The 144,179-nt window shown below is 41.6% G+C and overlaps 3 protein-coding genes across 10 annotated transcripts; 2 read left to right on the top strand and 1 right to left on the bottom strand.

Moving 5' to 3' along the window:
- Nucleotides 1–42,159: 42,159 nt before the first annotated feature.
- Nucleotides 42,160–101,283, top strand: MAP3K1 (mitogen-activated protein kinase kinase kinase 1). 6 transcript variants are annotated; one of them, XM_083403638.1, is made up of 21 exons: nucleotides 42,211–42,481; nucleotides 42,584–42,944; nucleotides 73,878–74,032; nucleotides 75,125–75,327; nucleotides 76,476–76,676; nucleotides 77,325–77,441; nucleotides 78,337–78,485; nucleotides 82,730–82,851; nucleotides 83,923–84,004; nucleotides 84,118–84,295; nucleotides 84,798–85,082; nucleotides 86,523–86,644; nucleotides 88,103–88,194; nucleotides 89,908–90,097; nucleotides 90,251–91,523; nucleotides 92,974–93,126; nucleotides 93,722–93,884; nucleotides 94,219–94,350; nucleotides 95,805–95,947; nucleotides 97,352–97,483; nucleotides 98,623–101,283. In XM_083403638.1, exons 1-21 carry the CDS (start codon nucleotides 42,373–42,375, stop codon nucleotides 98,770–98,772), a joined length of 4,512 nt encoding a protein of 1,503 aa, XP_083259764.1. In that variant the 5' UTR covers nucleotides 42,211–42,372; the 3' UTR covers nucleotides 98,773–101,283. The 6 variants fall into 6 exon arrangements, with proteins under 6 accessions (XP_083259761.1, XP_083259763.1, XP_083259764.1 ...); XM_083403639.1 differs by having other exon boundaries at nucleotides 42,213–42,476; XM_083403635.1 differs by having other exon boundaries at nucleotides 42,160–42,944.
- Nucleotides 101,284–103,909: 2,626 nt separating this feature from the next.
- SETD9 (SET domain containing 9) lies at nucleotides 103,910–116,229 on the top strand. Its single transcript, XM_083404341.1, has 7 exons — nucleotides 103,910–104,467; nucleotides 107,490–107,854; nucleotides 110,075–110,198; nucleotides 112,383–112,498; nucleotides 113,386–113,491; nucleotides 113,695–113,813; nucleotides 115,046–116,229. The coding sequence occupies exons 1-6, from the start codon at nucleotides 104,382–104,384 to the stop codon at nucleotides 113,780–113,782; spliced, it is 885 nt and encodes a 294-aa protein (XP_083260467.1). The 5' UTR covers nucleotides 103,910–104,381; the 3' UTR covers nucleotides 113,783–113,813; nucleotides 115,046–116,229.
- Nucleotides 115,611–134,374, bottom strand: MIER3 (MIER family member 3). Of its 3 annotated transcripts, none has more exons than XM_083404064.1 (13): nucleotides 134,046–134,374; nucleotides 133,074–133,151; nucleotides 131,186–131,331; nucleotides 130,040–130,174; nucleotides 129,018–129,138; nucleotides 126,992–127,077; nucleotides 126,496–126,571; nucleotides 123,806–123,957; nucleotides 122,713–122,794; nucleotides 121,646–121,737; nucleotides 119,769–119,896; nucleotides 119,458–119,603; nucleotides 115,611–119,355 (listed from the first exon to the last, which is right to left on the bottom strand). In XM_083404064.1, exons 3-13 carry the CDS (start codon nucleotides 131,282–131,284, stop codon nucleotides 118,898–118,900), a joined length of 1,575 nt encoding a protein of 524 aa, XP_083260190.1. In that variant the 5' UTR covers nucleotides 131,285–131,331; nucleotides 133,074–133,151; nucleotides 134,046–134,374; the 3' UTR covers nucleotides 115,611–118,897. The 3 variants fall into 3 exon arrangements, with proteins under 3 accessions (XP_083260190.1, XP_083260189.1, XP_083260191.1); XM_083404063.1 differs by having other exon boundaries at nucleotides 133,127–133,151; nucleotides 134,046–134,138; XM_083404065.1 differs by lacking the exon at nucleotides 134,046–134,374 and adding an exon at nucleotides 133,569–133,593.
- Nucleotides 134,375–144,179: the final 9,805 nt, after the last annotated feature.

Genomic DNA, 144,179 nt, shown 5'->3' with positions numbered 1-144,179 from the left:
TGGTGGGGGACACATTGTGTTCTTTCTGGGGTAGTTTGTCCACCTTTGGTCCCCACCCTGCACTCAGCTCTCACCTGTGGCTCCTAGAAGCTGTCAGCATGCGACAGCAGCTACACCCTGGGAAACGGCTTTGACTGGCCAGGTGAGCCAAACTTCTGCTGCCTTGTGGCTATACTCATTCATGAGACAGGATTTGGGAGTAAACCCCAAAGAAAAATCCATGCCTGCTGCGTTTTGGGATGTCTTTGGGAGAAGAAAAGTCTAAGGAGAAAACCCTACACAAATCCAAAATGGCGTCCCTAAGAAGGTTGGATAGCATCTTGTATACATCCTTCCAGCAACTCCCACAGCCAAGCTGGTGTCAAATGCATTGCTCTACTCTTCTTTGGACCACATCAGTGAGGCTGAGAAGAAGCGTTTGGATTTGATATCCCACCTTATCACTACCCGAAGGAGTCTCAAAGTGGCTAACATTCTCCTTTCCCTTCCTCCCCCACAACAAACACTCTGTGAGGTGAGTGGGGCTGAGAGACTTCAAAGAAGTGTGACTTGCCCAAGGTCACCCAGCAGCTGCATGTGGAGGAGCGGAGACGTGAACCCAGTTCACCAGATTACGAGTCTACTGCTCTTAACCACACGGGCTCTCAGAGGGGGGTCTTGTCATGTGGGCAGCCCAGGACCTCTATACACACTGCCCAAGCTTGTGTCCCAGGGAGGTTACTAATGGAGCAGTTTGACTTCACCCCTAGAGGGGCACTCTATTGTCTCTCGAGACAGATGGATGGATGGCAACAACAGCTGCTTGTCACCGACACTGGATCTTACCTGAAATCACTTTATCAGGACATACGAGATAGTGCTACACAAGTTAACAGAGGTCCTTTCAGATAAATAGTGATCAGATGGCTCTGTCGCTCTGTCGTAGCCTGCGACAGTCCGCATTTCCAATGAGAGCAGCCCCACCAAGGTCAGGAATCCTGAGCACTCTTGCCAGATGTCAAACGGATTGATTGCCTGCATAACAGTGGGGGGTGAGAGGGAGAATCTCCCTTGGGCACAGACATGAAACACACATCAGCAGAGTTGAAAGGTTACAGTGCCTTTGCCTGTGGCCACATTCTGCTCCCAGAGAAGAAGCAGCAGAGATCGCCATGGCTTTCAGAGCTCTAATATTCGTCAATAGAAATGACCAAAACTGAGTGATTCAGTTGTTGCAGTTGTAATAGTTGTGATGGGTTCTTGCTAGGTATTGGGGGAAAGACTGTCCTAAGTGATGAGAATGTAATTTTCAAATTGGCACTGTCCTCTAACAGGCTGCAAACTAACTGTCATTTGCAAGCCTCTCCCATCCCAGCTATTAGGGACAATCTTGCCAAAGAACATCTTAAATAATAAGCAGGAGAATCAGTAATAGAACATTCAGTACAACATTAATTATTGCTCATTATGCCTGAGGCAAAGAAAGGGGTGCACTTCATGAACCCCCCCCCCCCGCCCTGAAAACCCCCTCAACCTCCTAATTTCAGCTATTTTTGGGTGAAGCGCTGTACAACCAAATACAAACATTCACCCATACCCTGAGAGTAAAATAGTTAGAGAAGCTATGGGCAGAGTATGAATGCGTAAGTTATGTAGCCAAATCACACTTAGAAAAAAGAAAAGATGGACAATGGTCAGTGTTAGACATACAGTAGATACACTGAAACCCACTTTAAGTGTGACTTGACATTGAGATCACTGCATGCATCAGTATTTGGATCAGAATCTTGAAGGACTTTCATACAGGAGGTATATGAAAACCATAGTTCCATACTATCATTTTTTAAATGAAAGCCACCTGGCAGACCTGAAGGTACGAAACATTTAAGCTAAGTCCCTTCGTTTAAGTCTTCTAGGGTGATAGCAATGACTGCTTTGGCTGCCATTAGTCAATTGCATATCAAGCCTTTGTTTGGCAACATATCTACAATGCGGAGTGCCCATTGTGGGTCCATAACTACCACTGTCTCTTTTCAAAAATTGGAATCCGTTGCTTGTTGCACTTGCTGAGTAAGTCTGTAAATAACCATGGTCTCCCAAAATGTATCAATCCACTACTGCTTGCTTTTGTCCTCTAAAGTCAATTGGCTAACTTTTATCAATTCATAGCAGCAATACATTCTCTTAAACCCATTCTGTACTCAGCAGTCTGAATGCCCCACAGTGAACTGTGCTTTTCCAGGTGTGCTAGCTACACATTTGGACATTGATTACTCCCGTATAAGAACAAAACCTAAAGCAAAGGTCGGAATATTTCTTCCTAGTACATTTCATGTTTTCTGTTGCCAAATGCCTTGTGATGTATCCTGCAAAGGGCAGGATAAGACATGTCTACATAGCAGAGAGTCACAAAGATGCCAGTGTGACCTGAAAGTGACCTTCTCTGCATACAAGCTTTGCACAGTCGTTCTTGCACAGGAACTGAAACAGCAAAGCTTAGCAAAACAAAACAATGCAGACAAGGAGAGATTGGTGTGGGGAGCAAACAAGTCATTCAGTGTAGCAACAGGCCTCAGACAAAAAAACAAGGATCTATCTTCCAGCAGCCAGGAGGGAAAAAAGATTTGGATATTGATGCGAGCACCTAAAGGTTCTAATTATGAATTCCAGTGAGGCTGTCAACCAGTTAAAGAATTTTTAACTGATTCACAAGCATGTGTTTTAACAATTAAATTTGGATATATTTGCATATTACAAAACCTTAATGTCTTGCTGAAATGTTGGAGGAAGTGTAAGAAAAGTTAACAGTTATACATGCTTTTAGTAACCTAAACCACAGAGCCTAGGACTTGTCGATCAGAAGGTCAGTGGTTCGAATCCCCGTGACGGGGTGAGCTCCCGTTGCTCGGTCCCAGCTCCTGCCAACCTAGCAGTTCAAAAGCACGTCAAAGTGCAAGTAGATAAATAGGTACCACTCTGGTGGGAAGGTAAACAGCGTTTCTGTGCGCTGCTCTGGTTTGCCAGAAGTGACTTAGTCATGCTGGCCACATGGCCTTGAAGCTGTATGCTGGCTCCCTCAGCCAATAAAACGAGATGAGCGCCACAACCCCAGAGTCGGCCACAACTGGACCTAATGGTCAGGGGTCCCTTTACCTTTAGACTAGACTACTAAAGTGCTGCCTTTAAAAACAGCTCAGAAAGTGCCATTGGTCCAAAACATCAGCTGCCAATCCAAGTACATCACTCCAATTCTGCCAATTTTGCATTGGTTGCTAACCTGTTTTTAGACTAAAGTCAAAGTATTTGTTCTGGCCTTTACAAGTCCTAAGTGGTCTAGTAGTACATCAGTGAGGAATCTGTGGCCTGCCAGATGTTGAGCCAACCTCAGCCTGGTGCCCTCGTTTCCTTCAGCTCCATCTAGCTGGTTTAAACGATGCAGGGATTTCATACAGTTATGAAATATCTAAAGTTTCAAGCACTTGCATTTGCAATTATACAGTGACATTCAATTAAGTATTATTCAGAGTAGATTCACTGAAATTAATGGACCTAACTTAGTCATGTTCATTAATTTCAATGGGCCGCCTCTGAATAAATTTTATTTATATGCCATTAATTGTGTGTGTGTGTGTGTGTGAGAGAGAGAGAGAGAGAGAGAGAGAGAGAAAGAGAGAGCGAAAGGGGGGGGGGGGGACAGCAAAGAAAGCCTGGAGGATGTAGCACTGTAGTTCCACTGTACTTTAGCCTCTGGGAAGCTAACAAAAAGCCTTTATGGGAGGTTCAGAAAAGAGCACCCAAGTGAAAGATAGACCTGTATGCTCTTTGTGTATCCAAGCAATTTCCCAGAATGGTTTCAAGTTTTACGGCTCGCTTTTGTTGCACAAAGAAAAGGGCATAAGAGTAACCTTTACAGTAAGCAGGAGGCACACATAAGCAGAGGACTATGAACAATCTTATTGCATTACATATTTACTGTGTTGTCCCGCGGGGCGATTTATTGTACAAGATGAGCATCTGTTGACATAAAATACTTTTTTGCTTTCCCAAATAAAACCCCAAACCATTTCGCAATCAGAAAATTCACTTCCCCGTCTCTTGCTACAGGCAGGGGAAAAAAATTGGAAGCAGATTTTGTAGGAGAGGAGAGGATAGCCAGCAATGGTGAATTGTACCCATTTTTCATTCCCTGGAAACAATTCATTTTTTCCCATGTGTAAATGACCCTTCAAAGAAAAGCTTTATCCTTCCTATGTTCAAAAGTGTGTTTGCGTCCATGTACGTGTGTGAAATGGATTCAGATATAACATCCATGCTCTTGGCCATGCATAAAGCAGCCATTTGTTCCTGGGGAAAAGCCATTCCTTCAGCAGCTACTGGGGCCACTGAGATTTTGAAAGCAGCCTTGAATTTGGCTGCAGTCAGTGATGCTGAGCGATGCAACTCTTCCACAAGTGTCAATGCCATGTTGTTGTTGTTGTGACCCAGTGCTGGAAGTGCAAAGGGGGGACCATTTGAGTGACTCGTCTCCAAGGAAAGTAGGGCAAGCTCTTGTCAGTTACACTCACACACACTGGGGTGGGGGGTGGGGAAAGGCTTCTGGCTGCTTTGAAGCTTCAGGCAGAACACCACTCACTTCTCCACTCTAAATTGCCTCCTCTGCTCAACGGTGGGGGTGAGGGTGGCGCAGGGGAGCTCTCTGGGCTCATTTGCAAGGTAGTATTGAAAAGGTGGAACTGACCCTGGGCCTCTCTGCTGGAACACACATGCTCCACTCCTTTAAAAGAGCAAAGTGGTGTTTGGCAACTTACACTGATGGAATATGCGCAGCTTGCGGACCTAACATATGGAATAAGAGAACAAGAAGAACATCAGTTTAAAGAAGATTGGAAAATGTTTATTGAATATATGAAGGAAAATTGTGTTTACAGTGGTACCTCGGGTAACAGACACTTCAGGTTGTAGACGCTTCAGGTTACAGACTCCGCTAACCCAGAAATAGTACCTCAGGTTAAGAACTTTGCTTCAGGATGAGAACAGAAATCGTGTGGCAGCGGTGCAGCGGCAGCAGGAGGCCCCATTAGCTAAAGTGGTACCTCAGGTTAAGAACAGTTTCAGGTTAAGAACAGACCTCCAGAACAAATTAAGTTCTTAATCTGAGGTACCACTGTATTTGAAAATGTGGGCAGCATTGAGATAAATTCAACAGTGTAAATAAGTTTGGATGGATGTAATAATGGAATAATTAATGATTTAGTTTATATAAAATATTCAGGGATTTATGTTGCGCAAAACGAACCATGGAAAGAGAGGAAGGGGCCATTGATATTTTAAGGTTGTTTAAGTGTATTTTAAAATGTAAAACAGAAATTTTATAAAAATTATTTTTAAAAAGAGCAGAGTGGTGGCTATATTATAGTGATACCTTTGCAAGCTGCCCTATGTAGCTTTGTAAGAAAAGTGGAGTGTAAATCATCATCAACAAAAAATCATCACTCCAAAAATAAAATAAAATAAAAGGCAATTCTTCATCTTCTTCTTTCTCTCGTGAATATATGATGCCATAGAATTTTTATTTTTAAATGTGAGTTGCAAATTATCTTCAAAAGAGTAATAGCAGCATAAGAAACTGCCTTATATCAGTTCATGCTGTTTGTCTTTCTATCCCCATTTTGTCTACTCTGACTGGGTAATTATGTCTACTTTGCAGCATCTCAGGCAAAGGCTTTTTTCATCGCCTGCTAACTGCCCTTTTTACTGAGGTTGCCAGAGATTGACCCTGGTATCTTCTACATGCCAAGCAACAGTACTAGCCTTAAGCAATGGTCTCTCCCCACAACAGTATTCTCCTTGCAGCAAGGCTACCCCATTATCACACATATAATAGTTATTGCACTGTTCCTATAGAGGGAGGGGATCGTTTCCTGTTAAATACAAAAATATCAATAACCACTTCTCGTTTCTCACTTGCTGCATGCCAGCTGCATTTTGTTTCTTCATTTGCTTCATCTGTGAAACAAGAAACCCCTGAGGATTGCATCGGTCCTTTCACACCCCTCAAAAGCGACGAAATTTATATTACACAATATCCAAGTTAAAGGATAAGCTTGGTCAAGATGCCCTTGCAAATCTGTCATCGCTGTTGCAACCATTGGCACACATTCTTGCCATTTCTTTCCCAATGTGAATTCAGTTGCTTCAGAGCAATTTGGACCTTTCTCTGTGCAGTCACCATGCACTGTTTGGGTTATTGTGGCAAAACACCTTCAGTCGCATGGCAATTGAATGAACCTCCACAGCAAAGGTTCAGTGCAAAGCCTCCTCCCGTTATATTTTCTCATTCTTTCCAAGAACCCTTGAATCAGGTTAGGCTATTTCACACGCTAAAGAAGAAGAAGAAGAGGAGTTTGGATTTGATATCCCGCTTTATCACTACCCACAGGAGTCTCAAAGCGGGTAACATTCTCCTTTCCCTTCCTCCCCCACAACAAACACTCTGTGAGGTGAGTGGGGCTGAGAGACTTCAGAGAAGTGTGACTGGCCCAAGGTCATCCAGCAGCTGCATGTGGAGGAGCGGTGACGTGAACCCAGTTCACCAGATTATGAGCCTACCGCTCTTAACCACTACACCACACTGGCTCTCAGCTAAACACAAATAAAGCCAGGTTTCCCAATCCGTGAGTTCCACCCAGTTCTGGAACTCTGTTGGCTGTACCTGTATAATGGCACATGTTAGCACCTGTTTGCCACATTCACACTTTACATTGCAGGTGGATACTTAAATCCTGAGTGTACACTCCCAGATAAAATGTAATTGCTAAGAGGCCAACACCGTTGATTCCAATGATTGCAGGAGTTATACTCCAATGAAGGATTTTTCATTTGATAACACAGGCTGAGAATCTTAGCTATCCAGATACCCAATGCTTCATTTGGTACCAAACACCAACTATTTGCACGTTTTGCTTCCTGACTGTTATCTGACATGACGAGGATAGAAAGATGTCAGCAGCAAAAAACCAAGACCTCGCTTCCTTAAAAAAATACACCCCTTTAAACTGCTGATGCGTTGTGACGTTGTGTCACCCTGCATCAGAGCAATCTCCTAAAGCAAGCTCTCCATGCCTTTTAGGCCTTGTTCACAATCAGATTGGAACTAAAACAATTCTAATATTTTACAGATCATTTCCAACAACATTAATTTCAGTCCTTAATAATGAGCTGTTCTTTAATACAAGATGGCATACCTGATGCTCCTAACCAACAGTGCTTAAATATATTTTGAACTACATGTTGGTGCAATGACTGTTTACACAAATTTTGACGGCCCCAGAAAGCTGGTGCCAGAAGAACACACCTGAAGCTAGATTTTGTGTTTGTGGATTGTGTGTTATGGTGGGCCTCCCAAACTTATTTACGGTACTTTTTTCTGCAAGTGCTTGATCCTTTACTGCATAATGTTTCCACCAGTCAGAGAATTCACTTCATTTTAAATGAGGAACGCAAGTTACCGGTAGTAACCTATAAAATAGCAGTAAAAACCAGTGTTAATTTTGTTCAATCAAATCCCATGTGTCACGAGGGCCATTTACAGATTTAGGTCATTGACAGTATTTCATTCCTGGATTACATTTTTTTGCTGCGTTATGTTTTAGGTCCCCACCCCAAACCTCCAAAAAATTGAGTTGCATGGCCCTCTAGCTAAACAGTCAACTGAATTCACAAATTTGTCTTTGAGGAATATATGACATAGGGAAGATATTTGAAGACTCGCAGGAAGTTACCTAGCCCATGTATGTGCCTAATTAGAGTTTGTTTGTATGTGTGCATTTGACAATATTGAAAATACATGCATATGAAATCTGTACTTCAAATAAATTTAAGAAATATAAGAACTAAAGAAGAAACCAGCTAGATCATAATATCTAGTCCAGGGGTCCCCCAACTAAGGTCCACGGGCTGGATAAGGCCTGAGGGACTTGTTTATCCAGCCCATGGCTACCTCCACCGCCCACTGCCACCACCCGCTCTTACGGGTGCTGCACTGCGCAGCTGCCCACTTCCGGGTCGGAGGAGCACCGGAAATAGCTTGTGCACATGTGCAAGCATTATTTGCGCATGTGCATTATTTCCAGTGCACATCCGGGTCGGAGGAGGCCTGTGCACATGCACACAAGCTATTTCCGGTGCTCCTCCAACCCGGAAGTGCGCCGGACATAGCATGTGCACATGTGTATGGGCACGTGCTCCCCCGCCCTCCAGCCTGCCACGAGATCGGCGCTGGAGACACCAGCCCAAGGCACGGTAAGTCCAATATTCTGTTCCCTTATTGGCCAACCAGATGCCTATGGGAAGCCCAGAAGCACAGTAGGAACATAATCCTTCTTTCCTGAAACATACTTTCCTTCCTCAGGAGATGACATTAGGCCCAATCTGGACACAAGTGCTGCATCAGCCTGGAGCTGGCACAGGTATCAGGCCCAATCATCCTGTTCCCCCTTCTATTATGACCACCATGATTAGCTGAGCTGTGGCTGTTGTGGTAGCTCCACAAAGCCCCAAAGCAGCCTTAGTCAAGGACCATCTCTCCTCTAGTCAGCTCTGTGAATAACATTTCTCATGAATAGTCATTTATTATATCTAGAAATTCAGCCACTTTTCTACAGAAATTATCTTGCCAAGAAAGAAAGGGAGAGAGGGATTGTTTGCGAGGTTTAATTCAAATCATCTTTGCTCACAGAAGAGCTGGGGGAGAGGTCAGGGAATTGCAAAACTCTGTGGTTATCTCCGGAGACGGATGGCCAAATTGTGGCCATTTCTTGCCAAAGAAAATATGCTTGGCCGTGGTACTATCAATTGCATTTTTCCCACTTTCAGGTATTGATAAGAGTGATGAGAATGAAGAGGGAGGGAGAAATGTCATATTCATCCCTCTCTGAAAAGAATGTTTGCTGCTCTTTCCAAAAAAAGTGTAAGTAACACAAATTGTAGACTTTCAGGGCAGATTCACACGACCCTTTGGCACTTGGCTGGCTGTTTCTTTTCTATCTGGCCTGCCATTTTTATCTTTTTATTTTTGCTAATCCAGATTTTGATGTGACTATAGCCCTGTTCAAATGTTCTTTATCACACACGGAGAGGAAATAATGTGTGGGGTCAACACCCCAGTCAGGTTCCACCACTAACCCATGTGTGTTGAGGAGGAAGGTCTAAAGGGAGAATTCTTTGTGTGTTGAACTGAACAAGTGAAGATTGATTCCCTGCTATCAGGAGGACTCCCAAAGGAAGGGAGGGTTCCGGGCAGAGTTAGCCAAACATGGGAAGAATACCCCTACTGCTTGCTCAATGTACAATGGTTGAGGGTATTAGATGTGGGGCTCTCTCCACACTAATCCAAAGAATGTCTGAGCAAGGCTTGTGGTAGAACGGTGCATGGAGCACAGAGTGCACCAAACTAAATGGAAGTCCTGCTTCCCTTGTGGCTGCAGCTGTAGGGTGCTTCCAGACTGTTGCTATTTTGAGATGTTATTCAACCACATACTGGCAAATTCAGATTATGCAATTATTGTTGACTGACTGGAAGGGCTTGCACAACTAACCCACTTCCACAACAGATTAGACTTTCTGCAATAAGGAAAGTTGCAGGAGAATGCACTGGGAAGTGTGGAATAAATAATACTTGTTTTGATGCAACGTCATCTAACTTCCCTGCAAACAAAGCAGAACAAATGCTCATTAAACAGCCAACATAATCTAATCTCTCTGCAACAAATCAACACAAATCTTCTTTTTTTGTAATAATTTTTATTAATTTTCTAATTTACGTTTTAAAGTAGTCATTTAAATAATCTTAAATCAATGACTTCTCTTCTTCTCCTTCCGTGGTTGAGTTTGCGTACCATACATCCCCGCATATTTTACATAATCCAACCATTCAGTATTCCAATATTGCATCCCTCAATCTTATTTACACTGTTGAATTTATCTTAATGCTACCAGCATTTTCAAATGTACAGTTTTCACCCATATATTCAATAAACATTATCCAATCTTCTTGAATCTTCAATAAACTGATAATCTGGAAGCACCTGTAGTTTCTATTTGGGCACAAGGACTGGAGACCACACCCAATAACTCTTCCCCAACATTGCACCTTCCTCTCTTGACATCCACACATACAGTGCATATCCTCTGTCAGGTAGGGAAGGGTCTTCATGTCTACACTGCATGCACAAAGGTTTATCTGGCATCTGGAATCCTGATCCTTCAGGCTACTGCAGGATCACAGCTGGGGCTGGGGGGAGAAATTTGATTCAGTTCATATTCGAAGGCAGATGTGTGTAACTGCATCATATAGCTACACTGGTGACTGGGAGTGAAAGACCTACATTGGCTCCCAGTACATTTCCAAGCACAATTTCAAAGTGTTGGTGCTGACCTTTAAAGCCCTAAATGACCTCAGCACAGTTTACCTGAAGGAGCGTCTCCACCCCCGTCATTCTGCCCAGACACTGAGGTCCAGTGCCGAGGGCCTTCTGGCGATTCCCTCACTGTGAGAAGCCAAGTTACAGGGAACCAGGCAGAGGGCCTTCTTGGTAGTGGCACCCGCCCTGTGGAACACCCTCCTACCAGATGTCAAAGAGAAAAACAACTACCAGACTTTTAGAAGACATCTGAAGGCAGCCCTGTTTAAGGAAGCTTTTAATGTTTAATAGACTATTGTATTTTAATATTTTGTTGGAAGCCACTCAGAGTGGCTGAGGAAACCCAGCCAGATGGGCAGGGCATAAATAATAAGTTGTTGTTGTTGTTGTTGTTGTTGTTGTTGTTGTTGTTGTTACTATTATTATTATTATTATTATTATTATTATTATTATTATTATTATTATGTTTTCCAAAGCAATCTGTGAACTAAAACATAGCCATTGTCATGGACTGGCTGGATGCAGAGGAGTAGTGGGAGGAGGCACCAGTTGTGGAAACCCCAAGGGACACCCCAATTGAAGCCAGGGGATTGGTGGTGGGATGACAATGTGTGGTCAGAGTGATGAGAGGGAAGAGACTGGGAGGAGGAGTCAGAGGCTGAAGAGGCAGCAGGGCTTAGTGAGCAGGAAGGAAGAGGTAACAGGGCTTAGTGATCAGGAAGAAGCTGTGGCAGAGAGCAGTCCAGACTGGAGGGGGCTGGAGATGAATGGGAGCCAAGAGGAAGAGATGAATCAGGCTGCTTAAGAAGCCAAATGCTCTCCCCCTCCTGCTGGGACTGGCTCTCCTCCCCTTGGTCTCCCAGAAGCAGAAGAGGTTTGAAGAGGGCAAAGCAAAGACAGACAAGGTGTTAGAGTCTCAGATTGCTTGGGAAGGACCCAGGGGAGGAGGAGACATAGGGAGCAGTTGAAAGGCAGGGACCTTCAGTCCTCACAGCTGCCTCAATGGGGCAAGATCTGCTGGGAAGAGTTGCTGTAGGCCTGGCCTCCTGGGCTGTTTTGTTCCTTTGAATAAAGAGAGTTATCTTCACCGACACCATGTGAGTTATTGTTGACCTGCTCCTGACACCTGCCCTGACAGCCATCTTTTGCAAATTCACAATTCTCTGAATTTTGCAGTGCAGTTCTCCAGCCAAGCAATGTGTACAAAAATCCATATACTGAGTTAAAGTGTGGAAAAATGGGTTGTATTAGGAAACAGAGCTCTGCAAAAAAAAATGTGTATACTAGGCAAAATTGCATACAAACCTATTATGAGAAATTAACACTAAAATGTTGGTGAATTTGCAGAAGGACCTTTTAAAAAATAATAATAAACAAATCGCAAACTGATGTGGAAATGCAGAGAAATGAACATAAGACTGGAGAAACAAGAAACTGAAATTGACAGATCCACCCATCCTTAATCATAGCAATTCATCCTGTGACTAAGAAAATCTATGCCTTGCATTTCTCTCCAGTTCTTATCTTTGTGACATTTGAGGGCAGATCTGCATGCTCTGTGCTTTATTCTGACCTCTCGTTCATCTCTTTCTACATTACAGGCACAATAAGTGCCCTAAAATGGCATCCCAACTGAGCGTAGGAGGAGGGGAGTGAGGGGAAGAAAAGAGAGAGAGTGAATGGGAGGAAATAGTAAGTAAATCATCATTTACGTACTACTTCTTTGAGCTTTAATCAGCACTGCCTGTACTTTTATACTGTACTTTCATTTCCTTCTGACCTGACTATGGCCCTGTCTCCACAACCATGTATTATACAGTGGTACCTCGGGTTAAGTACTTAATTCGTTCCGGAGGTCCATACTTAACCTGAAACTGTTCTTAACCTGAAGCACCACTTTACCTAATGGGGCCTCCTGCTACAGCCACGCCGCCGGAGCATGATTTCTGTCTCATCCTGAAGCAAAGTTCTTAACCTGAAGCACTATTTCTGGGTTAGTGGAGTCTGTAACCTGAAGCGTATGTAACCTGAAGCGTATGTAACCCGAGGTACCACTGTACCTGCAACTTAGGACTGTTTGCATCTATTGAAGTGGCTGGGAGCCTTTGAAAGCTTATGGCAGCATGGATTTGTTAGTCTTTAAAGTGCCACAAGACACTCTGTCACTTTTGCTGAGGGACTCACACACAGCTAGCCCTCTGAAAATAGGCACTGTGTATCCTTTTCAGGGAGTCCTGAGTGTGCACACTGGTTCTTTCCTTCCTAACTTGAAGAATCCCCTGGGCATTATCAGCTCTCTGCTTGTAATGTTTCAGAAACGCATTAGCTGGAAGTGCTAAGGAAAAGGAGGAGCTTTGAGCCATTTCTCCAGATTCCTCATAATGGACACCATTGTGCAAGTCGCCTGGCCAGAGTTAAACGGGTTTTAATAGCATCCCTTGAAGGAAGAGCCGCTCTCCAGCATTCATAGACACTTCCTTGTGAATCCGCACAGAAATATCTCATTCTTTCTTGTGTGAACTGGGGCATTCGTTAAAATCTGTTTCAGCTGTGCAGTTTGAGGCATTAAATATTCAGTTCCAAGTCGGCAATAATGGACAGCGAACATCTATTTCCTGTGTGACAGCCTGAAAATTAATTCCTCTGGGTCAAACTTCATAAGGCCCAGAAAAAGGAGGGAAGGGGGGGATGTGATGCCTGTCAACACACACACAAAAAAGTCTGAAAAAGCCACAGTGCAGCTTGGTGATTAATGCCTTCTTTATAATGCTAAGTCAGTAAGAATTATTTTGTGACTAGAAGCCTAAGCTTGCTGTATAAGTGACAAACAGGCCATATCATCTCTGGACAATCTACTCAACCTGCTTCACAGTCCTTTGATGGCTCCAGTAGTGGCAGGTGCCAATTGAGACTGATAGGGCAGAAGGCAGGAAGGTCAATAATACGTGGAGCCAGTGAGAGAAAGACCCAAGTACTTGCCTTCATTCCCCCCCCCCCCCCGTTGAGTTCTAAGGGATTGAGGAAGAAGAAGCTGACAGTCAGTGCCACCCTCGGAGTTGATTGTAAGGTGGAGGCTGGCTGAAGGCAGACTGAGGTTGAGGGGGACGTGTCCCATTCACTCCATTGGATCAGCTTCCACTAGATAGGTCAGTGAAGCAACAAAGCTGTTCTGATCTGCTTCTCTCTGCAATAATGAGTAAAATGGACAAGCGATGCTCCTTAGTGGGAAGAGACCATTGCTCAAGGTAGCCATCTCACTACATCCCAGGTCCAAGGCCAGCTGGTGTAAACTAAAGGGGGAGACAAAACTACATATGCAGCTCTGAATTCATTGGATTACATTGTTAGTATATTTGAGAAGCGTTGTGTGTGCTGCTGTTATTTTAAGTTCCTCCTTGTTCTGTTTTCAGCTATTTTGGATTTTGGAATGTTAATGTATTGATATGTTGTAACCTGCTACGGGAGGGTGTGCAGCCTAAAAGGTGGTCCACAAATCCATTAATAATAATGACAACAATACATTGTTACTACTACTACTACTACTATTATTATTATTATTATCATCATCATCATTCATAATGGTGTGGGTAGCCCATGGGTCTCAAACCCTCGGTGAGCTAGGGACTTCTTCTGCATGCAAAGACAGGCTCTGGAGGAATGAGCAGACGAGATCAATAGTGGGTTCAATGGTCAAGAAGGCAGTTTCTGCACATGTTGTAGATCAGCCTTTCTCAACCTGTGGGTCCCCAGATATTGTTGAACTACAACTCCCATCACCCCTAGCTAGCAAGTCCAAAGCTCAGGGATGATGGGAGTTGTAGTCCAACAACATCTGGGGACCCACAGGTTGAGAACCACTGTTGTAGAGGGAAGTGAGGGGTGGGGTGGGATCTCATCACTCAGTGAAGGTAGCCCATCTAGGAGAAAGAAAACTCTGGTCTTAAACCTCCACTGCCTTGCAGGATATCTTCAGGAGAAGAAAAGGCTAAGGAGTGAACCCTACACAAAGTGGAGTGACTAAGACAGTTGAATGGTGCTTCGTTCACCTCCTTCCAGCATCTCCTGCAGCCGGAATGTATTGCTCTGCTTTCCTTTGGACCACATCAGTGAGACCAAGAGTGAAGTCTTGTCATCTGGGCTGCCAAGGGAGGTCACTTTGGTGCTGCTAACACAGTGGTTTGACTTCCTGAGGCACACTCCATTGTGTCTCAAGACAGATGGAGGCCAACTACTACAACAAACAACAACAAAAACCATTATTATTATTATCATTAACAATTGAATTGACACAAAGGGTTTCCTGCTCAGAACTGACCTTCCATGAAACGTGTGAAGGGGCCCTTACATTATTAGCTGTTCAGTTCATGATTGATTGGCACCTTTTTACTTGTTTAGAGCTATGCAAATGCAGAAGGCAGAAGTACTTCCACCCAGATAGAAAACAATGCCCTGTTCATAGATGACTCCCAGCTGCAATCAGTCCTGTGTATTAAAATCGGCTCTTGAGTACATGCACTGAGCGCCTGGGCAGGATCTGTGTGATGCTGCCCCTTCATTTGCCATTCTGCATTTGACCCACTCCAGTGTGAGGAAGACACACTCCTCCTCCTTTAATTATTTATATTCAGCCACCCTAATTTTGAGCTGCCTATTCATATACTCAGAAATGTCAGAATCACTTATAATCACTGTCAGACTTAGCCGGTTCTCTCCCAAGTGGGTTCCTGTGCGTGATTTTACAGGGGAAAAACTCTTGCCTTACATAATTTAAGCTTCCAGAAACAAAAGAGGATACACAGCAAGCTTGTGCATGTTTACTCAAGAGTAAGCTCCCACTGCTGTTCAATGCAACCAGCAGCTGGAATCCTGTACCCACATACCTGGGAGTAAGCCTCATTGAACTCGAAGAGGGTAGATATGCACAGGCTTTAGCAGTTAAAATACGTTAGGAAGGAGACTATTCTGAGCTCATAAGCAGCATGAGTTTTCTAGGAAAAGATGGTCAAATATTTGACTATCATAAAATAGTTTTATGCTGTAGTTAGCTGTGCTGGCTTTTAGATTGCATTTCTTTGCATTTATCAGTTGGTGTTGATGATCTTTTATTTCTGTCAACCGCCCTGTGAGGGCAACGCACCCTGAAAAGCGGATTAGAAATTGATTTAGTTAAACAGATAAATAATATATTGCGGGACTCTGGGAGGAAGAAAATGAAGGATGCAGCAGCTGCAAGAAACACTGAACTATTATTGTATGGATAGCAGGTTTCCTGAAAGATGGCTACAAAAAAAAAGTGGCACATGAGATGAAAGGAACAAAGCCTACCCCAAATGTCTTTTCCCTTCGACTCCTGTTCCTTTCGCTTAAAGCTCTTGCAGAAGAATCATCAGTCGGTGGGCTGTGCCTGAAGACAGAAAAATGACACTTCAGAGCAGTGCCCTGAAGGAAATTAAGAGAATGTCACAGTAGGAATGCAGTAGCATCAATAGCCTAGCATTGTTAAGCTTAGAAGAAAAATAATCTCATGAATAAGTAGCACAGAAATGGCTCAAAAAATTCCAAAAACTACAGTAGGATTCTTTGGCCCATAGTTCCACAGTTTGGAGGAGGGTAGCTATGGGGTGACAACACCACAAGGTTGCCCTGAGGGACCTGCCAGATTGGTCCCTGCAGGAGTGGGCCTGCAATCAGGCCAACTACCCACAGGTGGGCTGGGGACATGGGCACTGGACATCAGTTGGACTGTGCAGTGACCAGATCCTTGCCTGGTGCCATGATAAACTATGGCCAAAAAGTTGTGGCCTTGTTAAACCCATGAAAGCCTTTGTATCATTTACTGCTTTTGTGCCTGTGCCCTAATTATGCATGGATACTCAACAGCTATAAGTAGCTGTGTTGGTCCATATGGATGGGGTGGGTGTGTCCAAAAGATACAGTAGGTTGAGTAGGACCAGTAGCATCTTCTGAGTTCTCCAAAACGCTTCAACAGGCTAAGATATTAGGCAAAACAAGTGGTTCCAAAAGTGCTTGGTGCTTAAAGAATAACTTGCACCTAAATATTAGTAAGACAAAGGAGATGGTGTAGGACTTCTGGAGGAAGAGAGGGGAACCTGCCCCGTTGTATATGGGGGGGGGGCTGTGTGGAGAGAGTCTCCTCCTTTAAATTCCTGGAGTCTACCTTAGCGAGGACTTCACTTGGAAAATCAACATAACTCAGGTGGTCAGAAAGACCCAACAAAGACTCCATTTCCTCAGGGTCTTGAGAAAGAATAATGTTAAACAACAACGGATGAACTCCTTCTACCGGAGCACAATAGAAAGTGTCCTTTCATATTGTTTCACAGTGTGGTATGCTGGCCTGACAGCCACGGACAGAAAGTCTCTACAGGGGGCTGCCCCTTGAGTCCGCTAGATAACATTGCAAGGGATTGTTGCCTTAGGGGAGCGAGAAAAATAATAATTTTAAATTTAAATTATAATAATTATCAGGGATGACTCATACCCCGACCATCACCTCTTTAATGGGCAGAAGATATAGAAGTATAATCAGCTGTACCAACAGGCTAAAAAATAGCTTCTATATGTGGGCTGTTAGGCTGTTGAATGGAAAATAACATAGCGAAATTATCTTGTGAGGTGGTGTGTTGTTTGATAAGAGATTGAGTGTTGGGGGGGGGAGGGAGGCTCATTTAATTTTATTGTGCACAGGTTGTACAATGACAATAAAGGTATTATTATTGTTGTTGTTGTTGTTGTTGTTGTTACTATTATGTGGTGGTCATGGAGAAAAAGTTGGCATGATGTTAAAGCCACAATATCGGCAGATGGAAGTTGTCTTAATATGGTTTAACTCCTGGAATCCATTTTAAGGCCATTTCAGACCTTGTGGTTTTAACTATGTGCTAGTTTTTTCTCCCCACCCCATTTTTTTTAACGTTTATGTGCTCTGATTAAAGGACCTGAAGAACTTGAAAGTTTTCTTCCTGTTTTGCGGCATTTGCTTGATCCCAATAAATGCATTGCCCTATTTGGATTATGAACAAGTAGGAAATGTCTTGGATATATTTCTTTGAGTGATTTTAAGGCAAAGTAAGGTCTTTGGGGATGCAGGCTGAACTTCGTAATTGCCAGACTTCCAGCCATTTCTCCCTTTTAAGTTGTGAGAGTTCCAGAGATGCCAACTCTATAGGGCTGAGACATCTTCACACCCAAGTCTGTTTGGATGGGGATGAGCCCCCACAATCTTGAGGGGGCAGAGGAGGCTGAGCATGGCACTTCCACCACTCGCCCACAACCTTTCTCGCAATGGGGCAGGCAAGATTGCCCGGAGCATCCCAGGGATGTTTCAAAGTCTCCTGGAGATGGCTCCCCTTGCCTTCCCACCCCTGCCGCTGCACTGTCTCCCAATGGGTCACCACTTCCGCCATGCCTCCTGGCCCAGCCTTTGGGGCAGAGTGATCATCATGCCTCAGCCCTGTCCACCCACTCCGCCAAGCTCATTTCCTCTGCAGAGCCAGCCACAGCAATGCAAGTGAGTCTGGAGCCAAGTGAAACACCATGCCATGTGGCTGGGCTCCACACTTGGCCTCCTCCTCCTATTGGCCTCCTCCACATGTGTGACATTACAGACGTGTGACAGCCCTCCTCCGGTGTTGGGTGCAACTCAACACCTCTGGTGAGAATGGTCCAGCTGGGATTTTGGCCCAATCTAACAAGGCTTTTCTTATGTTCTTAGTCTCCGAGGCGTAGCCCTCCCACACACATGTACTGTGTTGAAATCTTGAGAGAACAGCTCTTCCTAACCGAGTAGCTGGAATTCATACATGCCTTCTGCAAGAAGCAATCGTTATAAATAGGCATGTGCGTGTCATTTGAGCCAATGTAAACAAAATGGCTAGGTTGCGCTCAGGCGCAAAACAAGCAGAAACAGGGCCGCCCACCAAAATGTCATCACACATGTGACACACCACCAATCTAAAAAAACGTGCTAACATAACGTGAAGGGTTATTTCTACTTGCAGTTTTTCCATGGGATGGGTAATCCAGGATGAAAGGAAGAAAAACTGCGAGCCAGCATGGTGAAGAGGATGCCGTTGTATGGACACTGCAAAACACTTGTGTGCATGGTCAGCACCTATTCTATAATAAAGTCCCATCTGCAAGAACCAGCAAGGCCTATGAAGCTGATAGCCCTGTTGAAAATATCCAGCCCTTAGTCTACCATGAATTGAGGTGGAATTCATTTATTCATAAGCCAACTGGCTCGCTTTCAGAACAGTAGCTATCAATAATTCCATGCTGAGGGCCATCTGATAGGAAATCAACCACCGGCGTCCGGAATGCTAGCATTCCCTACTGCTCTGTTTTCCCAGTTGTCAGCTCTGTTTATAAATTGTCCATTTATAGCAAATCCAACACCTGCCATCAACACCTCATCCTGCCAAGTGTATGAGCGCAACCCAGAAAGGGAGCCAATACGGCGGTCTCTCGTTACTGTTAGAGCTGTTCACCAATGCTTGAATGGAAACACTTCCTCAGGATTTCTGGGGATATGCTGGGGGCACTTCAAAAAGATAGTTGGCAGCATACTAGAAACGAGAGCATCCTTACAGCACACCGATGAAAAGCACTTTAATGTGACACGTCTTGCTCTTGTGATCAAGCTGCAATGCACTTTGCATATGCCCGCGTAGGAACCACTATGTGGGACCATTTAAATACATTACGTGGGAGTGAATAAGGGTTTGCTGCTTGGCGAACACGCGATAGGAAGCCAAAGCAAGCAGGTTGAGTGATACAGCCATACTGCTCTTGGGCTTGCCAATTCGAATCCCCGTGATGCAGTGAGCTCCCGTTGCTCTGCCCCAGTTCCTGCCAACCTAGCAGTTCAAAAGCACACCAGTGCAAGTAGATAAATAGGTACTGCTGTGGCAGGAAGGTAAACGGCATTTCCGTGCGCTCTGGTTTCCGTCACGGTGTTCCGTTGCACCAGAAGCAGTTTAGTCATGCTGGCCACATGACCTGGAAAGCTGTCTGTGGACAAACGCCAGCTCCCTCGGCCTGAAAGCGAGATGAGCGCTGCAACCCCATAGTCACCTTTGACTGGACTTAACCATCCAGGGGTCCTTACCTTTACCTTTTTGCAGCATTCAGAAGTAGGGAATATTGCATTATTTTCCCTGAGTGGTACGGGGGAACTGGAATAAGTGATACTAGGGTGGGCGGTGAGTTTGATAAGTGAGGAAGTGGAGCAAGGAGTTTATGAGCTAGGCAGGCACACCAGGTATTGTTGAGCAAAAGATTCTGCAAACGTGTCGGGGGGGGGGGAGATGAATATTGCTAGTTATAAGCCACTCCATTATCAAGGAAGTAGAAATAATTGTTATTTACTAAGTTGATTAATTGCTTTAGAGAAGCACCTCAATGAAGGGAAACAAAATAATAAAAAGCAAAGCACAGAACAAGGTAATTAGACTATTAAAACCATCCCTCCATTTCTTAACAAAGGTCTGACCACCACAGACATAACCCAGAGCAGTGGCGGGGGGAATATACCACCAGCCTCTGCAAAGCATGACTGGAGCTGATTGGCACTAGGTTGGTAAAGGCTAGAATAGTAGAACACAAAGCTGTTCACAGCCCTGTGTATCTTTTAAGATATTCCAGGCAGCATGGTCTCCGATATCCAACCCTTTCCTAGTTTCAGCTCCTTAGTCCAAGGAGTTCCAAACTGAATGGGGTCCCAAAGACTTTCCTGGCTATCTGTTTGTCTCAACGCTGCCCTGCACTGAGTGGAGGCATGCAAGGTTGCTTGTACCCAACACATTTGACTGCCTGTGAATGAGATGGGAGGGAGGGTCCTTTCGGCTCAGCCCTAATTAAGAGGCAGGCCTTCTGATTCACAGAGAAACCTGGCCAGGGGGTCTTCCTGTGATACTAACCCCATACTCTTATACTCACAAAAAGTAAACCTTCTGGAGAATAATATTTAGCTGTGTCTCCAAATTTAATTCAGGAGAAAAATGTTGCCTCATCTATCAGAAGTTTGGGGAACAATGGCTCTCAGATATTATTTTTACTGTCCTCAATGCTGATGTGTTTTGAGAAGCTCCCAAGTAGAGTAAATCGTGAAGGAAAAAAATATCCGCTGACTATATGTATGTGAATTGGCAAGCAAGCAAACAAGTCAATATATTCAGCTTAAGTATTTCTTTCTCTCCATGTGACTCAACTTTTTTAAAAACCGACAATTATTCTTAGCTGTACTTTGATTTCAAAGGTTTCCTTCTTTTCTATATTTGGTAGCAGAATATGAACTTGGATCAGCATTGGCTCTCTTCACCATTAATCTAGTCTCTGAAATAAGTTATGCTCTTTTTAAAGAGGCTAAACTTCCTTTTTATGCTTATGAATGTAGAGGGGGTTTTTTGGGTTTTTTTTTTAAAGATACACATGTGACAGCCTGAATTAACAATCAGCTTCTTATATTACTTACTGTAGCAGCACGGACAAGGAAGATTTGAAAAGCTGAAGCCGAGTGATTAATTTCATATGCCACAAGGATTAGCTTGAAATAAATTTCATAAAGGGCAAATTAGAGCTGCAAAAATGACATGCTGCCTTATTGGTTTCTGGATTTATTCATTTTCCAATTTGCGTTGTATAATAAATGCAGAGGACAGGCATTTATGTTAACTATATTTCAAAAGGCTTTGGGTGGATCATTGCAGCATTTCTGCCTCACTGATTAAAAAAAGCCCCTGTCAATTGTTTTTGGTACTCTTATATTTAAACATTGGCCTGGAGAATCAGTAGAGAAAATGCTCATGTGTGAGACCAAGTGAAAATGTATGTGAGCTTTCGAGTTGCACAGAACTCTACATCAAGCATAGCAACACACAGGGCATCACAGGTATCAAGGGCGGGGTGGGTGGGTTATTATTTGTGTCAGCAATATTATGCATAGTGTTCCCTACAGATGCATTAGATGAATGAAAATGAGTTCATTGGTACAAAGCGGGAACGGTTTTGTTCAAATGCATTGAATCTGTGGCTATGTACGAATCATGTGGATATTCCTCTACAATGTTATGGCTGGGCAACTTGTCTAGCTTCTACAGTGAACATTGTGGCAAGGTGACTCCAAATGGAATTCCACATGTTCTGATAGGTAAGATGCAGGCAAGCTTCAGATCATCCTGAAAATTTGAAATGAGTGGGAAACAATGAATATGTTTTTAAAAGAAATCTCAGTAATGTGATTACATCCAGCGCTGTGACTGTTTTTAAAATCTGTGTGGGAGGAATGCTAGTCATCCCTATTAATGTGCAAAGTAACTTTGATTGTCTCTTTGGAGTGACATGAAGGAAAGCAGTGAAATAGACATAGGCATGGGGGCGGGAAAAACATGTGATTGAAGCTCAGTGGCCGCGCATCTATTCTGCACACTAAAGGTCTCAGGTTCAATCATTGGCATCTTTATTAAAAGCGATTTTTGGAAGAGGGTGGCGGGGAGACTTCTCCTGAAGGCAGTAGAAAGCTGTTGTCAATGAGAGTAGACAATAATGGGCTTGATGGGCAAGAGCTTTGGCCTGAAATAAATCAGCACCCTATATTTAGTTTTTAGTTCTGGATCACATCCTAGATCTCAAGAAAGTCATTGCAACTGTGCAAATGGCGCGAAACTATGATATGGAGATCATATGACAGGCAACTGCCTTTCAATAGGCAGGTTGTGGGGTTAATTGGCATAGTAAATCTAGGTCACCCTTTGCTTGCCGTGCTGTGCTGATGTGGCACAAGAGCTCCTGTGACTACCATTCCACACACACAGACATGCAATCTTTTAAAGACACTGCTCTAAGTTTTCAGCTGAGCACTTGTGAATTTTGAGGCAGACCGATCGCCTCTGGCTTGGGCTGTGAGCCCAGTTTTTTGGGTCACAGAGGACATATTCCCCAGAAAGAAATATTTTTTAAAAAAAAAAAAGTTAAGAGGGCTTTTTCCACAGAAAGTAGTGAGCAATGAGATATCCATAACTCTGTTTATGACTCAGTGCCCTGGGTTCTGTTATGAGAATTATATCAACTTTATGAGCGTAGGCTCTAACACTGTCCTCAGTGGCAGAGATTTTACTGTGTGATGAAGGGGAAGGGCAAGAAGCACCACGGAGTTTAATAACATCCTCTTGGCTATACTCAGGAATAAATACCAAGAAGCAGTGTATTTTAGGAGCATATGTTGCTGTTCCTTTTAATATACTTCATAGTAGCTGTTATTTACACAGGTTGATGCTGCTCATCCCATTTGGCACTCCCATGGGCAACTTCCAAACCTTCATAGGCAGCTTCCAAGGGGCATATTCCAGCTAGACAAAAACACTCAAAGAGGATGTCAAGGAAGGCCAGTAATGAAAGTGACCTAGGGCTGAAACCCAGCTGTTCTTCAAAATGTTAACTTCTTTGAATTTTGCAATGCAGTTCTCCAACCAAACAATATGTACAAAAATACACACATTAGAGAAAAAGAAAATCCAGAAATGCATTATATTGTGGGGAAATGCTTGGGGAAATTAGTCGAAACTGCATACAAAACTTTATTGATAAGGAGAAACTTACATTCAACTGCTGACTGATTTCCATGAGGTTTCTTTTAGAAATTAAATACATTGCAAATTGCTGCAGAAACGTGGAGAAGCAAATTTAAGATTGGGAAAATGGGGAGGTTAGAGAATGAAAAGTGACCTACCCATTCCTAGGGAAAACAGCCCTGGAACGATGGTATGTGGGTGGAGAGGGAGCGCAAAATAAGGGAAAGTCCTAGCCAGTCAGTTCCCTCAGTGACCTGCCACTTAATCTTTGGTGCTTGTCTCAGGGGTCCTCAGGACTGGCAACCTTGTGCCACCAGGTCTGTCAGGAAGGTGACAGAAATTTTTGTGGGAATCTCTGGACTTTGATCTCTTCAAGCTTCCTTACACCTCTCTTCCTGGCTTGCCAACATCAACTCCACTGTGAATGATGGGATAACATAAATGTGGGGAAGCCCTGCTCTTTCCAGTTGGTGGCCCCACTCCTTCCTGCCACACCTTCTAGTAAGATCAAATTAGAGAAAGCCAATAGCTCAGTGGCAGGACAGAAGCTTTCCATGCAGCAGGTGCCAGGTTCTATCACTGGGTTGGAAAGTCCTCTGTCCAAACTACAGAAAGCACACTACCAGGTTAGTGCCTGTATTCCTGCTGCCCTGGTGTGGCAAATAGCAGCTTCTATTTAGACTTGGGAAATAATATGGTGGAAGGATCAAATGCCATATTCTCTATCAATGCTGCACTGATCAAGACTGGACTCCTAGCTGCTTTGAAGGGGATTTTGGGGGGGGGGGCTGGAAGATCTTGTCACGAGTCTACCACATCACATCTGTGCTAACCCTTAAACTGCAAACTTTATAAGCATGTCTGAGGAGTGCTAATGCTTTGGAAGGAGGAAATGGAAAACGACAGTTCTGCCAAGTCGAACAGGTGCCTGTATTATTCATGTATATACACCAAGGGATGCAATGTTGGTTTCTGGAGCGTACGGAGGGAATAGCATATGCTGACACACTTAAGAAACGCATTCCTTCTCGTTCTAGTCACGCAATGCTGTTATCATGAGTAGCATGGATAGAAGGCATGGTGCAAAGGCAGATTTCATGCAATAGAAGGGAATGGTTCTTCCACGATGCCGTCTTATTGTTGTGGTGACCACTAAATAAATGGCTTAAAGGTGGAGTCAGTGAATTAAAGAATGCAGTCCTAACCATGCTTGCCCAGGATTAAGCCCCATTTATTTTAGCAGGACTTACTTCTCAGTACTGTGGGAGAAAATTCCCTTTGGGGGTTCAGTTTGGAGGCTCACGTCAAATCCCCAATTAATCAGACTTTATTTAGTAATGCATTAACAGACAGAGTCCCAAAGGGGCTTTGAGATCATTTCTACTAGCACGCATCCTTAAAAAAGAAAAAGAAAAAAAGACATAACCCTGGCTGTTTCATCCTCCAGCTAACCACCTTCTGCAACCCCAGCACTTCATCCAACAATAGTCATTGAAAACACTTATTCAATCCAATATTTTTTTGCTGTAGGTGCACAGCCACCCTTGCACCTTAGCTGAAGTTGTTTCTCAGTCAGCCTTACGTTCCTCATAAACTGGATCTTACCAGTTTTGTGGTCAGGCCACACTCTTAAGTAGTGACACTGGCCTCATTGAAAATGGGTTTTACAGACTTTCTACCTCACTAGGCACAATTAGGATTGTGCTGTTAATTTGCTGATGACCAGAAATGCAAGCCTCCATGTTCACTTCCTACTATTGTTTCTGCTCTGACGTATACAACCTATTGGGAATTAATATTGCTCGCCTTGCCTCATTTCTGAACTTTAGTGAGGGTTTTCGCTATCAGTGTTGAAATACCATGCTAGATAACATGTTCGAATGAGCAGGGCAATTCTCAGGTTACCCCACTTTCTACTGCATTGTACAGAGGGCATTCACATCATGGCCTCTAGGCTGAACCCCTGCATGTCAACACAAGGGTGGAACATCCCTCCACCTGGAAGCAGGCCATTTGGCATCAGTGTGAAGAGACCACACACACATGGGGCTCCTCCACATGAGTTCTAGTACATGTGGGGAATCACTTATGCACAGGCATCTGCATGCACACGTCAGGGGAGGGACACTCAAGGTGTGTGGCTTGGGCAGGATTCATAGATGCATTCCTGCTGCCTAGTGCATGCATAAGTGGAACATATATAGAGGCATGAGTGAATTCTTTCTGAATGAATCTTGTGACCCGGCAAAAATAATGTAGCATTTTTGTGCCCAGAAGCAGGCAGAGGTAGCTATTTCCAAGATTGTTTACCTGATGATTATGACAACATGGAATAGTTTAAAGTGGCAAGTTTGCCACATTTACCTAATCTGTACTTGTACAATTCTGCTCAATGCCGTGAGATCTCAGTGGCAAATTCATTGGCTTTTTCACTAGCATGCTCCAAATCCCTTTGTTCGCTTTGCAGAAAACAAGTCTACCTGTTTTCCCTTGAAAGCTATGAAGGTGATTAAACAATGAGAGGTATTCTTGGACCCATTTTTCAACCTTTTCTCAGCTATGCTGTTAATTGTTTACTAGCAATTGATGTGAATCTGTGATATGCTTATACAAGTCACTACACGTACCGAAAATACGCTAAGCAGCAAGTGACGCAAACGCTCAGTATTCTTATCGAAGATCAGGATTGGGCCTGCTTACCTTCTTTGTGTTGCAAAACTCTTCTTTCGTGACATTTTACCTCCTCTGTTCTTTTATTTGTTATCTTCTTCATCCCCCTCTGTCTCCCAAAGCAGTGGGCTGTGTTTTTAACATCCTGGCCTGCTGGAGACCCTGAGGCAGGCTATTGTCTGGAGATCTGATTGGATCTGATAGAGTGCTGTCTCCAGCACAAATTGTGCGACCCTTCTGTTTAATGTAGGCTACAGCTCCACGGAGTTGCTGCTATCGCTTCCTTTGCAATCACTGAAGAATCCGCATCAAATGATGTGCTTGCAGAATGTGTAGCATAATAGGCCTTGTCGATGATTTGTGTGTGTTTACGTGTGTGATTTGGCTTGGGCACATCTGCTGTTAAATCCCACCGTTTCCTAAATAATATTCAGCAGCAGCTCATACTCCCTCCAGCGAAACAGAATGCAGAAGCCAGAAATTAATTACTTGACCTGAATCGACTTCTTGAAATTTGAGTTTAATCTTGGGTCCTAAGATACGGTTGGAAGACTAAGCAGGCCCGGGAACCATATGTATACTGGCTCCATGATGGAAGAAAACTGGGATATAACTGAAAGATAGCAGGGATTGTTTGATGAAGAAGGGAGTGGCTGGATGTCAGGGCTGAGCTGTAGGTCACTTGTAGATGGGAGCCAGGAACCAGGAGCTAAAGCACTTAGCTAGGAGCCACAGCTAAGGAGCACACAATAATGCATCACAGCAAAACTCTCTGCCCAGTTAGGAAGCTGGTTAGGGCTATTACAGTCTAGGGGCACACAATGGCAAAGCTAGGAAGGCAGGGGTGGTCTAGAGTTTAGGAGTACTTCACTGCTATGGGCGATGCTCCCATATGTTGCTCTCATACCCACCACATGAGGCAGGTGCAAACATTGTCCTAGGTTTCTGTTTTTAGTCTGGATAGCTCCAGACACTGGGACAAATTGAGGGTACATTGAGAGTGCAAATGGGAGGCAGCTCTTGCTCATGATGCAGGGCCTGTTTCAAAGGAGGATGAAGGAAACCCATCACCAGTACAAACCTATTCACAGACTCTCATGGTGTGACACAGTTACCTAAATCCACCAGGTATGTCCCCATCTGACTACTTCAGATGGAGTCCTACCTGGTCAATTTATGAGCCCATTGTGGACCTTTGAGGGTGCCTAGATCAGATCACTAAATATACTAAATTCAAACATTAAACTAATTAAAAATGTAATGCACACTAAACATAATCCCATAAAAAACCGCCACACCTCTAGCACTGCTTTTTGTAGGCATCATAGCCTTGGCAGTTTTCATGTATGCCTGCAGCCATCTTGGTTCCCAGCCAGGCCTGTGAGCCAAGGAACATAGAAATGGCTTTTTAAAAAAAGCAATAATAAACCCTTTGAGCTGCACCCACATCATGCAAATTCTCTTGACTGTTCACAGAAAGCAAGCTCCTAATAATCCCCACAGAAGGTTCTTATCACTGCCATACTCATCTTATGCATCCACTGCCAATTTCAGCTAGGGTTTTTTGTTGCTGTTGCTTAAAAAAATATGTTTTAAATATCATGAACTTTAAGAAGATAATCTGAAAACCCTGCACCCATCATTTATAATGGCTCTTACTTCTAGGACTGGAAGTAGTGTTTCAGTACATTCAATCTACTCTGTATATGGGTCACCAAGTTGCAAAATGGATGCCGATTTCTGAACAGCAAATGGGTATTTGTGAATAATTGCAGACTTGTGTTTAGAGTTGACAACATTTCCCCTCACTGGATTCTACTCCTTTGCCTTTAATTTCAGCTGACATAGGTGGCAATGCTCCTTTCTCTGTTGTGAAAAGCTTCCCATACTGACTTCTGCCTATCAAACATAAGAGCATACCAGGGCGGGCTTTTTTCCTCATCAGTTGGCAGCTCCACTTGTTATATGCCTGGGTATGCACTGATGGCAAAGAAATTGTGTTTCTGTATAGCTACATGCCTTTATTTACCTTTTGCATATAATTTAAAACAATGCAAGAAATGGGGGGGGGAGTTAGCTTTATTACAAGAAGTTGTCAGGCTGGTGCTTTGTATGAAGAAAATGAAATGATGATGATTATTTAGGCCACTCCTTTACATTTTTTTCAGAAATATAGATCACAGCCCAATGCTTGACCTTTGTTTTGAACATCCAGTAAAACACAAATGCTCAAGCATTAGTTGTGCAGACAAAAACTCAATTTCTTTAGAAGACTTTTCAATTAATGTCATTAACCAGAACGTATATAAGCCTGGCATTCACATTAGCTATGCCCTACATAGCCTATATAGTGACTGTGGGGAGTGTCACAATGACAGCTCTCTTTCATTCCATTTATATACAGAACTATTTTGCCAGCTCCAGCAAAGCGCTAATAAAACTTCAATCCTACTTCTCCCTACTTGCCCCCACACCCAGTGTCCACATCACCTTTTCACAAGATATTGGGGTTGTGGTCCTGGCAATTAAGCTTTTTTCCTCACCTTTGATATTTTTGAGATTATTACATAATACACTTGTACCTTGGAAGCTGAACGGAATCCATTCCGGAAGTCTGTTTGACTTCCAAAACGTTCAGAAACCAAGCGCGGCTTCTGATTGGCTGCAGGAAGCTCCTGCAGCCAATCAGAAGCTGTGGAAGCTGCGCTGGACATTCACTCTGGGTTTGCAGCGTTCAGGAGCCAAAACCTTTGAGTGGCAAGGCTTCCAAGGTATGACTGTATTGGTATTGTTTAATGTTCTTGAAAACTGATTGGATCAATTAACATATTCCATTTTGTCTTAATGAAAGAAGCAATCTTGACTGTGCTATAAACAATTGTGGACCTGAATACTTTTCCCATTCTACTATACATTCCTTAGGATGTAAGTACCATTTTTGCTGTCACTTTCTGATACTTAATCCTCCCTGGATTGACACATTTGTGTCCAAAATAGATTGTCTTTCCAAAGACCTTTGCCTTTAGTGATCATTACAAAATAGTTCCCACAAGACATCCACTGGCACTGACCTTGTTTGTGATGTCATTGAAATTTCCTCGGATTTTTCCTTTCATAATACCGCTATCCCAGAATACTTTTGGCCTGGCCAAAGCTTTAGGCATGCCCAGTAGGATTTTTGAGAAGCTGACCACAAAGTGATTTTGAAAATCCCGTTTCAAAGCTGACATGGTGTGAGGAATGTGTTCTTGGCAACAAAATATGCAATGCTTGGGTAGATGAATATGCCTTTATTAACTTGGAAACATTGGTGGAGAGCTGCTGAATGGGAAACACAGGGTGGAAGTAAACATCATGAAATGATAACGTTCTGTCAGCATGCCAGATGGAACAATCCCCCTTCTCCCTCATGTGCTGTTCTGAGGGTTTTCCGCACCCCTTGAGATGATGGGGGGGGGGCTGAATGAGGGGAAGAGAGAGGGTGGAAACCCCATTCTGCAAACAAAAGTCCTTGCACTGCATTTCCACTGACAGGACTCATTGGGTGAACCCCGTCCACTTGCTCCAAGTACCTCTAGGTGTGGTGGAATTAGTTGTGCAATTCTTTGGATACTGATCTAAATATTGTTTCCAATACTAACTGTCCTAAATTGCTTGTCAACCAAGTTCAAATAGTAATGGAAGAGAATGTATTGACTGAAATTTCCATTGCTATTTCAGTGTTAAGACTGGGTTGCTTCTTAGGCCCAAACTACAGGTTATGTAGAGATTGCAGAGGGGCAGATTGCGGAAGGTTATATGCAATCAAATGTAACTGTGCATAATTGTTAGTAAAAAGGGGGGGGGGCGTTAAGGACCACAGAACTGTATATTTCTAGAGAAGGCACGGCTAGATTACACCCATCACCTTCGGGGAGGGAGGAAGTATTGTCTGTTCCCTATTCCCCTTTCTCTCCCTCTTCTTCCTTTTGAACCATGTAAGCTGAGCAAGACCTCTGAGGCTGGAGTCCCAGATTCAAACCACATGTTTGAGACTAAATTCTGAATTTTGTCAGCAGGAATACCTTGCCTGTGTTGTTTCTGCTGTAGCATTGAATGATACATAAGTGAGACCTTTGATTACTGTAAGTAAAACATTTAAATTTACTCAAGGTTGTGGTCTATTCACTCTGAGAGGGGTAGAAGCTGGGGAGCACAATTTTAAGTGCTTAATACTTGGACATTTAAAGGTCTAACAACCTATATTTCCCACACTGCAAATGCTGCATAGATCTGTGTTGGCTAAAGAATCAGTAAAGCACCATGTTTGTTTGTTTGTTTGTTTGTTTGTCAAGCAGTAGCTGTTTTTTCTTTGTAGCTCCCCACACATGTGGGACTTTGGGAATAACTGGTATTCACTAGTTATTTCTCAACACAGATGAATGCTAATATGATGGCTAAAGATCATGCTGTTTTCCTCCAATTAAATGTTCCAGGAAGACATGGATTTGGAACTAAGGGAGAGCCATGTTAATCAACATATGTATATTTATGTTACACTTTGATAAAGATTGCCCTGAGTTGCTGATTTTGCTATTTTGTGATGCAATATGGTTTCTATAATTTGGTGCTGGATGATTGTGTCTTTGCACAACCTCTTCACATAGCAATAATTAACAGTTATGAACTATAGTAGATGATTACTGTTGTATTTTAAATTACTGCCAATTATCTGTAGAAGGGAGGCGGGGAATCTGGAAAAATGCTTCCTGTGAGACTGCAGACCAATATAGAATACCTGTATAGAATGGTTTGCGGTGGTTCCAGTCCTACCTGGATGGTCAACTCCAGAGACTCATGATTGGGGAGTGCTCCTCAGGTCCTTGGAGCCTTCAATGTGGGGTTCCTCAGGGTTCAATTTTATCCCCTATAGTTTTTAATTTATTATTATGCACCACTGTTTTGTCCAAGGCAATCAAAGAGTCTTATGTTAATATGTGAAAATTACACATCCCCCCAGAGAGCTCAGAGCAACACAGAAAGGCTATTCATAGTATATATTCAGAACAACTCTTTTGGGTGGTGGTATCTCAACGTAGTTTGCTGCCCCTAACCAGGAGCATCTGGAACCTTCCCTCGTGCGTGTTAGGCACTCACACTTTTTTTAACAGTAAGTTGTATGCAATCTTATTCATACGCAGAGCAGACCCATTGAAATTAATGGACAAGACCAACTTAAGTCCATTGATTTTAGAACTTAGCTATAACTCGGTATGTTGTATTGTTTTAATTTTATCACTTGCTCTATTTCTTAACTTTATCGTTTTACTGCTGTATACACTGTTCTTTCAAACTCTTATAGTTTTATGGTTTGTAATTGGTTATATGTGACTTTATGATTGTTTTAGTTTGAAAGGAGGGATGTAATATTTTAAATATGCCACAATAAGCCCTGGCAAGCATGCAGGCTAGGCTGAGAGAGAATGACTGGTCCCAGTTCATCCAGAAAGCTCAATGGCCAAGCTGGAATTTGAAGCCAGGTCTTTCCAAATTAAAACCAGTGCTCTAGCCACTTCATCACACTGAGTCCGCATACACACTAACCAGTTTGTAGCACAAAAATGTAGTTTTCTCCCCCTAGTCTGGAATAATTAATGCTCTGCTGCTGTCAATCTAGATAGATTCAGGTCCTGACACCCACCAGGACCGGTGTGATTACTCAATATGCATTTGAAAATCCTCCCCTTAATTAGGTTATCCATGCTTTTTTCTCCCCTGCACATGCCCCAGGTGAGTGAAGAAGGAAGTAGTGATTGTGATCTTGGTATACACCTTGTTGTTGTTGTTGTTGTTTAGTTGTTTAGTCGTGTCCGACTCTTCGTGACTCCATGGACCAGAGAACACCAGGTACTCCTGTCTTCCACTGCCTCCCGCAGTTTGGTCAAACTCATGCTGGTAGCTTCGAGAACACTGTCCAACCATCTCGTCCTCTGTCATCCCCTTCTCCTTGTGCCCTCTATCTTTCCCAGCATCAGGGCCTTTTCCAGGGAGTCTTCTCTTCTCATGAGGTGACCAAAGTATTGGAGCCTCAGCTTAACAATCTGTCCTTCCAGTGAGCACCTACCCACTGCATCATCAGGCAGATTTGGATACACCCCTCTGTGCCAGGACCACGTACATCTCTTTTCATTCACTTTCAAATGGGCAGCCTACAGTATAACCTGCAGAATCAATCTGCAATGAGCTTTCATTTTCAGAATGACCTTCTAAATATTTAAGGTGAATCTCTTTGGTAGAAGCTTACGGTTTAACCTACAGACTGCTTTTGTTGTGTTTGCTCCAGGGAAGTAACCAAAATATGACTCTTGGAATGCTCCCCACATATACCAACATTAAATAGATTGGTAAAGGGGTTGGATTTGTCAAGACCAAAGCAAGCGCATGAGGCATGTAACAGGCACATCGTGGTGTGAATGTGTCACATTAGGAAACTAATTAATTCTCACAGGTTCGGGATCAGCTTTCATTGCTAAAGGTGAAGGCATCAGCCTTTCTGCTTAGATACACACATCAAGGTGTTGAATGTGACTAGTGGCCTGGGTGGACATGCACAGCCCACCTGCTTCAAATAGACACAATAAGCAAATTCAATGGGAACTGGATTTGCAAATTCCCATCTGGATATGCAACTGCATCCACCATCAGATGCATATGTAATCTCTAGTTAGCAAGTTTGTTTCTGGGATAGGGGGTGCTGCCTTGCAAGCTTGGGACAGTAGCAATTCAAAAATACTTGCTCTTACTTAGGGTGGCCAAGCTATTTATTTATGCTTAGCCAGAGGCAAGAAAGGAGCCAAAGCAGACAGCTCTCCATGCTCTGTGGGGAGCTTTGGAAATAGTGGGGTGGGGTGTCACCTGACAGACCTCTCAGTTCCCTCCTTCAAGTCCAGCTCAGCACTGCCTTGACCACTTGACCCTTTTCCTGGATCCAGCTCACCTGTGGTCTCATAGTCCTTGTCCCCCTTTGACTGGACTTGCCAAGAAGTCTCCATGGGGCGAGTTTCCACTTGTCGTTTTTGCTTGCCAAAGTGCACCCGCAAATGAAAAAATAGGATGAATAATAATTTGTCGCTGCTCTAATTCTGCAGCACGTACAATCTAACTAAAGATTTGGGATATGAAAGAGAGCTCAATTGGTAAAGACAAAATCCAAACATGTAGACATGGAATAGCTTCACTATAAATGATGTCCCTATTAAATAACCAAGAGCTGTTTAAATGGTGTCCTTATTTGGGGGAAATGCAATGACAGCCTTGGCCTTGCAGCCAGTAAAGATTCTGGCTGTTGCCTCTAGCCTTTATCTGTTCAAGAAGCCTGCTGGTTCCATTTCCGTAATCTCTGCAGGTAGCTGTTTGAACTACTAATGCAATGGAGCAAGAGGGAACTGACATAGTCTTGGCGTGAAAACGGTGCATGATGGAGCAGGCACTAATGTTGCTGCTGGGTTTACTTATTCTCCTTGACAGTTTTGTGGGCCTTAGTACTTAGTACATATTCAATAGTTTTAGGAGAGAAATCATGCTGTCATTCTGGATAGCATTTATGAATAGAGGCAGTCCCAAGTTTGGGTCCAAAGCCAGGATTCCATTTGGGACCATCTGGCAGGTTTATTTTCAAGGGATGAAGTGATTACCATAGTCAGGTAGCAAAGTGGAATCAGTGTCTGAGAAGGCTGCTAATTTTGCATGGCAAGTCAAGGTAGATGTGTCAGGCAAAAGCTGGAGCAGAAAGCAAACAAGTACAGAAACAACCCCCCCAAAATGAGAACTAGCCTGAGACTGAGATTTTATATAGGATGTTCAAGCCAATCAGAAGTTTAGAATGAAGAACAGTCAGAAAGTTAGGATGAAAAACATTCAACTTTCTTAGCATTCTACACATTTTTAGAGCTATAAATGTATTTATCTGTTTCATTTGCACCCTACTGTCATCCCAAATAACTCAAAACAGTTGGGTTTTTTTTAGCCTTACAACAATCATGTGGGACAGGTTAGGTGTAGAAATAGCATCAGTGAGTTTCATACAAAGGCTTGTTTCTGCTTATGGCCTGAAGGAATGTGATTATAGCCCAATCAATGCCAGAATTCAAGTTCTTAAGTGTGCTAGTATGGAATTAGGATGCCAGATTTAATTGTGAGAGTTGTTGAGAATACTGAGTGGCACATTAAGTGCTTATGTAACCTAATGTTTATTAATGTTCATACTGACTGGGAGAACGGTTTTAAGAAAATAATAATAATTTAACTTATTTATTCAATTTAGAACTGCAAATTATATTCTGGTAACCCTGACCTAGGATATTGGGTGAATGGCAGGGTAAGAAATCTAGTAAGTAAATAAAATAACATTTTGCAAACAAGGTTAACTGATTTTACAAAACCCTGCCCGGGGAATGTTGCAGAACTGTCACTTGACTGGAAACAATATTAGAAACTGTTTCATGTCCTGTGTGTGATATGCGCTGAGGTCTGCTGCACTATGCAGCTGGTTTTTAGCCTACAACCATAGTGCGGCTCACCACTGAGACTTGGCCTAATTTCTATGTTTACTGCTGCTTGGGTGTCTGTGCTTTCCCTGCCTTGTTGTCCTGTGGATGCTGCAGCTGCTATTGGTGGTTGTTTGTTCACTGGGCTGTTCTTGCCAGTGTCAGCAGCAGGATCAAAAGGGAGCAGCTGGAGGAACAGAGAAGAGGAAGAACATTTTTTTTTCTGAGGACTGTTTTAGTCCTTCTTCCTTAAAGCACTGTTGCTGGGATTGTAGCCTGTTATTATTTAGATTGCAAGCATTACAGAGATCTCACTGTAGGGGTGGTTCACAAGTGCATTTGCTTTTCTCAATGCCGTATCCCTTCATGACTTGCAGGTGAAACATGTGAACTGCCTCCACTGAGAAATATTGTGCTTGAGGTGATGTCAGGTAAAAAAAAAGTTCTGCCTTTGGTATTTGGATGTGTGATGGTTGCTTCACCCATTCAGTATCATTTGGTGCTGCAGTCATTCTCTGATTAGTATGCATATATGTAGGAAGTTGCCAAGGGGTTGCAATAGTAGCAAAGAAGGGGAAGCATCCTGGAAGACAAGCAAGCATCTCTCCACCCCTCCTCTCCCACTTCCCTAAGCATCCCCCACATCCAGAGGCTAATAACATCTCTTGCTGATCCATATCTACCATGTTGGTCAGCAAAAACTATACTTCAAGATCAGCCTTTGCAAACCTCCAGATATTGTTGAACTACAACTCCCACCAGCCCCTGCCAACTATTACGTGAATAATTGTATAGATTGGAAATACTGAAACAGTGACCATGATTAGTGCCATCTAGGCTGAGGACAAGCCATCATTTTTAAGAGAGTTGGGAAATGGTTTGAGTGAGGATTTACTTCCCTTTCCTCTTCTTAAAAACAACACTAGTTTTTAGCTGGGTGTAACCACCAGGGCTTCCATTTGATGTGGCCATCTACTGCAGGACTCCTTCAGAATTTCCTGGGTAGATACAGTATGTCTCATCCTACTTCATAGTAAGACAGTAGGGCAGTAGGTTTTGTTGAAACCAATGGACTTAATACTAAGTACCGTAAATGTATGTTGTACTGCAATCTCAGTGTGCTCCTGAATATAACTTTCTCTCCACAACTGCCACTACATTCCAAATGTTGCATGACACCAAGCTTAGGGTGCCGGCGAGAGGCTTATGTTACCCAAACAGCCCTGGTTGTCGCCACTTGTAATTCAAAGGGAAGTTACACGCTGGAAACTGCTTAAAGTTTCATGTTACACCAAGGTACTATATTTGAAGTTTAAAACAACCAGCTGGAGATCAAGAAACTGAGAGCCCCCTGTGACTACATTGTTTAGGAATACACTAAGGGCATTAAGAATGAATGAATTCTCTGCACATTGTGGAATTGGTCCCAGAATAACGCAATGTTTAGGTCCGTAAAAGTTGTTTTTGTGATGTGCAAGATGACATGGTGTTGGTGAAAGGCAAGCAGACCTCCAGAAACACCCAACAATTGGTGCAGCAAACTTGAATCACTTATCTACAAGAATCCTGCCCCATATGTAAGAGGACCAAGGAGAGAGGACATCAGGGCACATTTTTTGGATGCCATGGTTTCTGACTGCTGAGGTAATACTGTAAGACCATGTGAGTAACACTATGGGGCCCAGGAAGGAGGATTGCAAAGGTAGTTATCGACCAGGCTAGTAACTTCATCTGCTAGGATGGAAATGTGCTGTCTGAAGGTTTCCTTCCTGAATAACTATGGTTCATAAATGTTAATCATCCCACTTCCAATTGGTGGGGTTCTGTGCTGCTCTTTCCAGTCTCTCTGCCTTTCAATAAATGTGTGCTGAAAGCAAAGAGTAAGGTTACCATAACTTCCGTTATAAAGCTTTGGTATGCTGATGATAACATAGTGTATGCACATTCAGAGGATGACCTCCAAACCATCCTAAGTATCTATGCAGAAGCTTATGAAAAGCTTGGCCTTTCGCTCAACATCCATAAAACCAAAGTGCTACACCAACAGGCAGAAAACAACCCCTCTGCAACGCCACAAACCCAACTCAATGGTGTAATGTTGGAAAGTGTCGATCACTTCTCCTACCTGTGCAGTTATCTTTCCACAATGGCTGACAATTATGGAAATCCAGCATTGCCTGAGCTCTGTGAATGCAGCTTTCTCCTGACTGAAGTGCAGAGTGTTTGAGGACCGGAATATTCGCAGGGAAACCAAAATGCTTGTTTATAAAGCTATTGTACTGCCAACCTTACTGTACACTTGTGAAACATGGACCACTTATAAGTGCCATCCCCAGCTCTTTGCAAATAAAAACATCCTGAAGGTCCCAGGCCACAGAGAGGTTAGGCTGGCCTCAGCTAGAACCAGGGCTTTCTCGGCTGCGGCTCCAATCTGGTGGAACGCTCTGTCACAAGAGACTAGGGCCTTGTGGGGCCTGCAAGACAGAGCTGTTCCACCAGGCCTTTGGTCAGGGCACAGCCTGATTCCCTCCTCTGGCAATCTGCACAGAATTTTGCTTAACGGTTGCCATCAATTTGATTTTAATTAATTTTTATAATGAAATGTTTTTAGAATGTTGGATTATTTGATTGATGTTAGCCGCCCTGAGCCCGGCTTTGGCTGGGGAGGGCGGGATATAAATAAAATTTATTATTATTATTATTATTATTATTATTATTTGAAAGATTCCATCAATGGTGTCTCAAAAAAATTCTATATATCACTTGGTAAGACTAGCAAACTAATGTCAGTGTACTGGAAGAAGCAAAGATCACCAGTGTCGAAGCAATGATTCTTCAACTTCAACTCTGTTGGACTGGTCATGTTGTGCAGATGCCTGATTATCATCTTCCAAAGCAACTACTCTATTCCAAACTTTAAAATGGAAAGCATAATGCTGGTGGCAGTGACGGAGCTTCATGCTCCAGCACCGGGGAGTGGAGAGCAGGCGGGGGCGGGGCTATCGCCTGCAGGGAGGTGTGCATCCTGGGGTGTGGTGCACTGCCTGCAGGGGCATGGCATGCATTAAGGGGACAGGGCACGCTGTCTGCAGGGGACAGCCGCAATGGCACCCGACCGGGATCGCGCTGCTGGGTGCAGTGCACTCCCCCCGCACTCCTCTTCCTCCGCCAGTGGCTGGTGGCCAACAAAAGAGGTTTAAAGACTCTCTCAAGGCAAATGTAGGGTAAACACCGACAACTGGAAAACACTGGCCTGCAAGCGCTCCAATTGGAAAACAGCCTTTACCAAAGATGTCATGGGCTTTGAAGATGCTCAAACTCAGGACAAAAGGGAGAAACATGCTAAGAGGAAGGCATGTTTGGCAAACCTTCACCATGATCTCCCACCTGGAGACCTATGTCCCCACTGTGGAAGGACGTGTGGATCCAGAATTGGCCTCCACAGTCACTTATGGACTCACTGTTAAGACCGTGTTCATGGAAGACAATCTTACACGGCTACAAGTGATCATCAAAGAAGAAGAAGCTGGTATGTGTTTCCCAAGCCCACCTCAGTCTCAGCAGCCAGTCAGCTTTTGCAGTGGTAGAACCAGTTGAATAAAAGGTTTGGCAGAGATCTACTGGAGTACAATGGCAGGAACATTAAGAAGACAATTAACGGCACGGCCACCATCTTTTAGGGACCCTCCCCGCAAGGTATTGGGGAAAGAATGGGAAGGCTTTGTTGATGCCATGGTGCCATACAGTATTTTTTAAATATATATATAATAGAACTGTAGCCTTTATGCCAAATCATTCCAAGGCAGATTTCCATGAGTTATAAAAGTCTGTTAATCCTACCATCATTTACATCTGCTTAAAACTGCAAGCTAAATAGCAGGCCATGAAAAATGTATCTAACCCTTTCATTTTCATTCTATTTTCATTTTGACAAAATGGTAATAACTACATTAAAATTCTGGAGCGAGATATCGTAAATTCTTAAATGTAGATTATCATGTTAAATCATGCAGAACCAGTGGTGATTTTTAAAGACACATTCCTTTAAAAATGGGAAAAGATTGAGGTAAGGCAGATAGTTATTTACTAGAGCTGAAGATGCTTAACTACGGGCTGGAATTTTAAGTAGAAATGCTTGCAAGGGGAAGTTACATTTATATTAATACAACTTAAGAAACACAGAGCTGTCATCAAACCTGTGTCATTTTCCCTGCCTCTATAACATGCAGTAAAATTTACCCCATATATTGATATTGTTATCTTATGTGGTTCCTTGTCTCAGCTCCACATTAGCTGCTGTTCTCAGGAATAGAGAAATGTATGGCACAATGATATCAAAGTAAGTTACAACATGCCTTTATTGCAGAGACACAATCAGTTGGATATATTCCGCTTTTGGCAGCAGCCCCTAAGTTTGTTGTGAACACCCCATTGATGCTTGCCAAGGGCCTTGCTTTTCTTTAAAAAATGAGGTTTCTGTTTTGTTATTGTTTAGTTGTGGTTGCCTTTGTGGGGGTCTGTATTTTATTTCTTTTGGTGTGTGTAGAGGGTTTTTTTTTGGGGGGGGGGGGGTTCTGAGCATCACCAGTTTTGCTTTGTGAGATGGGTCTTCCCCTATTGTGTGGGCAGGTGTCCCTTCCCCTACCTGGCCTGATCACCTTGGCATCTGGCTGAAGTAGGCGGAGACCTCCAGGTATTCCACCTGGGGAAGGCCAAGCCTGTGCTAATGGTGTCACATAGGGTCCAGGGGGCTGCGCACGACCACGCAAAGGGCGCCCCCCATTTAATGTGGGGAGAGGTCATTGTGATATTTACAATAGTGTATTAGGTTTGTGAAATAGGTATTTTGTGATACTCACAACAGTGTGTTAGGTTTCCAGATATGCCCCTGGCCGAAAAAGGTTGTGGCCCCCATCATAAAGTAATGTTCTGTCCTTATTTCCATAAAAAATGTTTTTCAAACAACAATTAACCAGTATTAACACAAGTAGTGATGATGATTTAAATGATGATTTAAAGTATATACAATATAAAGTAGCTATATTGATTCAATTATTTTTTAAAATATGAAATCTGTTTCTTCTGTACAAAAAGATTTCCACTACTGGTGTTTTCCTATAGCAATCAGTTTTTAATTCTCCCCTGCTTCCATATGGTCAGCTAAATTCTTAAGCTTTAACAGGTGCTTTATACTGCATGGAAGATAAATTACTTTAGAGTAATTTCTGATCAGAGTCAAAATCAATATTTTTCAAAGACAGATAAATGGAAGTTATACATTTCAGCAAAGCTATTTTTCAAATTGTTTTGTATTTGAGGTTTTGGTGGAAGATACTCAGTTGAATATATTCCTCAAGATTCCAGTTTACACATTTTTTTATCTGTAAAATATTACACTTACTTTAGGAGCTGTCTAAAATAAGAAACCTGCACATTTTTAAAAAGTTTGTCTTGACATATTGACTTGCAAATGGAACATGTAAATGACAGAAAAGTATTATGATGCTGGATTACCCATATTGTTGACAGTGGATGCTTCCAGGATGTCACTATTTTACTGTGCAATTCAATCATATCCTGGCAAATTGTGGTTGCACACTTAAAGTGGATTTGGCACTATAATGCAAGAACCCATTTTTTTTTTTTAACATATCAGGTTTTTTTACAGTAAGAAAAGTGTCTGGGGAAAGTACTGGAAAGTGTAAGATATTGCTTGATAGTGTCACATAACCTCCTGCAAACAAATTAGAATGAATGCTCATGGAACAGTTACCATTGTATAACCTCCCTACAAACCTGGTGTAACAAATCAGGATGAATGCTTAATGAACAGGTCATTTGGAAGTGATCAGTGGTGATCATGGGAGCAACTTTCTCACTTATTAAATATGTGAACGACTGTGGCAGGCAGATGGGTTGGTCCCTTGTTTTTCCAAACAGTAAGGCTAAGGACAAATGACACACACCTCATCACTGTTTCTCTGAGCAGATGGGAGAAAAGGGCAGAGGAGACTATCAAATGACATTCCAGAGAAACTAAGAATGGGGTTGGCATGCGTAACACTCTAATGTTGCATTACATGATTGCTGAGTTGCAATGTCAGGATGCCACTCTGCCTATTCATGGGTTTGTGCAGGACTTGTCAATGACAGTGGGCTCAGCAAAGTTCAAGGATGCAAATCTAATAATTAAAAGGAGTGTGTGTCCTTTGATGTATGGTGGCTGAGAAATTACAAAATTGTTGGAAGATATTTAAGATTTTTACCCTTGGTAAAATTGAAGGGCCTTTCATGTCATTAGGAATAACAATGACTCATTTGTTTAGCATGTTTACTCAGAATTTGGTTCTATTTGAATTCAAGGAACTTACCCCCAAGTAAATAGGGACACGGGTGGCGCTGTGGGTTAAAGCCTCAGCGCCTAGGGCTTGCTGATCGAAAGGTCGGCGGTTCGAATCCCTGTGGCGGGGTGCGCTCCCGTTGTTCGGTCCCAGCGCCTGCCAACCTAGCACTTCGAAAGCACTCTCGGGTGCAAGTAGATAAATAGGGACCGCTTACTAGCGGGAAGGTAAACGGCGTTTCCGTGTGCAGCTCTGGCTCACCAGAGCAGCGATGTCACGCTGGCCACGTGACCCGGAAGTGTCTTCGGACAGCGCTGGCCCCCAGCCTCTTTGAGTGAGATGGGCGCACAACCCTAGAGTCTGTCAAGACTGGCCCGTACGGGCAGGGGTACCTTTACCTTTTTTTACCCCCAAGTAAATGTACACAGGACTGCAACCTTGCAGTATAATCCTTTATGTTAGTCTAATGTAAGGTTACCAGACATCCCTGTTTCCTGGGGACAGTCCCTGGATTCACTGAAAAAAATCTGGTAACCTTAGTCTAAAGGCATGAATGGTCTCAAGCCCATGTTGTCAGATGCATGAAGTAAAACCTTAGTTGGCATTTATGTATCTGATGAAGTGGGCTTGAGTCCACAAAAGCTTATGCCATGAAACATTTATTAGTCCTTAATGTGCCACAAGACTCTTTGTTGTTTTTGCTGCAAAAGACGAACAAGGCTACCCCTCTGAAAAAACCTATACATATCTGCTCAGTAAATTTGTGTTCATTTCAGTGGAGTTTACTCTCAGGTAAGTAAGGATCTTACTCCAGAGCAAAAAAAACACTGTGAAACAAAACCTTTTTTAAAAAAATAGCGTGGGGGGGGGAGATACATATTGTCCAATCCTTGAATAGGTGAGAATGATTTTTATATCATGAAACTTATACACCACTCGCTTGTAAAAACAAAACAAATAAACAAGCCTCAAGAGTGGTTAAGAAAGAGAAAAGCAAAACTACGTGCTCTGAAGTTCGATGCATCTAACTGGGGTGGTACTTGACTTCCATAAAAGGAAAAGGGTGTGAGGCCAAATGCAACACATGCAGCAGAATAGAGTGGCAAGAGCCCGGAGGTGGTGGAATGGGAGGTGCAGCTTCTCACGTGCAGGTGGGGGAATTCCGCATTTGGAAATGGAAAGATTATTTTAAAAGAGACAGACAGACAGACAAACAAACAGCCTGGATGTTGATATTTAGTAGATATGAGAGAGAGAGAGAGAGAGAGAGAGAGATGATACTCGTTTGAGTGATACCAACAAATACACACACACACAAAATAGACAATAATATATATATATATTATATATTAATGGGATTGCAGGAGTCAGCACCCTCTTCCCTAATGTTTTAAAGCAGGGCGGCTGACAGAGCCAGCCTGGCTGTGGGAAAAGGACGAGGAGGCGGAGGAGGAGCGCTTGTTTTTTGTTTTTTTCGACACGGAGCTCCCACAGCCAAGCCAGTACCTGGCCGGCCTGAGGCGGCGCTGAGAGAGAGGGGCAGGCCCGGCCGCGAGGCGCGCCTCTCCGCTCCCTGCCGCCTACCTATCGCCTCCTTCCTCTCTCCGTTCTTCCCGCCCCCTCAACCTGGGCCCGCCCATCCTGCGCTCCTCGCGGCGCTACGCAGCCTGCGCAGCCCCGCGCCGCTTGCGTGCCAGCGGCCGCCGGGCCGGGCCATTCTCCCTCGCTCTCTCTCCTCTCTTCTCCCTCCCTCCCCGCCCGCCCGCGCGCGCCTCAGAGAGCCCGGTGCGACTGGCTGACGGGAGTGCGAGTGGTGTGTGGGATGTGATGCGAGCCGCCAGAGAAAATGGCGGCGGCAGCAGGAGGAGGAGGAGGGTCGGCGGCTGCTGCGGCGGCGGCTGCTGCTGCTGTGGCGGCTGCGAGTCGCATCTCCTCCTCGGTCGGATTATCGTCGAGTAAGGAAGCCGCCGCCGCCGCCTCCGCTTCCCCTTCCTGCTCCGTCCCGGCCGCCCGGAGCCCGAAGTCTGTGAGGAGCGGCGGCGCTGGGAGCGCTGGAGGCGGCGGCGGCGCGCTCCTGACGAGAGACCCGGGCGGCGGCGGCGGCATTCGGGAGCCTCGCTCGGACTGGAGGCGGAAGCAGCTGCGCAAAGTGCGGAGCGTGGAGCTGGACGGGCTGCCGGAGCCCGCCGAGTGCCCGGAGCTGCCCCTCTGCCTCTCGGGAGCCGCCTCCTCCGCCGCTTCTTCCCCGTCGGCCGCGCAGCCGCGCTCGACCCCCGGCAGCCCCGCGTCCTCCCCCAGCCGCGGCTTCCTCCTCGTCGGATCCCCCGACGCGCCGCTGCCGGACGCCGCGAGCCAAGCTGCGGGAGCTGGCGCCGCCGAGAAGACCGTGGAGCCGCCGCCCCCTCCGGGCGGAACAGGGTGAGTGTGGGGGTCTGATTTCGGTTGGGGCAGGGCGGTGACACTTGAGAACGGCGGGATCTCCCCCGGGCATTGGGCTGGGCCTGTGGGGACCCCGCTCCGTGGGCAGGTGCTGCACGGGAAGGAGGCGTGCAATGCCCGGGCGCCTTTGCAAACGCTCGCGCTCAGCCGCCTTGCCTGCGGTAACTTAAAACTCGTGCAAGCTGCACGGTGAGCTTGGGCTTCGCCAGGAAAACTTGCCAGGGGTCGCTCTCGGCTGCACGGCCGGCGTGCAGCGCTGCTTCTTTCCCGGGGAAAGCATTGTTTTGGCACCGTGGCTTTTTCCTCCCTCGCTACCTCGGTTGCATTTCTTCGCCCTCAAACCACCTACCCCCGTGCGCCCCCCCCCCCCGGTTTTTCGCTCGAGATCGTCGGTGTTGCAAGTGCTGGGAATGTGTGGGCGCTGCGGGGCTGAAGGCTGCTTGATATTTGCCCAGCGACTGCTGAGAGGCTTTGAAGTTTGAATTTGTCCTGCTGCTGGTGGTGGTGGAAGAGGAGGAGGACCCAGGACCGGATGTATCAGCCATTCAGTTGCGATGCGGTTAACCCCGCTAATTCTGCAGGCAGTTCTTTTCGCTGTGGGCTGGAGGATCCGCAATTGTGGGGAGAAGCTGCTTTAACGTGCGTTTCTATTTAAACAATATTTCGGCTTCGTTGACATGCATATCATTTAGCAATCTGGTCGCAGTTTGCAATCCCCTGGAGTTGCCATTCTTGATATTTAAGAACCACGATAGCGTTTCTCTCCCCCCCGCCCCCGGTGCCTTGTTCCACCTCATTGCAGCTTGAAAATGCGGAACTGTCTTTTTATGTGGGTCTTCTTAAGAGAGAATGCAATGTATAGACATGCATGCCTTATTCCCTATTTGTGCTAAGAAACTTGCAGTGCGATGTCAGGTGGCTCATGTTGTAGGAGATTGTGTGCCATGTTTTGTTTCAAGCGTTGACGTTGCAAAATGTACCCTGTTCTTATTCTAGAGAGAGAAGCGCAGGTTACATCTGTGGCTATAAAAGTAAAAAGCACAAGATGGTTGGAGTGCCTTTTAATTCATAGCTGAAACCATTCAGATTTCCTGTTGCAGTTTTAAACCGTGTAGCCTTGCTGCTTTGGATTGGCACATTTGGTCTGTTTGCCCTCAAAAACTTTGTGCTGTGGGTTGGTGGTGCAGATCTTGCTATCAGTGCACACCGGAAAAGAGCTTAATCTGAGAACAGCAGACCTGACTGCTCATAAATGAGGACTTGCAATCTGATCATAAATGCATTTCCTCTGAACCAAAACAGACTAATTTTAGTAGGACCAACTTTAGTAAGCTTGCTTAGGTTTGCAGCATTAGTACTAGTCTCAATGCTATTTTTAAAATTACTGTACAACTAAATGTAGCCCTGTGTGACAGTAATAAATTGCTCCCTGGAGGCTTAACTGATGGTCAGGGACTGTTTTAGCTTTGATACTAACAACTGTCCATTGTGGCTCTTAAAGTCTTGTTAATTAAACAGGCACCAACATTCTAGTAAACACTAGCTCTAGAAATGGTCCACTGATTAATCAACAGTGGCAGACATACTCATATTGATTATATGCAACTTTCAAAAAAACAAAACCCAGAGGAAACGATTTGTAGTCAGTGAAAAACCTTCCCAGTGCAGATAAGCTAGTTGAGGAGACTTAGTGCTGAAACATGAATGAAATGTTTCTGGGAAATGAACATTTCGTATTGTGTTATTCTGTATCTTGCAATACAGCATTACATGGTTGTAACGGGAATAATGACAGGTAAAGCATTGGCAAAAATGTATCTTTCATATAGGATTCTCAGGTTCTTTTTTCATTTGTTTAAGAACTTGTTGCATTGGGCAAAATCATCAACGTTGAAATGTTGACTTACTGTTCCATATATGGGAGAATCTTATTGGATATCCTCATTACACTTTCACATGCACATGTGAAATTCATTTAGATTTATAAATCCTTTAGTAGTTATAGAAGAGGTTCCAAGAGCATTTGTTGTAATGGTTTTCACAGGTTTGATAGGGTCCAGTATATAGCAAATATTGCTTGTTAATATTAAATACCAGGTGCTTCATTGTGTTTCAGCAGTGCAGTGAAATTGATATGTGTTAACTAGCCTATAGTATGCTTAACCTCATTCCTATATCTAGAAATTTTTTTAGGTGTAGGTTTTTTACTTATTAAATGCCTAATTTAATATTGCCTTTCTGGAAGAAGAGGCAATATCCTTGATTAGGTCATGTTGATGGATAAGACATAAAAATAACCATTAAGGAAACAGCCTTTTTAATTTTAAAAAGTGGGTGAAATCAAGTAGCTCAAGCATTTTATCTCTGAAAATACATTAATACAGTACAGCTTACCTTTGCACAGAGAAGCTGTAGGCTTCAATCCTGTAAGCAGTTTATCGTAATTCTACAGAAATGTCTCGTACAAAGGGGAAGTGTAGTACAAAGTACAATTCCTACGTGAAGTTGTTAATACATTATTGCTAATATTTTTAAGCAGGGTGGCTGAGATTCCTTTCAGCCCAATAAGCAGACTGCGTGCTTCCTCCAAAGCCCTTGTACATTTCACATCTAGGTAGTATTTTTTTTCCACAAAAAAAAAAAAAATGCTGACAAAATATTGTACATTGCAACAATTCTGCAATGTGAAAACTATGGGATAGTTGCAAGTTATCCTGTTACAGTATTTTAGAATTTTTTGATAGTTCTAAAATGAGAACAAAACAAAATGAGAGATGGTGCCATCTAGATTTGCAAATATATATTGAATATGGCTGTGGGAGCTGAAGTAGCTCACCTTGCCTTAAGAAGCAGCTAAAATGGGAGAAATGTTTTTTGTTTTGTTGTTAGCAGCATCCATTATGCAAATATGTAATGTATAACTGGCGACTTCACTTTGTAGAGTCCATGAAACAATAAGATGAAGTTTTTCAAATGTGTGGCCATTGCATAAACCCCACTTAACAGGACTGATTAATCCTTCCTAGTTGAGAACACTTTCTAGTTGAGAACTGGGAATTCAAAATATAGGTAGTTCATTTAGCCAAAATGAGAAATGCATTGCTGGGTGTGGTGTAACTGTTTTATCAACTGCAAGCTTTTGAAGTGAATCTGGAGAGCTCCAGTAAAATACTGTAATTTTATTTGAGTAGTTTGTGTGTGGTGTGTATGTGTATGTGTTTTCATAATTTCTTTGTCATCATTCCTATCCTATAATGCCATGAGCACAAATGCACTTTTCCAAGGTTGTTCCATATAAAATCCAGAATTCCAAATTATTATTAGTCATTTATACAGAATAATTTCAGTTGTAGTCTTGTCTACTAATTCACATCTGTAATCCAACTAAAATCTGTAATCCAGCTAATGCTTCTCTGTGCATTAATGTCCATTTTCTATATGTTTGTTTTGTAATTGCTGTGTATTTATTTATGCAGTATTAAATGTTCTACTAGTCCTATCAAAATTATTTGGAGAAGCAGCAGCTTATTAGCTTGCCTTATAAAGCTATGTATGTGATTCAAAGTGGTTTGAGAGATCAGATCCTGGGTCACATCATACCTTGTTAAACAAATGGTGGGAAGACCTTCTATTGTCAAGCCTTGTTCTGAGATTTATTTCTGAATTACTGATAAAAGGCTACATTTTGCTTAGCTCTACTGTCAGGTTTGTATCTCCCTGTAAACACAAGCATGCATCATTGACAAACTTGTTAAAGCTTTGGTTAGAGTGTAACATATTGGCAACATATGCTTTTAAGTATCCCTAGGAAGCCATTATGCAGTTTAACTTCTGGTGATAGTTATAAATTAATGAATAGTTGTTTTCTACCATAGATTGTATTTTAGCCAGTGGCGTAGCGTGGGGGGTGCAGGGGGGGCTGGCCGCACCGGGCACAACGTCTGGGGGTTAGGGTTAGGGGGCGCAAATCCACGGGTTGGGGGGCGCAAATTACTTGCCTTGCCCCGGGTGCTGACAACCCACGCTACGCCACTGATTTTAGCTCATCTATTGCAAGCAGAAGGGATAAAAGTTGCACTAAGACTGATAAAGTACAAAATACATAACATCCTTCTGTATTATGGAACACCAGCAATAAAATTAAGCTGTATTTATGCTAATTGCTGCAGATACAGTCATACCTCAGAAGTCGAACGCCTTGCGAGTTGAACATTTTGGCTCCTGAACACCCCAAACCTGTGAGTGTTCTGGTTTGCAAACGTTCTTTGGAACCCGGATGTCCGACACGGGTTCCACGGCTACCAATTGGCTGCAGGAGCTTCCTGAGCCGTGCCTTGGTTTCTGAACATTTTGGAAGTTGAACAGACTTCCAGAATGGATTCCGTTCAATTTCTAAGGTACAACTGTATACAAATAGCAACAATACAAAAGTAGGTGTACAATAGCAGGTATACAAATAGCAACAATACGAAGGTAGGAGTTCAGATTTGGCTTTGGAGGGTTGGGGGGGGCCACCACCGTTTTGGGGGTGTTCATGGGGTGAATAAGAAATGGAAGTGCAGTTGTGCCCACGGAACAATACATGTAGAGCATTGTATACAACCTGTTGTAATTAGTTTAAAACAAATAAAATTTAACTGTTCTGCCAGTTAGTTAGTATGAATGTTTGTTTGGAAATGATACCTGAAACCTGATGTAAATAAATTATTTAACCCCACACTTATTAATAGATCTGATGAATTGGAGGGGACTTTGTAGGCCATCTAGTGTAAGCCCCTGCATAATGCAGGAAATTCAGAGCTAGAGCATCTCCAGATGGCTGTAACACCACTTTCCCCTGATGATTGGCATGCAGCTTCCAGAACTGGATAAAGGACTGTTGATGAGGTCCAACTAGGGCAGAATAAAGTGAAGCTATTTCTAGTAGTGGCTAGGAAGCTATGGTTCTATTAATGCAGCCCAAATTTACATTAGCCTTTTTTTGCAACTGCTGAGTCATGTTCAGCTTGTGATAAATTGAAACCCCGAGATCCTTTTCATATGTACTGCTGCAGAGCCAGGTATCCCTCATTCTATAACTTTGCATTTGGTAACTTTTTGCCTGTATACAGAACTTTGTGTTTGTACCTGTACTTCATTTTCTTATTCATTGCAGCCCAGATTGCCATTCTTTCATTCTGAATGCCATTGCCATTCTGAATCACCTGCATTTTTTGCTTCTGGCTCCTCACCTATTCTCTGGGATTTTTCAAAAATGATAGAAAGCAATTCTGAGTGTACAGTGATTTATGTTGCCTTGATTCAGATGCTTTTCCTCTGCTTAGGTTTCCTCTGCGGTTCATGGCTGTGGTGGCTGATGCATATACTAGTGAATCAAAACTCTCTTGACCCTTTTGCATGTTTCAACCTTTCAAACAAATTGGCTACTTGCCTTTTAAAAAAGACTGCATGAAAACACTGCATGAATATTATTGCATATTCAATCATTGCTTTATTAATTAAAAACAGGAACTTCGGGGGAAATCATTCAGGGAGCATAGATTACATCATGGGGAAGACAGCCAATCAGGGTGGTGAACTGACAGTAATTGCTGCAGATGTGTGTAACTTTTTTTTCAGAACTTTAGGATGGAGAGGATAAATAGAATATATTTTAAGGGAACACAGGATACTTCCAGAGTAGCCTATTCTAAGAAAATGTTATGTGTCTGCTTGTCCTTCATATAACCCTAATATTTGACTCATAATCATTGTGATTATTGAGACTGTTTCTCCCTATGCAGAAACTTCCTTGGATAAGCAGTAATGGGGAGACTAACATTTTAATTATTTTGATGATATCAATCATACCAAATGATAATACAGTTGAGGGTTGCTTCAAAAAGTGTACTTGTATTCCACACAATTATTTTCCCACATATAATTTTTGGTGACAGCTGAAAGCCTTCCTCTTAGCTTCAGGCCTTTGGGGAATGAAGAGTGAGTTACATAGCCATAGTTTTAGGAAAGAACAGATGACATGGTTTGTATATTGTCATGCTTGTTTTCAGGTTTTTGTTTGACTTCATTGTGTATTTTTATTGTTGTGAACCCCCCCCCCCGCCCCCCCATTACTTGCGAATGAAGGGTGGGATATAAATTACATAAATAAGTAAAATTGTTGGTACTTGTGTTTGTGAGCACAATTGCTTGGATACAATTCTGAGATGTGTAAACATTCCTTTGACATTGCCCCTTGTGTGACTCTCAGGACAACTTTCCTAGTGGATTTGAATTTACATGCCCTATTGATTCAGTTAAGATTTACAACCAGTTGTGGTTGGGTTTTGTTTTGTTAATTCAAAATGTTAAAAAGGTGGATATCTTAATTTACATTTAAGGACAAATATGAAGATACCTCATGTGTTTTCTTCCAGCCCTGAGGAGACAATGGAGTCCTGGGTGTGTTTAGAATGTTATGACTTCTGTAGTAAGAGAGTTAGTATGGTGTAATGGTTAGTGTTGAACTAGGACCTGGGAGACTAGGGTTCAAATCCCCATTCAGCCAGGAGGTTCACCTGCTGATCTTGGGCCAGTAACTATCTTATCAGCCTAAGCTACCTCATAGGGTTGTTGTGAGAATAAAAGGACAGGAGAAAACAATGTTTTCTTCTTGAAGGGGAAGGCACAATAAGTATGTAGTATATGAAATATATTAAAATAAATAATTATGGGCTTATCCAAGGTAACTGGTCAGAGACTTGATCCTCACTGGAGCAGAGAATGAATTCAGTTGGTTTCCCTTCAGGTAATAACATACGGACAAAAGAAAAGCCCTGGTCGATCTGACTAAAGACCTAACTAATTTTGCTCACTATTCTCAACCAAATGTGTGGTCAGCTAAGACATAAATGCAATAGCTCTCACTTGAGCAAGTGGTATTCAGATGCTCCATGGACCAAGTCTGCTCTAGATATCAGAAGCATGAGAATAATTGTTGGACAACAAAAAATAATGGAAGGTTGTTGCTTTCATGCCCTGCTTCTGGGATTCCTGGAAGTGTTTGGCTGATTATTGTTTAAAACAGGGTACTAGATTAATTGGATCCCTGTTCTTATCCAGCTGGGCTGCTCTAATATTTTAAGTGAGTTGAACTATATGCCCATCTTGGTTTGATTTAAAAGCTTATCTTCCTGGATTATGCCTAGAAACTTTGAATTCGTTGCTTCATAGCCTCACGCCTTGATTACTATAATCATCTATCTATATTTGAAGCTATCCTTTACTTAACGTGGGATTGAGTGACCCTCCAAACAATGTTCAAAATTAGCCAGACGCCAGGCACATTTTGCGACTAGTGCAGGTCCAATTGCAACCATGTGGCGATCTTGGGATGCCAGGTTGGTGACTGAGGAAAGCAAAATGTCACTTAGAGGAGGATCTGAAATATTTTCCTTGAAGCTTGAATTAGCTTTATCCTGGATTGTTTTATTTGATGTTTTAATGTGTTGTAGAACACTTTGAGATTTCTTCTTTGAAATATAAAGCAGCATAGAAATGGAATGAGTACTACTACTAATAATAATAATAATAATTGCATCGGTGTGCGTGGGGGGAACAGTGGCTAGACATTGCATTGTGGCAACTGCAGCCTAGGTTTAAGGTGCCATTTGGCAATTAGATTATATATCTGAGTTTCAAACGCTGCCTCCAAATGTCATTTGACTTCCAGCTCTCATCAGCCCCAGCCAGCATGGAAATGGTGAGGAATGATGGGAGTTTTGGTCCATTCCACCAACATTTTTAGAACCATCGGTTCCCCATTTATTTATGAGGAGCATCATATGCTGGAGAAAATTTGTGCTGAAATGTCACAGGGTAGAGCTGTTGTCAATGGATGTTCCATTAGGTTGAAATAACTAGTGTGAAGCAAAGGAAAAGTTAAATAAAGCCATTGTGAAATTAGGGAAATATTTATAGTGATTGGGGAAATGCTGTCTGGTTGGTTGAAAAAAAATGCTGAAACATTCTAGCATTCTGTGTTTAGTGTGCAGCAAAAAGAGAACAAGTTACAAGAAGCACTGATTTGCAACTAGTCAGATCAGTGATTCAGACCACAACCATACAGGGTTGCACAGAAGTGTGCGTTCAGCCTATGGTCTGAAGCATGGACCAGAATATCAGGAGACCATCTCAATCATTTTATTTATATACTGCCTTTTCAAAGTTAAAGCTATGCTCAAAGTGGCTTGCAACATATAAAATTATGTAACTACAAACATAACAAAAGTAGTCATGAACAATAAATCAAGCATCAAAAAGTACACAACAAATAAATCGTAAGATCCAAAATAGAGATACAGAAGTCAACAGCAACAACACACCCACCCAACGTCCAACAACACCCCCCCCCCAAACAATACCCCAGCATTGTTCAACAGCCTCCACTTTTGTAGCTGGACTCAGTCAGCCAGGGCCTCACCCTCCCAGACCAGGTGGGGAAAGGCCTAAAAGGCGGGGGGCCAGTCTTCTAGGACTCACAGCCAATATGCAGTCTTTAAATATCTGAGCTAGTTTGTAATTTGAAAATCTTTTCTATGATTTTAAGCTAAGTATTATGCTATGGAAGCTGATGCATTTTAAGCTCTCTCCCAAAATCCATATTAGTTTTATTTTATTTTTTAAAAAGCCTATGTTGTCTCATTTAGGAGGGAGTTCCGCAAAACTGGATCTACAATACTGAACTATGAAATGACATATGAGTATCTTTTATTCTTTTTTCTCAGTCTGGATGGAATGGGTATCCATGTTTCCTTTCTTCTTGGTACGAAAAGGGTATTCATATATATTACAGCATATTATTTTTCTGAAACAGAATAATCAGCCTTATCCCAATTGACGAAGAACAGAGGGCCAATTTGTGAGTTACTTTTTTTCCAGCATAGATGATAATTAGTCAGTCTTCTAAGCATTTGTGTAAATGGTTTCTTAGAACTGGATGCACACCTTTTACTTTTGTAAGCATGCAAATAAAATATGATGTGGTGTTCAGCTTCTCTGTCTTGAATAAGATTCTGTATGTATAAAAGGTAATACTTGCTCGTGTGAACTGATTAAGACCATAGCATTAGTGCACATCTGAACAGATTATTGACTTCATGGTGGATGACTTGCAAAGCTTTATGGATTGAATGGTGGAGCTGCCCAAACATAAGCCTGATAACTTACATGATTTTTGTGACTGCTAAGCATCTTGGATGAAATAATATTTTAAAATCATAGTGCATATACAATCATCTACGAAATACCAAAAAATGTTTCTGTTTACCACTGCTTTTTCCTCATGGGGAGTGGAGTCTTCCATCTCATTCTGAGCTTTGGACAACTGCTTCTAAGTCTTTTGCTGATGGATGTGAAGGCAGGGAAATGTCTTGAAATGTCACATCTAAATAGGCTGCACATTGAGAAAAGAAAAAGGAAGAGGCTTAGATGAAGACAAAGTGTACTGCTTAATTTGTTTGTGTGATACATGCACACGCCTCCCTGCTTACCTTTCAGACCCTGTGCCCAGGCAATGGTCCCGCCCCACCCCTTCCCTTATACAATCTTCTATCTTAAATAGGAAGTGTTACCTTTAATACCATAAAGGTACAGTCAAGAAGAATAAAAATTGTACCCAGTTGCTTGTCAAGAAACAATTCTACCAACTTGTGCATCTCACATCAGGTTTACAGTTCCATATTTCACTAGTTGCAAAGGGACATTAACAGTTTTCAACACTCATATTTTTATAGTCGTTTATTAAGTGAAAGGAAGGTAAATGATGCCAATTAATGTAAATTTGCTTGAACTGGTTATATGCTCAAAGAAGGAAGGATTTCCCAATTTTGTCCAACCCCCCAACCCCCAATTTGCTTTACATTGCACAGTGCTGTTCTTTGGTAAGCATGACACATGCTGGAAGAAGGCAGCCACCCAATCATAGTAAGCCTAATTATTTGTCAGTATAAATATTGAGCTGTTGCTTGGTAAGAAGCAGATGTCTCCATTTCTCCCTGTGGCTCTACTCCAAATGAAGGGATCTTCAAGTGAGTTTAAGAAATAAAGCCTTTTATTTCACAGGAGGCAAACAATGATGTGAATGCTTACAATCAATACTCCGTGTCTGTGTTCTTCAATAATAATGTATCAGTTGCTTAAAGTAAGAAAAATTTAAATGTCCCATCCATGACACATCTCACTTGAAGGAACATCACATTTTAATTTTTTTAACCGGCATAAAACTGGATTCTCTCAGCTTGCTGCAACAACACCTGTGATGTAGTGCACAGAGGGTACGTTGCCTGCCATAATAAATGTGTTAGTCTTTAAAATTATGTGAGACTCCATTTTTTCCCCTGCAACAGACCAGTGCAGCTACACCTTTGGAAACTGCAACATATTCAGACACTTAGCATTCATCTTTCTGCTGGTTCACACTTGAAACAGTTCGTGCCAGGGTGGGTAACCTGTGACCCTCCAAATCATAGAATCATAGAATTGGAAGGGACCTCAGGGTCATCTAGTCCAGCCCCCTGCAATGCAGGAATGACGTTTGACTCCACATCCCATCAACCCCAACCACTGTGGCTAGTGGTCAAGGATGATGGGGATTATAGTCTACCAGCATCTGGAGGCTCATAGGTTCCCCATCACTGGCCCTTGCATGCAGTGCATAAGCCCCCCCCCCCAATAGCAATTTTGAAACATAATTCTGTGTTGCAGTATCTTGCTACTAAATAATTTGGGCACAATAATCCATGCATTCAGCGATCCGTTCGGACTTGTTGCTAATCATACACTGAGTACAGTGAGTGAAGCTTTTGCTGTCTTCATCTGCATGTAATGTTAATCCTTGTCATAGAGTTTGAAGATGAGCTGCAGCGAGCTTTATGTTCATGCACTTGTCCTGCCCCCTCCTCCAGTATAGGCATAAGGAGATAAGAAGTACCCATTAGAGTTGAACCACAATCAGTGTTGTGTCCAAACTCTAAACTGTGGTTAATATTAATAGCTTGTTGAAGCAAACCAACTTCATTACCCTTGGTTTGAAGTTGGCTTGCTTCGCTTAAAGTCAACCATAGATTGAAGATAAGCTTGTGGTTAAGCTCAAATGGAAACAAAAGCTTATGAATTCCTCCTCAGAGCTTGTAATAAGAATTAGTGTATGAACTTGAGGCTTGGTGAAACTCAGCCTTGTAATGCTAAACTGTGTTTAGAGTTACAGTACATGTGAGTTCCCTAAGGGAAAATAAGGGAGTTGTGCAGTACCAGTTATACTGGGTGATAATTTCCATTTTTTTTTCCAATCAGAGGAGATTGGCTCAAGCCAAATACTATAAGTTATCTGAATTTTTTAAAATGTCAATTACAATTTGCACAGAGTACTGCTTGGAAGAGCAGAATTCTGATTTGCAAGTTGTTAGTTCACTTTTGATATCAACAGATTTGTTACAAAAGAAGAAAAGGGCAAACATAATAGAAAGAGGGAAAACAAAAATTTAAACCATGAAGTGTCTGTCATAGCCTGGAAGGACAAAAGTACAAAGATACAGTGTAGCACCAAAGGAATAATAAAGTATTAACTCATACAAAGGTTCCTGTTACAATTCTGATGTTTAATGTGCTCCTGTGGCACTCCATAGTTATACAGCTGATAAACGTCACTTTTGCAATATACGTCTTCGGCTAAATATTCTGTATTAAAGTCTCAGAATTTGAGCTTTGTAAATTAGCATCTTACCATAATACTTGTTGGGAAATAAAATTTGCAAGTGCATATTGAATTTGAGTCCAGATCCTTAAATTCTGTCAGACGATGTCAGCCTTGCCTAGTATTCGTAAGATTCTCCCACCTCCCTCGCATACTACTAGTTGTCCAGCTTGTGTATTTATTTCACTGCTAATACAGGATTTGGTCCCCATTTTCAATTGTCTCTTATTTTTCAAACAATAGTACCAAGATTTCTGTGGTGCTGGCAGTAATTATTTGGTTAAACGTGCACACAGTTGCTTCCTTATTAGTCATATTTATTATATTTACAAATGCAAGGCAGCAGCCCCATCTGCCCTAGCTCCCTGTATACATGCTGGATGGCTGCTGGAGGGGAAGGAGGACACCTGGAGACTCCAGGATGGAGAACACTGAAGTAAAAGAACAAAGTTCTGGGGACTGAGATAGTATTGGAACAGATTGCAAGTATCCTGTTATGTGTCTCTTTGAAAATAAAAAATCTTTCTCATATATTCTATCATCTATCTATCTATCAGCTATCTCTATTATCTATCTATCTATCTATCTATATCTATCTATCATCTATCTATCTATCAGCTATCTCTATTATCTATCTATCTTTCTATCTATCTATATCTATCTATCATCTATCTATCATCTGTGTGTGTATAAAATGACTTTTTGATGATAACTCTTCCACATATTCTTCATGTGGCAGGGGACTGTGCTTAAAACCTTCACACAGTGATCACTTCCCTATAACTGGTGCCACAGTTTTGTTGCCAAGCCACACGTGCTACATAAAATTGGATTAACAAATGGGAAAGAGCTCTTACATTTGATGGTGCCCTTTGTGGCAAAGTACTTTGATAGTCTCTACAATGGAGCATTTACCAGTATGATGCATTAAAGTAGTTAAAACTTTGGGTTCATAATTCAAGATATGAGAGAGAGAGAGAGACCGTTTATGTGTTAATCCAGTTTTTTAATCACAGGTAATTTCTAAAAATGTTCTCTGTTTAAAAATAAATAAATAAATATTTAACATTTATACTCCCCCACTCCCCACACCATCTGGTGGAATGATGCTTGGCCTTCTTTTACAGAGGCTTTGTAAAGGTAGAATAAGGTAAGCAAAGAGCTTTGGACACTCAAAAGAGTTATATAAATGTTGCTAATACTATGCTTGTACATTGATTAAAGCAGGGTGGGATAAAAAAAGAACATTAAAATGATTAATGATTAATATATGAATAATGTAAGTGTAATAATACATACAAACCCGTGGACTTGAGATGATGTTTATGAACTGTGGGGTTTGTAGTTCTAGGTGTCAATTGCTGCCTTTATTTTTGCAGTGCTATAGTAGCTAGGAAGAGATGATCAAACAATCCTAGTACTATCTGCCTGCTTGTGTGTGGTGATAAGTGTTTACTGGGTAAGGTGCTATTGCTACATGTTGACTGTTGCTTTACATGTATGGCTAATGCAGCTGTAGCAGCTGGGTGGGTGATTGGTGGGTGACATGGAGTTGCCATGGACACTGCAATTGGCTATTGGTTGCTTTATTAGTGCTTGTTTCTACAGCAGCTGTTGTGCTTCTAATTTTGCTGCCAGTTGGAGCATAAGATAATAACTACATGATCCCAGCAGTAGTCCTGGTGCAGCAGTGGCCGCTGTGGATCAGACTGCATCAAATTGCCCTCACCATTTCTTTAAAAACACTCATACACAAATCCAGTCAATATAAAAACTAGTAGAAATGTCCCCCAACAATGCATTCATTCTAATATTAAGAGTAAAAACATTTGCTGTATTTAATTTATTCCTGCACAAACTGACTTAGAGGGGAAAATGTGCATCCTTGGTTATTACAGTCCAAATGTTCTTTCATCAAATATTTGCAAATTGCAATAGGTGAAAAAGTCTGACATTCTAACTCTGGTTCTTGGTTTTCTTTTTCCTGTGGCCTTCATATTATATGTAGGAGTTACACCACTTGTTCAAAGAACTGATTTTAATTTTAAAAATCATAAGAAACCAACAACTCTTTATTGGTCAAGTGGTTAACCTTCTGAAATATATTCTCCAGGTGCTTGTAGTCCAGCTCAGCCCAGGTGAGCTTCCACATATGTAACTTTTGGCCTAGCTGTAAAAGGTCCAAAGTCTTGGAAGTGTGAGTATATTTAACTCGTATGATCCCTAGACAAGTTACACTTTCCCGCTGGCTATGTATGCTTGTTATCCACGTCAGAGTTATTAAGGTCTGGCTAAACTTTGAAGGACAAATTCCAAGCCATGCATCATGTGGAACAAGAGAAGAAGGGGAGCAAAGGAACGTATTTCCTGTTTCACTTTGTCACTATGTGATCAATGCTATATAAGGTCATGTCTCGAAGAAAGTAGGGAACCCTGACTTTAGCCAGAAGGGGACAACTGTCAACACTCTTTTGTAATAAAGAGTGGGTGCTAAACTTTGACTTTCTTACTCTGTCCTAATGAAACTTTTGCATAGTATACTAAATAAATATAGACATATTATGAACACTTTTGTGGAGTTTCTATAACAATCATGGTTACTGAGTATCTGCACATCCATTTTTCTTTTAAATAGACTTTCTGTAATGATTAAGCCTACCCCCATTCATAAACAGCTGTTCTCTACTGCTGCTGGCTTCGTTTGAAGGCTGGGAAAAGCTTGGTGTAAATAAGAAAAATTCCAGCTTCTTAGAACTCACTTCCATGGGTGAGAACCCATTGCTATGTGCTATTTGAACCCTAAAGCATAGGAGGTTAAATAATTTGAGGATATCCTTTGCTGTAGAATTGAATCAAAGCAGGCATGGAGCTGATATTTGACTGTATGGTAAACTAGAAAGAGAGTTGTTAGCCACTCTGAGCTTTTTTTTAAAAGCAGGGTGGAGATGGAGAAAAAGTACTGGTAGAGAATAGGGAACAGGCAGAGCTGGTGACGCGGGTGGGATGTGGGGTAGAGCAGAGCTACCACACAAGCAAGTGGTGGTGCCTGGCAGCCAGAAAAGGGAGTTGGAGTGAGTCAGAAGATTCCTCAGAGCCCAGCGCCCCCACCCTGACTACAGATCTTTCTGAAGGGGAGTGTATAGGGGCAATTCAGGGGATTTTGATTAGACTGTAGTGTAAACCCTCAATTTATGCAGGGATTGCATTCTGGGAATCACACTTAAAGCCCAAATCTTGTATAAAGTATCCCCCCCCCCCAATGTCCCCACCCTCTTCGTTTTCCATTATTTTTGCCAAGGGCATAAAGCTGAATGTACACAAGTTAAATGTGGAGAAGTTGTGGTCTTACTGTACACAATTTATGTATTCTGTGCTGACTTTAGAATTAACAACTGTGTAAGATGCAACTCTGCTGTAATGAAACTGTATCATTGTGGTGGTTATGTCATAATTAACAGCTGATCACTATTTTGGCCATATTTAATGGACTGGCTATAGTTTATAAATAGCTTGGGCCAAATGGTTTAGATAGCCAAACATAAACAGAAGAAGATGCTGTTGTCATGTGAGGACCAAACTGCATGTTATTGCTCGGAAATCCATCATCTATTGGTCTATATGTGCATACATACATTCAGGGCATGTTGATTGACTACAGCTGGGGGGGGGATGGACAAACTGGTATTTTCATTAGGGAAACTGTGTAGAGTGCTGCATGAGGTCTTAGCAAATGAAAATTGTTGTAGAAGAGCTCATCCTTGAGCATACTCTTATAGAGAAGCTCACTTTCCCAAAATCTGCTTTAAATTGTTAAAAACAAATGAAAAACAAGCCATAGATCCTGGAGAATTAGCAATATTAAATGATGAATTCATGGGTGCTTTGGGGTTTATTTATTTTTTGAGACATGGGGAATAAAATACAAATGACTAAACTACAACTTTTTCATTCCCTTTCTCTTCCTCCCAAATTTTAACTTTGTCTGTCATTTGCGAAGTGGCACAAGATAATTTTAAAGGCTTAGTTACTTTTCTTAAATGATAAAAAAAGCTATAGAACAGGACAGACATTTCAGAAATAAAGAGTACTTCTATTGTGACATTAGTACACAATTATCAAAAATTATTAAAGTACCTTCCAGATGAATGCCTAGCTTATACCTTGATTTTAACTGCTCTTGGCAGCTCTTCCATGCGTTATCTAGGTTGCATGCTGTGTCTGCATTTTTTATTTTTTGATTTGTTCAAAATTCATATGCAAGAACACTTTAGTTCTTGGGTTACTAAATCAGTTTCTCCTGTAGCAGGACTTATGTTGTTTCATATTCAAGCAACAGCTGTAAATATCTATAGTAAATTGTAGATTGTGTTAGTTCAAAATGAAGACACTGCACTGAAATAAGCTATAATCAGCTGACCTTGGTTGCTTGTTTTCCTGTTCCTATCAAAATGTTGCTGCTTTCTTGCTTTCTCTAGCTTTCCACTCCAGTGTTATAATTATGACTGAGAGGCTTTCATGGATGATTTTTTCATGGAATTTGATATCACACATTAATTTCTGATTTTCGTGTGCCCAGACGTACCTCTTTTGTTGTTTATAATGCTTATGTTGCTATTTATATCTCTGGTCTGGTCTTCTACTATGAACCTTGTATTAGGACTATGACACAGTTTGATAATGTGAGCAATTGATATGTGTGTAAATGTACATCTTCCCTTCACATTCAACTTGTTAGCAATGTTTCTAGGGTGCAGAATATGAGAGGGACAGTTCTGCTGAAACATACCAGCATTCTGTATGGTCAACATATGTTGACAGTGTAGCTGCTGTTTGGTGCAATAGAATAATTGTGTTTGTACTGTGCAAGAACAGGAAAGCTAGGTGTGTACTGTCAATGACCATTTTGTGTTCTGTTCCCACCCAACCCTGCGTGTCGGTGGAACACATATAAGCGCACCCTGCCCCACCCTTTTAGCGCCATGTTTAGTGATGTTCTCTAGTCACTTCCAGGTTTGGCGATCATGCGTCATTCAAAACTTAAATCAAATATATGCAACAACTTTGAAATATTTCCTCTCTCTACTAGTTACATTATTGTTGGAGTGCTTATCTTGGTTATGCTCTGGTAATGAATGGCATGGTGGTTTGTCCATATAGCCTTACCACATGGGGGGTGGGGAGAGAGGGAGAGAGAGAGAGAGAGATAGATGAATGTGTACCATCTGAAAATGTGACCTTTGTAACTCCTTTTGTATTTGTGGGCTGCAGATAATGGTGCCTGAAATGAGAATTTTAGTATTTGAAATAATCCATTTTAAAATATAGAAATGCTGCACTAATTGTGAGGTAGTAATGAACGTCATCGTGTAAGGCTTCTGTAGAACTGCAAATACTAATCAGGATATGATCTTAAATCTAGGAACTAGCTTTGGAAACCAACACTGGCAATCCAGATTTCAGTAGCCATTCATTTTAGCTACTGCTTCATTAGATCCTCTTGTGTGTGTGTGTGTGTGTGTGTGTGTGTTTAGGTCAGTGAGAGGCTATGATTTTGCTTTCAAGCTTTAATTTCATGGAAAATGAAATCTCCTCAACTTGGCTGTCTGGTTTTTCTTTCATATTTTCACCATTTATAGCCTAGCCTGGTGTAATACTCCATGCAGAAAATCTTCAGCAATTAGGATATGAAAATAAATGTGTTCTTTGAGCAAATACTGGTAGATATGACGCACAGAACCCAAATAGTATAACACTACTAAATATTAAGAGAGCTTTGATCAGGAACCATTTGTTTCTGTCCATCAATGAAATTACATTTTTTTAATCTTGCAGCTTCAAAACACTGCGAACTAAGTGAGTAAATAGGAAACCATCAGTATAACCATGCTTACATTTCCTGTGAGAGTAAATAGACGTGTGGCTTGCATGTCATGCTATTGTCAGTTATCTGCAAAAGAGGGAACTGCCAATACTTTATGTTAAGGAGTTTCAAAAGCCCTTGGAAGATATATAAAGATAAATAGTGAACAATTTAGCCTATCAATCTGTAGCCAAAGGTCATAGACATAAATGGTGCCAAAAAAGGCAAAAGCCAGACTGGCAGGATTCCAGGTAACCAATAGCTTCTGGGGTATCTGAAATTAGAGTGACCATCTGTTCCATAACCTTTCTCTAAAAGTGAAGATTAGAAACAAAAGGGTAACTGGCATCAAAATATAGGATTTTGAGCTGGCCTTCAATCTTCATGGCATGCTGCTTTCCTGAAAGAGAAGCATTGTTAGTTCCAGCTAGTAGAGAACCTAGTTTTTTTAACTGATTAAAATCAGTTAGAATTGGCATAGGTTGTACTTGCAAGTGGATACCTGCATACCTGCAAGCATCTCGGCAACGCTATCATGAATCAAGGTATCAGACTTGGTTTGTCATGTTTTTTGGGGATTGGTTTTAAATTAATGGCTTTGCAGATTGCCAGTTCACAATAGTAGGGGTTGTTATGACTTGATCAGTGTGAAATGCCCCCAAACCCTCTTTTCAAGTAACACATTAGCATATATAACTGGCAGTCCTTATCTTGAAAGTATTATGATTTGTGATCCTTGAAACAAAACAAAAAGAGTGAACGCAAGAGATGTTAATTTCCTAAGCAATTTGTTATTTAGGAAAATGCTCTTGTACATCCAACCAGAGTGTCAATCTCATTTTGTTTGAATTTGAGTTTCACAAAGGACTACAAAAGTATGTACAGTATAATACTTATTAAATGAAAACCCTCATAAGAAAATTGGCTATACTTGTGTGCTATCCAGGGATATAAATGGGAAAACTGTTTCTAGAGAGCCATTGTGATGGTATAGATAGTGTTGAACTTGGATGGGAAGGCTTTGCTGAGATCCTGCTTAGCCATGGATCTCCCTGGATAACTCAGAGAGAGAGAGAGAGAGAGAGAGAGAGAGAGAATGTGTTTGTCAGAGTCTTGACCAATTTACAGGGTGATTGTGAGAATAGAATAGGATAATCCCTATATTTGACTTACCGAACTCAGAAGAACAGTGGATTAGCATATGTGCTGGAAAATTAATTATACTACACTGAATCCAGATTAGGGGAAGCTGCTTCATTAATTTAAAAATAATTGACCAAACTTTTGTATGTTGAATGCTTTCTGTAAATTGCAAGAAGACACTTAACTGTGTTGTACAAAACTGGAAACCTGACTGTTTTTGTCACAAATACTTGTAAATATTTAGGACTTCATATATGGTGTATTAAATGTTATTTTGTAAAATGCTACATCTTCCAAATAGCTAATCTTAAGGACAGCTTTTAGAGGATATACTCTTCTGTGTTCTTTGTACACAGCTTCACTTTCTTTTGAAAAAAAGAAATTAAATAGGAGGACTTAAATTGGGTTAAAGAAGAAAGAAATGCATCCTGACTTCTCTGTCTAACTGAATGTTCTTGGAGGCTGTTGAAAAGAAATAGGAGTTCATCCCACATGGCCTACATTCATAAAGCAAATTGGGAGTGCCAAAAATGCCCTGAAATTAAGCTAGGGAGTGGAGGATTACAATAAAATGTTGCAGTGTATCCCTGATATGTAGGTTATCTGAGCCAGATGCTTAGGGGGAGAGTTCTGGAAAAAAGCAGGGGTCCCTGCTCTAATTTAGGACTTCATGGGCACTTTCTTAGTTTTTAAAAACATTTTGAAGTGCAACCAGACTGCATGCAAGTCAATGGATCATGGAAGGTTCTGGATCCAATTGGATGCTTCATTTAGTCATGGAGGAGGTTTGAGGGGCAAATTGAGTAGAGTCACCTTCGATGCAAGCTGACCAGTATGGGTGATGTTTGGCAGATATGTGTGATGTTTGACTGGGAATCTAAACCAGCCTGAGCTTTTCACATCTGACCCACAATATTAGCAGTAAAGTGCACTGCAGGGTTGTTGAACTTCAGCAACATATTCTCATGACTACATTGGAAAGTGTTTAGAATAAAAGCTTTGAGGAACAAAAGGGACTTCTTCAAAAATACTTGAAATGGTAGGTGCTTTGTCTCAAAGTGTGTTGTGCTTTTTGCTTTGATATTTTAGATGTAGATAGTGAGCTGCTGAAGAAACCACATGGTTAGAAAGATGAAAGGAAGGGAAGTTTAAACTACACCAAGATTGGCCACTTGAAACTGTTATAAAGAGTAGATTCACTTGCCTGCTTAGGGGAAAATTAAGAGTTAAGATGGAGCAAACAATATCATTCAACTATTTCCCATAGATAGACAGCATAAACAGGGAGCTGTTCCATTGTTCAAAGACCGATGTCAAAGCTGTTACTGTGTTTGAAAATACTAGGGAACCGGGACTTAGCTCTTGTGCACTGGAATTATCTGTCACTAAAATACTGGATTCTTGTATTAGCTTTGATTAAACCCAAGAATTGAAATGTGGGATGCTTGATGCGCTATTTGTAGTAGTGATTTCTACATGTATGCTCAAACCAGGAAGTTCCCACAGCTGCCATAATGGGGCCCCACTTGTATTACTGAATGTTATGTTAGCTGTAATTCCTCCATGACACATGCATTATTAGAAAATATAATTATGCAGGTTGACTGAACTATTGCTATGGGAAGTGTAACTTTGGAGTTCCAGGCATGTGTGAAAAATCTCTAACATAACATCACTATTATAATTACTTGCATTTAGATTAACAACTTTGCAAGGTGGCTTAAGGGCTTCAGTAGTCGGCATATGCTTTTTCCTGGCCTTATATTGCATGTTGACACACTCAGCATTGCAAAATTAAAAATCTAGCAGGCTTGACTTATAATATAAAATTTTAAAGTAGTTCATTGAACTGGTTGTGTGTGGATAATTTTGTCTGGCAGCATTATCTTGGTAATAGAAGCTTCTATGTATTCCAAGAACTTAGAATCACAGAAGTATAGAGTTAGAAGGGATCCCAAAGGTCATCTAGTCCAACTCCTTGCAATGCAGGAATCTCAGCTAAAGCATCCATGACCATCTAGCCTCTACTTAAAAACATCCAAGGAAGGAGAGTCCATAACCTCCCAAGGGAGTCTGTTCCACTGTCGAACAGCTCTTACTTTCATAATGTTCTTCCTGATGTTTAGTCGGAATCTTCTTTCTTGTAACTTAAAGCCATTGGTTTGGGCCCTACCCTCCAGAGCAGGAGAGAACAAGCCTGCTTCGTCTTCCATGTGACAGCCCTTGAGATATTTGAAGGTGCCTATCATCTCTCCTCTCAGTCTCCTCCTTCCCAGGCTAACCATACCCAATTCCATCAAGCATTGCTCCTAAGGCTTAGTTTCCAGACCCTTGATCATCTTGGTCACCCTCTTCTGCACACGTTCCAGCTTGTCCATATCCTTAAATTGTGACACCCAGAACTGGACACAGTACTTCAGGTATGGTCTGACCAAGGCAGAAGAGAGGGCTACTATTACTTTCTTGATCGGGAAACTATACTTCTCTTGATGCAGCCTAGAATAGCATTAGCTCTCTTTTTTTGTTGCTGCATCATACTCATGTTAAGCTTGTGGTTAACCAAGACCCCTAGATCCTTTTCACATGTACTACTAGTAATCCAGGTGTCTCACATGTTACACTGGTGCAGCTGGTTAATCTGTGCATAATTGTGTAACCTTACATTTGCTCCTTTTAAATTTATTTTGTTTGTTTGGACCCAGTTCTCCAATCTGTTAATGTAATCCTGAATCCCAGGTCTGTATCCTGCAGCATTAGCTACCGTTCCCAGTTTGGTGTCATCTGCAAATTTGATGAACATCCCCTCCATTCCTTCATCCAAGTAGTTTGTAAAGACGTTGAACAATGTCACTTTTTTCCAGGATGATGAGGCACAATTAGTGAGCACTTGGGTTCAGTCAGTCAACCAGCTACAAATCCACCTAACAGTTACCTTTTTCATCCACTTATTTATTTGTGTTACTTATTAAAATATTTATAGACCACAGTTCTCTAAAAATCCAGCATGCAAAATTACAAGGAGGACAATAAAAACGTCAATAAAAAGTGTCAATAAAAACATCAACTTTATTGGTTTCAGTCCACCATATTTTATAGACTGCATTATAGTGTTAACAATCTGGCTCCTCTGTTGCAAGCTGCAAGTGGCAAAGAAATAATGAAACCTTATTAGCCTGCAGAAATGTGTATCCAAAAGAAGCTAGTGTTTGTGGCCTTTTGCATTCTTTAAATGTCAAATTCTCCTTAGGCTGAAGAGGCACAATTTCCTTCTACAGTTACTCCAGCTGTTTGTGAGTGCAGTAGTCTTATTAAATTAAATTCTCTTTGAGTGTACATATTATAGAATATCTATTTGTATTTACAGTTTGCATAAAGTTTGTTTGCAATAGATGATTATACAGTGGGTTGCACTGAATCATTCTAAAATAATAAAATGGATGAATATTTTCTTTTGTCCCTGAATATGAACAAGCAATGATTGCATACTGGATTAATTACCATTTGGATTGCAAATGAATAATAGAAACTACACTATATATATATTGTTTTCACAGTGTTTCCAGCTTTATTTATTTAGGTGTCGGTCTTCAGTGTTTTGTATCGTGTTAAAACCTATTTTTGTTTTTATTGTGTGATTGGCACTTTATGAAAGGCAATTCATAAACTAATTATGAATTAATTTATATTCAAGTCCAAAGGCATTTAAAGTGATCAGCAACCCTTTGAATTCTGCGCTGTTCTTTATAACCAAGCTCAGTTTTCTGCATTGTGGGCTAAATTAAGTTTTCAAGAAGTCTTCACAGCCCCTCCTGCATATAACACATTTTCGTTGTTTAATCTGAAGGTTTTCAGGACATGAATGACACTGACTAGGCTATCTCTGTCTTAGGAGGACCTCGCAGCTGATAGAAGGTGCAGCATGTAATAGGTGACACATTAGCTCCCTTAAACTGCAACCTTGTTCTTCTGGGGAAGGGAAGTCCTGTCCAGAACAGGTTCAACAGCACCTCCCTGGGGAGATTAACTCCCAAAAATACCACAATCTTTTCTGCATTTATCTTCAGTTTACTAGTGTTCATTGCACATCTCATATACTTGATTGAGTACTTGAACTGCCTAACCTGAATATGATGAGGAGTAGAGCTGAGTGTCATCAGCATGCCGATAACATACTGCAGATTTCCATGTAATCTCAATTAGATTTCATGTACCGTATTTTTTGCCCTATAGGATGCATCGGCCCATAGGACACACCTAGATTTGGGGGGGGGAAATAAAGGGGGGGGTTATTATTTTCCCCCAGGCACGGGGCTGGGGCAGGGGAAGCCCGAGCTTCCCCAGCCCCCAGAACGGGACCCGGAGCTTGCTGGGGGAGGGGGAAGCCCTCCATCAGCCTCCAAACCAGGTTGGGAGGCAGCGGGATGGCACGCTGCGCCTCCCCGCTGTCCCCCGAGTTTGCGGGGCTGGCGACGGGGAGGAGCAGGCTTCTCCCCCCTGCCAGCCTTCTAACCAAGTCGGGGGGACAGCGGGAAAGGCACGCTGCGCCTCTCCCGCTGTCCCCCGAGTTTGTGGGGCTGGCGACGGGGAGGAGCAGACAGTTTGTGGGGCTGGCGGTGGGGCTCTCCTGAAGCCTGGAGAGCGAGAGGGGTAGTGCGTACCGACCCCTCTCGCTCTCCAGGCTTCAGCGAAAGCCTGCATTCGCCCCATAGGACGCACACACATTTCCCCTTCATTTTTGGAGGGGAAAAAGTGCGTCCTATAGGGCGAAAAATACGGTATGTGCTAAAGAGCACAGGATATGAGATTAAACTCTGTGGAACTTCATAGCGTAAATGTCATGGATCCAAACTGTAATCTCTCAAATGGACCTCTGGAATTGGCTACGCAAGGAGTCTCCTCAGTCCAGATGTCTAGTAGGATGCTATGATCAATGGGATCAGATTGCCAAGTGTTCTAGGAAAATGCACAGGGTAGTGTGCCCACTGTTCTTCCCTTGGCAAAGTTATTCCATCTTGGCAACCAAGTCTGTGCTGAAACCTGAGTCTAAAACCAGGTAATCAGTTTATACCAAGAATGTCTGGAGTTGCATAGTAACTACACATTCAAACCCCTTTCCCAAGACTTTTGACAGAGTCCCCCATTATATTATTGTGGAGAAACTGGTAAAACGTGGGCTGGATGAGATAACTGTTAGGTGGATTTGTAGCTGGTCGACTTACTGAACTCAAACAGTGCTCACTGAGGGTTCCTCAGAATCCTGGAAAAAAATGACAAGTGGAGTGGCCACAGGGTTCTGTCCTGGGCCCGTTGTCGTTCAGCCAGATAGAGATGTCAGTCACCAACCTGGCACCCAGAGATCTCCAGGTCGTCACAGTTGGATGTGCGCTTGGATACCCAAGCTAAATGAAGAACCCTCCCCCTTTATGTAGCAAATAGAACTCTCTGTACACTCATGCGTCCTCTGTTGACAGTGTCTGCAGTTTTAAAACCACTGTTTGTGTGTCTGGGAATTGGTGTGGTTCTTTTTGCTTCTGCAGTTCAAGATCAGCTTGCTGTTGCAGCCAAGGGTTCTTTCTGGTTTTGATGTTCTTCCTGGATCCTTAGTTTTTCTTGCTGATGGCAGAATCAATACCTTCTCTACATATTGCAACTTGTATTGCCTGTGCTTTAAAATTATTATTGGACATTATCATATTGTCCTCAGTCAAATACAAGTGTTTTCAGTAAACTAAATAGGTTTTTAAAGAAGAATTTATTTAAAACACATGCTTCTATTATTGACATCATATGATTAATACTGCACAGAAGTTGAATCACATCCATTATATGTGGTCTGTCTACCAACATAAACAACATATGCCAGCATAAAACAAATCTTCCATTAAATAAATATTTAGAATTTCCAGGTGCTCTTGGAGGAAACTGATTTTCTAGATCCATTTCATTTGGGGTTTAGGACCAGGTTTAGCACAGAAGCTGCTTTGGTCACCTGATGACATCTGTTGAGAGAAACAGGAGAAATGTATCCTTGTTAATTTTCCTCGTTAATTCTCAACAGCTTTCAATGCTATTGACCATGATATCCTTCTGGAGTGGCTGTCCATAATTAGAGGTGGGTGCCACTGCTTTGCGGTGGTTCCGGTCCTACTTGTATTATCAATTCCAGAGGGTGGTGCTTGGGAAGTGCTGTTAGGCCCCATGCAGCCTTCAATGCGGTTTCTCAGGGTTCGATTTTATCCTCCATGCTGTTTAATATCTGCATGGAACCACTGAGTGAGGTCATCCAGAGTCTAGGAGTACATTATCAGCAAAATGCTGAAGACACACATGTAGTTTGAATGCGGGTGAAACGTTGCAAATATTAACTATAACAGGCGATAGCAATTGGGCAATAGGAACTGAACTGTATTCTTTACAAGTTAAATAGATTCAAATCTTTTGATGCACAATTTACTCTTTCTCACATTAACTGCTAAGCACATTTGAAACTAGCTGGTAGAAGATAATCTGTGATGGGGCCTTCTCAACAGTGCACTGAGGTTTGGAACTTCCAGGAATTTAAAATCCCTCTCCTTAGGTGGATTTCTGACAGAGGCAAATGCATAGCTCTCTCAAAATACTTTTTATTTTCTCTTAGCCAAAAACTGTATTTCCTCAGGTCCTTTGCTGGGTGCTTTTCTGCTGGGAACTTGGATTGTTCTGTTAACAGCTATATAATTTGCTGTACATTGTTTAAATATATATGTTTCAATGTTTGCTGCCCTGAGGATCCTTTTGCTCCAAATAGTTGATTAAAACGTGTTTTCTATGACTGGTGTGCAGTAAGCCTGCAACGTACATTCATTTAACTTTTGCACGTTCAGCTTTATGTGTGTGGCATCTCCCCCCCCCCCCCCGAAAAAATAAGAAAGAGGGTTGGCACCTGGGGGGAAAAGACTTTGACAATTCCACCTGGCTTTGAACCCAATATGTTTTGGCTATACGTGATTTTTGCTTTAGGCGTGATTTACTGTACTTCTGTTCCTTTTAATTTTAAAGCTGTGTGAGCAGAGCCCATGTCTATTTATTAAATACTAAAAGTTTTGCTCATGTGACTATTTTCTGTCTTCCCCTTCGTTAAGAATCTGGAACTATTTATCTGACTAGTTCATCTGAATGAGTATTTTTACTTAGCACATAGTGAATTAAACACATTTAAACAGCATGGCTCTTTTAAACTGACACAAAATATTATGGGGATGAAGCTGCTTTTTTTTTTTTTTTACTATAGATCCATTAAATACTTGCATGGTACAGTTTACAAGACAAAGTTGCTTACTTGTCTAGGTTTTGTTTAAAAACTTCCTCAACAGGGGTATGTATCTAAATATAGAAATCCTATAATTTTCTTTAAGACAGGGTGGAGAATGCTTTTCCTATGAAAGGCCATGGACTCACCGACTAAGTCAGCCAGGAGCTGCATCTGATCCCAAGTGTAGTAGCCAGAGCCAAAAGTGGGCAGTGGTAACAGGATTGCTTCCTTTCTGCCCCCCTTCCTCTCACTAGTCACACACAGGAGATGGCAGTCAGGATAGCTGCAAGGCTCCTCCCTCCCTTTACTACATGGACTAAGTGAAAACCACGCTTTAGGAAAATGCATCACTGAACATACTATTGCTTGCTCTAACAGTATGGTGTCTGCAAGGAACAGCAAATTAGGTGCTGTTTGGCTTGCACTTGCTCCTGTTTCCACAACATCCCCCCCCCCCCCAGATGCCACCCAATTTGCTTTCTCATTTTTCTGTTCCTTTTCTGCCCATTCCTTTCACCTTCAGTGCTCCCATCAGTCCTCTGCCAGTGAGCAGCCAGTTTGTCCCCCAGTGATAGCCATCCCTTGGTCCACAATATAATTCTCCTATCTTTTCTCCCACCCATTCCACCCTTCACTGCTTTCCTGTGTTTTTAGCTCCCCAAGGCAACCAGTCAGCTTGCCCCTTCAGGCTTGGCCACTCCCTTATTGCAGCCTGTTCTTTGGCCCATAGCATACCGGTAATTTTCATCCCAAAACTGCTCGTTTCCTTTCTTTCCTTCTTGTTTATTCCTCTCTTCCTCAGAGTACACATATGGGAACCTGGGCATAGCAGACAAGAAGGGGCAGAGCCAGCCGAGTGGGCCACATCCCATCTAAAAGCTTTGTCTCCTGCAAATAGGGACAAGACTAGATAGGATTTTCTATTTAAGTCAATTCCATCAGGTCTGGGCTTTGCCTGGGTTCAATTGCTTACCTATCTATTATGTACTTAATTCTTAATTCTGGGATTAAGATTGCTGGAAGAAATATCAACAACCTCAGATATGCAGATGACACAACTTTGATGGCAGAAAGTGAGGAGGAATTTAAAAAACCTTATAATGAGGGTGAAAGAAGATAGTGCAAAATATGGTCTGAAGCTCAACATCAAAAAAACTAAGATCATGGCCACTGGTCCCATCACCTCCTGGCAAATAGAAGGGGAGGAAATGGAGGCAGTGACAGATTTTACCTTCTTGGGCTCCATGATCACTGCAGATGGTGACAGCAGTAACGAAATTAAAAGACTTCTGCTTCTTGGGAGAAAAGTGATGACAAACCTAGACAGCATCTTAAAAAGCAGAGACATCACCTTGCTAACAAAAATCCGTATAGTTAAAGCTATGGTTTTCCCTGTAGTGATATATGGAAGTGAGAGCTGGACCATAAAGAAGGCTGATCGCTGAAGAATTGATGCTTTTTAATTGTGGTGCTGGAGGAGACTCTTGAGAGTCCCATGGACTGCAAAAAGATCAAACTGATCCACCCTGAAGGAAATCAACCCTGAGTACTCACTGGAAGGACAGATCGTGAAGCTGAGGCACCAATACTTTGGCCACCTCATGAGAAGAGAAGACTCCCTGGAAAAGACCCTGATGTTGGGAAAGATTGAGGGCACAAGGAGAAGGGGACCACAGAGGACGAGATGGTTGGACAGTGTTCTTGAAACTACCAATATGAATTTGACGAAACTCTGGGAGGCAGTGGAAGACAGGGGTGCCTGGCGTGCTCTGGTCCATGGGGTCACGAAGAGTCGGACATGACTAAACGACTGAACAATAACAACAACAACTATTATTATGTGCTTGGCACTTTATTTATTTAACTTAACTCCGTTTTGCAACAAGATCGGAGACAAATGTGAATAACATGAAAAATGTTGCATTGCCAAATGAAACTTAAAGACCTTGAAGCTGTGTTCTCACTTGTATTCAGTAGTGATGTTGCTATCTGTCTGCTCCCTTTGTTTTGGCGCTGAAGTTCAGATATTCAGAAATTGACCGCTTGCATACTTGGATGAACATGCAATTTGAATCTGAACATTTTGAATCTGCAACATTGAAGGTCATTCTTGGTTTCAGATAGACAAGCTGTAAAAATAATTTTTATTATCTGTATCTGAGAGAGAACTCTTTTCAGCCGGTAATTCCCACCTCCATTTAAATAACTTTTATATTTTGTGTAAACAAGAGCAGATTGGATTTACTGTCACATGAGAAGAAGCTAGTTTCTGTTGGCCTTTTTTTCAGAGAGAGAGAGAGAGAGAGAGAGAGAGAGAGAGAGAGAGAGAACAAGTAAAGATTGTGAAGCTTTCACTGCTAGAGTACATTGTTAATAAATGCTTGTCCAAGTACTTTTTTATATCGGCTGAGAAGTCAACAGTGGACATGAGAACACATGGAAGAATGTGGTTGAGTCTTTAGCTGCCTTAGTATCCTTTTTTGCAAAGGATTTTCATGGTGCAGTATATCAGATCTCATAGAAATACAGCTGTAATTTTGTCTTAGTTTGCAGTGCAAGAATATCTAGCATATTCTTTCTAGTTATATTGATGCTAATCCTAATATTTCAGCAATTCTTCCCCCAATAGTAAAATGTGTTTATTATGTGTAGATGCACTGAGTACCCAGGTCAAGGAAGGAATGGATTCCTTTATATATTACGATGAGAGATACAGGGAAATATTCTTTTTTAAAAAAGATTCCAGAAGCAAATTTTGTGCGTATGATTTTCTTTTTGAGCATTCAGCCTGAAAAGAATCAAGTGGCGTAAAGGGGATGCAGAGGAAAGAGGAGGAAGTTATGTTGCAGCCAGTGTTAGAAAATCTAGGAACAAAATGGCTCCTGGGACCTGGGGGTTGTGGGCACCAAAACAGAATATCTAGTTGCTATTTGGGGTGGGGGTGTCGGCAACACTTTTATTATTTTCATAAGCATGAACTAATACACAATTCACATAAGTGACACATTGTTAACATCACATTTTAAACAGAAATTGTTAATGCATGTTTAATTTGGTGTTTACAATAAAAATATTGGTACCATACTTCAGTTTTCAAAACACTCTACTCTTTATTGTTAAACTCCTTAGCATATTGTCTATCCTTAACATATACTTTGAGGCTTCAAAGCACATACATTTCAGTAATTCTTGAGTGTCAGCCAAGTGCAAAAAAAGGGCACCCAGACTTTTTGAGCTGCTCGCAAATAGAGAATCTTCAGGTGCAAAATGTGCCTGGCTTCCTGCTAATTTTGAACCCTGGTTGCAGCACCTGTGAACCAATATGTAACATTTGTTTATCTCGGACAGGTGTGGATATTGATGCTGTCTCAATACCATTGCTTTCAATGGGATGTTCCTTTGGATGCACATCCAGAATGTGGATGAGGATTTGCATCCACATTCTGGAGGCATTCTAGATGCACATCCCACTGAAAGCAGTGCCGCTGTCATAGGAGACATCCATACTCAGGTGCATATTTGAATGCACATCTGTTTCCCCCCTCCAGTTACTGATCTAGCCATATATATATGTATGGGGAATCTAGCTTCCATACCTATATCTCTTTAGTATAAAGTAAATGGTGAAGATGGAGAATGAAAAGAAGAAACATCTTTGTCTTTGTCCTTCTTTCCCCTCTGATTAATAGTGGGTATACATCTATCCATCCATCTATCTAATAACTATATTTAAAGGGCACGCATGGAGTTGGGGGAGAATGTAACAGAAGGTTCAAGCAAATACAGAATAATTCTTGAACTTTTTGGGTGGTTGGGGAACATTGCAGCATTTTAATATATATTGCTGTACCCCAACTGGTTGCCCACAGGTAAAAATGGCAAGCAGTTTTGTGTTCCAGAGTTGTGAAACAGTAACAGGAATGTTGCTCATGATGTGCTTTTGCCATTTAGTAGGGTGTGTGTGTTCATGTATAAACTAAAATTTGTATATAAATGGGTAGGTGTATTTGAGGTTGTTTTCTGGGCAATCGTTAATCTCAAGACTACAGAGCATCAGTGATGATGGATGCTGACAGTGATTGCTGCTGAGGTTGATTATGGGGTTTTTAAACTTCAACTGATGTAGTCTATACAAACAGTGACTTTCATCATGACTATGGTAGTTTGTAATAGTGGTATGGACAAACATGGAATATAAATTGATTCTGTATTTGGCAGAGAAGCAACTGGCCTTTGAAAAAAATAGTAATTTGCATTCAGCCATTTAAATGTTCAGAATGAGACTTAAGTACATTAACTAGTTCATTTTAAGTAGTTTATTCTTTTTTGAGTGGCAAGAGAATTCTATTTTCAGATGTGCAGGGAAATTGTTATTAGCTTAGGAGTGGGTTTAATTAGAGTCACAGTTATTAATCATGGTCTTGTTGCTTCTGTTAATCTTACCCACCCACCATCCTAAAGTCCTGCGGCAGGTTACAGCAATTAAAGCAGAGTGTTAAAAACAGTTTAAAATAACTTAAAATAACACGCACAATTCATGTCAAAGGTTGTTCAGAAACTTCCTGTGATTGCAGCCCCATGTCTTAAGAACCATGTGTTTATTATCAGGCTATGGTAGGTCAGTAGCTTGAGGGAATTCTTTTTTTAAAAAAGGGTCTGCTAAAACAGCTTTTCTTTCATGCTTGATGTTTTGTATTTGGAGTAGATGCATTCCAAATAACGGGGTAGCAGAATGTCTGCATTATCAGTTTAAGAGGTTTTTATCTGTTGCTGAAATCAACCGTTTAGCAATTACAGGGGGAGTAAAATATGGTGGTTCAAGGGTTAAGCATGCCACTGTGTTTATTGACAATCACATTTATGGCCTCTGCTTTTTCTTTACTGTAGTCGTGACATGGAGAATAAAGAAACCCTCAGGGGGCTGCAGAAAATGGATGACCGCCCAGAAGAGCGCATGATCAGGGAGAAACTCAAGGCAACATGTATGCCTGCTTGGAAGCATGAATGGCTTGAAAGGAGGAGTAGGAGAGGCCCTGTGGTAAGTAATGCTCCAGGAAAGGCGTTTATGCTTTTAAAAAGCCTGATGGCTGATTCTTGCACCGCAGAACCTTAGTGTTAACATTGGGTATCTCTTGTTTTGTAATTATTCTTGATTAATTTCTGTGAATTGCTGATTGCAAAGCTTTAAATTCCTAACAATGTACAAGTCTACTGCATATTGTGGAAGTCAACTCCAACTTACATTTGTATTGCTCAAAATAACTACAACACTGCCCTCTATCGTTAGCATTTTAGATTTACTCTCTTGGAGGGAAAAAACACACATATTCATATTGATAGCCAGCAAGCGTAAAAAATAAGGATCTGACAAAGGTGGTGGTGAGGAAGCTTTTTCAACCTCTCAAAAAATAAATACAAATGTCAAACTATTTTTTAAAAAATATTTTGTATACTAACATCCTGGTTAGGCAGTACACAATGAGAAGAGCAAAGGTGAGCAGCCTTACCTGCAAGTTTTATAATGTGCAGAAAGGAATAGGAAAGTGGACTGATCAAAGGTGCAGTGGAAGAAGAGAGATACCCACCACTTTAAACAGACATTCCACAAAAATATGGTTTGATAAATATGGCAGTTATATAAAGAACTGTTTTATTAGTAAACAGCCAAGAAGGGTTCGGACTTATATTTCTCATACTGCAGCTCACCCCTAACTATATGGCAAACTTCTTTTCCAAAATTGTGTGATATCACTTTGCACGCAGTTGCAAAAGAAAAGCTTTTTCAAGCTTTGGGGCACTTTGGAGTCCTGTTTTTTTTAAAAAAAAGTTGTTTGTTTACCCAGTAGTGAAGGTTGCAATATACTTCTTTCCAGGTATTCGGACCTTGGTTACCAAGACTACCAAGCCCCCATATTGGATCTGGCAGGTTTTCATTTTGCCAGGTGAACATCATCTGCCTGGAGCACATGTTCTTTTGACTTGAAATAGAATCTCATTAGCACTGAGAATAAACTGACAGGTTTCGGTGTGAATCCAGTAAATATTTGTATACCCAGAACTTCACTGTGAATCTTTTCTTTTAAGAAGACCTTTAGGTAACCATAAATCACTTCATATCTTTCTTGAAAAGGTAGTAAAACCAATACCGATAAAAGGTGATGGCTGTGAAGCAAACAAACCAGCAACGGAGCCTGTTTCTGAGGGACAAACAAGTGCTACTTCACCTACTCAGAAGGGGAGGCGGAGCCCTTCTCCTAGCAGTTCCTCTTCATCCTCATCTAGGGCGGTTAAATCGGAATCACCAGGTGTAAGAAGGAAAAGGTTATCTCCTGTGCCTGTAAGTTAAAAGCTCTTCTGCATGGGTTGGCAAAGTAAGGCCCGGGGACCGGATCCAGCCCAATTGCCTTCTGGATCCGGCCTGTGGATGGTCCAGGAATTGCTGCGTGGCTCTGATTCTGATCATTCGGGCTGCTCCATCCCCCCCACACACCGTGGTGGCACCTCCTCCCTCCCTCCTCCTGGCTTCTCCCCGCCCTGCCTAGAGGAGGAAGGGGGCTGGGCTTTGTTGGTGCCAGCCCCTCTCCGGAGCCCTTTCACTCACTGCTCATCATCCTGCTGCCACCACTTGCAAGACACAGGAGCTGCGGTTTGCTGAGCGCCCCTCTTGAGCTGCCGCCATTTAAAGCAGCCCCTCTCCGGAGCCCTTTCGCGCCGCTCACCGTCCCTCATTCATTTCCCCCCCAAAAAATATAGTCTGGCCCCCCACAAGGTCTGAGGGACAGTGGACCGGCCGCCTGCTGAAAAACTTGCCAACCCCTTCTCTTATGTGACTGGGTATAGCCTATGGCCATGATATTTCAAGTATATCTACTCCTGTCTATCCATTTTGGTAAGCAGGGGAGATCTTGCTTGCAGGTCTTGGCACCAGCTTAGGTTCAGTTGGCAGCAACTACATAGATGCTGGGATTTCCTACCCAAGAAGCTCGGGCTTCATCCCTGATACTGTAGTGCATTATTGAAGTCCATTTTGTTCTAGCAGATTTTGGAGCAATGGATGTTTTGATCTGACTCCTTTGGTTACGTTTCTGTGTCATTGACTGTTTTACCTGCTGTCTTGTGTCTATTGCTGCTACTACATTTAATATTATTTTTTTAAAAAAAAACTTAATGTAAGCCTCTACACGTGTCTTCATTCTGAACATGAAGGGGATGACTTGGGTTTAAAAAGTAGTAGCCATAATTTGAATAATGTCTGAAAATACTAGCATAGAAATTTTTATTTTCTGCTATTGTTTGGAAGTGATGGTAACATTTCTGTACTATTAAAATATGGTGGGCAACCAGTAGATCACAAGTTCTTCCTTTACAACTTAACAGATATGACAGACACAGCGGGCAATGTAAAACATTTCTATATTGGGAGAGTGGAGGTTGAATTGCTTTGGCAACATTATTGGAAGCTAATTGAAATAAATTGGTTATAAGTTTCAGAGTGGACGAATAACACCACCACGAAGAGCTCCATCTCCAGATGGCTTCTCACCATATAGTCCTGAGGAAACAAATCGGCGGGTCAACAAGGTCATGAGGGCCAGATTGTACCTCTTACAGCAGATAGGACCGAATTCTTTCTTGATAGGAGGAGACAGCCCAGACAATAAATATAGGGTATTCATTGGTCCTCAGGTATGAATTGCATAGACCCGGTTTTATTTTTAATTATAAAGTACACTAATTTGAGAAGAAGTTGTAATTACAGTGGTACCTCGGGTTAAGTACTTAATTCATTCCGGAGGTCCGTTCTGAACCTGAAACTGTTCTGAACCTGAAGCACCACTTTAGCTAATGGGGCCTCCCGCTGCCGCTGCGCCGCCGGAGCACGATTTCTGTTCGCATCCTGAAGTAAAGTTCTTAACCCGAGGTACTATATCTGGGTTAGCGGAGCCTGTAACCTGAAGCGTATGTAACCCGAGGTACCACTGTACTATTTTATTTTCAATAGCAATAGCACACTAGTACTATTTTCTAGTGTGTGTTAATTTCTATTTGTAATGAGTAGGCATTAGAAGAAACACCAGCTAAGCATAAATAGTTGTATTAGCTTCAGGTTGGTTCTATCTGAGAACAACATAGATTGTTTGCTCTCCCATAAATCATCCATCAGCCCATGGAAGGATAGCTGTCAGAAATAAACCATGCTTATAACAGATTTGTTTTTCTAAACAGATTTGTATTTTCTAAATACAGAAGTATAATCCTAATAACTCCTTATTTAATATAGTAACTTGTGTCTTTTGAAAGAAATAATAAGCACACGAAAATCTTTCTTTACAGACCTGCAGCTGTGGGCGTGGAACATTTTGCATTCATCTCCTATTTGTTATGCTTCGTGTGTTTCAACTTGAATCTTCAGATCCAATGCTCTGGCGAAAAACCTTGAAGAACTTTGAGGTAGTGTTATCCTGTCTCTTCTATCATGGATATACAATGGTTGCTGCAAATACATTAAAGCTGCTAAAATTTACTATTCAGAAATCACACTGTAGTGCTGTTTAAGTTTTGCTAGAGTTACTATGTTTCTGAAATCTCTGTTAATAGCCAACGATACTACAGTAACATCAAATAAGTTGTTTACTAAAAAAATTCTCCACCAATAGCCCTCTACTTTAATAGCTGGAGGTTAGAGCTCGCTTAATAGAGTGGCCTACTAGGAGTGGGAAGTGGAATACCATGTTCCTTCTCCACAGCCCTTTCCTTCTTACCTTAACTTCATCAGTAATGATATTTAACAATTCTTAACATGGTTTCTTGACTTAGCTGATGTCAGTTGTGATGCCTCTTTCAACCATGGTGGATAGCGATCACAGAGTTTCTTAAACATCAATCACATGTGCTCCACCCTAAAAGTGGAGGCATGAATATAAAGCACATAAAATCAGGAACACATTTCAAGAGAATAGGACACCAATATCTTCCTGCAATTTCTTCTGTTCCTTCTTCGCTTCTGCTTAGCAATGTAGATAGATGCAGAAGCGCTGTTAGCTAATGTTAAATTGCAAGACTTTTCTGGTTATGAAGGTGCATCCAGTAAGGATCTGGTCAAAATTCAGGATCTATGTCCACATGTCTTAAATGAAGTGGTTTTAATTTTTGAACATGAGGTGTGATTTTAATTGTTTATAAGATGGATCCAACCATCCCCTCTTGGTGTTGGAGTAGGAAAACTTTTTTTTGTTCTGATATTACTGTGATTTCAATTGCAATTAAAACTTTATTTCAAATTGGACATCAGCTTCCAGGAATTAACAGCATAATAGCTACTGTTAATGTTTTCTTCTAATGTTAGGTTGAAAGTTTGTTCCAGAAATATCACAGTAGGCGTAGCTCAAGGATCAAAGCCCCATCTCGTAACACCATCCAGAAGTTTGTCTCACGCATGTCAAATTCTCATACATTGTCATCATCTAGTACGTCTACATCTAGTTCAGAAAACAGGTTAGTAATTCTTCTAAAGAAAATAAGTAGTGTTCTTCGAAATCTTCCCCTTTTCACAGGGAAAGTGTTGCTTTAATTTGTCACATGAATTTTACACAATTCCAAAAGGGTAGCTGTGTTAGTCTGTTGCAACAAAACCATTGCAAAAGACTCCTTGTTCTTTATATAGTGTGATCTAAGTTACAAAAGTTCTGGTATTTATTGTTTGAATGTTTGGGAACAATATTTTTTGTGTTGGCTAGCCAAGTCTGCCAAAAAGCACATTTTGAAATGGAAGTTTGTTGCCCTTTGGTTGCAAGATTATTTTTTGTTAAGAGCCTAGTATGTATTAGGTGCTTTATGAATGCACCAGTGACTCCTGAAACCTAGTGGGATCTTGAAGAGGATCTTTCACCTTTGGAAAGTGAAACTTTATTCTAAAATTGTGTGTAGCATCAGAATAATGAATTGGACAAGGGATTATCAATTTGTGGAATGAATCTGGTTTCACCTGGCCCCAGTAACCTTACCAGATTTTAATCAAGCTACAAGCTAGAAATTTACTCTCAGGAGAAAAGAGAATATTTAAAAGTTCTTTGAAATCAAACGTTGGATCTAAAGAAGCACAAACAGAACTCTGTTCATGGTACAGCCCCCCCCCCCACCTCACCGTAGTCCATTACAGTCCTCAGAAGATGCTCCCAAGGCTCGGGAGAACCTCCAGAACTGCAAGGGATGTGGCACAGTGCAAGGGGACACTGGAAATGGAGGACACCTTGCACAAGTAGAATTGCCTTTCCATTCATGCTAGGGATTCACATCTAATACTGTGCCAAAACACATGCTCTCTGTTACTGTGAATTCTTTGCTCCTTCATAGCAAAGCCTTTATTTTTTGTGCCTAACCTTTCATTTTGGGACAATTTGTTGGAAACGTCTTCTTAAACAATGGGAATTTACATTTTGCTTTTGGGGGGGGGGTATGAGAACATCTCCAGCTTAAATATGAAAAGTATATATTCACCCCTTAACTTGGGTGCTAGGCTTTTGTGGCTACTGTCCCCTCCCCACTCACCATCACCGTACATGACACTTCACTGAGTACCATTAGTTTTTTAAAAAAAGCAAATTTCTGCCCCCAAGATCTTAATACAAACTGGAAACAGGGAAGTAGCTTCAGTTGGGGGTGAGGAGCAAGGGGCTAAAGCATAGATCCTATCAGAAGTGTTGGGTTTGAAAGAATCAAGAGATGTTTGCCCTGGAAAGGGTAGCTGTTTTATGTAGAAATCACAAAGTGATTTTGTGTGTGAGTGATTCATCTAATGCAGGGGTGTGGAAATCTGAGGCTCTCCATTTAACCCCTGGGACTTTACCCTGGTTACATCAGCTGTGCTTTGCACCTTCCTTGAGCGTTTTTACTTTGGTGGAATGTTACCTTGAATTCGAATAATGCTTCCTGCTGGCATAAATGGAGGACAGAGCAAGGTCTGTTTTACACACAAGTGTGTGTAAAAGTTAGCCTACTGTACACAAGGAACAATTACATCAATTGGTCTGCTTACTTTTGCCTCTGATCCTGCCTTCCATTGACATGTAGCCTCCAGAAGGGAATGTAGTCCCTAGGATGAAAAAGTTTCCCCATTCCTATTTTAGTAAATCTGGCGATAGTAGAAATATTTACTGCGGATGATGAAATGCAGTGAATTTTCTAAATATATGAGGAGTGGGAAGCATCCAGCTCCCTGGCCAGATGTGGCCTAAAATGTCATAAATTTGACCCCAAACCATGGCACCTTTCCCCTGTGGAACTCTTTATTGTGCAGCCAGTCATTGCAGAAAGCCCCTTTGCCAGCAAAGAGCTGGCAAGACTCCTTGTGCTGCATTTCCCAACCATCTGACAACCGGTTGGCTGTGGAGTGCTTGGAAAGCTCTGTGCAAGAGACTGGCAGGTGCTTAGGACAATCCATCCTGTCAAATCATCTGGCATTGCCTGTCAAAGTTGGCCCATGGGATGGGGACAATATAACAATCTGGCCAATTGGGCCAAAGAGGTTCCCCACCTTTGGCATACATATATCAAATTCCTTTTTGGCCATATGTGTATGTAGTAACTAAACTAATGTTAACCTGTCTTCCTGGTCTTACTAGGTCCATAGTACTTGGGCTTGAAATGCAACTAGTCTTGGTAAATTATTCAGCTGCAAATCTTTTCTTAACTGTTGGGACACCTTGGTGTATAACAAGAGTGGCTAGCCTGTGGCCTGCCACATGTTGCAAAATTACCACCCCCATCATCTCTGACCATTAGTTGATGGGAGTAGTGGTGGGCTACAAATTAGCCTCCCCTGGTGCACACATTGGGTAGTTCTTTAGAAAATATGTTCTGTAGAATTCTGTTCTTACATTTTGACAACTTGTTAGCAGTATTATTTTGAAAGTGGTGTCATAGAGTATACATACTGTTTTTAAGTTATATGTGTTATTTGTTACCTCGGATGATTATGTACCCATAAAAATCCACAGAAAACTATACAACCTCCATTTGTGCCAGTCATTTGGAGAGCAATATTCTTTATTGATAAATCATGTTCTACTTATCAGTCATGAGCTGAAATTTTATTCCTCCACATAGTGCCCAGATTTTGAGCTTTTTGTAACAGATGGCTTATAGAGAAAACAAATTCTGTGTACGTCAGAAATGGAATAGGCATATTTCCATTATCTGTATTACAGAGGGGGAGAAAGGTGATACTTTTAAACTTGGTAATCATTTTGCTTATGTAGAGAGTTCTTAAAAGGTTTGAGACTGTTGAACCGGACTTAAAGGTAGTTTTTCTAGGAATATCTGACTTAAGTGTTGGGTGACTTCAATATTGGCACTGACCAAATTGTAAGTTTCCCTTGTTTCGTTTTTAAAAACAAGACACTTGAATTAGCCACTAATTCAGTCTTAACATGGCACCAGTTCTTAATATTACCATAGAACCATAGCAAGTGCTTTCCGGTAACTTCTTCACATGCCACTCCATTAACTTCTAGATGGGAAAACAATGTCATTTGCCCCACTTGTGTGGTTATTCCATCTAGATATTGCCAGAGTACTGTGGGAAGAAACCACAGGAATGCCATTCTGGCACCACTACAGTAGCCTAAGTGTGGAATTAATAGTTTTTGTTTATTTGTTTGTTCATTGGCAAAACTTTCTATACCAGCAACATTTTTATTTTTTTTAATGGCTTTGACCAACATAATACACAATAAAATCACATTGATAAAAAATAGAGGATACATGAAAAGAAATCAGTAGATTAATATAGTACATGAGCATAGCTGGATCACACCCTGGGAAAAAGCATGGGTGAACAGGTAAGTTTTAAGTAGGTGCCAGTACTATAAGAGCCTGCCTGATGATAATTGATAATTCTAAAGGGCAAGTGCCACAACGCTAAAAGCCCTGAGCTGTAAGATGAACCTGTTTCTGAGATGAAAGCTATTAATATCCAGAGCCTCTTTACCAACACTTCCTACAGAGTGATGTATCTGTTCTAGGACTTGCTATATAACCATAGGTAATAGTTTTCATGTTGATACACTGCAAAGTATGGCTTCAAGATAGAGATTCGTCCATGGAAGGCTTTAGGCAAAAGATGACTTTCCTGCCACCTCCCCACAGCAGTCCCCAACCCTCCCCCAAAATCTTATCCTAAGATTCACCAGGCCAGGCTTAATGGAGTGGGTTGTGTAGGAGATTGAGGGGAAAGAGGGAGATGATGGGAAGTTATGCTGAGGCACCTGAGGTTCTTCCAACCAGTCTTTCCATGACCTCCACTTCCTCCAAATCCCCCTGACCACACACAGCCTTGATTCAGCAAACTCTCATGATAATTGTGGCTGCATGTTGGGGCAACTGCTGTAGGAGAGGAAGGGGACACTTTCCGTCCACCCCATTTTGCTGGCTGCAGTTTGCCGACTTTTCCATGTTACTCTTGTAACATACAGTTACTATTGTAACATACAGTTACTGAAGAGTAATATATAAAACATTACATCATGCACAACGTAGAGGTGATTTTGATCAGTTACCTGTGTGGTAAAGGTAATATGTGAGCAAGCACTGGAATATACTGCAAACAGTCGCACTGCAGAATGATAGAATGCACCCCAATAAATATATATTGGGACCGGTTTTTGCCCTGGAAAGAGGTATAGTAATGTAAATTAAAAGGATTACTCTTTAAATATTGGTACATGTTCTTTTAAAAATAGTATCAAGGATGAAGAAGAACAGATGTGCCCCATTTGTTTGCTAGGCATGTTGGATGAAGAGAGCTTGACTGTCTGCGAAGATGGCTGCAGAAATAAACTTCACCACCACTGCATGTCAATATGTAAGTCGCTTGTGATAGTAAATATATGCCTGCATCACAGATGTCAGTACTTCTACTTCAAATAATGAATATCAAAAGGGACATTTGATATTAAGGAATGAGATTGCATAAACTGGGATGTTAGAGGAGGAATCTAAGTGAAGTACTTTTCCTCATATAAATGTGAGGTAGTATTCCTCAGAGTTTTAAGTATAAAGGATGATAAAAAGGTGAAGGTACCCCTGACAGTTAAGTCCAGTTGCAGATGACTTTGGGGTTGCGGTGCTCATCTTGCTCTATAGGCCGAGGGAGCCAACGTTTGTCCGCAGACAGCTTCTGGGTCATGTAGCCAGCATGACTAAGCCTCTTCTGGCAAGCCAGAGCAGCGCACGGAAACGCCGTTTACCTTCCCACCAGAGCAGTACCTATTTATCTACTTGCACTTTGACGTGCTTTCGAACTGCTAGGTGGGCAGGAGCTGGGACCGAACAAGGGGAGCTCACCCCGTAGTGGGAATTCAAACCGCCAACCTTCTGATCAGCAAGCCCTAGGCTCAGTGGTTTAGACCACAGCACCATCCACGTCCCTATATAAAGGATGATAGAGGTACAGAAATGCATCTTCGTAGCTTTTGTGTCTTGAAAAAACCTCCCTTACTATGAATGAAAGAGAAGAAAATAATTATAAATAAGAAAATTATTAACATGTAGTTTTAACTGAGCTGATCAGTCAGTTTCAAAGAATATTGTGATATTAGCCCAGAAACCTATAAAATGTCCAAAATCCAGAAGTAATAGGTCTTTAGTTTCTTGTCTCAACCAACCACAGGATTGGAGGCATAGATACATATATTTTTAAGTGGACAGGTATATAGAGCTGGTATAATTCACACAATACATTAAACATGTAAAAAAAATGGCAAATGCCACATTTGCTACAGAACTGAATATACAGTTTTACATATGACTAGTTTTCCATAGACTTGTAAGCTCTGTAGATGTTTCCAAAAACTCATTAGCTTTATATTTTCTAAAATGTCTTTTTCATACTAACGTCACTATTATTTCTTTTTGTTACTGTTAATTTTTTTAGGGGCAGAGGAGTGTAGAAGAAACAGAGAGCCTCTTATATGCCCTCTTTGTAGATCTAAGTGGAGATCTCATGATTTCTATAGGTAAGGATGTGTTGTACTTGGATGTATTGGGTCTTCCATTGATGAGTATAAATATTAAAATATCTGCAAGCTTGCAAACATCTACTCATGGAAACCATTTTCCCCCCTTACAGCCATGAGTTGCCAAGCCCTGTAGAATCTCCTTCTGTTCTTCGTGTTGTCCAGCAGCAAACTCAGCAGCCTACAGCCGTCTCACCGAGGAGGAGTCAAGACAGTAATTTTAACCTTACTCATTATGGGGTCCAGCAAATCCCTTCTGCCTATAAAGACTTAGCTGAGCCATGGATACAGGTATACTAAATTTCTAAAGGAAACATTAATTAAACTAGCTGCTGGGTATTTTTGTGTTTCTTGATTCCGTTTTATGTCAAATAGCACAAACAGGATTGCACTGCTACTGATTAAGTTGTGTTATATTCCCTGCACACTTGTATGTGCAGGTGTCAGGTTTGCATTCTGTGATAGGAGAGGACTTTTTCGGTGTTAGTTCCCTGACTTTGAAAAAAGATTACCATATTTATTGTGTGCATATTGATGTACACCAGCTTGATATTTTATGAGATGGTGGTATATGAATACTTCCAAACTAAAATAAACAGTAATGAATGGAGAAGTTATCTGACACTTCATTACATCTCCCTTGTTTTGCAGCTGCTCTGATGGTAGCAGCCTTGAAGAATGCAATACGCTCTTCTCTGTGCTACCCGAAATTCAGATGGGATTGCATTTTTCAGTATGAATACTTGAGATCATCATACATGTACTTTTAAGTGTTTTCATGTCTGTCTTTTAGGTATTTGGAATGGAATTAGTTGGCTGCTTGTTTTCTCGAAACTGGAATGTACGTGAGATGGCCCTTAGACGTCTCTCCCATGATGTTAGTGGTGCTCTATTATTGGCTAACGGTGAAAGCACTGGAAATTCTGGAAGCAGTGGTGGAAGCACCACAAGTGCTGGAACTCTAGGAGCAGCTATTGGGTCATCACAAACCAGTATCTCAGGAGATGTGGAGTCCTGCTGTAGTGTCCTTTCCATGGTGTGTGCCGATCCCGTCTACAAAGTCTACGTTGCTGCTTTAGTAAGTAGCTTCTTTACGAATATTGAAATTTCAAGATCATTGTTACAGTTTAGAGATGGAAACCACTATTTATGCTGTTGCCAAAGATGTAGAATTTGTGATGACAGCAGAACGACTCCCAAATTGTTGGTTTTTTGGTACGCTCAAAAGAAACTAATGGCCATGGTCCCATTTACTAGAATTATAGCTACCCATTTCATACATCCACTGGAATTTAGAGCTTGACTAGCACAAACAACTTCTGTCTGTGTTTTCTTTCCTCCTGTGTTTTTTAAAGGGAGGTAAATCATGTAAACAGTTTCCTGGTACAAACCTGTATATGCATGGAATTTTTTGATTCTCACAGGAGCTTATGTGCATGGTGAAAGGAAGGAGCTTAAGCTGCTCCATCACATCTGCTCCCAGCGAATGTATGAACTGGGGCTTATTTAGGGAAGAATTCAACACAGCACTATGGCAATTGTTCCATCCGTGCAAGTATTTCAGCTTGCCAGATGGAACGATTTCATCCAATATCTGAAGTGTCTTGTGGCATTAGTACAGCTTATTATTATTATTATTATTATTATTATTATTATTATTATTAGAATTTATATACCACCCTATACACGGAGGTCTCAGGGCGGTTCACAGAAAAGATCAACATAAAAAACCACAATATATATATAATCAAAATAAAAACAACAACCCGTTATTGAGACCCATTGCCAAATGGTTCCGTTGAAAGGCCAGGGTGTGAATGTTCAAATGAAATTGATGCATGGATATCTATGCTTCGGCATACATGGAGAAATACATATTTGAAAAATACAGTTTCTCATATTAGAACACCCAGTGCAGATTACTGAAGCCTCCATTCTAGGTTTCATATACAAGTGTAAGATAAAAGCTATTTCGCCCAGTTTACTTCTAGTAATATTCAGTTTTTGGTTAAGCCAGTAGGAAGCAGATCACAAAAAAAAAAAAAAAAAAAAATTCTAGAAAGCCCAGAGTAACAAAGAGTCTGGCTTTCAGCAGAGGTGATAGGTTGCTTCTGCTAAATAGAGCTTATCAGTTTTCTTTGGAGTATCATCAAAAAGGACTTTATATTATGAGGAAGATGCATAGTGTGGTCATCCTTTATTATCTGTTTCTTTCTGGCCTATCACACTGGACTGCGTTCTTTATACTGTACTAAATAAAACATGTAAAGCAGAGTCTCTGGCATCTGGAAGGCTAATAAATTTGTAGGAAAACATGGATTTATTTTGCTTTCTTACAAAATTTGCCTCGTCTACAAAATTGTATCCTGCAATTGATTAGTCTGTTGCAGCAAAGTTTAGAGTGCATTTTTGTATCCATTGACTAATTTTTGTTATTCTTTTAGAACATATGAAGTGCCTGTATACGGTTTTTTGTGGTTTTTTGCTTTTTAAAACACTCTCTCCCTGCTTTTTCTAGAAAACATTAAGAGCCATGCTGGTATATACACCCTGTCATAGTCTGGCAGAGAGGGCAAAATTGCAACAACTTCTGAAGCCAGTTGTGGAAACTATATTGGTGAAATGCGCAGATGCTAACAGGTATAGTGTTTGGTCTATTCAAACTTTTTACAAATCTGTATTTTAAAAAACTTCATAAAAGATTAAGGAAAATTCATGTAAAAACAAATTTTTGGCTGTTTGTTGATTTATGGTCTGTATTTGAAGTTATTTTGGAACATAAAATTGGTTATACCGTAAAAAATACTCACCAGCAACTCTTTGAATATTATCTAGGTATTATTACTCTTAAATTGATACATTGGATTTCATTTTTCCATAACAATTTTCTGGAAAGTGTAAATGCTCAGATTTTTCAAAAAATTAGGATATAATTTTCTTGTCATAGTTGGTTGTGTGCATTATCAGATGTGTCATAATGTTGCACAGTGGATGCACAGCACATCATAAAAGATCTGTGTACTGTCCCACATATGGGTCAGCGCATGTACAAGCAAAATCTATTCTCTTATCTTTCCAACTTCTAAAGTACTCGGAGAGTGTGTGTGTCTGGGCTCTCTTGGATAGCAGGTTGCCTTTCAATTGTTTTTTTTCCTCTGTGGGTCTAAGCGACCATCAGATGCTCACCAAATAACTGAGTTCTTAATAAGCCAGCAGTGAGCACTAGCTGTCTTGAAATGGTTGGTTTTGCCTAAGTCAGAGCAGTTTGTTAAGAAAGCAAAAAATGTTTCCACTGACTTAGCATACAAACTAGATCACATAGTACTACAGAAATAAGTCCTACAGAAACTTCAAGAAATTGTATGAATTCCAAAACTGATGCCCTAGACCAGTGATGGCCAAACTTGACCCTCCAGCTGTTTTGGGACTACAACTCCCATCATCCCTAGCTAACAGGACCAGAGGTCAGGGATGATGGGAACTGTAGTCCCAAAACAGCTGGAGGGCCAAGTTTGACCATCACTGATCTAGACCAAAAATCTGTCAGCATGGACAAAGGGAAACCTCTGGCATCTAGAGCACCAGTTTTGGAAGTTGAAGGTGATAGAGCCAACAGAAACTTGAGACAGCCCCACTAAAGTATCCATTTAATCGATTACCAGACCTTCAGTATTGAGGGTATGCATCAGAACTCGCACAGCTAGCTGAGGGAAAGCTGGACAGTTTAGACTGAGTTTAAACAGATACCACCTTAAACCAAGGATGAATAAATAGCCTTAATCCCAGATTTGGGGTGGCACTGCCATCCAACCAATCCATGGGAGAACAGTGGGGAATCCTTACTTTGGTGTCACCTGTTGAAGAACAACCTTGTTTTACTTTCTTAAAAGTATATATTAATGGAAGCATGTTGAAATGGGTATTTATGAATTATGAAAACTGCTCCTAATTTTGACCATGCTGTTTTCAGAAATATCATTGATAAAGATCTTACATGATTGGTTCTCTGCCTGTTGTAAAAATAAAACAAAAACATAGAGCTATACGTACAGAATTCATGTGATAAAGACATTGTTTTTTGTTTTTTACTTTTTATAGCCGCACAAGCCAACTTTCAGTTTCAACACTCCTTGAGATGTGCAAGGGCCAAGCTGGAGAACTGGCAGTTGGTAGAGAAATACTTAACTCTGGTAAAACTTCATTGTATACTTATTTGTATAGTAACATCAGTATACCTAGTGCTTTACAGAGTATCATAAGGGGCGGGAAATGCTTGCCTCTTCCTTTACTCAGTGGGCTTCTTGGGGCAATAGTAACTACGGATGAATGTGAGCAAACACTGTCACACATACTTTATACAGTTGTTCATAAGGGCTGAAAGATTAACCAAAGACTTCCTACTGTAGATAAGGAGCTTTGAGATGAAATTTGGAGTGGCAGAGGAGAAAATCTAAAAAAATTCTAATAATAACAACATATGATCAGTTGTTCTAAAGAAAACTAAATTCCAGCATGGTGGAGTCCAATACTTAATTAAGTTGGAAATTTAAAAATAATCTTATGTACTAGCAGTCGCCAGACCACCATTAATTAAGCCCATTTGATTGTGGAGCTTATTTCTCCCCACCACCAAAGGGTTCATCAAATGAACACAAGATCTTTTTATTTTGATGCTGCATCTTCATGGTTTTGTGAGCATCCCACTCAAATCATCTTGATGGCCATTGATCTGCATAAAGTACCTACTGTGTACTAGGCCATACACTAAAAGCAATAACAAACCCCACTTCACATGTTTGCATTCTAAATTAAGAGCAAAACCAAAAGAGATGAGAAAAGAGAAGGTGTAAAGTTGTAAATAAAATAAAATAGGTACAACAGGGAAATTAAAATAAAAGAGAGAGTAAGTGAAGATAAATTGAAGATCAAAGTGGAAAAGCAAGGGAATTTTGGCGGGGATGGTGGAGAGATTAAGCCAGCTGAGTTTATAAAGGAAGAATTCCTACACATTGTTTCATTAGAAGAGAGGGTACAAGCATTAACTTATATTAGAGAGGTGTAACAAATAAATTGATCTTGGGTGAAAAGTACAGTAGAAAAATAAGGAACTAGAAGACTGTAAAATGATTTAATGATTTTGAATCTAATACAAAGAATGGCTAATCATTGGAGAGAATGAAATAGTAGTGTGATGTTGCTAAAATGTTGGTTGAAATACAGTAGACAAGCAGGCAAATTCAGAGCAGAAGAGGTTTAAAATTGAGAAACAAGGATAAAGACATCACAGTAAATGTGTTGGATTGCGGACCTAGGGTTATATGTAAGTTATACTTTGAATAGACCCATTTAAAGGAATGGACCCAAGTTCATCATTACTAAACTTCATTTAATAGAAGTAAACTTCAATATTTCATTACTAAAATATTGATTCTGTGGCACCTGAATTGGCAGAATTTGAGAGCTACTTGAACATGGTGGTGAATGCAAAATAGTACTTTCCAGTCTTCAATGAATGCATATAGACAGAACTGTGGATATGCTTGTAATGATTTTTGTAACCTTTAAAACATTCATGTGACATGTGAGCTTGTGCTGTGAACTTCAAGCAGATGGGATGGAAATGTGAATGAAGGACAAGCCTTTCCAATGTCATTTATTTTGGGAACTTTGCTTACAGCATTAAAAAAAGGGGGGGGGAACTGGTTCTTCTAATATGAATTCACTTTAGTGGCAAGCAAAAGCAATCAGCACTGGTGAAATTCATGATGAAAAATTGTAACAGGTTGTAACACCCCCCCAAAAGTGACTTGGCTGAAAAGGGGGAGAGCTTCACATAACTTCACATAAAACAATATATTTTGGTGAAATATCTTTAATTCTGTTTAATTCTTTTTCTTTTGTAGGGTCCATTGGCATTGGTGGTATTGATTTTGTCTTAAATTGCATCCTTGGAACACAGCCTGAACCAAACAACTGGCAAGCACTGCTTGGGCGCCTTTGTCTTATAGATAGACTGCTGTTGGAGTTTCCTGGTGAATTTTATCCCCACATTGTCAGTGGGGATATTTTACAGGCAGACACTGTCGTAGACAGGTACTACATTAGAAAAATTTGATTTTAGGAAATAATTTTTTTACAAAAACACTTTTTGTTAACTATACCATAGTTGACTTGCTGCTTTAAATGCTTGGTGCGCTTTATTTTTTGGCTGCAGAGACATTAACTCTGCTTTGTGTTTACTTTTAGGTACAAAAAGCTGCTGTCACTGTTGAACTTTGCTCTGCAGTCAATTGACAACTCCCACTCAATGGTTGGCAAATTGTCACGGAGGGTATTTTTAAGTGCTGCCAGAATGGTTGCAAGAGTACCGCACGTGTTTGTTAAACTGTTAGAAATGTTGAATATGACGAGCTCAACGCATTACACAAGGATGCGCCGGCGGTTGATGGCTATAGCAGATGAAATGGAAATTGCAGAAGCCATCCAGCTCGGTATGGAGGAGATGCATTCCGGCGAATGCAGGCGCGAATTTGCACAGCCACCAGTTCCTGATAACTCTCCAGAGTCCACAGAGAGCAATACTCCAAATAACACGATTCAGTTATCAGGGAAAAGTGGGAAAGGTGTGGGTGACAAAAAACCAAGTGCCAGTCCAGAGGACATTTCTGACATGGTGGCTGGTATGTCTCTGGGACTTTCTGTTTCTTCAGGAACAATGGAGCAACCAAAACCAGCCGTTCAAACAAAAGGCAGACCCCACGGTCAGTGCTTGAACTCTTCTCTCTCATCCTGTCATTCCCAATCCGTATTCCCAACTTTGTCGTCCCCCACTACGCCATCCGTACCCGCGGGCGCTGATGTTTCTAAACTCAGACCTCAGGGATTTGTTCCCTGCAAAATGCCCTCTGCTTCTCCTCAGACGCAACGGAAGCTTTCTCTCCAGATTCAAAGAAACTGTGCTGAACATAAAGAATCAGAAAAACTGTCTCCTGTCTTTACACAGGCCCGGCCTTTGCCATTCAGTCATATACACCGGCCAAAGCCATCTCGACCTACTCCATGTGAAATGAACAAGCAGGGGGAAGCCTCCAAAAACAGCATGACGCTTAATTTAAATGATATATCACAGTGTGATAGCAATAGTAGTAGCAATAATAGTGCAGTCATACCAAGTGAAGAGACTGTTTTCACCCCTGTGGAAGAGAAACGTAGCCAGCTGGATATTAATACAGAACTCAATTCCAGTATGGAGGACTTACTTGAGGCTTCGATGCCAGCGAGTGATGGAACAGTCACGTTCAAATCTGAAGTGGCGGTTCTGTCTCCTGAGCGCGCGGAAAACGACAACACATACAAAGATGATGTGAACCATAATCAGAAATGCAAGGAAAAGATGGAAGCTGAAGAAGAGGAAGCTTTAGCTATTGCCATGGCAATGTCAGCATCTCAGGATGCCCTTCCAGTAGTTCCTCAATTGCAGGTTGAAAATGGTGAAGATATCATAATCATTCAGCAGGATGTGAGTACACTGGCTTTTGTATTTTCTTAGCACAATGCATTTCTTGCATTTGATTTGGAAAACCAAAGGAAAAACAGTTTTGCCCTTTAAGACACAGTGGGTTGCTTCCAAACCATGCCATTCATCCGAAGGGGGAGGGAAGCCATTTTCAGCCATTGCCCGCTGAACCTGCTCCAGAAGCTGGGGGCTCTCTCAACCAGATGTACGGGGCTGTGGGGGGGGGGGCGAGGAGCTGAAAATTACTTCCTTTCCCATTCCACTGACAAAAGCTTTGCCATCAGCTGAGCAACACTTTTGAAATGAAACCGTAATGGTTCAAGGAAAACTCAACCGTATTTTGGTGGCTATGCATGTCACTTTTTCCTTCAGCCAATTTACCGGGGGGGGGGGGGAGGAATGGGCTTCATTTGGACTTCGACTATAACTGGGTTCTGTGTCCTTTCCATACCAAGCTCTAAGGCACATCACTTCATTAGTTTATATATTAGAACTGGGGAAAATAGGTATAGGGAATAGCATGTTGTTTGCATGTGGTGGGTAGGGTTCACTGATACCATCAAGCCTAAATGAGTGTTGGGGGAGGGGTTGTAGTACCTGAATTATCGCTTAGAGCTGAAAGAAGAAATTAGGGTAGCAATGAAAGGAAGAGTGCTCTTTGAGCTCAAATTGATCATGCATGGAATCACAACTGAATATACAAAATGCAAAATAGAAGTAGGACTGAAATCTGTCTGGTGGGCATTATCTTGCCCAGAGGTGAAATACAGGCACGCCAGGCCTTGAGGTCTGCATTCCTACTCCCTTTGCACTCTGTGGAATTAGGTTGCTTTAAGACAGGAATTCAGTATTTGTACTAATTTGGTTATCTCTGTGTGGATACTGTCACTTCCATGGTTTAGTCATTAGATTTAGGTGACACTTGGAGTTGAGAAGATTTCTTTTTCTGTTCTGTTCTTTTTGGTGAGGGGCAATAAAGTTAATTGTCTTGCTTCCCAACTGGCGTGTCCTCTAGCCTTCCACAATAACCTCCACCAGTCAGCAAGGTACAAATGTTTTATCAAGGGAACCCCCCTGTGATGTATACCAAACACTACAATTGTTGAAGAAATAAAAGACAAACATACATATAATAGCAATTCTAAACTGTACAGAGATCATCTACTTGATGGTTTGTGTGTGTGTGTGTTACTTTTTTGTCTTTGCAGTAAGAAATATCTCATGGTGATATTTCCAAATGTAAGATTTTATTAAGCGAGTAGTTCGAAAGTGAAACATTAGGACTGGTTAGTTTTTAGAATTTGAACAAAACCCTATATACAGGTACTGTATAAACGTGGATACAATCGTTGTGTTTTGAAATTATTAGAATGTGTGTCTTTTTTTATTACCCTTTTCTTGGATAACATTGGGTGTTAATGGGTTCACATACAGCTATTTGTTTAATTTGCAGACACCAGAGACGCTGCCTGGGCATACCAAAGCAAAGCACCATTACAGGGAAGATATAGAATGGCTTAAAGGTCAACAAATTGGCCTTGGTGCCTTTTCTTCATGTTATCAAGCTCAGGATGTTGGAACTGGGACGTTAATGGCAGTGAAACAGGTAAATGTTCCTCTGTTGTGATGTGAAAGTTTTGTCAGCATTAACTTAATATTTGGAAAAGAAAATCAAGGTAGTACAGAGGTCTGGAAAGATTTGTCCTCAGTTATGTTAGTTCTGAAAATTTTGACACTGGTTTCTTTTACACATATTCTGCCCAACTTAATGCCTTAAGATAGGGAAGGACTTGGACTATTGGAGGAAGTGATAATGAAAACTGCTTTTATTCTAGGCAGCTCCACACACTAAGTCCCCCCCTCCCCCTTGCATGGGGGGAATCTTTAGGAAGGTGGGAAACATACATGTTCAGCAAGAGTGTTTTATCTTTCTTACTGCACTTCCCGTGTCATAGTTTATACATTTCTCCAAAATCCATTTTTCTCCGCATGTGAAGTGGCTGCCTGCGGTTGCTTAAGGGAAAGAAGAAAGCAAGAGAACAAAAACAGAAGTTTTATATAGTGGGTAGAATCAGATAGCTTGTCCTATGTTGAACCTCTTTCTTGAAGGTGCTCAACATGGTTTGCAGCTTCAGTTACAACAATGTCAATACGATCCTCTATTGTTGAAGCAAAATTTGACCTGGCTTTGTGTGATGCAGGTGACATATGTCAGGAATACATCATCTGAGCAGGAAGAGGTGGTAGAAGCTCTGCGGGAAGAGATAAGAATGATGGGTCATCTAAATCACCCTAATATAATTCGAATGATGGGTGCTACGTGTGAGAAGAGCAATTACAATCTCTTTATAGAATGGATGGCAGGTAAGTGTGCCCCCAAACTACATTCATCTCTCTCTACCTGCCTCTAGATTTGTAGTCCGTCCCTTTTGCCATCTCTCTAAATTGAAATTAACTTTACCCAAATTGTGGGATGTAAATGATACAATACTATGTTTCGTGTACGTGCCACTCTTTCTGATAAAGGAAATTCTAAACTACTAGGACCCCAAAAGTAAATTCAGAAAGTTGAGCTTAAAACTATTTCACTTGTCTGCATTGGTATACCCAATTTTGAAACTATTTCAATGGCAGTAAAATCCAGATTGTTTTCATGAGCAGTGTACTAGTGACTAAAATGTTAACTCTCATCTTCCAGGGGGATCTGTTGCTCATTTGTTAAGTAAATATGGAGCCTTCAAAGATTCTGTGATTGCGAACTACACAGAACAGTTGCTTCGTGGCCTTGCTTACCTTCATGAGAATCAGATAATTCACAGAGATGTCAAAGGTAAGAACAGTGCTACTATAGTTATTATAACCTGTAATTGCTTATTTATTAAATTTGTATACCACCCTGCAGTTCACAGCATAAAAATGCATAATACATAATAATAATCTAGAGTAATAATTTATTTCTTATACCCTGCCCATCTGACTGGGTTGCCCCAGCCACTCTGAGCAGCTTCCAACAAAATATAAAGAGACAGAAAACAGGAACAGAAACAAAACAAACCAATACCTCACTAACAACAAGGAAACAGGATGTTACTCAGCCAATGGAGAGGAACATTTTCACCTGATGCCTAAAGGCATATAATGAAGGCATCAGGCAGGCCTCCCTGGGGAGAGCATTCCTCAAACAGGGAACCACCGCAGAAAAGACCTGTTCTTGTGTTGCCACCCTCCTGACCTCTCGTGGGAGAGGTACATGAAGAACGATGATCACAGGTCTGGATTGATGGCATCGAAAGCCACTGAGCAGTTGAGGAGAATTAAAGAGGACACATCCTGTCTCTCTCCTGACATAAGTCATCATGCAGGGTAACCAAAGCAGTTTCTGTGCCAAAGAGTGTGTAAACCCCAATAGAAATGGAAAACTGATCTAGAAAATCAGTTTCCTTCAAGAGCGCCAAGACTTCTGTTACCTTTGGGTTTTGCACTTCTCCAGATTTTGTGATGCAGTTCTCAACTCTCAAAAGCCATACCTTAATGATTAAAAAGCACTTTTAAAGATACAGTATTGTAAGATACATAAATTTCTGTCCAGATTTTCCTGTTAAAAATCCAGAGATTAATGCAACAACAAGATAGAATAGATTTATGATTGAACACATGTCATGCTAACTGTCTAGTTGGGGGAATGGGTACATGAAGGGTTTTATTTTTAAAAAAATGTATTTGGGGGTTCCTGTCCTCCTTTAGGTTCTTCAAGCATAAGATTTGCCTTTATATTCTTTGTGTTCTGAAAACATTAAACATCAATAGAAGAAATGGTGGCGGCGGCGGTGATATAGTCTACTCAGTGGTTTTTGTTCTCACTTATGTCTAAACTGTTTGCAAGCAGGATAAAAATGTATTTTGGTGAACACCCAAACCCACACCCAAATGTAACTTGCTATAGCAGTATTGCAAGACCTTCTGTTGATAAATATTGCTCTTGTTTCTCTTCCAATAGAAAAAAACGGAATTTGGTTTACAGGGGGAGAAATCTTTCAGGTGTTTTTTCAATATTTGGTGGGAGAAAGTCACTTTTGGAGAAAGGTTGCAGTTTTTGGTTATATGGCATTGTCTAATTTTGAATGGAGGCTATTTGTGTACCCTGAAGGAAAATACCCAAATCTTTGGTATTCTGATTGATAGTAATGTTTGTTTCTACCATTTGTGTGCACCCAAGCCTGTCTGTCTCCCTCACAGAGACCCACCCACAGCAGCAACTAAATTAATTTCTTATTACGTTCACAGGTGCGAACTTGTTAATTGACAGCACAGGCCATAGGTTAAGAATTGCGGATTTTGGAGCTGCAGCTAGGTTGGCATCTAAAGGAACTGGCGCTGGAGAGTTTCAAGGACAGTTGTTGGGGACCATTGCATTTATGGCACCCGAGGTAAGAATTCAGTGGGGCAACTTTGGGAAAAGATTAACTGCTTGATTATTATCTTAAGACAGAAGAGGGGAACCTGTGGCCCTCCCAAATGTTGAACTCGCTGCTCTGGCTGGCGTGTTCAGTACTCCCCATCACTGGTCTACGTGCTTGCTCAGCTGCAATACCTAAAGAGGCATCCTGTGCAATGCAGACAAGAGAAAGCAGTGTAGTTTTGCCCTACTTGCCTTTTGAAAGATTATACATTCCCTTGTTCCACTACTTGGATTGGCAAACATGTGACTATAACAACAACTATGGCTATTCAAATCAAGCCAACTTGATCAAGGTTGCCTGCACCAAACCATGCCATGCTATCTCTGTGTCTGCCACCATCTTATTTTGAACCTCTTGAGTAGGACAGGATCTCTGAAGTAGTGAGTTTAAACTAAGAAAAGAGTTTGCTGCCAGCAGCATATCCCCTTTCCCCTCCCCCTTGAACAAGAATGTAGCAAATTTGAGCCAATGGTCTGAAACATGGAAAATTGCTCCTTGTTACTGCTCTTAGTTATTGCTCTTTGTCACTGTATCTAGTTATATTTCTACCTGGATGTTGTGCAGAACAGGTTTGATTAGGTTAGATTACTGCAATACATGGGGCTGCCTCTGAAGATGGTTCGGAAACTTTGCTGGGGCCAGGTTGCTCACCAGGGCAAGACGATTTAAGCATATAGCACCAATCATGACCCAGCTGCACTGGCTGCCAATTAGTTCCCAAGCCCAAATCAAAGTGCTGGTTTTGACCTATAAAGCCTTAAACGGCTCAGGACTGCAATATCTCAAGGACCACCTCTTCCCATATCAACTGACCCAGACCTTGTGATCGAGGGTTGGCAACACGAGAATGAGCCTTTTCTGTGGTGGCTCCATGCTTGTAGAATGTGCCTTTGCTACATATCTTCAGGCACCAGGCAAAAACATTCTTCTTCTCCCAGACCTTTGACCAGGCATAGGCAAACTCAGCCCTCCAGATGTTTTGGGGCTACAGTTCCCATCATCCCTGCCAATGATCCTGTTAGCTAGGGGTGATGGGAGTTGTAGTCCCAAAACATCTGGAGGGCCGAGTTTGCCTATGCCTGCCTTTGACTAATTAAAAAAATTATGGCCTTTTAAACTGTGTGTGTGCGATTGTGGTTTTTTTGCTGTTGCTATTGTATGTATTTTGTTTTTATATTGTAAACCTCCCTTTGCTCCTTGGATGAAGCGCAGTATAGAAATCAAATAAATAAGTTGTCAGTCCTGCCATAATCCCACACAGAGGTGTCTGCTGAAACTATCATTATATTAACCATGGAAGGTTCTTAAAATACTTTCTATACTGCTGCTACAAGATTTGTAGAAATTAAACTTGTCTTTCTTCTCCTTCAGGTGTTAAGAGGCCAGCAGTATGGTAGGAGCTGTGATGTGTGGAGCATTGGTTGTGCCATTATAGAAATGGCTTGTGCTAAACCCCCCTGGAACGCAGAGAAACATTCCAATCATCTTGCTTTGATATTTAAGGTAAGGTGATAAGTAAGAGAATTATCTACAAAACCTGTAGGTGGGAGCAATTCCACTGGAAACTTATACCATACAGACAACATTGAAACAAATTTAGAGCTGCCAAAAATGCTTTTTTAAGTTCTTTTGAAAGGACAATGTATTCTATTTTGAAAATATCCTAGTCTGAAAAGTACCCACAGTTCTCTAATATGGGCATCTTATGAAATTTGCCCTAATTGAGAATATCATATAAGTACAGTATATTCATTAGCATGGTCCTGCCAAAGGAATGTATTGAGGGCACATTTTTGAGGATTCTGTTTTTCATAGGTTTAGGACTGGGTTTTATTACCGTACTTAAGAGTTGCAAAGACAGTGGTTGGGACTTCAGCAAGAACTTTCTAAAAACCCTGCTGTACATGATCTACCCAGTGATCCTATTGCTGTCATCCATATCTGAATAGTACCATATGCTGTTCAATAGCAACTTCAGTCTTTGGAAAGACCATTCATTGAAATGATGTACAAGGATGAAGAAGCTAGATAGACTGGAAACAGTGTTATAGAAATTAAAGAAGAAAATTTAGAGATTTGAGTAAAGTCTTCAGGGGCAGTGAATATTGGCAGAACTCTTAAATGTAAGCTAGGTGAACTACAGATGTAAATCTTGTTTATGCTAGTTGTTTACATCAGTTGGTTTAGTGTTACTGCACAACCATACCAATTTGAAAAGGCAAATGCCCTGATTGAACAAGACAACTCTTTTTTTCTAGGAATCCTGCAGATCAGATATTGTAACAAATTCTGGGCTAAGCTGCACACTTTTTAATTTTATTTTTTGCTTCTTCTGCCGCCATTATGTTTTGATATTGTGTCTGTGTGAAATAAGATAGTAAGCAGTTACAAAACACACACACACACAAACACAAACACATTTGGGGGAATAACCCCAATCCTAAAGTTCTATGGGTGGGAAATACAAAATGTACAAAAGATAAAGACAATACATGGTAAGCAATGCTAACCAGACTGCATGCAATGTAAGCAAGATGTCCTGCAGTTCAGAGTCTTGCAGAGGTTTTGCTCTAGTCTGCATCCAGGGATATCCTACGAGAAGGAGTCCGGAATATAACCTGTGTTTGCTCTTCTGATTGTAGATTGCCAGTGCAACCACAGCTCCATCAATCCCACCGCATCTCTCTCCAGGCTTAAGGGATGTGGCGCTTCGGTGTTTGGAGCTTCAGCCTCAGGACAGACCCCCAGCAAGGGAGTTGCTGAAACACCCTGTCTTCCGCACTACGTGGTAGTTTGTTATGTAAAAGTGGGGATACACTGAACATGATGCTACTGAATATAGAACAGTGCTGGTCTTCCTGTGCAGTTTTGCATGGCAGTATGTATTAACTGTTCTGCTGGCCTTAACTATACATTTTTGAGGACTTGAGGTCAGTAGAGGACCTGTACTTAAGTATGTGACTGACAAATCGAGATCTTTACCTAAGCTCAGTATGCAACATTTCACAGACTGCAGAAATATGTAAACTGTGCCTTTCTCAAAGATCTGGCTCTTCGTGAACAAAAAAGCAATTCCTCTTTTAAATCTGCATGATTATTTAGTGGAAGAAGTGGTTTTTAATTTTTTTTATTATTTTGGAGCACTTTTTCAGCAATACTAGCAGCTGAGGGGCTCAGGAGCCATTTAAAAACTGCAATCCCATTTCCATTTCACACCATGCAAACATCGGCAGTTATGGGCTCTACAACCCAATTTAGGTTGTTTTCGTTACTCATCATTAAGAAGGTACAGTGTCTGTGCATTATATTTTCCATGTTCTTTAAGTGGAGGAAAAAAACAGTTGATAGTTTTGAATCCACATTTTGCCTTCCTAAAAGTCACTGACCATGGCAATTTGGGTTCAATGTGCATTTACTGCTAGCCTTGTAGCTTCCCCTTGGAAGTTACAGTTCTGTGGTTTCATTTTATCCTTCAGGGAATAAGTGATTTTTTTAAAAACACGCCCATAGTAGCTAGAACTTGGTTCAAGCTAAATATTGCTGGATAACCTGTTATAAAAGACTGTGATACAGATTGGTTTGAAATCTGGAATAAAATACTGCCATTGAGTCAGTATTTTAAGTGGGAAGCGTTGGGAGGGGGAAATGCACAATTACTTTCGATAACAGAATTTGTAACCAAGGGTCAAATGAACTGTTTTGGAGCCTTTCTTTCATGTAATAATTCTCATGGTAAAGCTGTGTAGAATTTATGTCAAGCCTGCCACTATCCAGCTTCCATTCTAAGTCAACCTTTGATGGGAGCCAAATATTAAAATCCAGTCTTACTCTCAATTTACCACTGTGTTCATGTCCACCATTGTTGGATTTGCCTGCTGTTTTCCTTCTACCATGCATCATCTGTTTACAGTTACAATTGATAAATATGTAATTTGGCAATATTTTAAAAAGGAAAAGAAAATCACTTAAGCTCTTTTTTAAAAAAAAATTAAGAGTTTTCAGGAAAAAAATGTGCTTGGACTTGAAAAATATAACCCACAAGTATAATGTGAGAAAATTCTTCAACAAGAGTGCAAAACTACTTTTTAGCAAAGATTTTTAATTGTTCCATGATGTTTTTTAAGGGCAGGCTTTTAGATTTTGATGAATGGATTACTGAAGGAAAATGGCAGCTATTCTTTTGCTTTTGGTCAGTCTTTTTGAAATAAAATACTGGTTGTGTTTATAATCAGTTTGTTTTAATAACTGTTCAAGTTTTAACTCTTCAGAAGCCAGTTGAATTATTGACCAGAAATTGGTTATGCTCAAAGACTCAGGACAAACTAAATAAGCTATAGTAGTGTACATTATTGACAATGTACGACTCGCTGATTGGAAACAAAACAAGTGAGGTTTACAGCAGTGATCATGCTAGCGTTAAATAAAAGCAATGTCATTAAATGTGGATGTGCATTTTTCTTAAAACATTACCTTCCTTTGCTTTTTGAAGATTGACAGGCTTTGAAGAGTTAAAAAAATCGAAATGTGAAGTTTGGTAGCTCTGTATTTGTATTTGACTTCTGTTTCTTGACAGTCTAGAATTTACTCTGATCAGATTGTTTCCACGTCTCTTCTGTGCAAGCTTTAAAGGATGCGCTCTTGCCAATTCATGTACTGGAAGATCAGTTGTCAGATTAATGCAGTTTCTGACAAAATTGTCAATTGTATAAACTGATGAACCTCAGCTAATCAGTATTACCTTTCTAGATCACCATGTCTACCACATATCAAATTCAGACGGCCTCTAAGTGTCTAAAAGCATTGTCTGAGTTTGTTTGCATTTCCCTCAGCTTGCTGGTAATTGTGGGGTTTTTTTTAATGCAGATGTGATGTAATCTTATTTTATTTGGATCAAAGCTGGACTGAAAATTGTATTGTGTAATTATTTTTGTGTTCTTAATGTTATTTGGTACCTAAGTTGTAAATAACGTCTACTGCTGTTTATTCCAGTTTCTACTACCTCAGGTGTCCTATAGATTTTCTTCTACCAAAGTTCACTTTCACATTGAAATTATATTTGCTATGTGACTGATTTCCTAAGACTTCCAGGGCTTAAGGGCTAACTTCTATTAGCACCTTACTGTGCAAGTAAATTTTAAAGATCTCTAGGTTAAGAAAATTTGGCTTCATTATATCCTTTGTTATTTTAAATATATCAAGATATTTTAATTAAAGTTTTTACCCCTTTGAACCAATTTTATAGTATAATTTGTACCTATTTTGGTGGTTTTGTCTTTATAGTAAATAAAAGATTTTGGACAAAAGCTGCCCTCCTTTATGGTAATGAACTGAGTTTAACAAATACATTGGCATTCATGTACACATGTATTTTCCTTACAATATAGTCAGCAATCAAACACAAGGTTTTAGAGCCAGCTTTTCGCAGCTGTTTATATAGTTTGAAAAATGCCTGTAAATAAGTCTTTTAATCCCTTTCTACTCTATTTCTTGGCAGCATGAACACTCCACAATAGGCAAGCTCAAGGGAGCTATCTTGCTCAGTTCTGATTCTCCTTCATTATACTCATTGTCTGTGTAAACCTTAAGGGCACAATTTACTAAGCATAATTTTTATAGTATCTCATGTTCATTGAATTAGGGTTCCACAACAGCTATTTGTACCCACAGTCATTGCTATGCTACCAGATTAAACATTCTGGGACACAGAATTGGGATCTGGTGAATTGTTATACAATAGAACTACTGGAACATTGCTTACAGCTACTTAACCATCTATTTAAAATGCTTTTAAAAGACTCACTAGGCAGACTTCAGAAGAGAACATAAACCAGTTGGGAGCTAGATCCTCCACTAGACTGAAGGGTATGCTATCTCTTTTTGCCACTCAACACACAGTAGTGGGTTCCTTAGATATACCTGCCTAGGGAATACCCAGTACATAGGATCATGAATAGTGCACTGAGGACTGCAGAGTGTTCTTTTGAATTCATGGAGGCTGATGTGGCAAAACCTGATGGGCACTCCCATCATATGAAATATAACATCATTTATACATAATACATCATTGTGTGTATTGGAACAAAGTTTTTCTTTTAATGAGTACTTTAAAAACAAGATTAAACAATCCATTGAAAAGGCTTGTTGAAAAAAGATGGCCCAACAAGCATCAACAACAGTGTTCACCTGATAAGCAAAGAGAGGATTTCAAATGGTAGGTGCTGTTACAATAAAAACCTGATTTGTACAAGGTATTGAATGGACCTCCTAGTGAGATGGTGTCTGCAGGTCCTATCCTGCAGAGTGCAGTGATTGCATGGGTATATAAGGTATGAGATTCTTTTAGGTGTCCTGGTCCCAATCTGTATAGGGCTTTGTAAACCAGTACAAACACTTAGAACTGGTACCTAATTGGCAGCCAGTGTTAATTCTTTCAACAGCAGCATAATATGGTGGTATTCTGCCCCAGGGAGCTGTTGAAACAACTGCAGTTTGCACTAGCTACAGCTGTTGGGTCAACCTCACAGAGGGCAGTAATCCATTCTAGCAGTTACCAGCACATGGAGAACAGTGGCCAAGCCATCCTGGTCCAGAAACACACAGCTGTCTTATCAGCCTACAGACCTTTAGGAGGAGTATGATCCTGTCAAAAGCAGGAATAATTGGGACTGCTCACTCACAGCACTTCTCCCTTGCCATAATTTGGACTCGGGTTTTTTGGTCCAAATCCAGCCCATCATCAGGGCTGCACAGCCTCTCCTCATTCAGATGTTACAGAACAAGAGCTGGGTATTACCAGAATACTGACAGCTTTCCCCAAAATCTAATGACTGCTCCGAAAGGCTTCTTGTGGATAACAAGAGAGTACTTTCCAGCATGTGCGCACACACCAGGGATAACTGACAGGAGGCTGAAAAATAAAACTGAAACCAAACCTGGAGATAGGGCCAGAACCACTGTAAAACTCTGTCCCCAATACCCATCTCAGTAGGCTGAGGAGGATCCCATGGTTAATGGCATCTGAAGCTCCTTAGATATCAATTAAAATATAACAAGGTTACATCCCACCTGCAACGTCACATCACTGCCCATCTTAACGTCACATCACTGCCCATCTTTCAGCAGCCACATAAGGGGGAGTGGTACAGGGGTTGGTGAGCTGGATCAGGACCTGGGAGATCTTGCTGGATGGGGCTGGAATCCAAAAACGGGGGGGGGGAGACAAGTTCCCCCATCCTTGGTGTATCATAGCTGTCAACTTTCAGATTTGAAAATAAGGGATTGCAGCCTCACCTGTCTCGGGGACAGTCCACGGGATATCTAACAATCCGGGATGGCAGCAGAAACAGCGCTGGAATAAGGGAAAGGTAAAGGGACCCCTGACCATTAGGTCCAGTCGTGACCGACACTGGGGTTGTGGCGCTCATCTCACTTTATTGGCCAAGGGAGCTGGCGTACAGCTTCCAGGTCATGTGGCCAGCATGACTAAGCCGCTTCTGGCGAACCAGAGCAGCGCATGGAAACGCTGTTTACCTTCCTGCTGGAACGGTACCTATTTATCTACTTGCACTTTGACGTACTTTTGAACTGCTAGGTTGGCTGGAGCAGAGACCGTTGACAGCTATGTGGTGTATACATGCTGTTCCCTTGTGGCTTTTAAAACTTCCCAAAAACCCCACTGCGCTGGTTGCAAGGTGCAGTCCGACCCATGTGCACATTTGCTTGAGAATAACAAGTCCAGTGGGTCTTACTCTCCCAAGTAACTTACTCTCCCAAGGGTGCTGCGACCAATACGAAAAGGGGAGCCCTTCTGAACTGTCCAGAAATCCCCACCTTGGAAGCTAATGGAATAAGGCGCATTAGGAGGCTGATTGAGTGCCTAAAGCGGAAGTAAACTCCGTCTCCCTAAAACGTCCCCCTTGGTTCCACCGGCAGGTCTCTCTCCGCGGATTCAAAACTCTCTTCAATGAGTGTCGTCTGAATGGTTGGTTGTTTGCTGCTGCTGCTGCTGCTTCCATGTCCGCGCTTGATAAGGTTTCCGGCGGCTGCTTGCGCAACTATTACAGGCAAACTCCTCCTGACGCCCGAATTTACTTTGGCCCATCCGTTGCAGGAAACAAACGAAGCAAGCGCACGCCAGAGAGTCCGGTGGGGTTATAATCAGCTCGCAGATGCGTTGCGAGGCGGGTCAGGAGACACGCGTGTGAAGGCAGACTCCTTATACTTTCGCCTGCCGACGACGATTGGAGGGAGCTGCGCCGCTTGACCTCGGGGAGGAGGAGCTGCAGCGGCGGCGGCGGCCAGGCAGCAGGCGCCCTCCCTCGCCTTTCCGCCGCCCTTCCTGCGGCCGAGCAAGAAACCGAGCCCGGCTCTTCCCCGGGGAAAGGGGACCCCCGCCGCCGCCATGCTGAGGGCTCTGCGGAGGCGCTGGGAGGCCTACAAGTACCGCTTCGTGCCCTGGATCGCGCTCAACCTCGGCCACAAGCGCAGGTGAAGGCGGCGGCGGCGGGGCTCTTCCTCTCTCGCCCTCCGTCCCGCCGGGTCTCCATTCAGGGCGGAGCGGGAGAAGGAGGCGACCGAGAGGTCTCTCTGCCACTTGTGGCAAAAAAGTAAAAGTAAAGCCAGAAGTTCGGCCTTTTTACGTGGAGTACAAGGGCGGCGTTCGCATTGGCGAACCCGGGGCGAACTCTTGCACGTGAGGATGCGAGGGCGCGTGTGCAGGGTTATTCCGCAGCCGGGCAATGGCCAAAGCAACGCGGATCCCTGGCGGCAATGGTTATTGTGGGGACTGCTGCTGGCATGCCTGCGGAAATCCGCGTAGCTGGCCCATCCTCTGACCTGCCCTGAGAAGCGGTTACCCTTCCCCATTGACCCGCAAGCAGCTCCTTTAGGCTATGTGGGATTGTTCTTCTGGGGTTTGCACGGGCGCTAGGCAGCTTGGTCAAACGGGCGTCCAAATTTCCCAGGATGGGACTATGTTTGGAGGGTTTGTGGTTCAATTATAATGGCCTAGGCACCTAATGTTGCTTGGAGTACTACTACTAGTAGTAGAAGTAATAATAAGTCATACTTTCCATAGTGAATCGCTTCCCATGAGGCATGAGTGCAGGCATCAGCGGTGGGGGCTGCCCAAGGATGCCTGCAAACACCTTCCGCAACATTTCCTGATGGGTGATATGGTGGTGCAAGTGAAGCAGTGTGTTGACATTTTGTATTAGCCTTCATGTTCGTGTGTGCTAGGGTTAAGATGCGTCCTGACTGTTCAGAGGTTTGACTTCTACAGAATAGTTCAAAAATGAACTCGATTGGACATATGTACACATAATTTTTTTTAAAAAAGGCATCCTTCAAAGTCTGTATGTAGTAACTGCTTTACCAGAGACCTTTAAAGGTAAAGGGACCCCTGACCATTAGGTCCAGTCGTGACCGACTCTGGGGTTGCGGCGCTCATCTCGCTTTATTGGCTGAGGGAGCCGGCGTACAGCTTCCGGGTCATGTGGCCAGCATGACTAAGCCACTTCTGGGGAACCAGAGCAGCGCATGGAAACGCCATTTACCTTCCCGCCAGAGTGATACCTATTTATCTACTTGCACTTTGACGTGCTTTCGAACTGCTAGGTGGCCAGGAGCAGGGACCGAGCAACAGAAGCTCACCCCGTCACGGGGATTTGAACCGCCGACCTTCTGATCAGCAAGTCCTAGGCTCTGTGGTTTAACCCACAGCGCCACCCACGTCCCTTGCCAGAGACATTTACTGTGGGGTAAAAGAGACTGTCCCTTGGTAAATCAGCCCAGTTGGAGCATATTATCATGGCCACCACCTTGAAAGCCACTAGAACCACGTCAGTTTAGCAGCAGTTATAGAAGCAAGAGTTTGGCATAGAAGTTCCATGCTGACTGCTGGATTGAGTAGTGCTGAGGTCTCTTGCGTTCTGTGGGTAATCTTGCATATGTTGCTTTCAGTACCTTCTCTGCCTTATGTGCTGCAGTTTGATCTGCAGATGTTAGTGAAGCAATGATTATTATCTCTGAACCATGAAAAGCTTCGCTTGTGAATGTCTGCAGAAGTTAAGGGCTGGACAGCAGACCAGGCAGAATTTCTGGTCATTTGGCAACCTTAAAATGAGCACTTCTGTGACTTAGCGTATTTTTCTGTCTATAAGACATCCCCATGTATAAGACGCCCCCTATTTTGGGGGACTCTGATTTAAGAAAATGGGAGAGATCTATAAGACACCCCCAAATTTTGGACATTATTTTTAGGGCGAAAACCTAGTCTTATACACAGAAAAATACGGTAATTTCATTCTGCAATGTTGTATAATGCAGAAGAAGAAACAGGGAGCCAAAACCTAGCAAAAAATTCTGCTGACATTTGCAGACGGAAGGTTTCAGTCATGCTTTGTGAGCAGTTGAAACAACAGCTTTACTACATTTTAAATGATATAATGTCATGTGATGGGCTGATAATTAAATAGCTGGATTAACTGCTTTTTGTATAAAACTTCATTTTTCAATGTATTTCTCTCACTCCACCACCAGAGCTAAATGTTCTCATTTAAACTTTCTTCAAAAAAAACCCCAGACAATTTACCCAATAAGAATTTTGTTGTGCCCCTCAAGACCCCATATATATGATGGATGAAGACATCGCATTCAAAGAGGCTATGAACTAGTTTCTCAAGGGAAATAAGCAATTAAAACTAGAAGTGAAATATTTGTGAATATATCATATAGGGAGCTATTTTTCTTTGGGTACAGTGTGGATTAGGTGTAATTGGTCTTTTCCCCCTCTCTAATTTCTGTAATAATAAGCAGATGCATGGAATGAATAAAGGATTAAATTGATTCTTGGCTCTCTGGTGGAACTAATAAAATCGCAAGCTGAATACTTGTGGTTTAATGATCTCAGTGCAGCTCTTCTAATGAATCACAGCTTTGTATTCATGCAAGGAACATTTATTATTCTGTTATTTCGGTTGTCTTAATTTAGGAGAGATTTCACCTTTTGCTTAAAAGAAAAAGAACCTACAGATTCTTCTCATTAGAAGAATCAGTTTCATGTAGTGTGGAAAAACACCTGTGCTCTATCATCTCCTTTGGCCATTCCTCAGTAGAGTCTTATACATAAGAATTAGTTAGACAGTTAGTGCTTCTTTTCGTTTCCCATTTCAATTGTGCTGTCAGTAGGACTGATTCTCTACTGCTACTTCCTTAAACTACTTCCAAGGCAACCAGGAACAGTGAGCCATGCCAGCCAATCAGCCTCTTGGGACACACAGAAATCAGTGTATGTACAGCCAGTCTAGAAATATAGAGCAACCTTCATGTTTAGCACGTTTAATCAAAAATATGCCCGGCTTTTAAATATAAAAGATGGCCATAGTTTTTAACAGAACTGTAAGTGGTTTGAAACAGTTTGAAAAGCAAGCTAGTGTTTGCTACAGTTTCCAAACTCTCATTTACAACATTCCAAAATGTCTGAGTTCTGTTGTTTATTGGACTGTTGCAGAACTCTGCGGTTTGTACCAGAAGGCTCTAAAGACAAAATGGTTTCTGATGAAGATGTACTTCAAACACTCCTGAAAACTTTCACAGCTTTATTTGTAAACGACTTGAGGAGACAAACCTTTCTTCTTAGCTTTCTTCCAAAAGTTAAATCTAAATACCTGGACCTGCAGAAAGCTCAGCCTGAGACAAACCAAACAATTGATGACAGCCGTCGGAATCAAATCATCTTCAGTCCAGAAGACGTTCTCCTTCACACTTTAGGATTCAGCATTGCTCGAAGGCACAGCTCACTCATTTCTGCTGGAACAGGAGTCTTTGTAACGAAAGGTTTTGTTCCCAAAGGAGCAGTTGTATCTATGTATCCTGGTATGGAAAGAATGTATTACAAATACATAAACATATGATCTCGTTTTTTGCTGAGTCAGATCATTAGCCCGTCTTAATCAGTGTTATCATAATTGACTGTGTTTTCATGTCGCGCTGAACCATAAAGGTATTGTTTGTTAAAACATCCTGCACAGGCTGCATGCTGGCCAAGTATTCCTCGTTTGTGCCTCCTTTCCTTCGTTGAGGAAGCAAAACGTGGAGTGGCTGGCTTAGTGTTAGCTCAGACAAACCACAACTGAAGCCACCTTTCTTCGCATAATGGTTTAACAGACCATACTTATGGTTGAGTGTTACATGGCAATGCAGCCACAGACTGACTGCAACTCCCCAGGGTCTCAGCAGAGGGCTCTCACGGATTGAATCTAGAAGCTTTTGCATGCGACATGCATTCTGCCACTGAGCTGTGATCACTATGAATCCTTAGGGCAGTGCTGTTCTGAAATAGAAGAGGATTTCTATGTTCTGTGATTGAGAAGAAACCATTTAAACCATGAGGCAATCTGGCAAACCTGAGCCAGAAAGCTTTGAAACTTTTATTCAGAACTGTTGGGTTGGCCAGATGAAAAAGAGGACAGTTGAAATTCCCTCTTCTACACAACTATCAAAGGTACAGGAGCCCTGTTCCTCTTTAATGCCCCCTAGTGCCTGTTTCTAGCAGTTTACTTTCAGTCTGTGTACAGTTGACACCTTTTTTATGACAAGGCCACTCTGTCATTTATAGCTGTGTCCCAAGATGACATTCAGCACCTCCACGCTAGAAAAAGTTACACTTTTTGTTCTGCCCTTGTGAACCCATTTAAAGCTCAAGAGGCCTATCAGAACACACTCATTTGCCCCCAGATATGCCCTAAAATTAGTAATAATAATAATAATAATTAACAATAATAAATTTATTATTTATATCCCGCCCAGCTGGCTGGGTTTCCCCAGCCACTCTGGGCAGCTTCCAACAAACATTAAAAGTACATCAAAACATCAGTTATTAAAAACTTCCCTAAACAGGGCTGCCTTCAGATGTCTTCTAAAAGTCAGATACAGTGGTACCTCAGGTTACACATGCTTCAGGTTACACACTCCGCTAACCCAGAAATAGTGCTTCAGGTTAAGAACTTTGCTTCAGGATAAGAAAATAAATCGGGCTCTAGCGGTGCGGCAGCAGCAGGAGGCCCCATTAGCTAAAGTGGTGCTTCAGGTTAAGAACAGTTTCAGGTTAAGAACGGACCTCCGGAATGAATTAAGTACTTAACCTGAGGTACCACTGTAGTTGTTTATTTCCTTGACGTGGTGGGAGGGTGTTCCACAGGGCAGGTGCCACTACCGAGAAGGCCCTCTGCCTGGTTCCCTGTAACCTCACTTCTCACAGTGTGAGGGAACCACCAGAAGGCCCTTGGAGCTGGACCTCAGTGTCCGGGCAGAACGATGGGGGTGGAGATGCTCCTTCAGGTGTGTGTGTGTGTGAGAGAGAGAGAGAGAGAGAGAGAGGGAGGGAGCGCAATGTAGTAGTTACTCTTAAACTTGGACTGTATGAATTTGGTTTCAAATTGCTGTTTAACCATAAATGTATTTCCTATGGTTTTAGACCACCCTTCTTCCTGCTGGATCTCAGGAAGGTTCAAAATAAACAAAACCCTAACCCACAGCATAAGGAGATTTTTAAAAATCCATTAATATTCCACTATACCAGTGCATTCCTTTCCAAAATGCCTGAAAGAATGAAATGGGGGGGGGGGCGTGTTTTAAACTTACAAGAAAAGAGAGATCCATGCATCCAGAGGCAAGAAGCTCCGCAGGTGAAATCCCTGCACACAGAGAGTCCTAGCCAATGTCAACTTGCCACAATGGACCACACCTGTTGTTGGGACCACAGGAAGGGTGTTTCTTGCAGATATCTAAACCCAGGCCAGCAGATGCAAAGAGAAGTACCGTACATTTGGTTCATGTGGGGGGAGAAAGCAATATTTTGCCATCCTGGATACTGAAGTTTTGTCATCTTTTTTTAAATGGTACTAATTCTACACCCACCCACTGTTGTCTTTTCCCAGAAAGCTTGATCTTTACATCAGGCTGAAGGAGTTTTGTGATTTGCAGTCTTTTGTATGTGAGAAAATGGTTATATCCACTCTGTGCGTTGCTTGAGACTGCCCATCTTGTTGATTGTGATTAGCTGGAATCTAAAATAGCCATTTTTGTCTCACACAGGCACAGTCTATGAAAAGTATGAGCCCATATTTTTCCAGTCCATTGGCAATCCATTTATCTTTAGATGTATAGATGGGGTGCTTATTGATGGGAATGACAAGGGAATATCAAAAGTTATATACAGGTAGGTCCTTAATAGAAAAATGTCAGCCCCAAGGTTTCACTCTTTGTACTTTTCTAATAGTGTTTTTAAGTAAAACCAAAGAACCTGGAAGTTGTCTGTTTCAGGTTGTTTTTATATGGAATAAAATGTCAGCCACAGATTTGGGGGTGAGTTTATTTTCTGGCTGGAGAACATAACCTTTTTTTGCAGTTGCACAGCTTTGATGTTGGGAATGTCCAAGTGGTTGTCTTATTTCCCTGTGACTTTTTTAAACATTTGAAATAAGTTAACCTTGAAGGTGGGAGAACATCTGCCAATAAGATGGGTCCATAAAACCATATTTGACAAGACCTGTACTACTTTTACTGTAGAATATTCCACTGTTCCGTGACTCAATATTTACTTACAATTTGGAAGCTCATGTCTGCACAAATTTCAACTACAACAAACTAATGGCAAAGTAATGGGTTGTGCACTGCTTTTTATGGCTGATGTCAATTTGTATCCAGTGCTTGCAGATGTGAGAATCACTTCCTTCTCTGTATACTTACTAACAATATAATATGTCAATTGTTGTTGTGCTGGTCTCATCTATAGTAAGTTTTGTGCTTTGGAAAGGACTCCACAGATTTACACAGGTAATATAGGTGTGATGCTTGTGCCAGAAATTCACACATTAAAAAAGGTAAAGGTACCCCTGCCCGTACAGGCCAGTCTTGACAGACTCTAGGGTTGTGCGCCCATCTCACTCAAGAGGCCAAGGGCCAGCGCTGTCCGAAGACACTTCCGGGTCACGTGGCCAGCGTGACATCGCTGCTCTGGTGAGCCAGAGCCGCACACGGAAACGCCGTTTACCTTCCCGCTAGTAAGCGGTCCCTATTTATCTACTTGCACCCAGGTGTGCTTTCGAACTGCTAGGTTGGCAGGCGCTGGGACCGAACAGCGGGAGTGCACCCTGCCGCGGGGATTCGAACCGCCGACCTTTCGATCGGCAAGCCCTAGGCACTGAGGCTTTAACCCACAGCGCCACCCGCGTCCCAATTCACACATTACTATATATTTATAGCATGTTTACCCTGGAAAGGCTCCTAGAATGGTTTGAAAAAGATCAATAACAAACAAGATAGTCCTGCCCTCAAGCTTGCAATTTAGAAGACAAGACAGAAAAGAAAAAGGGGGTAAGGAGGGAGGAGGAAAACAAGCAAAATCGGACATAAACCGTATTTTTTGCCCTATAGGACGCACCGTCCCATAAGGCGCACCTAGTTTTTTGGGGGGGGAAATAAAGGGGAAAAAATTATTTCCCCCCCAGGCGCGGGGCTGGGGCGGGGAAGCCCGAGCTTCCCCCGACCCCAGCCCCCAGAACAGGCAACTCTCCGCAAGCCGTGGGAGCCCGGCGCGGGCTCCCACGGCTTGCGGAGATCTGCGCGAAGCCTGGAGAGCGAGAGGGGTCGGTGCACACCGACCCCTCTCGCTCTCCAGGCTTCAGCAAAAGCCTGCATTCGCCCCATAGGACACACACACATTTCCCCTTCATTTTTGGAGGGGGAAAAGTGCATCCTATGGGGCGAAAAATACAGTAATTTACAGTCAAGGGAGAAAAGGAGTCAAATGACGCTGGTTTCTCAGCAGAACTGATAAGAGTGGGCCTTGCTGCCCCATTTCCGTCTCTGCTGCAACCAGATGGAATGGTTGTCTGGATAAGCACAAGTTCTTGGTTCTTAAGAGTATTTATGATTTAAATATTAAATGTCTGGCAGATATTCTTTGCATCTGCAAATATCTGCTGCAAAGTAACGTCCTTGCCATCACAGCCCTTCCTTAGACTTGAGCGAAAACCTTCTTCGTTACCGAAAATGAAGGCACGTAGCTCGGACGTGCAAGACCCACCAAGTTAAATGCAGCCCATCAGCTATGTATGAAAGTCTGGCAGATGCTTGACAACCATTCCTTAATCTGAAGTGGAACTTATGTGCTATGTATTCAGCTGAATGGGCAGCGTTTGATTTGCTACATCTCAAGTTTTGTAGAGGATCAAATTGTATTTGCTACTTACGGGTGCTGAATAGGATATGGGTAATGAGTAGCATAACAAATGAATTTAATTTGTGGGGTGTGTATGTACATGTGTTTGCTTTGAAAAGATATGATTGCTCAAGAAGCTGTCAAAATGAGGTTTGTAGTTAACGCTGTAAGTTTTTTCAGGTCATGCAGCAAGAGAGATCAGATTGGTCCTTTGAAAATGAGTGATGTATTTTGGCTTACAACTGGTCTGCAGAACCCACTGGCAGTGGGGCAATATGTTAACAATTGCTCACCTGGTAAGTAGGAAACAGACTTTTTCCTAGACTAGATTCGGGCACTTTAAAGACCATCATGTTGAGTTCTCCAAGGATACTTTATGGGAGATTAACTTCTGGCTCACTACCAAGCTACCAGTGTTGCTCCTAATCTGCGGTTTGGGTGAATGCTGGGACCCATCTTTTAAATACAGTGGTACCCCGCAAGACGAATGCCTCAGAAGACGAAAAACTCGCTAGACGAAAGGGGTTTTCGTTTTCTGAGGTGCTTCGCAAGACGGATTTTCCTAAGGGCTTGCTTCGCTAGACGAAACGGCCCTGCCTCTCGTGTCATGGCGACGGTCACTGCACGCACGCTCGCTTCCCCACTCCTCCGGCTCCCTCCCACCTTCCGGCTGACGGCTGACCTTCCGGCTGCCTCGCGCCGCTGCCCACCCCCCTCGCGCACTCCCCCCAGCCAGCGTTGCAGCCAGAGTCGCGCTCCTGACCCCCGCCGCCCTCCAGCAGCCGCATCGCGCGGTGGCCACAAGGCGCGGGTGAGTCCGAGTTACCAGCTGCTTGTTAGTGTTTAAATGCAGTGGTGCTTCGCAAGACGAAAAAACTTGCACAACGAAAAAACTCGCGGAATGAATTAATTTCGTCTTGCGAGGCACCACTGTAGAGGGAAGTGGTACATCTCCATATAATATTTATTGTCAGGTCGGATTTACTTCATTCACATGGCTACATCAATGAGGATGCTCCACATAAACAGTTTTAGGGCATCTGAACAGGATTTCTGTTATGATAAACAAATAATGTGAGTGATGACTTATGTAAATAAATCCAAAAGATACATCAACTGAGAGTTGCACCAATATTAGTACATCTCATCTTTTTCGATACTTTTCCTCTTATTTTTCCATCAGATAAAGCAGCCAATGTATGCTATCAGGAATTTGACGTACCTGAAAATTTTCCTATAGAATTTAAACAGTATCTTCCAAACATAAACTACTGTCATGAGATACGGAGGTGAGAAGTTTAATCAAATACTTGTTACAATCTCATAGATTGGATTAAGTTTGATAATTTGACTAGCTCGTTAATGTCAAATAGGTCACCTATTTAAACCTTCACTTATTGGAACCTAAAGAAAGAAAAACTGGTGTGTGTTATGCATGTATAAGTGCATGTGCATTATAGTATCTGAAATTCCTCCACTATGCAATCTGCAGGCCCCTGAGATGTGTCGTTCTGGTTGCTCTCCAAGACATTGGACCAGGAGAAGAGCTTTTCTCAAACTATTACACAATTATCAACTGAGACTGAGGAGCCACTGATTTGGTTTCCTGAGGTATTTTTTACTGAATGCATACTTGGTGGCAGCGAGGGGTTTGGCGCATCCTTTTGGCTGAGCCTTTTAAGAAAAGAAAAATTAGTGCAAAATTAGTGGTTTATGCAGTGTTAAAACAGTGCCTGCAACCATCAGTGTTCTTCAGCCTATACAGTGGTACCTCGCAAGACGAATGCCTCGCAAGACAAAAAACTCGCAAGACGAAAGAGTTTTTTGTTTTTTGAGTTGCTTCACAAGACAAATTTCCCTATGGGCTTGCACCTTTTTCTTAAAACCGTCAATGCATTCCTATGGGAAACCGTCAATGCATTTCCTATGGGAAACCGTGCTTCGCAAGACAAAAAATTCACAAGACGAAAAAACTCGCAGAATGAATTAATTTCGTCTTGCGAGGCACCACTGTATATTTTCTTACTATTGTATCTTAGGATTTGCTCCTGTTCCTTTATATCAATAAACAGAGTATACTTTGTAAGTTTGATTGCTTTAAATCAGTGGTGGGGAACTGGATGACCCGTAGGCCGGATTTTTAATTACCCCACCCCACTGTGGGGCACCACCTACCTCAGGGGTAGGCAACCTAAAGCCCGGGGGCCAGATGTGGCCCAATTGCCTTCTAAATCCGGCCCTTGGACAATCCGGGAATCAGCATGTTTTTTCATGAGTAGAATGTGTCCTTTTATTTAAAATGCATCTCTAGTTATTTGTGGGGCCTGCCTGGTGTTTTTACATGAGTAGAATGTGTGCTTTTATTTAAAATGCATCTCTGGGTTATTTGTGGGGCATAGGAATTTGTTCACCCCCCCCCCCCAATAGTCAGGCCCACCATATGGTCTGAGGGACAGTGGACCAGCCCATGGCTGAAAAAGGTTGTTGACTCCTGACCTACCTGTTAGCCACCTGACATTATAGTGATTTCAGGTGACTGAGTTATCAGGGTTCGAAGGGGATCAATGTACAGGTTGGCCAACTTAACGGCAATTACAACCTTCCTTTGAAGATGGGCAGTCAGCTGATTGGCGCTGGGAGTGTGCCTTCAAAAGGGTGTCTGGAGAACAAGAACATTCTACTTTCGAGAACCCCTGTGGATTCAAACCACTTCCTGAAAGTGGACTTCGCAAATAGCTCCCTGAAGTCACCAATCCACTGAGAAGTTGTTACAATAAGCCTCTTTGAACCTGCCCTCTCAGCACTGTGTCACTGCTGATCAACTATTTTGCTTCTACCTACAGACATCCGTTTGGTGGCATCGCACTTCCTGCAACTCTTGATCCGCCCAGACATGGGAAGACGTTCCTGCATAAGTACTAGTTGACATGAACAAGTTATGCAGTTGAGCAGGGCCTGCACTAGAGAATTTCCAAGTGGATTGGCACCCATACTTTGTACTTTCCACACTTGCGATTCCCAAAAACTTTTATACAGATGCATACTGCCTCTAATGGAACATAAGACATTGATGGCCTTCTCCTCCATGAACTTGTATGATTTTTTAAAGCCAGTCATGTTGGGAGCCATTGCTGCATTTTACAAAAACTAATTCCATAGTGTAACTAGGTGCTGTGCACTTTATTCTATCCATCCTGAATCTTCCAACATTCAGATTCATTGGATGGCCCCAAATTTTAGAATTAGTGGGAGAGAAACCTCACTATGCAGTCTTGTCTGAAAATATAAATCTGGTTCTTTATGGATTAGAATCTGAACATCTGAAAACTCCTTTTAAAATAACCCTGTGTGTTCAAATATACTAAAGTGACAAATGTTGCAGAGGCATGACAACTTTCACAAAAGAAAAAGGGTTTCCAGACATTTATTTCTGGAACTGTACACCAGGTATTAAAGTACAACAAATACAAAATAATGTTCAAAAAAATCAGTGTTTATGTACAAATATTAAAACCAATGCAACAATAGCAACTTCCTCTTGGGCATCCCATACTAAAACTGGTTGCGATTGTCACTAATTTATTTTGCTATGCACAGGGGATTCCAACCTGAATCTAGGAATGACTGGAATTACTGGTTGCTTCAGGAAGGACTGCAGACCTTAACTGTTAGCAAAAAAAAACAACTACTGAGAAGTTTTCCCGCTCACATGGAAAAATCATAACCATGATACTATGTAAATTCAGTTTCTCATTTATAGACAATGTGCTTTTAACACTGGGCAAACAGTCTTCTATTGGTCAGTTTATCCACTAGTTTACATTCAAACTTGAAATACCCACTAAAGACTTTGGTTAAAATTAAACTGTACTTCTAATACACTACTGGATCTGAAATTAACATATGGGTTTGACTTGGTTTTATAAGGAAACTGCACATATCAACCCAATCGTACACAATTTAGTATACTTCAGACAGTATTGTACAGCCTTCAAGTAAAGTCAGCGGTTTGACCATAACAAGAGGGGGGAAAATAAGCATTTAAAAAGCTAACGATGAGAAGATGAAATGCCTTAACAAAAGTAAAAGTATTGCTCTAATCACAGCACCAGTTACACTTCTATGTGAATCAGCTATCCTTTTCAGAATCCCTGTAGTTAAGTAAGACATCTACCAAACTGCAATTGCCCATGGTGGATTTTTGGTTTGTTTTTATGAAAAAGGAGAGGAGAGATAATATATTCAGCAATGAACAATGAAGTCATCACAGTTTGTTAGAAGAATTGTGCTTTACCCACACTGAATCAAGGCAATGTAGATTTCTTCATATGGTTGCAATTCTGCCATCTTCATGCTCTCCCTCAAACGCAATTCTTTTAATAAACGGTAACAAGTTCTCCATTTAAAACGTTTAACACAGAGAAAAACAGGTTAAGTCCAGCTTTTAAAAGAAAAATTCAATAAATAGCTATTTTACATGAATAAAGTCATAGTGGTACAAATTTATGAATGTCACATCAAGCATGCACAAAATGTTACTATACACAGAAGTAGTCAGAAAATATTGAAATAGATATCTAAAAAGATATGCAGAATGTACATATTTACATAATCTTGCAAATTATTGCCTCATTTTAACAAGGAATTAAAAGTAAACATTACCAGCTAGCTAGCCAACAGGCTAAATTATATCAGCAATTAAAATCTATTAAAACTAGCCGGAATTCATTGTTCTTTCATACCATTTCAGAATTTTGGTCAAAAGTCTTTATTAAATAACTAAAGTGTCCATTCAACTTGCTGACAATCAAAACTTTAGACGAGAAACTAGACTCTCGGTCTTCATTAAGACCCCAGCAATGCATAGATAAACTGAACGTAGTACTGCATCAGCTAATGAGAATGGGTGTTGTCATTTAAGTGCAACTGGTATAAGCATTCAGACATGGTGTAATGATTTTTATACAGACCAGCCACTGTAAACCCATAAACTTGAATGTATAACACAAAAAGAATATGGCCAGTTATTTTACAAAATTATCTGTGATGAGTTGATTCAAAAACAAAAATGAACAAAGATACAGAGTTCAGCACAAATCACAGCAACAAGAAGCCGACAATTTGGCTAAAAGCGTCAGAATACAACACAGGGCCAAGGCTACCCCATTATTGACTGTGTACTTATTAGAATGACAGCTTTTAGATGTATATTTCAGAACAGATCACCAACAGCAACTTTTGTCCACTGTGCTAAATTAATTTGCTAAAATGTTACGTGTGCTATATTAACTCTTTGAAGCCATCTTTGTTACAATGCCATGAAGAACACACAGCACTTTGCTGCATCTCAAACTCAGGATGTCAATGCAGTTCACAGTATGTAGAATAAATACCCTCCCTTTGAAGTATTAACTAAGGCATCTGCTTTCTCTATTTATGCAGTGCAACCATGAAATCATTACTACCAACACTGAAAAGTTTACTCTTTTCTTTAAAAAAAATTTGCAATATTTTAAAAAGGAAATTAAATATACATAGTGGCCAGTGCAAAAATAGACATGTTTTACTGCATGTCAATTGTTGGAAAATTCAACATTTTTGTGTCGTTCAGGACACATAGCTAACACCTTTTGATTAATATTATAAATGACAGGCAAAGCTAAAATGAAAGGTTAAGCAATAAACATAAAACAGCTATAACAAAGATTCCTCTCCGGAGCATGAAATGCAGTCCAAGGGGAAAAAAATACATCCATGCTTGAAGATGCTTCAAAGTTGTGTATCATCTATGAATCTAGAGTCCCTCATAAGTTTAACACATTGAACTGCAGTGCTCTGAACTTAAGGCAAGTCCTAAGATGTAAACCATTAGTGGAAAATCCTAAGCTGTACCCTCACCTCTCAGTGGCCTTAAGAAAAGTTAAATTAACATTTGATGTTTTCACATTACACTCCTCAGAAGTGTGGACAACTTCCCCACCCCACCAGGATACTGTATCATTTCAGCCAATAGGTTTACATACAGAAATCTGTGTAATTGTATCTGTGTAAGGTAGCCATGGCCTATAATTTGGTAAGAGCATCCAAACACGTTTTTTTAGACAGTGCTCCTACAGTCCTTTGTGCTAGTATCCATCAAGATGAACCTGTTGTTCTGTAAACTGAAGTGCTCTGGTTTAGTATGAGAGAAGGTTCCGCTTAAAAATATCATTGTATGCTTGTGCAGTTTAAATTAAAGAAACCTTTCCCTGCTTTTCATTAATTTTAATGCTACATTGAACAGGGATCAGGACTGGTACCTGTAAACAATCGCTTTTCCACTGCATCCATTACGGCAGAAGCAACTTAGACTAAAAAAGCCACTCCAATCAGTTCAGAATTTCTGTGCTGGTTTTGAGACATCAGTCTCTGTTTACAGGTTTAAAAAAGAAAGAGGAAGCAGAGCTTAAAGCTGCACCACAGAGTTCTCTTAGTCCCCAAACTCTGCTGAACGTCGTATGAAGTTTCCACATTTATGGATTGGAAAAAAGTGAAAATACTCTTGACAAATCAAGATATAGTTCTGTACATAAAGACATCACTGATGTCACATAGTTCAAACTTCCAGTGAAAGACTAAGCAAACCTGATCGTTCCCATCAAGTTTACCATAAACCACCAACAGTGTCCACTGTCTCTTCAGTTCGATGATAAAATTCATTCTGAGTGGAGGGCAGTGTGCTGGTGTAATGCATGAGCACTAATAAAGCCATTTGTCTCGTTTGCAGATAGACTGCTAAAGTCAGCCACTGAGACTGCCATTTTGGCACTGGTAATGTGATGCGTGTGATTCTCAAAATCAACACCCAAGTTGTTCACAGAAACATCATTCATATACGATTCTGGGACTGCAATTCCCATTTTTAGTCTCTTGGCAGGCCTTTCAGACTCCTCGTTGCACATGTTCAGTGGGTTTAACTCGGAGTGATAAAATCCAGTCTCAAATAAATTAAAACAATCACTTTCACCATTACTAGGCAAGTTAAGCAAATCTTCTGTTACAACAGGCACATGATTAACTGCTGTCCGAGGCAAGCTGTCTAGAGGTGGGAAGGCATCATCTAAGCAGTTCACATCTGTAGAGTGGCAGACTGTGGCTACACTGTTGGTCAGTGCTAGAAGAAAGAAAAGCAATATTAGCCAAAATGTCACCATTATCCTGACATACAGCAGCAGCAAGCTATTCCAAGGCATCATCCGTGCACCCTTTAATTTACCTGTCAAATCGTTGGCAGTGATAGAGCTCAGAATGCTTAGCTGTTGGTCAGGCGTGGGCTCCGATCTGCTGTTTGACGTTATGGCTGAAGAATGTACAGCTCCACCAAGAGCTTCTGCTTCATCTACCAACCGGTCCATATAGTCCCTGGAACGACAGTGATCATCTTAAGGCAAGTAATTTAACTGACTATAATTGGAGGATATGCATCTTCAGAACAGCATCAATGCCATATTATAACATGGGTGTGATGTTCTAGAGGAGAAAATCACAAAACACAAAAATAAAGACTTTCAAGGTCTTTGAACTTACGTGACTCCAGGATGGTGGTTGTATCGCTTTTTTCCAAATCTGGTTTGCTGTGCAAAGTAATCATATCGTTCAGATTTCTTCCACATGTAGTAAAATGCTACACATTCAGCAACTGTTCTTGTTCTCACCTAAAAAGAATTGGCACATTCAAGTCTTGATATTGATATCCGTAATAAATCTGTACATGGAAATGCCGACTTCCTTCTGAAAGAGCTGGCAAAGAAGGACCTGACTCTCCCAATAAATTAATATAATCCTGAGGGACTCATAGTGTTGAATCATAGAATCATGCCCAAATTCACATTGTGAAAGCCAACAATATTCTAAGGATTCTTAAATTGGAGAGACTTGCTTGTATGATGTAGTAAGAAGATACTTAGTACATAATACAAAAAACTTGTGGTTGGCTATTAGCATGCTGAGAGGGAACAGGGAGGATAAGGATGCCAAATTCTGGCTCATTTTGACTGGGTGCAGAATTCATAGGCTGGCTCATTGCTACAAAAACAAGAGAATACGCCCCTGCAACTAGAGGTCTGAATCATCCAGATTCTGCTCTAGTTCCACAGGAGCTTTTCTAGTAAAAAAAATCAAGTCATATGTAGTTTTCCAGCCATGCCTTCTTCAGAGAAGGATGTCACTTGTGGCCCTCCAGATCTTGTTGAACTTTAACTCCCATCACCTAAGGATAGGATACCAACTGCCAGGAATGATGGGAGTTACAGTTCATTAACATATGGAGAGCCACAGGTTCCCCTTCCCTGTCACAAAGGTTTCTTATTAAAAACCACGGAAAGCACCTGGAAAAAGTTATGACACACTTTCTGAAAACCTTCCTCTCCTGGGTCTTGGGATGGAGAAATGGCAGGAATAGATTTAGAAAAAAGGAACATGTCTGTAAACACAACTCTCAGCTTGGTAGACAAGCCTCCTTCCCATTTGGACTGTCTTATTGCTCCATGTGGCCTGCTTTCTCCTGTTTCCAGATGGGCAGATGCTATCTGGGGAACAAAAAGGGTAGTTGACTTTATGCGCCACTGAGACATCTTCCAACCAGCTGCTGGGATAAGCATATGAATGAATTGGTCCCTCCGTTAACAGTAATGGGCCAGCAACCCTGGAGAGGAAATGAGGGATCAACTGCATAGAGAAAAAGAGGATACACAATTTCAAAAATCTAGCCATGACCAAGACACAGAACCCAGCAAATCAGGAAACCCAGGAAATGGCTCTTAGCTAGCTAATAAATTGCTGAGTCCATCAGACTCAACAATGCTTCTGTGGTAAAGAAAGGGCCACAATCCACCTGAGGGTTAGAAAATTATCTCATCATGTCTCATATTTTACTTGCTGCTTTTATAATGTTATGTCATCCATGAGTCCAAAGAAAATATTAACAAAGAGTTGTTATTTATTGTGCATTAACAAGTTTGTTGTGGAATAAGCATTTATGAGCCAGAGCCCACTTGGTAAAATGCATCTAACTTGTTCATCAGCAAATATCAACTTTCTGATTTCAGAACAAAAGCAGAAGTAGTTACTAGTGATGCAGAACAGCTGTAGTAAACTAGATATTTTCCCTCTTTTTGCCTCAAACAATGATTTAGTTCTTGTATAAGGTAATGTTATAGCAGTAGAGTAAATGAATACAGCAAGTTTGTTTGCTTTTTTAAAAAGTATAAACATTCACAGTAATGACATTCCACTACAGACTGCTTCATACATAGAGGCTGACTCATTTACTAAATGAACAGATTTACAACGTTTGTAATACATTTAACATGCCAATGGCCAGTCAGTAACAATACGCTGTCTATACATCTCCGATTTTAAAAACACAAGCACCATTTGTTTCATTTATTTGTATATCAACATACCTTATTTTTTTGTATGAGATGAAAATCTTTCCCATAAATCAGAAGTGCATGTTCAAAGTTTCTACATTCTTCTTCTGTCCAGGCTGTCATCTCTTAAGAAGGACAGAAAGGACAATTAAGATTGATGGTCTGTTCTAATTAATAGCCATTCCACCCTCCAGCACGTGGACAGCAAAGAAAACTTCACCCACCCGGTAATAGCAATCCACAAGTGGAAAGCTCACACCTAGCAGTAAGAAGACCATAGATGTAGAACTACATATGTTACTCCATTTGGGTTCATGGGAAACAAGTTTATTCTGGACTACAGAGTTTTTGCTTCTTTTTTTAAAAAAAAGTTCAACATGCTCACATTCTTATGGGATGCTCAGCTATTAGCTCTACTGTACTACTTTTGTGCAACCAATGGCAATCATATTTATGGCTATTTTAGTCCAAGCTCAAGACAAATAATAATAATGCTAATTTGCATTACCTGAAAAATAGAGCTTAAGACCTAAAGCTCCTATGAGTAAAATTCCACTCACAGGATGCTCCTGCTGTACGAAAAGGAGAAGGCAATTTTTGCCAATTCTTCCCTTCACACTTACTGAAAAGCTGTTTTGGAGAGTTGAGGATACAGGATGGAAATAAAGGAGCAAAGTGCCTGACTCTGTTAACTCATTGAAGGTGGAATCAGAACTGGAAGTTGAAAGACAATTACTTCCACTTCTGGCTGGCCACAGAAAATTTCAAGAATGCCTTTTGACTGCCTCCACAAGGAGTTAAGTCCTCTGCTGCCCAAGAATGAATTGTCTTCCAATATCTAATTACATGAACATTCCAGCTGTTACTGATGGCAGTAAAAATGGTCTGTTCTACTGTTACAAACTGTTGAGGAACTGGGGTAGATGACTTGCCACCTCAAATCATTTCTGCACTTTTCAACTTAAAACCATTGAAACCATTCTTATAGCACAATCCTATGCTTGTTTACTCTGAAGTAAGCTCCACAGAGTTCAATGGACTTACTCCCACTTAAGCGAGTAAAGGTTTGTAGCCTCAAACTCTTTGCAGAGATTTCTTACCTTGAGATGCCTTTCCATTGGAGCAATATCTCTCAATTGCTTCTTTTACGTTGTGGTTACATTTGAAAAGTTCATAGAGTGCCTAGGTGAGATTAAAATATTTATGGTTAAAAGAAGTCAAAAGTATACAGTAGAATGGTTATACTCCCATGCCAACCAAAAATTGTTTACTTTATTATAGTGCAATTTCTCAAAATATTTATCATTAATATAAAGATTATATGAACACCAGAACAGGGCTGTGTCCAGTGGTTTCTCTCTGCCAGAACAAGGGCCCTTGCACTGGCAGACAGGTGCGTTTGCAAACTGAGCAAGAGGAATCCAATGCAATAGTTGGGCTAGCGGAAACTCATTTGTGCAACAGATTTCCCAATCTACTGTGCAACAAAGTTACCAGCAACATGTTTGTATGTTATCTTGCACAACAATGTCCTGCTGGCACAAAACATTTTGCCAACAAGTGTACCTCTACACAACTCTAACTACATTGGAGACAACCCAGTGTCCAAAGATATTGTGCCTCGTGAGAATTAAAAAAAAAAAGAAGAAAAGAGAATGGTGGTTGCTGCTGAAGAAGTTTCCTGAAAGCTCAAACTGGGGATTTTAAGATATGGAAAGCAGCAAACACACATAAAAGTATGAAAGACCATCGCCTCAAAGCACTTGGAGAGGAGGAGTGCTGGGCTGTACCTGCCACCATAGATTTGCTGATGGATCTGAATTCAAATTATGACAATCCATTAGCGAAACAAACCAATTTAGGCTTTTGGTAAATTTACTCTTTCAAAACCTATTAATTTTTAAATGACAGTAAGCTTTTCATCACCCAAGAATAAGGATCCTTGGGAGGAGGGAGTTGGGGGGAGGGGAAGAGGGTAAGGATATTTCGTTTATAAAAACTTTTGGAAATATTCTGACATGTCATAGCATAAATTTAAGTGTGATGAAAATAAGCCATTCTTACAATTGTTTGTTAATATAAATGTATCAAAATGTAGCTTTAAATCACATGAAAGCAAAAAGATTTGAGTGGTCTTTTCTTGTAACATAAGCAGAGAAAAGCCCTAGTCATATGTTCAGGTAAGAAACATACCTGTTCATTATCCCTTGTATGCATTCCCTCAGGAATTCTGCCAATCGTTTTTTCATTTCCAGTTCTTAAAGAGGTCTCAAAAAGGTACTCTCTAACTTTATTTTCTGAAATCATATCAGGCTGCCAAAGTAGCTGGTCTTCATTTTTATATGCTGTGGAAAAAAATCATTGGAACACAAATGATAGGAAATACTCTTCAGTAACATAAAAGCAAAATATTTGAACATAAGAGCATATTGGCCACAAAAATAAAGATGTAAGAGACTTAGGAATTAGACAGATCGTGTAAAAGAGAGCTAATGAAAAACAAACATCCTTTAAAACTATTGGTGAGTAATCATCCTCCACAAAATGTCAAATGGGGCAAGTGAAATGGGTATAATACTTGTCAAACCTAATAATCAAAAGTTGCAATTAACTTTTTCAGGTGACTCTCACCAAGAAACACATGCAGAACTTCAGGCATGCTAAAATTAGAATATTAAAGGCCAGATTTAACTAATTACTCCCACTAGTGTAAGCCCACACAAGGACAGTGATTTCCCCCCTCTCCTCCTCCCATGTCCCCCCGCTAAATTGGCTTGGGGTGTGTGCCAGGAGAACCCCCAAAACAGCATGCATAGAGAAGAAAGGGGTGATCATTCTATCTCACAAGTTGAAATGTTTGTACTAATGAAATGATTGCTATAGTGCTGTGTTGAGTTCTTACCTAAGTGGTTTCTATGCCTTTTTCCTTAACATCTGAATAATATACATCAGCATTAAGACTGAGTAATCATATTTAAGATGCATTTACACGTAGTCGAGTAAAAACAATGTCAAAGTTAAAGTTTGAATTTGTTTAAATGTAACATTTAAGCCACACTTTAAAGATTTTAACTATAAATCAAAATTTAAGAAAAATAATAAATATTTCAGTTCAACCACTTTGGGTTATTGATTTTTTTTTTCAGGTTTTATTCAGCACATAAAAGGAACATGGTGTACTCTTTATAAAACTGTGTTTGCTAATCTCACTTAAGCTTAGTGCTTAGTTTTATGAAGATAAAATCTAATTCTGAACAGAAGCTCTGATGATTCATTGCTTTCCGGGCACAATTCAAGGCCATAGTTTTAATCAATATAATCCCAAGAAGCCTTCACCCCGGTATGGCTCCCCTTTATCACATACACAGCCCAACAAGACAACAACAAGAATCCACCAACAGCATACGCATCAATATGGCTAACCTGATCCAAAAACACGCACCCCAAACTGACACATGAAAACAAAGTTCACCGCAGCCAATCACAAACAAACAACCACACCCTGGGCCAACCCCAACCTCTCTCACCACCAAAGGAACACAAGCGAATGGCAAAGAGAATCTGCACAAGCGACGCCGACACAAAACCCCACACAGACATTAAACGGAACGCCCTCCCACCAGATGTCAAAGAGAAAAACAACTACCAGACTTTTAGAAGACATCTGAAGGCAGCCCTGTTTAGGGAAGCTTTTAATGTTTAATAGGTTATTGTATTTTAATATTCTGCTGGAAGCCGTCCAGAGTGGCTGGGGAAATCCAGCCAGATGGGTGGGGTATAAATAATAAATTATTAGTATTAGTAGTACAGTGGTACCTCGGGTTAAGAACTTAATTCGTTCTGGAGGTCCATTCTTAACCTAAAACTGTTCTTAACCTGAAACACCACTTTAACTAATGGGGCCTCCTGCTGCTGCCGTGCCGCCGGCGCACGATTTCTGTTCTCATCCTGAAGCAAAGTTCTTAACCCGAGGTACTATTTCTGGATTGGCGGAGTCTGTAACCTGAAGCGTCTGCAACCCGAGGTACCACAGTAGTAGTAGTAGTAGTAGTAGTAGTAGTAGTAGTAAAATAGAAACATCGCCACCAGACTGCCTTTAGGTAACAAGGACTACTCTCACCTGATGTTTTCCTAGTGCCCATTCAAAAAAAGATGCCATGCTGCAAGGGTGCCAACAATCCTCTCTCCCCCTTGCCAGGACTACAAGGAACTGTTGCCGTATGGCAGAACTGCCCTGGTGCCAAAATGCTAGCATCTCATCCTATGTTGCTAAATCAACAGCCCAGAAAATCGTTAGCCATCTTCCACATATCTTTGCCCGACTAAATGCTGTTACAAGTACTGTATTGTTACAAATACAATCTTCAGTGTCGGCCGGCAGTAAAGGACGTGCTAGCTGTTACATTCAAAGTGGTTTTTTCCCATGGGAAGTCTTCCTGTGTTCTACAAATATTTTTGCATTCTTTGCCCTATGTTTACAAGTTTATGGAAGGCAACCTTGAGTCTGCCTTTCATGTATCTAAGAATTTATAATGAGATGATTGCAACCGCTTCTGTGCTGCTTTTCAGAAAACAAAGTGCTTCATAATACACCAGTAAGACTCAAAACAACCCTGTGAATTAGGATAAGGCTGAGATAGTAAAACACAGCTGGTGAGCTCCATGGATGAGTGATACTTTAGAACTGGATGTCCAGAATCCAAATGCATTACTCCATTCCCTGCACTGCCATGGCCCTTTGACATTTCAATATTCTACCCTGAGAGTATTGCAACTACAACTTTTCAAAATGCAATTTTCAAATGATTCAACGGTCCCAGGGCAGTGTACAAGTTTAAACAATATAATCATTAATTTAATCAAGAAAAAGAATGGGAACTCACCCTTTTCATCATCGCTGCTGCTCTTGCCCAAATAAGGTGGAATTTCTGCTTGGTACTGTGCACCAATCATTATTTCCTGAAGAAACATTTTTTCAAAGTATTTAATTATACGTTTATTCATATATAGCTCTCAAAAAAACAATTGTAAACTAAATGGTGATTATCTAAACACCATCTTCTCTCCTTGCACAACATCCAACTTTCTCACTTCCAAGCATACAAAGGGGAAGCAACAATATTTCTTTTGAGAACTGCCAATCCCCTTGACTTCTGTGGGAGCCTTCATAGGGGCTGCTACTGGGAGGGGTAGCTAAAAGCTTACACAGGCAAGCAGAACACTGCCCATGATGCCCCAAAGCAGCATCAAATGTAAGTCCAGGGAAATGCATATTTCATATATTTTAATTTCACAGGCTTTATGTATCCAAGATATGTGGCTCAGTTTAGTTATTTAAGTATGTTTAAATCCACTAGTGTGGGTCATTCTAAGGGTTACCTTCCGCAAATCTTCAGATGAATTCCCCGCATCCACTTCCACATCTTCACCATCAGATTCTTTATCACCATCGCATGTAGTATTTGCTTTTTATAATGGAAAATGAACAAGTGTTAATTCAGGCATATTTAACAACTTGAATTTCACATACTGCAACATAAGTAGTTCCGAGAGCAGTTTTTTTATAGCTTTGTTTTGGGCACTAAACAGCAAAATTTTCGGTTACATTCCGCTGCACAAAAAGGGTAGGCATCAGAGTCTGACAGGGTAATCCTCTGGATTGTATTAAACAAAGTCCTACTCAGAGTAGACTCACTGAAATGAATGGACTTCAATTAGTCCTGTCCATTCACTTCAACGGGTATACTATGAGAAGGACTAGCACTGAATACCACCCAATGTCTACTCTGGTATTAGTCCTAGTGAGTAATGTAGAATTTACTCTCAGGTTAAACATGTCTAGAAAAGCTAGCCTGTGTGGTCTTCCAGATGTTGGGACTCCTTCCATCAGCCCCAGTCAGCAGGGCCAGTAGTTAGGGTTGATGGGAGGTAAAGTCCAGCAACATTCAGACAGCCACAGGGTAGTCAAAGCTGGGGTACGGGAGTGCAGCTTAAGTCCAGAACCATGATTCAGAAGGCTGAGGACATTAGCGCTTTCAGATGATCAATTACCAAATGCATGTATACCAGCCTCTACAAAACTCTGTGAACCAAAATTACATTTCCCATTGCTCTCTTTCATTGTGTTTCTCGTCTTAGGTACCCCTGCCCGTACGGGCCAGTTGTGTCCGACTCTAGGGTTGTGCGCCCATCTCACTTAAGAGGCCGGGGGCCAGAGCTGTCCGGAGACACTTCCGGGTCACGTGGCCAGCGTGAAGGAGCTGCTCTGGCAAGCAGGCACCAGCGCAGCACACGGAAACGCCGTTTACCTTCCCGCTATAAAGCAGTACCTATTTATCTACTTGCACTTAAGGGTGCTTTCGAACTGCTAGGTGGGCAGGAGCTGGGACCGAAACACGGGAGCTCACCCCGCCGCGGGGATTCGAACCGCCGACCATGCGATCGGCAAGCCTTAGGCGCTGAGGTTTTACCCACAGCGCCACCCGCGTCCCAACATTTCTCGTCTTACTTAAATTGTAAAGCGGAGGGCAGGGCCCCTGCATTTTACACTGCTTTATGCACAGTGCTCTGTTTACATAGGTTTATTAGAAATATCACCACATTTCAGTTTAAACCAATACAAAGAATGCCAGTGATTAAATGAAAATTGGATTGCTCTAATGTTTTCTGTGCCTGCTGCTCCCAATTTGCACACGAAGAAGTATTTATTCAGATAAGTTAGAATGCACAGTAAGTGGCTGATAAAAGGAACTGCAACAAATTCCTGTGTCAATTTTTTCTCCAGCAAGGCACCACAAAAGAATAATAAGAGAGGGGGAGACATATGTAATACTAACCCTATTAAATGATCTTCAGTAATTTCCACACTATAGTTTCTTTCACTACATGGATTTTTGCAAGTTCAAAACACATGAATAAAGTGTTTCAGGATAGTTTTATGAATTTTGGTTACCAATACCCCTCCTCTAGAGCATACGTGTCAAAAAGGATTTGTGATTATTCCTAACATACTAAGAATCATTCTTCCTGAAAACAAAGCATGGTCACAGATGCACACTTGTTCACCAACTCTGCCATGGCACCCATTTTTTAGATAAATTAAAGTTATGCAGTTTGTTGAAAGCCTACTAGGTAGTGTGGTTAGTACTTCTGCACTGCTGCAACATTAAATTTCACACTTTTGTCTCACAACCATGTGATTTACTAGTACAAAATGGACCATGAGTAGACCAAAAGCCTATCCTGCCTTGGCTGCATTTGAAATAATTGAGTGCAACAAGCCGAGACAGAATGTGATCCTTCAGTTAGAGAGCAAAATGCATGACCAAATCAATCTCACAGTCCTAATACTTCTACTTCTGACACAATCTTCTGAAACACAACATATTAATATTATTTCCCCTACATCTTAAAGGCCGAGGGAAAAAGTCTGTAGTTTCATGTGAAGTGACCGATGGTGTCAAATCATCAGCAGAAGACTGTGTTTCTTCATCATCTCCTGACAATAGGTCTTTGGCTATTTCCTCCTGTAATCAGAAGAGTCAATCATTAGTATCATTCCACTCTGGAAGAAGTAACTGTATCCTGAAATTCATCATATTCCTTATGTGGAAGCCCGGAGAAGAGGGGCCTTCATATTATAATTTCGTTTACTATTTATATCAGACTCAGTCAGAGTTAAGAAAATGCAAGAGATAAAGGGAAACAATTAAAACATCCAGTAGTTTAAGGTTTCAGTAATTACATAAAGCACCTGAGCTTTGTATATATGAAAAATTACAGCCTGTCACTAGCAACTCAATACTGACAATGTGACCAATTGAAAGAAAAGGGTGTTCAAAAGAAACTACAAAGTAACATTTGATAAAGGAGGTATATGTAGATATAATGCATACTACTTATTTGAAATCACTTTTACTTTTTCTATTTACTTTTTAAAAATGTCTTTAAGATTATAAATATCTCATTTTCCTTTCATTTTGAGTTACATGAGTTATATCCAACACTGTTATTTAGCTGATGGTAAGGCAGGCATTTTTCAGTTATTATGAAATCATTGCCCTTCATAAGGGTGAGGGGCTGTAGTGGAGAGAGGGGAAATTGCTTCCCATTTTTGCTACTGGAAGTATTTACTCTCAAGTGAGTGGCACCATTGGATACAACTCAGTTATTCAACTTACAGCCCAATCCTAACCATTTGTACTACTGTTTTCATCCAAAAAAATTACTTCCAGGGAAAAAATGTGTTGAATTGAAACTAGTTATCTACAAGTTAAAGGAAAATTGTTGTCAGATTTCAAAGATTTTTGCATAAATGCAGAACATTTGGGCCTCAATGTTCAGGGCAATGAGGGGATTTCATGGTAACCATAGAACCCATGAGTCTCCTGCCTCACATTGTAACAAAGAAATATGTTTATGACTTACTTTATCCAAAGTCATGTCTGGCAGTTCATCTGCAAGTTCACTTGGGGAACTATCTGCACTGGAACTTGCTATAACTGGAATTGTCGGTTCATAGCCATAGAATGCCAATAAGTCTTCTAAGGGCATGCTTCCTTCCTGGGTTTTTTTCAAAGGACAAAAAGATGCATTGTCATTTGTAAAAACAACAACATATTTTTAAATATGCAGAAACAAACAAAATGGGTTTAACAACTACAAAAAAAAAAAAAAAAGATTATCCAAATCCAAGATCTAGGAAAATCTAATTTAAATACTCTTTCTCCTAAGGTTTAGTTAAGTTTTCAGCCCAACTAAAAACATTCCTCTTTTTTCAAGCTTTTTGAATTCTCAGAATTGGCCTTGTATTGAGAGATGTTATATAACAAACTAGATTCTAAATTTTAGATGTTTGATTGCTATGACCTGTCCTGCGATCATTTTATGAGGCAGGACAGGATATAAATTTTACAAATGGACAAACATTCTATCACTTGGGCATCCTATCATATGGTTCTGCAATTGCTCCTGAAGAGCCTTGTACACAGTACAGTCATACCTTCCAAAACGTTCAGAAACCAAAGCATGGCTTCTGATTGGCTGCAGGAACCTCCTGCAGCCAATCGGAAGCCACAGAAGCCCTGTCGGACGTTCGGGTTCCAAAGAACGTTCGCAAACTGGAACACGCACTTCCAGGTTTGCAGCGTTCAGGAGCCAAAACATATGAGTACCAAGGTGTCCGGGATCCAAGGTACGACTATACAGCTATACTACCCTTTGATCTCCTTAAAGTGCTGGCAGTACTGATGGATGCATAGTAAACAAATTTGCTTTTTTAAAAAATGATAACTTTTTTTTCTGAATCTAGAATTGGTAATTAAGATGACAGTGTAAGGGGATGCTGTGTGGGAGTGGTTTTCTATCAACTTGCATTGTTGTCATATCCATAGATAAGTTTTTCTGCTGCTGTTCTTTAAGTATTTGTTCCCATAATTTTTTTAACTGATTGAGTCAGATCAGTGGTATTCTACGAAAATTCTCCCCAGAATTTCTTTGGTGTTTAAGAATGAACATACAATTTAACCAAAGTTATACTAAAGATCCAGCATGCCTAAGGGAAGAATTCCTTACCTTTTCTAAGTCTTCAATCTCAGAACCGAAATTTTTACCCTCATCCATCATTTCCTCCTCTTCAAGAGTTCTTTCATCATCATAGTCATGTACCAACATTTCAGCTGTAGGGTCAAAGTCATGATCCTCAGAAGATAAAGAGCCAACTATAAAAAACAATTTAAATCACTTTAGGAACACACAAAATTATATCAACACTAAAATGCAATGGTAAAAATTCATTTAAGTTCCAAAGTTAATGCTCCGAACACAGAAGCATCAACATCCATTTTTATTATACACAAGTTGTACACACACTTGTATGGACTGCAATTAAATCAAAAAGAGAATGAGCCTCATACCTCTTATTCTAGAATAACTCTACCAGGCAAGTGAAGAGACTGCTCTGGAAGAAAAGTCCTAATGACACTTAATTACAGCCTTTGTTGCAAGTACTGTATGTTAATTATTTGTATGAATATTAACTATGCATGTATGAGCTCAAATGTAAGCACAGTTCTTTATTTGTAGGAAACACACAAAAAATTGGATCCCAGATTTCAGAAATGTAGTGTCAGTATACAAACACCTACTGAACAGGAAAAAATGTCGCTGATTAGAAGCTGACTCACTTGAAAATATGGTTAAAAACAGTTTGGAGGAAAGGGAAACACCATCTAAACAAGTCAACATTAAGCACTGACAAGTCATTTTTAACTAGCAAGAGAAGTTATACTATTAAAAAGCTGTGTAAAACAGCCCCAGATATGCAACATGCTTGTTATAAACACACCAAGACAGTATATCTTGTGTTGCAAATTAATGGTAACATATCTGAGTGGTGAATGCCCACTTCCTTGGACTGCATAAGCTTGGATATCAGAAGATCTTCTTGATTTAAGAAACCCAAGATCTTTGGACCAACTTTGAACTGCACATTTCCAAGTAACTGTGAAGTATCTGAATCAGGACAATTTAAATGCATACAGATGATACTTCAATTAAATCTAATTTACCTGAAGTTGATGAAATGGGAGAAATGCTATAAGCTTGTTCTCAGACAATAAATGTAAATAAAAATTTCACAGAGAACTTCCAATTTCATTTTTTAAAATAAAGTTTCCTCTCTTTGATGCTAAAATATACCGAAAAATATACTTATTTATAAGTATAAAATATACTTATTTAATCTAAAGTAACAAAAACCTGTTTCATTAAGTTCAATGAGATTTATATGCAACTTTCACGTGGGCACAATCTTACTTAGGAATAACTTGCATATCTTATCATTTAAAAAAATTAATTCTGTCTGATGTACTTTGGTTTGGCTGTACTTTGCTGTTCTTACTGTTGTGAGCCACCAAGAGCCAGGGTAACTTTTTTAAAAATAAAAGAATAATTAACTTCCATTTAAATCAACATTATTCAATTCTGAAGATCTCAGATTTCAAGGCTGCAACTTTAAGTTGATCTCTCAATAAGAAAGTTCTTCTCAATTCAGGGGGACATACTTCTGCACAAGCATACATTTAGCAAAGCAGAAAATGGTTTTAGGATTGCTGAAGGAGTGACTCCCGAAAGCAGCAAACAACTAGCATTAGGGATTTTACTGACTTACATTTTAAGGCAAGTTGTCCCGCATGTACCATAGATTTTATTTAGAAAGTTAAATGCCTGGCTTTTACAACACCCACAACAGCTTTGCAACCCGTCACTACAGATTGTACAAGAGAGAACAGCTCTACAGGGCCCTTCTAGAGCCAAACAAGTGACTTTTAACATGAAAAAACCAAGAAACAAAATAGGAAAGATGGAGGAGGTGGGGTGGGGTGGGGGAATCACTGTAAACAGAGAAAATACACAAAGCATCTTTTGACAGATGCGCCTGTAACCTGGCCCTTAACCGTACCCAAAAGCTTCCCACTGCCGGAATCACAGAAGAAGGAACTGAACAGGACAAACCTGGGCTCGAACTCCCAAAGGAAGCCTGGAAACAAGCAACGGGAGAAAGAACTGGTTAGAGATGAGCTGTACCAAAAAAACAAGGTGGAAAGGGAAAAGGACTCGAAAAGGGGTGGGTGGGTTTGTTGTTAATGGAACACATTTCAAGTTTTTCTGGCACACACTTCTCTCCGCCGACCCCCCCCCCCAACTTCGCCTTCCCTTTTTGTCTCTCAGCATCCCTTCCTCCCTCTTTCCCCACCCGCCACAACCAGGGCGCAACTCCGGAGCCTCCATCCCTCGCCCGGCCGCCCATCCCTTTCGCCGTAGCTTCTCCCCCCACAGCCGCCCAGCCCTTCGAGCGTCGCCTCTCGCCCTCCAAGCTCGGAGCCCCTTTCGCTTTCCCCAGCCCCACCGGCCCACTGACGCGACTCGGAGGGCCCCGCGACACCCGCGTCCCCACCTCGGCCCGGCCCGCCCGGGCGCTGACAGGGGCTGTCCGGAAAGCAGCGGCGAAGGCAGCCGGACCGCCCGTCGGAAAAACACTCACACCCCACAAAACTCGCTCAGCCCCACCAGAGCCCCTCCATCCCGCGGCCTTGGCCCTCCTCGGGAGCCCCGCGGAGCAAGGGCTTGGCCCGAGCGCCCTCCACCTCCGCTCCCAGCCGCGGGACTGTGGGTGGAGACCGGCCGGGCAGCTCCGCAGACAGCCATCGGGAGACGGACGGCAGCTAGCCGCGGCCTACTCGCGCAGGCTGCGCTCCGCTGGGGCAGGCGGCTCCAGCAGCCGCCCGGCGGCCCCCGAAGCCCCCGAGGCGGGCCGGCGACCCCCGTAAGGGAGTCACGGGGCCGCCCAGGGGGCCGGAGGGAGAGCCCCGCCAGCGGAGCCCCGCCAGGAGCCCGCCGGACCCCAGCGCCCCTACCCGCTTTCCCCGCTCACCTCCGCCATATTGGGAGCGCTCGGGCTGAGCAGCAGCGATGCGCCAAGTGCCCGGATGGGGCCGCTAAGCCAATGGCAGCCCGGCCGGGACTGGGGCTGGAGCCGGCCGGAGAGGGAGGGAGGCGAGGCTGCCTGCTTAGCCGGGCGGGCTGGTTGATATGGGGAAGGTGGCGGCGGCGGAAGCGCAGGTTGTGGAAGCCAGCGCGGTCCTTCCCATCCTGTCAAAACTCTTCCCCCAATTTCCCCTCAGTGTCCTGATAGGAGCGTCCAATATGTTCGGGGTACGGCAGGGGGATATTTCCTCCCCCCCAGTTCCCTTCAAGCACAAGCAGCTGACAGCAACCCCCGAGCCTATTGCTGAAGTTTGACAGGGAGTTTCTTCCTCCGTCTCTCGCATCCTGGCTAAGGGGGCGAATGGCGGAGAAACGACTTTAAGTGACGGCGGGACGACACGGCAGGAGCGGGTTGTGAAGAGAGAAGAGTCCTCTTTAGAGAGAGGCCCAGCGCAGCATAGATTAGGGAGAAGAGAGGGGATTGCCCTATATAAAGGGGGGTGGGATGTTATTCCAGCTCCAACCCCCCCCCCCAAAAAAAAGTCCAATACTTTCTATATCTTCTGGACGAGAGCATATGGCATACAGCAACCTGTAGAATGCCCTTCCTGAAGCCAGCCGCAAATTTTTTGAAAAACGGTGATTGCAAAAATCGTCAGCTTGACGTTAATATGTGGTCCACTTCCAAAGAGCATTGCATAAGAAAGCAGGTAGTAAGAGCTCTCCCAAATCAGGTCACACGCAAGGAGGAGACTAAAATGGCAATCCTATACACATTTCCGCCTGGCCTTTGGCTTGGAGCCAATTTGATTCCCTCCCTCCCTCTCTTTCTTTTTTCTTTTCCTTCTCCTCCTGCGATGAGGCTACATTTTAATATTTTAATGTTCCATTATTTTAATGTTGTATTTTACTTTTGTTTTTAAGTTGTAATCATTCATCTTGTTTTTATTATTGCTTGTAAGCCGCTCTGAGCCCGGCCTTGGCTGAGGAGGGCGGGGTATAAATAAAAAAATATTATTATTATTATTATTTGAAGTAGGCACACATAGGATTGCACTATAAGAGTGCAATCTTATACACAGCTTTGTTTTTAGTCATTGAAAATGCATTATTTAGTTGGTTCTGAACAATTCTCATTGTTAATTCCCTCTATAACACATACACACACACACACAATGCTGATGTGCCAAACCAACTTTTTAGAATGCCTTGTGTCCACAAATAAATGGGAGTGATCTGAAAGGTACTATATTTTGGATTTCTAAAAAAAAATTTTTTAACAATCTCTCTCCACAAAGGGTCCCTCCTGAGTAAACATCATGGGATAAGGGTATGGGGCCTCATATAGATCTATTACTGGTTAAATAAAGGGAAACAGAGGATAGGAATAAGCATGCAGTTCTCATCGTGGAGGGAAGCAAACAGTGGATCCGGTACTGGTGGTATTTAGCTTATTCATAAATCATTTGGAATCACAGATTAGCAGTGAGTTAGCCAGGTTTGAGACAACACCCAGTTATTCAGCTGGGTGAAAATTCAAGCAGAATGAATAGAACTTCAGCGTGATCTATGCAAACAAGGTGAATGGGCAACAAGATGGCAAATAATGTTCAGTACAAATACATGTTGTGTCACACCACCCCAGGCTCTGAGCAGTGCTAGTCTCCAGGGGTTCCAAGCGCTTACCCAGGGTTACTGTTTCCTTTGGAATGAGGGACAGCAGAGACTGGTGTCTTCGTGATATATGGTTAGCTACACATATATACAACCTGAGCCAACAATGGAGGGGTTCACAGCATAAGCACCACAAGGGCATAGGTGCCAACCTTCCTTTTTTTGCGGGAAATTCCCTTATTCCAGCACTGCTTCCCGCTGCTATCCCGGATTGTTAGATATCCCGTAGACTGTCCCCGGGACAGGTGAGGCTGCTGATCCCTTATTTTTGAGGCTGCTGATCCCTTATTTTCAAATCTGGAAGTTGACAGCTATGCCCAAGGGTCTTGCTTCTCTCATAACTGCAATCTTGGATTCAAACAGAAATCAAGCATCACTCTGCGTCTCTGGCTTCCCAGGCGGCTGCTTCCAGCTGCTACCTTCTAGATCACGTAACTCATACTCCCCATTCTGGCCTTTGTCTTTCTAACTACCAGCAAGTTGAGGGGGTGGGGTCCACCTATTTGTTCTCTGGCACCAAGCCACTTCCTTTGTTACCTTAATGGCCCATTACATCATAAGGAAGCTAGCCTTGGCTATTGCAGAAATTTGACTCCTTGCTTAGATTCCAATACTTGCTGAAACCTGGAATTTTAAGAGTCTCTGCAAATAGCCCCTCTCCAACTCCTAACAATATTAAGTGATGTGCACAAGCCCCTCCCCCCCGCAATCTACATACTGTATAAATGGGGATCTGAAGTGCTAGTAAATAATGGAAAGAGATCTTTGGGTAATGGTTGATAGCTCTATGAAAGTATCAGGTATGTGCAACAGCAGTTAAAATAGACAAATGCATGTTAGGGATTGTAAGGAAAGAATAGGAAATAAAGGATCAGCACCACAATGTCATTTTATAAACTCTAGGCCTGGGTATGGCTGCATTTAGAATTCAAAATAACCCATAAATTGAAAAGGTGCAGAAAAGAGCAACTAAAACGATGAGGTTGTAACACTTCCCAGTGAGTAAAAGGTAAATGCTTATAGAGTTTTTTTAATTTATGGGGGAAAGCTAGTAAGCAAAGGGGAGTGAGAGAGGTTCATAAAATTTTGCTTGGTGAGGAGCAAGTAAGCAGAGAGAAATTCCTTTCCTTCTCATTTTCTAGTACTTGGGGGTCATCCAATGAAATTGATTGGCTTTGATAGACAAAAATAAAGATTAAAAAATTCAAGGGCAGTATCACATGTACTCTAGCCTGAAGGTTTCCAGAGCATGGGTCAATGTGGCCAGACTACCCCTACCCAGGAAAAGCCAGCCCAAGCTGGTGAAAGGTGCTACTGGTGTGGCTGATAGGAAAGACTCATGCTTTAACAACCAGGCTGAAAGTGTTGGAGAGAGAGCCACACATAAGAAACTTAATGGTGCTGCTGCTTCTCTTAAAGCCTGGTGGTCGAAAAGAATGTCCATGTATTGAGGTCATGTTTGGAGACTGCCCTACGAGTGTCACTGTCCTCAGAAGTCTGGCAAGTGGTGGAGAGAGCCTTCTCTGTGGTCGTTGTGCTCCCCAGAATTCCCTGGATAAGGAATTCTATGGAATTCCCTCTCAAGGAATACTCACTACTTGTGCTGAGCTAAAGGTGAACTGTTTCAGAAGCTTTGCTAACAACCATCTTGGTAGTCAAGATAACCCCACAATTAACTGTTAGTTTTTGCAGCAATGAGCTCACAGATGTTTATATTCACTTTCTTTGATGTAAGCTAATTGGCTTGCTTTGGTGTTATCCTTATCTGAGGTTGGGGTACTGGGCTCTGAGCCCAGAATTGGGAACTATCTGTAAGATTTGGGTATTTGCCACCTATGCCCTCACCTAGGCAGGGGAAATGACATGCACTGTTTTCTGTATAAAGAATATTTGCATGTTTGCAAACCATCTCCTTGGTGCAGTGTCTGTTGTGCGTCTGCAAAGGCTGCTTTGCTGCAAGTCTGCACCTTCTTAATAAAGCACTAGAATTGGCCATGCTGATGTTTTTGGCATCCTTCTTTGGTATCCCTGCACCCAACCACTCCTACGAGTACTCCCTTGGGCCTGCGGTTCAGAACACTTCTGGCACTGCTATTTATCTTATTTTATTTTTGGCATCAGGCAAAAATGCTTTTAAAGCTTACATTGCTTTCCAGTTGCTGTGGTTTTAATAAGCTTGGGGGGGGGGCAGTTAATATCTGAAGGCAGCCCTGTAGAGGGAAGTTTTTAATGTTTGATGTTTTATTGTATTTTTAATATTCTGTTGGGAGCTGCCCACAGTGGCTGGGGCAACCCAGTCAGATGAGCAGCATATAAATAATAAAATTATTCTTATTAAACTATATTTGTAATTTGCATTCCTTATTCTGTTTTTTTTTTATGTAGACTGTTGTGGAAGTGTGGCTGAAACATGCTGCATAAACTTTGTAAATCAAGAAAATAAGATTTGGTACAACTTGGCATAGGAAATCTCCTGCATCAGGTTGGCCACTAGTTGGAAATGGAATGCTGGACCTTGGTCTGAGCCAGCAAGGCAATCCTTATGTCAACATTCCACCTTGGATCTTGTGCTTAGCTGTACTGTTGCCCCCAGTTGCTGTGCAGACATGCAGCACACCAGGACGAATAGATGACCCAACGGCCAGGCACTGGTTATACCAAATTAGTGCATGTAATGTACAAGTAACCAAGCCAGTTTGATATTATAGATGGCAATGATAAATAGACTGGTTTGAACCTTGCCTCTGATACGTCATGAATGTACTAGCTAACTATAAATAGGTCACTGCTTCAGCCGTGTCCCCCCATTTGAATGATTTATATATTTATATAAATATATTTAAGCCACTTTGCTAGAAAAGATTGATAGGAAAGAGCAAATGCATCCTTGCAAAGGATTTCAGACCCTCCAAGTGTCTTGATTTCCCAGGGACAATCCCGGAGTTATAGGAGCCGTCTTGCTTTACCTTTGGATGTTTCTATTTTCAGCAGAGAAATGTTGGAGAGGATGAAATAAGATGTCCTTCTTTTCAGCAGAGAAATGGAGGGGATACAACAGGACCTCCCTATTTTCACAAGGGAAATGTTGGAGGGGAGGGGATTTGCACAAAAAATGCATATGCTCATTGTTATATATAGATACACATTTTGAAGTTTTTATTGCATCTTAATTAAAGATACAGTACATGTGGCCAGACGGTAACCTATATTTCTCCTCAATCTGCTCTCAAGGTGCCATCACTTGCTGGACACTTCAAAGTCCCTGCTCTCTCTTCTTATAGTTCTTCATCTTTAAACTGGACTTGCACTAGATAGCCCCTGGAGATCGTCAAACAGACGATTGTTCTCTGTAAAGTAGGAAACATGGCTGTCATGGCAAGAGCCAATGGATTCATGGGTAACAAGTGTCTATGTCACAGGCATGCAAAACCAGACTGAGTGCTTGGATGCTTTCCTGAGAAGTTGAACCAGGCATAGGCAAACCCAGCCCTCCAGATGTTTTTGGGACTACAACTCCCATCATCCCTAGCTAACAGGACCAGTGGTCAGGGATGATGGGAGTTGTAGTCCCAAAACATCTGGATGGCCAAGTTTGCCTATGCTGTTACACCTATTCAGGAATAATGAAACAGGAGAACCTCTTTCAAGCAAAGAAAGGGAAACCGAATGTTGAAGTGGCTGGGAGGCACTGACAAAAGGAAAGAAAAGAAATGGAGGGGGGGAATCAGTTTTATGAACCCCATGGGTGCATTAAGCATGTTTACCAATCTTCATCTGAGTATAAGGAGCTCGTCCTACACTCGAGTAGGACCCTGGCAGAGACACATACCCAACTGGCATGTTCTCTCCCTCCTAGTCGATCGTTCGGGAGCTTCAAAAGCTTTCTTCAGCCCTAACATCACAGTGACCGATGCCAGCAGACATCGGCACACTTAGGGATCCGCAGAGTCTTCGCAGCTTGTGTAACAGACCTCAGCAACTCAGCATTTTGGCTAATTTACTTTATTTACATACATACATACATACATACATAGAGCACTGCAACATGGCTGCCTCTCTCTCTAGCGCCAGACAGCAAAGAGAAAAAGCAGAGGGCAATAGTCCCATTTCATGGAACACAGTAACACAAATATCCTGTCTCTGTCACTTTCCACTCTGTGGAGTCAATACATATACTGTCATGTGAAAGACAACAATCCCATAACTGCAATCATGGAGCAGGAATTCTAACACTGAGACCCCAGGGAATTGTGGGAGCTAGAGAGCAGGGCTATTGCTTTCTGTCCATCCACAGGCCCCAAACCTGGGCCCTCCAGGTATAGCAGTTGTCTAACTACTTCACATTCCATTTGTGTAGAGAGTCTAAACACTTGTGGTTTATGTGGGTGGAACTGTTTTGAAATTCAAGGATGGGAGTTAACTTTCTGTTTGCTGAGTAAGGAGCAGGTGACAAGGGCTTGTGGATCTGCAGAAATGTCATATATTCGTTCTAAAGAGCAACACACCTTTAAAGGTAAAATATGAATCAGTAAAAAAAAAAAGCAGAGAAACACTGAGCTGGTGCTACCACTACAGCGTTGTTTAGCAAACTACTACTTCTTGGTTTAGTGGCGTTACAAGGCCGGCTCAGATGAACTGTGGCTGAAAAGGAGGAGGCTGTGACCACACCAGACCTTTAAACCACATCCCCACCCTGTGAAGAATTGCAGGTGCTGGCTGGGGCTGATGAGAGTGGTGGTCCAAAAGATCTAGAGGGCACCAGTTTGGTGAAGGGTAGTGTGGTTGCTAAGCAAAACTTGCATGCATGTTGACTCCACAATCAACTGCTCTGTGGAACCACCCATTGTCATCTGTCTTGAAAAATAGGGTAAAACTGGCTGAGCTCTTAAATATTGGCACTTTAAAGGTAAATCCCCAGGCTTCTGCTGGTTAAAAATTGTGCATTTTGAAGCCATCGATTATGAAGAGGCAAATCTCTTGTTTCCCTAGGTGATGGATTTTAACCAGGTGTAAATCAATGTGGCAGCTGCTTGGGAGAAGGTGTGACCAAAAACGAACCTGAGCTAAGTGACTCATTATATCTACAGCATGAGAGCTGGAGGGGAGGGGAACGTCAAACAGATCTGCGCAGGGGAACATGTGTGAATCATGCATCGCTCAGGAAGAATAGCAATACTCCATCCATCTTCAAATGTGGAGGTGCAAATTGAAAGTTGGAGATGCTGTCAGCCAGCCAAGGAACTGAATGTGTGAAACTTGTGTGGACCTTGAACCAATAAAGAGCAACACTCCATTATGTAACAATCCCTTTTACTACAAATCACAAACTTGTAGGTATATGCAGAATTCATCATGCGAAAGGCTGGGCTGGATGAATCCCAAGCCGGAATTAAGATCGCCGGAAGAAATATCAACAACCTCAGATATGCAGATGACACAACCTTGATGGCAGAAAGTGAGGAGAAATTAAAGAACCTCTTAATGAGGTGAAAGAGGAGAGCGCAAAATATGGTCTGAAGGTCAACATCAAAAAAACGAAGATCATGGCCACTGGGCCCATCACCTCCTGGCAAATAGAAGGGGAAGAAATGGAGGCAGTGAGAGATTTTACTTTCTTGGGCTCCATGATCACTGCAGATGGTGACAGCAGCCACAAAATTAAAAGACGTCTGCTCCTTGGGAGAAAGTCGATGGCAAACCTAGACAGCATCTTAAAAAGCAGAGACATCACCTTGTCAACAAGGGTCCGTATAGTTAAAGCCATGGTTTCCCGGTAGTGATGTATGGAAGTGAGAGCTGGACCATAAAGAAGGCTGATCACCGAAGAATTGATGCTCTTGAATTATGGTGCTGGAGGAGACTCTTGAGAGTCCCATGGACTGCAAGAAGATCAAATGCATTCATTCTTAAGGAAATTATCCCTGAGTGCTCACTGGAAGGACAGATGGTGAAGCTGAGGCTCCAATACTTTGGCCACCTCATGAGAAGAGAAGACTCCCTGGAAAAGACCCTGATGTTGGGAAAGATAGAGGGCACAAGGAGAAGGGGACAGCAGAGGACGAGATGGTTGGACAGTGTTCTTGAAGCTACAAACATGAGTCTGACCAAACTGTGGGAGGCAGTGGAAGACAGGAGTGCCTGGTGTGCTCTGGTCCATGGGGTCACGAAGAGTCGGACACAACTAAACGACTAAACAACAACAACAGGTACAAAAATCACAGGCTTGGCTGGAACGCAAATACATCACCCAAATCAACTTACCAGCCCTATAACAATACCAAACTGAGGGTTCTTCCAGGTGAACCTGATTGTGGAACATCCATTCTGATTTGTTCCCCTGGGAGACTGGATGACATTGGCTATTTACTGAACATTCATCTTGAATCAGTTTGCAGAGAGGTCCGATGACATTGCGTTAAAGCAAGTATTATCCTGCATTTCCAGCACATTTTCTCAGAAAATTAGATCTTTGGGGGAAGTAGGTTTGTTGTGCGAGATTTCCAATCAGCTATAATCACCAGCCTGAATTTGCCAATATGTGATTGAATCCCACCGCAAAATAGTGACAGTCTGGAAGCGTCCTAACTCCATAGAGATGCAGTTTGGGGAAATAACCAAACACAAATAACCAAACATCTAATTATGGTGTCCCACTTGTGCAACCGATGTCTGCTTGTGCAAACCTGCATGTCCAAAAATCTGCTCTGGAAGGTCAGGGGACTATCTGAAGTGGACTGGGGCAAAAGCTGCAGATGGAAGTTGAAGAAGGGGAAATCCCATCATGTCCAGTGTTCTGATGTTTGAATCTTTGGCCATAAATCTTAACTCTTCTTGATTAATTTTCAAGCATTAAAGGTAAGTATGAATAATTTAATATTATGAACAATGAACTATGAGTTATCAGTTAAATTAAACTGAAGTGGCAAAGCATATCATTGCAGTTCATAGATTGGCAGTTGATAGACTGTGTATGTACTTAAATATGGCTTTAGCTAACCATATAATTCTCAATTTCAGTTTCCAGTTCCAAGTACTGTAGTCAGTCATCTTTCAGATAGCAGCTGGCTTTCTTCCAAACACTGGATCAGCGATACATTAACATTTTTACCCTAGATAATACAAAAGATATATATCCCTTCCCCCAGCAAACTGGGATGTCAGGAATAAGAGTTCTGCTTTGCCATCAGCCTGATCTTGTATTTTGTATATGTTTCATCACCACCCATTGATAAATATGATATGCACCCCTATATGCAGCCAGAAATAGGGGTGTTCAGAAAAAGCTTTACCACTTGATTCTGCTGGCTGTATAAACTGGCCCTTAATTGTACAGAGTGAAACTCTCATTTGCATTCATTCATGTTAGACCATGGAGAATCCATTCAGCTTGTAAGAAAAACAAAATAAAGGCCTATTGATGTGAGCCATATAAAGTCTTGAACTGGAGAACCTACCAAATTAGTGGTGATTGATAGATGCTTTTGTATGTCTAAAACTGAGGTGAGCCCCTGTGCTAGTTGGCTTTCTCCCAGGGAATTCAAATTTCCGCCTGCAAACAGTGACACAATGCTTTATTGAATTATTGGATTTACAGTCAGTCACACTTCTAAGTAGACATGCATATGATTGCACTGTTAATAACTTTAAAAATCAGTGATATAGTCTGGACTGTATCTTATTTGCATGAGTCCTCCAAACACTTCTGTACATGCATCATATCTTCAGTAATGTTCTCTTTTTATTGCATTAGTTATTGCTATTTTTGATGCTCTGTTTTTTAGGGTGACACAGGAGGGCGTTATAAGAAAGAAGGTTTTGGGGTGCTCTTGGTTCATAATCATGCTCAGGCGTCTTATAGACCACATGAGCATGAAAAGGGGGGAAATTGAAATATAGTTATGTATTATGCTTAAGTTTCTTTTGGGTTTCTTTAGGGTTTCCAGTATACGAACCTCTTTTAAAAAAATTCCAACAACAGAGGAGGGTGTTATAAAAAAGAAAACTTTGGAAGCTTTGGGGCTTATACAAATCTCTCATATGGCTTTTGGAGTTTGGCCACACATGTAATTGCTTGCAGGAACAAAATGATATTACATGCCTTTGGGCTCCACGGGATGAATATTAAGTTGTGATCCATGATTATAAAAATGACTGGAAGAGCCACAACCTCATCCATGCTTTTGATTTCATTTGGCATGACTGAATGGGCCATATTTGGCCACATCTTGACTCATACTGTTGACATGCTGCTTTCCTAGCTGACAAAGTATGTTGTTGACTTTATAGTATTTGACAGTGATTGAGTTCTTCTGAGACAGGTCTGTTGGTTCTGTTTTTAGGAAACCGGGTGGAAAATAAGATGTCAAGAACGCATCTGTGTTGTTTGCACGGTGCTCATGATGAAGGA

This window comes from Podarcis tiliguerta (assembly GCF_965153285.1).
Source record: "Podarcis tiliguerta genome assembly, chromosome: 11".
NCBI lineage: Eukaryota > Metazoa > Chordata > Lepidosauria > Squamata > Lacertidae > Podarcis > Podarcis tiliguerta.
The sequence above is the reverse complement of the archived record's forward strand: the minus strand, read 5'-3'. Positions and strand labels throughout refer to the sequence as shown.

Excerpts from the sequence above, each read along its gene's own strand:
- MIER3 (XM_083404063.1), bottom strand. Across the intron at positions 122,795-123,805 it reads ATACAAGGGATAATGAACAG|GCACTCTATGAACTTTTCAA; the intron begins GTATGTTTCTTA and ends AATCTCACCTAG. Across the intron at positions 119,897-121,645 it reads ATCTCATACAAAAAAATAAG|GTGAGAACAAGAACAGTTGC; the intron begins GTATGTTGATAT and ends AATTCTTTTTAG.
- SETD9 (XM_083404341.1), top strand. The coding sequence starts at position 104,382 with ATGCTGAGGGCTCTGCGGAGGCGCTGGGAGGCCTACAAGTACCGCTTC. Across the intron at positions 104,468-107,489 it reads AACCTCGGCCACAAGCGCAG|AACTCTGCGGTTTGTACCAG; the intron begins GTGAAGGCGGCG and ends GGACTGTTGCAG. Across the intron at positions 112,499-113,385 it reads TGTTAACAATTGCTCACCTG|ATAAAGCAGCCAATGTATGC; the intron begins GTAAGTAGGAAA and ends TTTTTCCATCAG.
- MAP3K1 (XM_083403635.1), top strand. The coding sequence starts at position 42,373 with ATGGCGGCGGCAGCAGGAGGAGGAGGAGGGTCGGCGGCTGCTGCGGCG. Across the intron at positions 82,852-83,922 it reads CCACCACTGCATGTCAATAT|GGGCAGAGGAGTGTAGAAGA; the intron begins GTAAGTCGCTTG and ends TAATTTTTTTAG. Across the intron at positions 95,948-97,351 it reads TTGCATTTATGGCACCCGAG|GTGTTAAGAGGCCAGCAGTA; the intron begins GTAAGAATTCAG and ends CTTCTCCTTCAG.